At 38.8% G+C, this 144,179-nt stretch overlaps 4 protein-coding genes across 7 annotated transcripts; 3 read left to right on the plus strand and 1 right to left on the minus strand.

Moving 5' to 3' along the window:
• Positions 1-3,840: 3,840 nt before the first annotated feature.
• On the minus strand, positions 3,841-15,055 carry LOC139327449 (calcium-binding protein 1-like). The gene is made up of 7 exons (XM_070957279.1): positions 14,990-15,055; positions 13,588-13,618; positions 9,524-9,658; positions 6,853-6,873; positions 6,626-6,723; positions 4,539-4,686; positions 3,841-3,866 (listed from the first exon to the last, which is right to left on the minus strand). Exons 1-7 carry the CDS (start codon positions 15,053-15,055, stop codon positions 3,841-3,843), a joined length of 525 nt encoding a protein of 174 aa, XP_070813380.1.
• Positions 15,056-30,546: 15,491 nt separating this feature from the next.
• On the plus strand, positions 30,547-41,784 carry GSTP1 (glutathione S-transferase pi 1). 2 transcript variants are annotated; one of them, XM_070957287.1, is made up of 7 exons: positions 30,547-30,658; positions 30,856-30,894; positions 36,520-36,626; positions 36,916-37,003; positions 37,870-37,913; positions 39,294-39,401; positions 41,365-41,784. In XM_070957287.1, coding segments are annotated over exons 1-7 (576 nt in total). In that variant the 5' UTR covers positions 30,547-30,657; the 3' UTR covers positions 41,554-41,784. The 2 variants fall into 2 exon arrangements, with proteins under 2 accessions (XP_070813388.1, XP_070813387.1); XM_070957286.1 differs by having other exon boundaries at positions 30,549-30,658; positions 37,870-37,973; positions 41,365-41,783.
• A 3,797-nt stretch (positions 41,785-45,581) lies between these two features.
• Positions 45,582-50,957, plus strand: NDUFV1 (NADH:ubiquinone oxidoreductase core subunit V1). The gene is made up of 10 exons (XM_070931480.1): positions 45,582-45,748; positions 46,403-46,485; positions 47,692-47,862; positions 48,612-48,795; positions 48,922-49,111; positions 49,382-49,594; positions 49,757-49,923; positions 50,000-50,081; positions 50,394-50,539; positions 50,697-50,957. Exons 1-10 carry the CDS (start codon positions 45,668-45,670, stop codon positions 50,775-50,777), a joined length of 1,398 nt encoding a protein of 465 aa, XP_070787581.1. The 5' UTR covers positions 45,582-45,667; the 3' UTR covers positions 50,778-50,957.
• A 2,048-nt stretch (positions 50,958-53,005) lies between these two features.
• Positions 53,006-56,849, plus strand: NUDT8 (nudix hydrolase 8). 3 transcript variants are annotated; one of them, XM_070931501.1, is made up of 5 exons: positions 53,006-53,108; positions 53,956-54,221; positions 54,722-54,854; positions 55,150-55,227; positions 56,065-56,849. In XM_070931501.1, exons 2-5 carry the CDS (start codon positions 53,962-53,964, stop codon positions 56,284-56,286), a joined length of 693 nt encoding a protein of 230 aa, XP_070787602.1. In that variant the 5' UTR covers positions 53,006-53,108; positions 53,956-53,961; the 3' UTR covers positions 56,287-56,849. The 3 variants fall into 3 exon arrangements, with proteins under 3 accessions (XP_070787602.1, XP_070787612.1, XP_070787593.1); XM_070931511.1 differs by lacking the exon at positions 53,006-53,108 and adding an exon at positions 53,256-53,318; XM_070931492.1 differs by lacking the exon at positions 53,006-53,108 and adding an exon at positions 53,258-53,532.
• Positions 56,850-144,179: the final 87,330 nt, after the last annotated feature.

The following is a 144,179-nucleotide window of genomic DNA, read 5'->3' on the forward strand; positions in this document are numbered from 1 at the left end:
GTGTGAGGAAAGAAAAAGAAAGAATAAGATTATAGAAAAAAAGTGTAACTTACCATTTTCTCTTAAAATACAACAAATGATTTCGTCTTTCCATATCTCATCTATAAACAAAACCTTAATACTTTGTCATTCGGTCCTGATCTGTATAAACCCACTAAAGATTACCAGAGATAACAACATATCTATTTTAACCTTGATCAAATAAACCAACTTTATATTCCACCCCTTTACTTTTAATAATCTTGATCTTTAGCACTTAAAATGTGTCCCATAAACATAATAATAATAATATTCTTCAGAATTTTAATAAATCACTTCTGTAAATGCAATATAAGAAAGCTACCAATATCAATTGGATTAGGAAAAGGAATAGTTTGCCTTCAGAAATTGTGGGCATTCCATCACTGGAAGTTTTTAAGAAGAAACTAGATAGCCGCTGATCTGAAATAGTATAGGTTCTGCTTGAGCAGGGGGCTGGACTAGAAGACCTCCAAGGTCCCTTCCAGCTCTATTCTATTCATCACTTTGTTAAGACTTCAGCCATTCACTTGTATGTCTAATGATATTGAGAGAAACACAATCAGGAAATACCTATTATTTTTACTGTAAATTTCCAGATGCAGATTAATTGGTATTATATGGTACTGAATGAATTTCCTGATGGCTTAGCTGAATTTTTATATACAGGTAATCCTTGACTTAACGACCACAATTGAGGCCAACATTTCTGTTTCTAAGCAAGATAGTTGTTAAGTGGATTTTGCTCCATTTTACAAGCTTTCTTCCCAGAGTTGTTAAGTGAGTCACTGTAGTTGTTAAGTTAGTAACACAGTTGTTAAGTGAATCTGGCTTTCCCATTGACTTTGCATGTAATCATATGGTCCCAAGACCCTGAAACCATCATAAATATGAGTTTGTTGCCAAGGATCTAAATTTTGAACACATGACCATGAGGATGCTGCGACGGTCATAGGTAGGAAAAACTGTCATATGTCACTTTTGTCAGTGCTGTTGTAACTTTGAACAATCACTAAATGAGGTGATTGAGCACCTGTACTATCTTTGAGTGTACACTCCCTATAGTCTTGGGAGCGAATCAAATGTCAGATCACTAGAGAAGTGTATTACCTTCCAAAAAGAGAAAAAGGAGAAACCTACAAATCATAGACCAGAGTTTTATTGATTCTAGAGCAGATCATAAAAAGCTTTATCTGCAAACATAGAAATTACTCTCTTTGGATTTACCCAAAAAAATCTTACATACTAACTGTAATGTAACTGATCAATTAACTTCTTTAATTTATCATGGAAATACTGTAGACATAGTATTATTCCAGCAAAGCATTCAATAAAAGCACCGAATAACATTTTAGTTATCAAGCTAGAGAAATGTGGAGTAATAGCATAACAAATAGATTCATAACTACCTGAAAATTGTACTCAGAAAGTGTTTATTAAAGGTTCTTCATCAAACTAGGTGAGGTATTGAGGGGGCAGGAATAAGGTGTGGCCCTGGGTCTTTCAGCATTTTTATTAATAACTTGCATTAATAAAACTTGTAAAATAAGTAATGTTTTATTAGTAATTTGCATATGTAGGCTGAATAAATGCTTATTAAATTAGCAGATGACACAGGACTGGGAAGGATAATTCCAAAGAAAATAAAATTCAGAACAAACTTGTCAGATTAGAGAAATGGGCTGAGAATGAACGAAATTTAACAGAGACAAATGCCAAAATTCTTCACTTCAAAAAGAAAATATGCAATTATAGAATAGAAAATTATTGGCTTGTTTATAATACTTGTGCAGCAGTTTTTGGAACAGTAGTTGATTAGAAGCTGAACATGAACCAGCAGTTCATCTGGCTATAAAAAGGCAAATGTATAACCAAATTATTATAGGTAATAGGAAGAAATTGTACCCGTTGTCTGCATTCCCCCTGAAAGTTTCAGATAAACTGAAACATGTTCAAAGAAAACCAGCAGAGGCTAGAAGGCTAAAAATAACATCTGAAGAATAGGAATTAAAAGAACAAGGATGCTTGGCCTTCAGAATAAAAGGTGAGAGGGGACATGACAGACTCCTCAAGTACGATATTGCTAGTTCATATTCAGTTTGTAATCAAATAAAAGATGGTACATATATAAAAATTTAAGACCTGTTTTCTGTTGTTATTGAAAATGAATTTAAATTACAGGAGGGAGATTCTGATAGTTATAAAAATGGTAGCAGGAAGAACAGTTTAAGAATGCAGTTACTTTTCTTTGCTCAATGTATTCAGGAATGGACTACACATCTTTTGGGAATGCTTTAATTTGGATTTCTCTGGAATCCCTATCTTCGTAGACTTTTATTTGTCTGCTGTGAAATCATTCTGAAATTGTGAAACATTTTGGTGCACACTTATTTAGGACAACATGCTGGGTTCTGGTGTTTGAGTGCATCTTGAAGCTCATTCTACATTCCCCTTAGGCTGTACATTTTCAAAAACACAATAGGAAAGCTAGTTCAACAATTATTTTTTTTTGTGGGAGTTCTAGCAAGCTTCCAAGAGTTTCTAGGGTTCTCCAGAAGACTAAAAATTACCAATACAAATACAAAATTACTAATAAAATAGATTAATATATTTTTAACATAGTCCCGAAAGGGGACATTTAGTCACTGAGTTTCCTCCATGCAGGAATCCAAGTTAAAGCATCTCATACAAATAATTGTCTTTGCTGGACCACAACCAGTGAAATGGAGTCTACCTTCCTCTGGGTTATTGGTTCCACTACTAATCTGTTCTTACAGTTAGCATATTTTTTCTAACATTCAATCAGAATTGGTCCTCCTGTGACTTATCCATTGTTTTGTGTCATGTACTCTGGCATGGTAGAGGGTGATCTACAAAGCATATGTTTTCATGGAGTGTATGGAAGACATATGTCCTGGAATTAGACAAAAGAAGCAGTACTGTAGTTCTATCTTTTAGCATTCCAGCTCCATCAAAATAGATACATCTCTGGATCACAGATGCTATTTCCTGTGGACTTGATCAATATTTTTGTATCATCAGTTTTATTCAGACATTAAAACTGATTTAAGAGTAACCAGCTGCCTATCTAGATCCTAGCAATTCTATTTGGGGCCATAAGTCAACCACTTTGCATTTCTATCCTGCTTAGGAAGAAGAGTTTATGGTGCAAAATTGAATTTGGGTCAATCAACGGGACCAGAGATTTACTCTTTACTCCAGTAAATCTCTGGATCTGGTGACCAACCCAAATTCAATTTCGTATTGTTATCCTGGACCGTGTATATTTGTCTTCATTTCGAAGAGTTTATGACTTTATATGGCATATTAGAAATAATGAAATATTATTTATGCCACAGTGGAAAGCAAAATATATTTTGAAACAGAAAACAGCTGTTAGAGGAAGAACAAATAAAGAGAAACAGCCCTTCTTATAGTAGAACAGAGGTATTTGGAATATTTTCACAAAAACACACAATTAGGGAGATTTGTTGGTTAAGCCTGCTTGGAATGAACAAAGTGGAAGTTCAGTGTTACAGCAAACAGTTATCAAGATATGATGGCATCTGAAATCTATGGGAAGTTCATGGCCACGTTTAATACAGAAATCTGGTATTCCTCTGGTTAATGTCCACAACATCTTTAAAGGTGCTGAAGCTAGCTGAACTCTCTGGATTATAGGAATAGCTGCTTGGTTCCAGGCAGAAAACATAAGATATGTAGGAAATTCTTTGCTGCCTAATGGCTGGATTGATTGAAGCTGGAATTTATGGCAGTTGTCCTTCTCAAGGCACTTCATTCTTACATTGCTGCTTGTTTTTCTCAGCGAGACATCATCCGTACAAACTCTATATGGAGAAGAGCCAGGATATCAGCACATTAGGAGAGAAGAAAGAATGTATCATTTTTAAAAACATTGCTGAGAAGTAGGAATGGGTTAGTTAGCTATAGATCCTCATTTTGTAAAAATTCACCTCATTTTTCCAATATTACAGTATTTCATCACACACTAGTTTGACCAAGAAACAGATGTATATGTATCAATAGACACCCTCCCTTAAAAAAAAAGAATGAAAGAAAGAAAGGTAAATAGATTGCAAGAGGCAACAGAGCTTTATAGGAGCAAAATATGATTTGCTGTTTTTCACTGAGTAAAGATTTAGAGCCAACCATTGAGTTCACATGTTTATCTTCTCCAGTTAAAATATGCCTGCCAATAGGAAAAGATAAAATGCTCTACGGCAGTTGAGTTTAAAAGTTAAGTTTATATATAGGTATTCTGGTTAGTATTTGCTGCTTTGAAATTTTAAAAAAATCTTAGCTTTCAAGCTGTCCCTTTTTGACTGTATTCTCTATTAAATAGAAATTGGTAAGTCCTAATATATATTTTTTTCTCCCAGCCTGTTCAATATATTCCTTCCCAAAACCAAGTTCCAAATAGTCTCTCGGCTTCAGTTCAGACATCCTACTCTATTTGTAAAATACAAGTTTTCATCCCAAAAGGACTTTCCCTGTCATACCTTCAAAGTCCACAAGACCATCCCCATTCAAATCAACATCCTGGAGAATCTCATCCACTTCTTGGTAGTTCAACTGTTGCCCTAGGAGCTTATGCATTGCTTCCCGTAGTTCAGCTATGCTGATCTGCCCATCGCCATTTGTATCAAACTGGAAGGAGAAAATACACAAACACCTTATTTCACTATTCATTTAGTTATCTCTCATACTTCTCCAGTCTTATTTGTACCCAGTATTGTTTTCTGTTCTTAGCTGACTAGTAAACAATGGCAATTGGTCTAGTGGTTAAGGCACCAGACCAGAAAGTGGGAAATCATGAGTTCAAAGTCCACCTTAGTCATCAAAGCCAGCTGGGTGACTTTGGACCAGTCACTCTCTCTCAGCCCAATCCACCTCACAGTGTGGTTGTTGTGGGGAAAATAGGAAGAGGAAGATGTGTTGGATATGTCAGTCACCTTGAGTTATTTGTAAAAATAATAAAGGCAGGATATAAATAAGTAAAGGCAGGATATAAATAAAGGCAGGATATAGATAAGTAAGTCAGTAAACAAATAGTTGATACAGGGCAATGTAATGCAATACAATACAATACATTCTTATGTATATATCCTGCCCATCCAAACGGGCTTGCATACAGCAGACATTTCAAGCAGCTGCACATAATAACATTATAATGTATACTCATGTGAATTTTGCAAATTCAAAACCAAAATCATGCCTGAAAAAGCATTCATTACATCTATGGTAGCTGCTGCAGTTAAGAAGTATTATTTAAGAAGGATTCAGAGAATTTGGAATAGGCTCAGAACAAGGCCATGAGGATGATTAGGGATTAGAAACTAAATCTATAAAAAACTAAATCTATAAAAAGAGATTGAAAGAACTGTGAATGTTACTCTTGAGAACAAACAATGACAACACAATTTAAATTCCTAAAATACGTTAATGTGCACAAAAACTGTTTTTCTCTCATCCCAGAGTCATAGACATGGAAGAATGCATTTAAATTACAGGAAGGGAAACTCTACCCAGTTTGTTAACAAGAAGAGCATGTTGACACTCCAATCATTCTATGAGATGGTGAATTTCTGTTTGCTAGATGTATTCAGGCAAAAGCTTGACAGCTACAGTATATGTGAATTAAACATTTTTAGGTTTCTGCATGTTGCAAGAGGATGGTTCCTAATGGCCTGAAAATAATTATTTGTAATTTTGCTTTCTCAGTTCAAAATAGTACCATAGTCTCCAGTTACTACACTAAATAATTTTCTCTGCCTGCAGACTCGTGACTTGTTTTCAATGAAACCCCAAATATATAACATCCTTGGAGTCCAGCATTTCATTATTTCCTATACCTAGATGATTCCAGTAAAACAGACAATAATAAGGAGGATTCTTTTTAATTTCACAAGTATTTGATTAGTTTCTCTATCAGTTTTCTCCAATGCCTTGTTGGTCTTACTAAGAATTCTTTTGATACATAAAGAATATGCCTTTATGTCAGTTTTACCTAAGGAAGGGGGGAAAGTCTGAAGGTGGGGCATTAGCATGACCCTAGAAGAATGTAAACTCTTCGTTTTGATGCTGAACCAAAACTGACAAATTCAGGACATAATTTCTGGTGTTAGTTTCTCACTTTGTGACTTGATTCTTATTTATTTTTTTAGGTTGATGAAACATTGATCATCTTGAAGGTACACATATCAATTGTTTAAAGCATTTGATGGTTGTTGATACTGCCTAACTTAAAATTGTGAATCAAGGCTGCAACAATTTAATCAAAATTAAACATCCACAATATATAGTTATCCAGCCACTCTTTGCTCACCATATGTGATCATGCAATTTGTCACATATGGGTTTCCCATTCTATGATTGTGTGATTTGCTTATTTATGGCTTAGTGTGTTGACTCAACTCATCCAGAATCGTTTTGTAAGCAACAGTCTATGACTGAAACTAGCCAAATGTTTATTCAGTAAATCATTATTAACGTATTTAGCCATAATGTATTATGGGAAGGTAGCAGGCATGCATATAATACTACTACCTCTGATCCTTATAACTGTAAGTGTATAACTGTAGCTCACCTCTCTGAAAGCATCCCTCAGCTCTTTAACTCCAATCATGTCTGCTGTCTCTGCCAACAGTTTAGGGCCCATCAGTTCCACAAAATCATCAAAATCCACTTTTCCTCCAGCTGTAGACATATAAAGGCATTTTAAGAAGAAGCAGGGCAACACAAAATTAAATATTTTATATCATGAGCCAAGGCCATCTCATACTGGGAGAAACTGAGTTTCATCTTTCTAACTACCATGTCCCCCAACAGAATTCCCTTTTATGTGGATTATGTACAGTATATTTATTTAAAGTAAAATGACTGTTACCAATCTAGAATAGAATAGAATAACAGAATTGGAAAGGACCCTGGAGGTTTTATAGTCCAACTCTCTGCTCAAGCAGGAAACCCTATACCATTTCAGACAAATGGTTGTCCAATCGCTATTTAAAAACTTCCAGTGTTGGAGCATTCACAATTTCTGGAAGCAAGTTGTTCCACTAATTGTTGTAACTGTCAGGAATTTTCTCCTTAGTTCTAGGTTGCTTCTCTCCTTGATTAGTTTCCATCCATTGCTTCTTGTCCTGCCCTCAGGTGCTTTCTAAATAATCAGAATTTGAACCCTGTTAGAAAGTCTACACAGTCAGTAGTTTTTCCTTAGCACAACCATTTGCACATTCAGGGCATCTTTAATGTGAGGCTTCTATCTTCATTTGAAAACAGTTTTGGCTCCTGCCATCCCATTCCATTGCCTATTTTCAATAAGCTGAGCCAGTATTTTCAGCTCAGCTGCAACTGCAGCAAGGGTAGTATTACTGTTTCCAAAGCTTTGAAACAATCTGTTTGTGCATGGTTCTTTTCTTCATTGATGGAAATTCTTGCCTCACCCCTTTTCTTGAATTCAAGGCAAACCTCCCGCCTCTGTTTAACACATATACTCCATGGAACTTTTGTTTCAAGGCAATCACTGGGGTGGGGGGGAAGGGAGGGGGAGATAAACCTAAATAGCCCCCTGGAGCTTTGCAGTCTGCTTGTCCCTGCAGAAAAGAAGCGAAAAAGCATTATTCTTCATTTCACATCTACTTGCTTTGCCTGGGTTACGGGACTCCTGGGAACACTTGCAATGGTATTGAAAAAGTCAAAACAACATGGACCAAGTACACCCATTTTAGCACAGTAACCAACCACCATGGTTAGAGCCATTGGGAAAAGTGCCTTAGTTTGCTGCAAAATGACTAACATGCTACCCTTGCAGCATCACAGTTCACAATCTTTTTAGCAAAATCCAGGGGTCTCCCAAGGGTGAGATTTTGATTACATAGTTGTGGCTGCTATCTAGACTTTTTTGAGACACACAAAGGCACCCACGTACCCGTCGACAGAAGCTGTAGAGACCAGAGTGGCTCCTTTTCTAGCAACTGTTCAGATTGTTTAAACAACAACATTCAGACTATTCATACAATTCAAACTGAAAATATTGGTGGGGAAATGGAGGTGCTAGCTATTTCTCATTTGAATGGGATGTGTGTGAGAGAGAAGGTTTCATTCCAGGAACTGCAGCAGTTTGAATTTTACTTGTTTGTTTGTTTGGCTTTTCCTTATTGATCATCCTGAAGAAATACTGATCAGTTCATGGCATTCTCTGCCATTCTCAGCATTTCAAACTGGCAGAAGGAGAAATGATTGGGGATTGACTTCAAAGAATTTTTGAGGGATTGGTGAAAGAAAAGGTTTAAAAGTGTGCTTGGTCTCAGCACAAACAAAACAAAACAAAACAAAACAAAACAAAACAAAACAACAAAACAAAACAAAACAAAACAAAACAAAACAAAACAAAACAAAACAAAACAAAACAAAACAAAACAAAACAAAACAAAACAAAACAAAACAGTAATGCTCTGTGGAGGTGAGAAAAAGGAACCCAAAAAGGTTTCATGGATTTTCTACAATGACTCATACCCTTATTCCACTCAACTGGACTTCTGCAACATGGTTTATATGGGGCTATCAATAAAGACCACCTGAAAGCTGCAATTAGTTCAACGTGCAGGTAGATTGCTTGCTAACTGGTGGTCATTGACAGGATAATATGACATCTATTTTGGAGTCCCTGCATTTCTTACAATGGGTTTCTAGGTACAGTTCACAATGGTAGCAAAGATTTAAGATTTGGGGGTTCTATTTATTTGTTTAATTTATATGCTACCTTTCATCTAATTGCTCACATTTATGTACATATTGTGCCCATTTGTCATTTTTCTCCATCCTGAAAATCTTTTGAGGTAGATTGGGCTGAGAGACAGTGATTGGCTCAAGATCACCCTGAGTTTCTTGACTAAGGATGATCTTGAAAGTGGGTCTCCCCAGTGCTGTTCTTGTTTTCTCTCCATTAATACTTCCATTAATACTTGTCAGCCTGAGATATTCCTAGTCAAGGTAGCAGATAATTTCAAGGATGCTCTTCATAACAAGGTGGATGAATGATTGAGATGGATCCAGGGGTGGGTTTCAAAACCCGTCGCTACTGGTTTGCTCATGGGCATGCACGCGCTCGTGCGTGCACTCAACCCTTCTGCTCATGCACAGAAGCTTCTGCATATGCACAGAAGTATCCGGGCAGGTGGGTGGAGCCTCCCGCCGCCATCACTACCCATTCGCCCGATCCGGGGCGAACCGGTAGCAACCCACCACTGGAGGGATCAAGAGATGAATGTCAGTTTTAACATCCGTGCTGTAAAAGCAATTCAAGAATGAGAGGCAGTCAAAAGGTATTGCTGATTATAATTCCAGCACTCAAAGATAAAGAGGCAGGGGAGGAAAAGCTCAGAATCCATATTAAAGGTAACTGGAAGACATTTCTCAATGGGACATCCCTTACTGCATAGTATTCCTTAGGCATTATAGACTTATAGAAGAAGGTACGTACTAATTTGTTGAGATAATTCTATGAGTTCCATTTCAGTAGGCATGAAGCCCATAGTTCGCATACATTCTCCCAAGTCCTTATAACTGATGTAGCCATCACGATCTTTGTCAAACTCCCGAAAAGCCGCCTTGAGCTCTGAAAGGAGAGAAGTTGTTATAACAAACTACTACAAAATAGGCAGGTGAGCCCCTATCCCCACCTTCTGGTCTACACTTGCAGCCTGCCTGCCAGCCCTTGTACCAGGTGACAAGATGCAGCCCTTCTCTTCATATAATTGCATAATTTTTTTCAGTGAGAGATCTTTTTAAATTGAAATGTGTATTTTTATCTTCTTTCCAATGTAATGGGCAGTGAAAAACCTTGGAGACAGGAGGAAGAATCACAGCCTTGACAACAGTCTGATAAGAGAGAACTAAATCTAAAGGAAAAACAGGGGTGGAGAAAGCATCTTAGAAGGGACCCTCCTTAGTACTCTGGTAATTAAAGGCCCAGGAGGGGCCAAGTGCCTTCAGACTTGCAAGGTTTTACTATAGTAATCTGATAATAAAGGTAGCATTGGTACTTATGGTTTTGGTTTCATGTCTGGACCACCTTGAAGAGCTAACAGCCATCGAATATTTTAGCACATAGCTTAAAACTACAAACTGATTTTTGCATTTTCTCTTTCCCGTTTTAATAATTTTTTATTCTAGACAAGCCTTGTGAGATTGATGAATCCCACAAAGAGGTGGCATTGATTTCCTTAGTGACACAGCTCAAGGAGGTAGAGCAAAGGAATTTATACTTTTTAAATTTTTTTCCTTTTTTTATCTTAATAAAGCAAATTGTCTATGAGGCTCCTATTTCTCTCTCACCACATAAAATCTCTCTGGAAAGTATCGGTGGTAGCAGTAACTACCAAGCCACCTATACCCAGACAGAAAGGTATGTAGGCAAAAGGGTTTCAAAAATAAGAGGTTAATACCCAAAGATGCTTTTTCAAGAGGCAGCTGGACTGTCTTGTTTTTTCTTTGAAGATGTTTCACTTCTCATCCAAGAAACTTCTTCAGCTCTGACTGGATGGTGGGGAATGGAAGGTTTTATACTCCTTGCAGACAGCTGGTCATTTGCATTCTTTTAGAGTCACTGAGGCCACTTGGAGGTTTATTTGGGTTCTCAGGGTCACCTGAGTAGTGCAAATGGGTATGAAGCCTTTTGGGAGCTGTTGAAAGGACTGTGTTGTAGACTGGAAATAGATGATGTCATATCCCTTCCCTTCTGTTGAGAGAGGGATGTTCAATTTTGACCTCAGATGACCTCTTTGACCCCTCTTTCAAACCAGCGGTCCTCTCTGTCCAAAATGTGGACTTCGTTGTCTTCAAAAGAGTGGCCTTTGTCTTTAAAGGCAGACTGACTGCTGAATCTTGTCCTGATGGGTTTGTTCTCTATATTGTGCCATGCATTTATGAAGTGGTTATTTTGTTTCTGCAATGTACAGATTTGCACATACTTCCATTCCTTCCATTCCTCACCATTCAGTCAGAGCTGAAGAAGCTTCTCGGATGAGAAGTGAAATGTCTTTAAAGAAAAACAAGGAAGTCCAGTTGCCTCTTGAAAAAGCACCTTTGGGACAACCATGACCTGGATGACTGAGAATCTCCATAGACAGAGGTTAATACTTCCAGTCTTTTATCCTATGTGCTCAGCTCTGTCGATATAGGATCCCTATATCTTGGCAGCAATCTGAAATTGTTATTGCTGAACCACACTACTCTTTTTTTCCTAAATTTGTTTTCCTTGAAAATCCTATGATCCATCCATGTCTTGCATGCACCAAATTGATACAAAAGTGGAAATGGAGTGACAGAATGCAATATACACAATATTTTTACCAATTCTAACATCTCTGCTCCAGTTTAATAGTGGCTTTGGAAGTTACTCAAGGAAAATTAGACCAAAAATGGTCCATAGCAGTGGTGGGTTGCCCCTGGTTTGCACCGGTTCTATAGAACTGGTAGTAAAACCGGCAGGAGGCCCCGCCCACTGACCTTGACATCATGAAAATGCTTCTGCGCATGTACAGAACAGCGCGCGCACATGTGAGCAAAGTGAGCAAGCGCACGCGGCCCCGTTGTGAACTGGTAGTAAAGGTAAGTAGAACCCACCCCCGGTCCATAGGCATTCAAATCCCAAATTTTCAGAGGAAGGGATATAGGGTAAAGAAAAGAAGCAAAGAATAGCATTGTACCTAAAAGAAAACATAGCTTGAGAAAACAAATAACAAAACAAATTGGTGCAATTAAATACTAAATTAAATCAGTGATTTACAGTAATTTACACCTATTTTTTTAGCAAATTAGTATAGTATTTTAAAAGTACCCACAATAGAGAGCTAGAAGATAGCAGCAAAATGTGTAAATGTCTAGACTCCATTCCATTAATTCCCTTGATAATGCCTGTATTTCATCAACTGCTCAGTGAAAGTTTATCAGAAAATCCAATTTTCTGAATAATTTCATAACTCCTGATAGACAGTTTCACAATGTTAAGTAGAAACTCTCAAACTTGATTTTCCCAGTTTAAATAAGCAAAATGATACCTTACTAACATTAATTCTTGATTTTGACTACAAACAATTAAATCAGTGAACTCTTAGCAACCACATAATTTTCTCCATGACAATCTGTCCCTAACTTGGTCTTACAGATCTTCCAGCAATGCAGCCATCACCATTGCAACTGAATCATTATGAGTCACATTATAATGGATAGCCTTCACATCCTCCAGAATCCAGACTCATGATAGAAAAGCAAACCTTTTATTTTAAAAAGAACACCACTAGTTTTATTTTGTTAAATAAAAAGTACAAGAATTTTAGAAAGGGGGAAAAAAATTGATCTTCCCTGGGACTGTTTTTCCCACTTTGTTTGATGTATTTTCCTTTCCTCATCTTTAAAAATTGTGCTATTATTTCAACATTGCCATCTTTAACTGAAGTTCTGCAGTAGAAGAAAATGATGGGAAAAGTGGTAGAATTGCAAATGTCAGTTGGTCTCACAAAGTTTTATAAACAAGAGAGTGTAGCTGCACAATAAATTCTCATTTAGCAGCACTTCTTAGCAGGAGGATCGACTAATGAAGATTTAGACTTTAGGTCTTATGAGACCCCCTTTAGGCAGCAATGTGTGTTACTTCAGTTGTGAAGTACACAGGGAACATTCCTAGCCATAACCATCATCTTTCAATGACTTTTAATTCTTGCTATGTTAGAGGAAAAGCTAAACAAGACTGAAGCTGGGAGAAAGGTCCTCACACACACCAGAGGAAAAAAAATCCTTACAATTCTTTAAATGATAAAATTATCATTACTTTAGTAGCATTCATTAAAGGGTAACAACCTCCTCCATTACAGAAATGAAATAATGTTTGATTTTGCACTCCACATTTATTGAGGGATATTTGTTATTTATATTACCTGTACCATTGATTTAATCTGCTTCCCATTAAAAATATTCTCAGTGAAACAAGCTCATACACTCAGGCAAAATGATAAAACCATACAAAATTAGAACTGTGAAACTTTTTACAGCAGAAATGGCAAAAATGCACTACTACACAGGATGGAGATGCCTATAGTGGCACCACATCCTTCTAACAACAAAGCAGTGACAGAAGAAGGACGAAGGTGGCCTAGCACTATCTGGTAACTCTTATTTTGTTTCTCCTTCAGCTTGAGTTCTGCAGGAACAGTTGTGGGCTGTTCTGAGATTCCTTTGGAAGTGAGAAGCAGATTGAGGGGAAGATGAAAATACCTTAAATGATACTATGGAATTAATTCAGTCTAGGATTAAGAACTATTTTCTTTCAGAGCAGGGGAGTATATCAAAATTTAAAGGGGAGCATCATGTAGTGACTAGTGTCAAGCCCTATGCTGCCCTCAGCTGCCAGTTTATCACCTGTTCCTGACATGTCTTTCAAGAACTTTCTCAGCTGCCTGCAGGGCCCTAGATTTCAGATCAGCATGCAGACTAGCTGAGCTTGAAAAGACCTAAAAAAGAATTATGAGAAAGTATTTTTCATTTTACCTTCAATTTCTTCCGCTCGCAGCTTTCGGTCCTAAGGAGAGAACAAGAGTAGAGGCCAGTGAAAAGACAAAACAGAAACAGTTTGCCAACTGATGCTTATTTGAATACCTTTTATGTCTGATTCCCCCATCCGTTTGTAACCTTCAATTGGGCAAAACAGTGAATCAGAAGGAGGACATTTTGCAACAAGTTTTGAATTAAGGTACCTCAAATGAGCTAATTTAAAGAATGCATCCAGAATCCAGGATCCATTATTCTGAGGTAATTGAAATTTCAAGAATTTTTCACCAGTTGTATTAGCAAAGTTGTGGCCACTGCAGCATCACTGCTGATTGCCGCAGTCATTGTGATTGTTATTTCTAACTACACATTCCTGAAAGCCATAGGATGCATGGTGCAAGGAAAAATGAGAGGGACATACCCTTTGCATCCAATTGACAGCAAAGCCCGACAGGGGATTGGTGATTGGATGCTTTGGAAACAAGGCTGAAATTTAAATTTTCTTAGTGGGTGGTGAGGGAAGAATGAGGAGTAATTCAGATGCCTGCTGGTGGAGAAGGGTTGAGGGGGGCGCTATTGGTCAACGTAGAGTGAGGGAACACACAAGGATGAGGAGCACAGGTACACTGTTTAGGACAGTCTTTTTTCCCACTCCCCCCAGCAAAGTGGCAGGTAATATATGTGTCAGCCAAGGTGAAGGAGGACATTTTCCCAGGGTTCTTCTGGGAATCCTGAGGGGAGGAGAAAGAATGCCAGCCTATATTATATGTGGAAAGAAGGATAACCCAATGGGTCATGGGTTGTAGTTCCTTTTAAAAATGGGTGTTTTGTGGATATTGACATTGAGCAGGTAATATATGGCAATATGTTAAAAGGGTTCACCTAGTTGGAGGTTCGTTCAAAAGCTGATATTAAAAGATCAATCTGCCCATTGTGGAGTCTCAAAATAGGAGATTGTCTTTGCCATGAACTACCAAATAGCCTTAAGAGCTTTGCTTTCCATCACAGTCTTTAGCATCTAACCCCAGTAACCTCACTTTCCTCTTTTATGGCATGGTGTAAATATTATTGATTTATCAGGCATGCAGTAACATAATGTGCATGAAACAACTGCGTATCAATATATCCCTATTAATTATTAATATTTCCAGTTTCCAAGCTTTTTACATAGGGACAATGAAGTCACTGAAGGACACTTTTATACATCCAGGGATTTATAATTTGTATGCAGAAAAGGTGCTAAGTGGGATTTCTGAGGGAGCAGAAAACTCTGAAGGTGAGCTAATTCATAATGGAGCAGTGGGGGAACTACACAGAGGGTAGAGAATCATACCGACAGGGCAGAGGGTCATTGAGGAAAGTGGAGATATGGTGGCAGCTACAGGAGAAGCAGAGTACGTACGATCAATGAGATGGCGATGCTCTGGCGCAAGAAGATGCAGGCTGGCCCCACCAAGCCATGCAACATTGAGTAATTCTGCAAAGATGGATGCTGTGTGCCATCATCCATTTCATCCAGCTTGCTGTTAGAAGAGGTTGGGGAGTCAAGAGCTTCTGAGGGTTGCTTATTCTCCTTCACAATAGCCTGCAATTAGGTATGTTTGATTAAAGGCCCTATACTATCATGCCTGAGGGTTTAAGATTCCTGACTCTTGGGAGATTCTAGGAAAGGAAAGAATGTAATGGAAAGGAAAGAATAGACAGAAAGGAAAAAGGACAAGAATACAAAAGAAAAACAAGGAACAACAGAGAAATGTTACCAGCTGAGAAACACCTTAACATCCATCAATTGATGTCAGCCAGCTGATGGTACAGTATATTTCAACCCGCACAACCCTTCAGTGAATCCTTAATGGGAGTCAAAAGCGTTGTTTATAACACCAGTGCAGCAGGATCCATGCTGGAGTACAAGCAGGTGTATTTTCCTAATACCATAGATCAGGGGTGTCAAACTCACGTCATCATGGCATTGTCACCTGATGTATCGCGACTTCCCCCTTCCCCTTTGCTAAACTAGGCACGAGCGTGGTCAGCACACGATGCAGACAGCCTGCAGGCCGTGAGTTTGACACCCCTGCCATAGATGATACTCGTGGCACCTACTCAATGCATACACATGGTTTTAGGGAGACGTAGAATACATATTCCACTCTTTCCAAAATGTCATACTGCTGGGATTCATACACCAATGCCTCAAGCATTGGATCCTAACAATAACACCTTTAGGGTAGGTGTGCTTATTTTTCCTAATGATCTCTCTGCTTTTTGTCCTACATATTATCCCTACAGATTTAGACTGAATCTCAAGGAAATGTGGTTTGGCGAGGAGGGCAATGAATTCTTTAACAGGATTCTTGGCAAACTATGTTTCTTTCCTAACCAGATGTCCTTCATGTGTGTTGCATTAAAACACCCATACTTTCTATCCAGCAATGGATATAAAAGTTAAATAGAAGTAAAACTGATTTTTAAATGGTATGTAGTAAAATATTCCTTAAAAGTCATTAAAACATGGGTGGTGTAAAAGAATGCCCTAACTCTGAGTAAATATTCTTTGCCACATAAGCACACAACTTTCAATTTTTCAAACTCCTCCAAAAATGCCCACTAAATCATCATTTTTAATTTAACAAAAAGGGGATTATGAAATCATATAGAGTGCTTATTTACGCAGTTCTATACTGAAGCAACATAGACAGAGATAAAAACTGGGCTGACCAGTTCATGAGAATTTGGTTACAGAGACCATCTTCCTCATGCTTTCAAATTTAAAAATTGATTGGCAGCTTCTCTCTCTCTCTCTCTTTTTTTTGGTTGTTGTTATTGTTTAGCTTTGGTTGAATGTCTTCTCTTTATCAAAAATTTGTAAAAGTTACAATTAGAGTGCTTTGACGATTACATAAACATGATTCTTGACAACAGACAGAAACATAAGCCTAGAGATGATGTTACCTAACATGGTAATGAAACATCTGTAGGAAAACAACCAAGAGAACCTCAAGAATCCAAAAATTTAGCCCTGAGCTACATAGATTTCCTACTATTACACCTAAATATTTTTTTCCAACATACATGTTTTGTTTCCTTCACTAAACAATTCCCCACTCTCTTTCTTTCCATTCTGTCTTGTCACCCTTTCCTTAATTTGATAGTCTAAGCGGTGTACAAAATTGGTATGCAAATACTGGGATACAGGCTGGTTCTTCTCATCTAGTCATCAAGAATGGAGATGACTGACCTTGACCAAGTGCAAGAATGTGGGAGTGAGCATAAACAATGGGACCCAATTCCATGAACCAATATTTTCTGATCCTGGGTTACAACTTGTTCATTTCCCCCACTCACTGGATGCAAGAAATAGATCAGGCTGGTAAACTAAGGATTAAAACGGAGAAAGATAAGGGCCATTTTCAGTCTCCTGAATTATTCTTCTGTAAAACATCGCAACAATTTGGAGAATTTTTATTTAGAGCTAAAGGATCTTGGGATGATACCTCAAAGCCCATTAGTCTGAGACAGGGCAAAGCAAAGAATTTTTCCACAAACACTCACCAAATGGGGACATTTTGCCATATTTTCTAAGAGAATTCAGGCCTCAAATCTGGACATTAAAGGACAGACACAACGAAACAAGGAAAGTAGACAAACATGCTGAAACAGCCACATGCAAGGAGCCAGACAGAAAAATGGGAATGCAACAGGATGAGCCCCCCCCTCCATCTTTTTCTCCCTACCTTGGAGAGTCGCTGGCCAAGGGTTTTGGTGCAGTTGCCCATGGCTTCTAAGGCCCCCCCATCCCACGGAGCAGAGCATTGGGCTGCAGGCAGCTGGCGCTGATGGCAGTGGGTTTTTTATAGTAACAAGTGATTCTCTTCTAGGAGGTTTAGTCTCTTTGAGGATTTTCAGGGTTTTTATTGTTGTATATATCTAGAATATTAAGGGAAAGTAAATGGAGGGGGAAAGGCGTAGAGTAGTACCATAATCCTCAGGATTATGTAAAACTCAATAATAGATGGTGCTGAAACAGAGAATGGAGGGGCAAGCAGACATCTCTTTCTCTGAGCACAGCAGTATCCCAGGAAGAAAAACATTATCCATAGTTTGTTCCTCTTGACTCCTTCCAAAAACCCATCTCAGTCAGAGGCCTGCAAACGGAGAGTCCCTGAATCATAAACTAATCTCCCTCTCTGTCAGAGTATATGTGGCCATAATCTCCTCTGTGACAGTCATCTATATTTTGAAATATTTGCACCAAGGATGGACTGTTTCCACTGTGTATAGATGCTGTAGCCCTACTGGCATCATTGGACGTACAAAGTAGCACATACAACTGGCAAAAGATCTGAATGAGCTAGTAAAATCCCCTGTATTTAGACACTCAAGGCCATTCTCACTAGAGCTGAACATCTGTTATAATTAACACTAATTCAGGACAGAAATTGGAAGAGAGAAATATTGGAAATGGAAAAACAATATCTTGTCTAAACAATTCCCCAGTGAGAAATAAAACTACAATTGTAGCATTTATGAAAATTGGTACAAATCGAGGGCTTATTTTAAAAGCATATTTGGGTCATACAATCCGATCAATTTCTGTGAGTCATAAAGGCATGCAGAGAAATTCAGGCTTGTTTGTTTAAGTATTTAAGGCCTTTCTAACACAAAGTAGTCTTCCTCAGCTTATTGAAAATTCAAATATAACACAGGGGAAAGGCCCAGGTTTAGATTAGAAAAAAATAGAAAGCTTTAAGAGTGGAAGTGTTATGCCAGAGCAATCACATTCATTGACTTGCTTCATCTGTTCACAGAAAATTTGCAGATTTATACAATTAATCAAATTATTATAACAAATGAAGTTGCTGACTTCTCCTCTCCTCTCCCTTTTCCCAGCATTATAGCCTTCTCAAAAGAGCAAACATAATATATCCAAAATATGATCATTTCAGCCAGATCAATTGTGCCTCAAGAGAGAACTCTGGGTTGATTTGTCCATGGTTTTCTCAATAAACTTCTCCAACCACAACATTTAAAAGCATCAGTACTCTTTCTATCTTGCTTCTTCAAAGTCTGACTTTCATTTCCACAGGATGTCACAGAGAAAGCCATTGCCTGCTCAGTTCTAATCATTGCAGGTATAGACACATCCTGGAATCTGAATATGTTTTTTCCCCCATAAAATAGGCTTCATTGCTACTTTACCAAGGCTAGTCTGAGGCTGTCAGCCTTCCTAAGTTGATCAGACAGGAAACATGACCAGATGAACTAAGTCTAGTTTATTGTAAGATTACATTAACAGAATCTTGCACATCTGAAAGTACAAATCTCCCACCATCTCTTTTACAGTCTGAGAAGTTAGGAAGGTTCCTTTACTGAGTCTCTTCACATTATGCAGTTGTGGGCTATATGTCCCCTTTTATCTGATCATTCCCTAGGCAGTATTTCTTCCCCAATCTCCCAAAGTCATTTCCTCATACCATTACAGAGGCACATTTCTTGACTGTTGGATCCTTAGATCTTAGATTATTCACCAAAAAGTAATATTTCAGATGTGTTGATGACCATTGTATTTGTATAGGAAAAGAATGAAAGAATATGTGCTTCTTGGAGATATCATAAAAATAGCATTTCATTTCATGTTTTGCAATGTTCTAAAGTCAGCGTGTTCTGTGAAGAAGTAATTACATACCTTAACTTGATTTTGAGGCAAAGGGAAACCAATCAATGTGCAGTCATTTTATTCAGATCTTAAATATGAATAAACTTAAACTTGAGTTTGTTCAAGTTCGGGTATGTTTTTTTCTAGAGATGATATGGTTTTCAGGAAGCATAAGACCCCATAGGACATCAACAAGGAAGCTTCACATATCACCCCATTTTTAGACTACATGAAGCAGCATCAAACCAGGAAAGACTGGCTCAACCAAGAAAATCAAGAAACACAAGAAAATCAAGAAAACCCCCAGCATGAATGCATGAAGAACTTTCTGACCAATTGAAATTGAAAGAAAAAAGAGATAAGTACTAACAATGGAAAGAGGGACAAATAACTAAAGCAGAATGCCACCAAATTGCCTGAACCTGCAAAAATGAAGTTAGGCAAGCTGAGGTTCAGAATGAATTAAGATTTACAACAGATGTCAAAAACAATTTTAAAAGTTTCTTTCAACACATAAAAAACAAGAAAAGTAAAAAAAAAACCCAATCGATCCATTCATGGGAGAACATGGCAAGAATGTATCAGGCAGTAAAGAGAAAGCAGAACTGCTTAATTCATTCTTTATATCTTTCTTCACTTACAAAGAAAATAAAAACAACTTACCAAAAACAAAACCGTAAAAGACAGGCTAGGAATGCAAATTAAAATAAGCAAAAATAAGGTAAGAGAACACCTGTCAGCTCTAGATAGATTCAAATCTCCGGGTCCTGATCAGTGGTGGGTTGCCCCCGGTTCAGTCTGGTTCTATAGAACTGGTAGTAAAACCGGCGGGAAGCTCCACCCACCCGCCATGACGTCATCACGGGTGATCTGTGCATGCGCAGAAACGCGCGCGTGCTCCTGTTGCAAACTGGTAGTAAAGGTAAGTAGAACCAACCCCTGGTCCTGATGGATTACATCCCAGAGTTTTGAAGGAACTGGCAGATGTGATCTCAGAACCTTTGAACCATATTTTTCAAAGTTCTTGGAACAGAGGGGAACTACCTAAGGACTAGAAAAATGCTGATATGGTTCCCATCTTCCAAAAAAAAGTGGGGGGGATCCCAGATCCAGGAAATTACAGACCAATCAGCCTGACATCAATATCTGGAAAGATTTTGGAAAAGATAATCAAGCAACAAATCTGCAAACATCTAGTAAAAGTAAAGTTATAGTCAGTTGCAACATGGGTTTATCAAAAACAGTTTGTGCCAAACAAATCATATTTTAAATTAATATATCAGTGAAAAGCCATGGACATAGTATATATTTAGATTTTAGAAAGGCATTTGGCAAAGGTATTTGACAACATATAGTATTCTTGGTAAGCTAGAAAAATGTGGGATAGACAGCATCACCACCAGATGGATTTGTAACTGGCTGACAAACCATATTCAACATGTAGTCCTCAACAAAACTACATCTATGTGGAGGGTACGAAGTAGTGGGGTTCCCCAAGGTTCAGTTTTACGCCCAGTACTCTTCATATATTCATAAACAATCTAGATGAGGGAATAGAAGGGAACTCATCAAATTTGCAGATGACACTAAGCGGGCAGGAATAGCCAACACCCCAGAAGATAGGCTCAAGATCCAGATGGATCTCGACAGACTTGAACATTGGGCCCTGTCTAACAAAATGAAATTCAAAGTAAATAAAAGTAAGGTTTTACACTTAGGCAAGAAAAACCAACTGTACAGGTACAGACTAAGTCAAACTTGACTCAATGCCAGTAACTGTCAGAGGGATCTTGGAGTCCAAATGGACAATCACTTAAAAATGAGCCAACAGTGTGTAGCAGCAGCATCCAGTTTTGGTCACCACAATTTAAAAAAGATGTTGAGACTCTGGAAAGAGCAGAAAAGAACAGCAAAGAGGATTAGGGAGCTGGTGACTAAGACATAGGAACAACAATTGCAGGAATTGGGTATGTCTAGTCTAGTGAAAAGTACTAGGGGTGATATGATAGCAGTGTTCCAGTATTTGAGGGGCTGTCACAAAGATGGGGAGGGGCAAACTATTTATCAAAGCTCCAGAAGGCAAGACAAGGAGCATTGGAAGGAAACTAATCAAGGAGAGAAGTAACCTAGAGCTAAGGAGAAATTTCCCAACAGAACAATTAAGCAGCGGAATGCCTTTCCTTCAGAATTTGTGGGTGCCCCATCACTGGAGGTTTTCAAGAAGAGACTGGACAGCCATTTGTCTGAAATGGTATAAACTCTCCAGCTTGTGCAGGGAGTTGGACTAGATGATCTCCTAGGTCCCTTCCAACAACTCTGTTGTTCTATGTTCTAACTCTCTACCTGCTATTGCCAATTATCCATGAACCACGTACTATTGATGAACTACAAACTGTTCATATTAGCACTGTGTCAATCCAATGTCCAACAAGATTTCTGAATACAGTCCTTCTATTGCTCATTTAGCGCTGTAGCTAAATACAGGTAATCCTCATTTAGCAACCCCAATGGGATTGGAAATGTGGTTGTTAAGTGAAGTAGTCATTAAGTGAAACTGCAACTGAGTATATGAACTTACTTCAGCTTTCCTTTGTTTTAAGACCTGCAAAGTTCGTAAATGTGAGGATTGGTGGAAAGTTACTTCTTCATAACTGTTGTAACTGCAAATGGTTGCTGTGTGAGGCAGTTGCTAAATGAGGACCATCTACACCACTTTCCCCTTTGCCTTAGCATCGTGTTGTTCATTTTAAAGGCAAAATTGGGGCTTGAATTGTTGATCTGACAGCCAAATCCACCACCCTTTTGTTGTTTGTGTTATTAAATTATAAAAATTGATATAACCCCTCAGGTCTTATTAGACTTACCCATCCAAAGTTACATTTTACCATGGTCTGCCTATTGCAAGTGAGATCCTCAAAGAATAGTTATCTTTTGCAAGCCTTTTAACAACCGTGGCAGAATGGAAAGCATACTTCCAGTGCAACATTTTCGTTCCCCTATGTAAGTATCCTTGTGCTCTGTTCTGTGTAATAGCCAGCCTATGCTCCCTTCTGTAGGGCACATTCAAATGGTAGCCAGATGCTATCCTGCTACCGCCTCCACCCACCCCACTCCTCCTTCACTGCATTTGCTTTTCACAGTGTGAGGGAGAAAAAGAAAAAGGAGGCGTTTCTACAAACCAATCCACTCACAGCTCCAACAGAAATGCAGCAAAATTGTCTTAATTTCTTCTGGAGCAGGAAGAGCTAAATTGGTAGTTATGGCCCAAAGCCCTACAGTATTGGATGGGGGCACCACCAATCTCAAACTGGTACTATTTTAAATTACAGAAGGGGCCAATCCTCCTGATTAGGAATTCCTTCACAAGGATTTTCAAGATTAGGAAGAAAAAAAAAACCAGATCTTGGCCTCCAGACTTCTTCAGCTGGTCCCAGTGTAATGAGTAAAAAGTCTATGACTTTTCATATATGGCTAACTCCCCAGCCAACATAGTAAATGCTGAAAAATCCTGAGCTAACTTGGGACATTGCAGGAAAGCAAGATTTCTAGCTATGAAAAAAAATAAGAAGAGGGGAAAAGCCTAGAATGGTTCTTTTTATATAAAAAGATAAAATATTTTTTAAAACCCTACAATAATAGAAGGTGGAATATTGATAACTGGAGAATTTCTCTTATTTGAGCTTTTCTTCCATTGGACCTCAAGTATAAATCCCCTGATTTTCAGCCCCCTCCTCTTCCTGGATGGCCCACTCTTCTTCCTTGTCATGGCTTCCCCCATCTGCTCCCAGTTTTTTAAGTTACCTGCCCAAAGACAGAGGTGAGGCTAAGCTCCATATCCCTGATACTTAGGCATTTATCTTCTGCGTGAGCCAAGGTGATCCTTCCGACATCCTCTTGCAATGGCTTGTCCTCTGGCTTGGTTGCAGGCAAAGTTGCTCCATCAGCCAACTGGAAGCGGGTGTGAGAGAGGGATCCAGAGGCGGTGGTTGAGGCAGGGTCAGAAGTACTCCTGATCCTGGGCCGCTGCATGGATTGCCGGTCTTCTTGATGGGACCAACTGCTTGTCCTTCGGAAATGTCCACCCTTGGACTGCCTCTGAGCACCTTGTCGGGAACTAGACGCCTGCAGGCGTGATGCCTCACTGTTCAGTCGGCGGGTCTCCCGAAGAAAAAAGAACATGCTGAAGGCTGGCAAAGAACTATTGTCCTCCTTTGGAGCTCTTGCTATTTACTCCCTCTTTGGGGAAGATGATCTATGGCAAGGACCTGCCCCTTTTCCCACTGCCGTGGCCTTCCTCTCTGGCTCCCATTGTCATAGGCACATCCCTGACATTGACCTATATTCCTAATTCTTTCTTGTTTCCAGTTGCTCCAGTTCTGTTCCTTATGCTACTTGCTTGCCACTCTATTGTGGACCACTCTGCTGGCATCTGTCCTCTCCAAAGGCACACACTCCTAGTCGGACTGCCATAGTGTTATATTTCTAGATCTGAAGTAATGCAAATATCTCAGAATACACCCTTCAGCTACATATGCCTTCCACTGTCTCACTCCTTTTCCCGTTAATTTTTTCTCTGCAATGTTTTCCTCATTCTGAGACCACTTTTCCTACCCACTCTAAACACTCTCTCTCCCTTTTCTTTCTCTCATTCTCCTGTTTCCTATCCTTTCTTCCCCTCCTTTATCTCCCTTATTTCCCCATTCTTTCAGGCATTTTTTTCTCTTTGCTTTCCCTGCTTCTAATGGATCATCCCTTGTGTTTCCCAGGGCCGGGGACTGGCATGGGAGTAGGAGGGGACCGCAGCTTCTGTCACAGCTCACCCCCGCTCTCCATCAAAACCCAATCAAGTCATCTTATTATTGTAAGGAGTGAGATTGAAGCCGGAGGATGTAGAGGGAATCTGAGCTTATCAGGTCAGACATATGAACCGGTCCAGATTGGCTTTTCACTAATGATGCAATGCAAACAAGGTAAAACAACTCCCTGAAGTAGGAAACCCAAGAGGTCTCAATGCCTGCAGGATACGGTTTGAGCAACACTATGGAGTCCCTGGCATTTACATATTACCTACTTATTTTTGAAAGTAATGCAGTAAAGAAGAGAGACTGAAACAATACCCTGGAAATAAAATAAAATCACCTGTTAGTACAGTCTATTTTTTTTTTTAAAGAAAGTCTTTGATAAAACTATCTTGCCCTCTCTGGACCCTTGCTTGCTACTTGATATATCTGTTCAGGAAGCAAAGCAAAGCAAAGCAAAGCAAATCTTTATTATGGTCACAGACCAGCATAATGCTTAGATATTTACAGTTTTTTTCCTCTCTATTTTGCTCTCTCTGTTTCCACCCTCATACCTGCATTTGCTTCCTTAAGTCTTACTCTCCATTATGATTCACTCACACATGCGCCATGATCCCCTTTCTCAGCTTAGAAAGCTGATTGTATTTCAGCAAAGCTGGACCCCACCTGTGGCATTGGCTACCTTCCTGGCTCTTTGAATAGCAGAAGGGAGTGAATGGCAATGCTCCACGGGGACTGTTGAGCAGACTATTCATGATTTATTTAGTGGAAAGTTGGCAACATTCCAGTTCAGGAGTAACCAGACCTCATCTAGCTCTTTCAGACAATGCCAAGAGTCCTGGATGAGGTCTTAATGTTCTGTGGCTCATCTAAGAGAAATCAAGAGCAGAAAGAAAGAACTAAAGAACAAGTCTCAGTTGCTTAGACATTGAAGATTTCACCTATTCCTACAGGGCCTATTTTCTTACCTGGACTCTTATCATATTTACAGGGACAGGATTTGTGTACTTTTAACTGCATTAGGTACCAGAGGAAAGTTTTCCATCACTACATCTTCTTGTTGAAGAGCATCATGTACTCAATATCTACTTGTCAAGCATTTTACCCATCTTTATATGCTTGACGAGTGTATCCATAGATATATATTTATGCAGTTATTTATGGCTAGGTGATCTGGACTGCGAAAATCAGTATCATGGCAGCAGAGGAATAGAGAAAACGTCAATCTCATTGCTGTCTAGAGGTTGTCTGAATTTTTGTAACCTAGATCTCAGTGGTGAAATGTAAAATTAGTTACTACCGGTTCTGTGGGTGTGGGTTGGTGGGGGGTAATGTGACTGGATGGGCATGGCCAACTTCTTTTTTTTTTACTTTTAAAAGCATTTTTTCTACAACCTCTTCAGCTCTGACAATCCCAGCTGAGCCGTGCGATCATCAGAGGCTTTTTTATTTTTACTTTCAAAAGCATTTGTAGAAAAAATTCTTTTAAAAGTAAAAAAAAAAGCCTCTGATGATCGCGCCGCTCAGCTGGGCATGGGGGGGGGGGCAGGGATTTCTGTTACCGGTTCTCCGAACCACCCACCGCCATCGTTACTGGATCGAGAGATCCGGTCCAAACTGGGAGCATTTCACCCCTGCTAGATCTGATTTAATTTATGCTCTCCCTTTTTCTTCCCCTCAGGCCTTTATCTTCACAACAATTCTGCAAGGAAGGTCAGGGAGAAAGAGATGGAAAGCAGTTAGCTCAAGTAAGGTTGTCACCTCAACACTTGGCTGTGTGTCTCAGATCTGGCCTGGTGATATCTATCAATTGTGGTAACTAGAAGATTCTCACCCTGCTTGCCTGTTGTCTTTCATTACAGAAGAGCAAAATCTCCATCAGAGGTTTTGAACTATGATTGGTCTTTCTTTCCATATTTGGATCCTCTTCAGATAGCTGGCAAATACTGTAGGCCAGTCTTGCTGGGACTCCAGTGGCATTTCATTTTTCATTTTATTAGATTTCTATACTGCCCTACTCCTGAAGGACTCAGAGCGGTGAACAGCCAACAATAAAATCCATACATACAAAATTTAAAAGCAGAATTAAAATCAAATTAAATAGTTTTGCCCAGACAAATTAAAACCCCAATCAATTTAAAACCAATTTTAAAATTTGAATATATAAAATACTAAAAAATATTAAAAATTAAAAATTCTTTTATAATGAATTTATATGGACATAAGGCAACCATCCTATCTCAAATACATGTTCCATCTGCATTTGTAGGTGTACCAACATGGCTGAAACTATAAAGTGAAACACCTGAGCAATCTCAAGCCCTGTGTCCCCGAAGTACTTGGAGATTACGCACCTTCGGCTTCCTCCCTTTCTATGCAGTTTCTATGCCACCATCTACCTTCAAGGGAGTTGCCTTCCAGTTAACAATCATTCATTTAGGGAATGTTCAGAATTACAACTTCAATGAAAAAAGTAATTTACGACGAGTCATCCTGCTTGCAATTATCACAGAATCCATGTGGTCATGTGATCAAAAATTGGGCGCTTCGCAACAGGCATGTATTTGTGATGGTTGTGGTGTCCCAGGGACATGTGATCGCCATTTGCCACCTTCCCAAGTGGGCTTCTAACAAGCAAGGTCAATGAGGGAAGCCAGATTCATTTAATGATCATGTGATTCACTTAATCACTGTGGAAAAAAGGTAATAAAATTGGCTATGACTCATTTAGAGCTACTTTACTTAGCAACAGAAATTCTGATTTCAATTCTGGTCATAAGTAGAGGACTACCTATACTTGGCATCTTCCCCCCTTCCAGCAACTCTCAAGGTATGTAAAAGGGTTCCTGCAGTCTGGGAATCTTACTACCAAGGAAAAAGTAATAAAAATGAAATAAATCCTATAGCCCTGTCCTAGCCCTAAAACACTGAAGTAACTAGAGAAATCAGGTCTTCTTTGCTCACCTCCTTTGTAATATCTCCACAGATAAATAGAATCAAATCTTATTTTCAAAAAAAATGAAAAGAGAAAGCATAGAGACATCTTTTAATTAAAAAATTCAGTAGCAGAGGAAGACAAATACAATGCTACTGAACTCACAGCACTAAAATGAAGTCAGCATTTTAGATAAATGAATAAAGATGTAGAAAACATAAGGCTTTCAGTTTAAACAGATCCTAAGATGATCCCAATCTTCTTTATTTAGAAGTAACTCTAATATAAAACAATTCCAATTTGCCAGAGATTTTAGAGAGATAATAATCTCCAGAAACTTAAACACTGACAAAGAAACTACCGGTAAGGGGGGGGGGGGTGTCAGTTTTTAACTTTTTCTCATTCCTGTAGGAAATAGATACACCTTGGAACAGATGTTGTTTTTGTGCAAATCTGTTACATGGAAAATCGTTTTTTTCAAATTTCAACTTTAATCAGAGGTTAAAGGATAATCTTACCTCTCTCTTTATTCCTACTCATCTCAGTGTACAGTTTTTTACTTGGGTCCTTCCTGTTGCAGAATTCCTTGGAGTTTTCAAAAGAACAGTTTCAAAGTATGTAAACTTGGGTCTGCTTTGCTAACAATTCTGTTGACAGCATAGTTGGGTAACTCGTAGGGGATAGGATCAACTTGGCATTTCTTGGCCACAACAGACTGGTATAACCCATTTCCTACAGTTCTTGGGTATTCCACAGTAACATTATTTTATTTTATTTTCTCCCAAAGAGCCATAATATAATGGCATGGGGCCCTGCTCTCGTTTAGTGGAGGGGCAGAGTTTTGAAACCTGGTCTTTAGAATGGTAGGTAAAACAGGAAAACTCAAGTGTAGTCATCTTTTAAAACTTGGGGAAATGGATTTCACTCAGGGGTGAAATGTAAAATTTGTTACTACTGGTTCTGTGGGCATGGCTTGGTAGAGGGTGGTGGGTGGGGGTAATGTAATTCTACAACATCTTCGGCCGAAGAAGTTGCAAAAAAATGCTTTGAAAAGCCTCTCTGATGATCAGGCAACTCAGCTGGGATCATCAGAGAAGCTTTTCAAAGCATTTTTTTTACCACCTCTTCGGCTGAAGAGGTTGCAGAAAAAAATGCTTTGAAAAGCCTCTGACGATCCCAGCTGAGCCGCACGATCATCAGAGGCTTTAAAATGCTTATAAAAGTAAAAAAAAAAAAAAAAAAGCCTCTGATGATCGTGCAGCTCAGCTAGGCATGGTGGTGGTGGGGGGCAGGGATTTTTGCTACCGGTTCTCCGAACCACCCACCGCCATCAGTACTGGATCAGGCGATCCAGTCCGAACCGGGAGCATTTCACCCCTGATTTCACTGTTTTTTTGTCTGGGTGTTGTAACTCATCCACTTGTGCTATCAGTGGGTGAGCATATGTATGCGTGAGCCATTTGTGTGAGCGGCATGCATGCTGCTCGTGCAAATGGATGTGTGTGTGCGCTTGCACAGAACTATCTCCTTCCCCCCCCACTCTGCCGGTCTGCAAAGCCAAAAGGGTTGGGGAACTCTGCTCTAAACTATTCAGAGATTGGGTTTACTGTGTGATCTAAATCTGCAAATATGATAACCTTGTGAATAGATGAAATGCCATTAAGCAAATTTTTTTTTTGTTGGAAAAACAGCTGAGAATAACTTGGTATGTTGTCTCAATCCAGAATAGTGGTCAGTGGTAAAGTAGCAATTAATCCCCCCCAAAACCAGCACAGGCTGCAGCAATAACGAAGAGCTATCTTTGCTGCAGAATTTGCTCTGCTGTGCTGTGGTTTTGCAGCCCCTGCAAAGCTATAGAAATTTCTTTTGGAAAGAAAGGGGATGGGGTGAGATTGACTTTGCCTTTCTATGCATCTCCTTATCCCTAGAATCGAAGTGGACTACCCCAGACTTTTAGCTGCTGGTGGCTCAGTGGCTAAGATGCTGAGCTTGTCGATCAGAAGGTCAGCAGTTCAGTGGTTTGAATCCCTAGTGCCAAGTAATGGAGTGAGCTCCTGTTACTTGTCCCAGCTTCTGCCAAACCAGCAGTTCGAAAGCACGTAAAAGAAAATGCAAGTAGGAAAATAGGGACCATTTTGGTGGGACCGTAACAGCACTCCGTGCACCTTCGGCATTTAGTCATGCTGGCCACATGACCACGGAGACGTCTTTGGACAGCGCTGGCTCCTCGGTTTAGAAACGGAGACGAACATCATTCCTTGAACCAGAAACGACTAGAATGCATGTGCAGGGGAACCTTTACCTTAATATAAAATAAAAAAATACTTTAAAAAATTAAAAGGATACTAGTTTACGTTTTTCTGGGTAAGTGTCCTTAAGTATGGTTAACACTGAATCATACTCAAAACAAAGGTTGCCACTAATTTCAAAAGTATGTATTCCTTGTCTTTAGGTTGAGGTGAGATTTCATGGATGATTTACTGTAACTGCAGACCATAATTAATATTCTGACATAAATAGAAAACTACAAATAGATCAATGACCAAGAAGCACAAAGTAAAAAAGTCTATAAGCATACTCTTCAGCCATAGAATAAGCATCTAATTGAATCACTGGTTTGTCTCAGAGCTGGAATGATGCATGCAGATTTTCTGTACATGAGATGTAATTCCCAAGTAGTTAAATATGTTTCAACACACTGTAACATTAAGATCTCAATTGACAATTGTATTTAAAAGTCACCATCTATGAACATTCGTTTTATTTCTTCATTTAAAAAGAAAAAAAAGCTTTGATTTTTAAGATCACATACTCGTCAAGTGACTCTGGGCAGCTGACAAACGAATAAAAAGCAAACTGCAAAAGCAACATACCAAACCCGGGGCCAGTAACCTATATCATACAGATGGCGTTATGCAACATCAGGGCATAAGGCCTGAGGGAACAGCCAGTTTAAGGCTCATCCTTTGCATTCTTAATCTCAGTTGTGAGTGATTTTCACTTAAGAGTTTTATCCTCTAGTCTCTTCTGGCCTTATTTTGCACAAGGTAACACTCCAGTAGTTTCCCATTGCTTTTTCTATCAATTGCTGCACAAACTACCGGTAACACTTTGTAATTGGAAGAACCATTCGGGTTTACACATCAGTTATAATGGAGCTTAGTAGGTTGTTATGTGATTGTGGTTTATACTCTGTTTCCTCCAACTGTTGCTCCTCTCGCCATCAATTGCAGTTTTTGGAAAAGGGGAAGGGACACCCTCCTTTTCGACTTTGTGTGAACCAACGTCGACTCTAAAAAAAAAAAAAAGCAAAAGTCGAGCCGATAAACGACCCCACTTGCAGTGCCAGCGCTATGTTCCAAACGACAATCGACTCCCCGTTTATTTAAGGATCGTCGTTTTCTCAGGCACACAACATTCCAGTATTCGAGACGGCCCAAAAGATTGCCTTTGATTCCCGCTAAACTTGAGGCCAATTTAGCCTCGAAGATAGGAGCAAATCTAAGCCCTTCCCCCCCCCTTCCTGCCCCTTTAAGAAGGGCTGGTCCAGAGGCCAGCTAGTGGAGCGTGACTCAGCAACTTTTGCCGAGCTTTGCTTTGTGCAGATGCTTAGCTAGAGAAGCTGTGCGATCAATCGCTCTCTGCTTTGGTTGTGTGCCTTGTCCCGCAGCTTTTCCGACAGTGAGTATGCCCACGTTTCTGCTCCGCTGGCCTGCTTCTCCTTCCCTTCCTGGGGTGATGGGCACGCGAGATGCAATGGGGGCTCCCGTCTCCTGCCAGAATTAAACGCCTCCCGTCGCGATTTTATTATCTCTAGCGGGGGCTGCGGTAACTGTCGTCCTTCCTTCCCGTGTTTTTTTTTTTTCTTTTCCTCCTAGTGCCTGGCGAGTACACCCTCACCTATTTTCCTGTGCGAGGTGAGTACTGAGAAACGCATCTCGGGTGGTGGGGAAAGCTTTTTAAAATAACGTTGCAGGAAGGAGAGCGGGGAAATCTTCGCCAGTAGGAAGAAGTTGCTCTATTCCTGCAGCTAAACTTGTCTTCCAGTTTTCAGGAAGGTTTCCTCCTGCAAAACAGACTGCCGTTTTTTAAAAGGGCTTTCAAGAGCTTTTTATTGTTTCCGATCACTTTGATCATCTGTTAGAGTTCACGCTGTGTTGTTGCCAGGAAGTGGAGAATTCTGGCTGGCTTTGTTGCATCCCTTTGTTGCATTTAACAGAGGGATACAATCAGTGGTGGGATTCAAATAATGTAACAACCGATTCTCTGCCCTACTGCCCTTTCTTCCAACAACCAGTTGATCAAACTGCTCAGAAAGTTAACAACTGGTTCTCCCGAAGTGGTGCGAATTGGCTGAATCCCACCACTGGATACAATCAAGATCAAGTGAGGTACTAATACCACTCTATAAAGCCCTAGTAAGACCACACCTAGAATACTGCATCCAGTTCTGGTCATCACACTATAAAAAAGATATTGAGACTCTAAGTGCAGAGGAGAGCAACCAGGATGATTAGGGGACTGGAGGCTAAAACATATGAAGGGGTTGCAGGAACTGGGCATGGCTAGTCTAGTGAAAAGAAGGACCAGGGGAGACATGATAGCCATCTTCCAATACTTGAGGGGCTGCCACAGAGAGGAGGGGGGGTCAAGCTGTTTTCCAAAGCACCTGAAGGCCAGACAAGGAATAATGGATGGAAACTGACCAAGGAGAGATTCAACCTAGAAATGAGGAGGAACTTTCTGACAGTGAGAACAATCAACCATTGGAACAGCTTGCCTTCGGAAGTTGTGGGAGCTTCATCACTGGAGGCTTTCAAGAAGAAATTGGACTGCCATTTGTCACAAATGGTGTAGGGTCTCCTGCTTGAGGAGGGGTTTGACTAGATGACCTATAAGGTCCCTTCCAACTCTGTTAATCTGTTATCCCAGTTGACCAGCTGGAGTCTTATTTTGGAGCCTTCTGAGCTGCCCATGGTTCTTAACCTGGCAGAGTCCCCTGGGAGAGGTTTATTCGTCCCACCTTTATTATTTGTATAAGTAACTCAAGGCAGCAAAGATAACTAATGCTCCTTTCTCCTCCTATTTTCTCCAACAACAACAACAACCCTATGAGGGGTGGTGGGCTTGAGAGAGTGAGCGACTGGCCTGAAATCACCCAACCAGCTTTCTAAACTAAGGTGAGACTAGAACTCACAGTCTCTGGCTTTCTAGTCTGATGCCTTCACCACTAGACTGAGCTTTAATGGCAGCATGAGAAGTCCCCATAAATACACAGGACAAAAAATGTCAAAATTATTTGCTGCAAATAAAAGTATATGAGGAGTAAGTATATCAGAGTCCCTTTTATAGTTGGACAAAAGCACATGTATTTACTCATTATCATTCAAATATAACAGTAACATTTAGTTATTTAATCCTGCTAATATTCATAGCAGTTTATGAAACACTGTATCTTTCATATACTACCCTGAATATTAACAGTAATGTATTTCAGAACAAAGGACAGTTTAGGAAAAGGAGTTTTTAGCTTCATTAAGGGGGGAGGGATGAAACTCTGTGTCTACTCTAAAGCATACATTCTGAACAGCACTAGAACTTTTCTCTCTATTTCCTCATCCATTTTTATTTAAAGTCTGTCAAGAATTCTTGTTTGATCTAGATTGGCCTTAGATTTCTGTAGTATTCTGGAGAATGAAAAAAAGTTAGCACCCACCCATAAATTTTTTACCATTTTTCCCACAGAAAAAAAGTTTCTTTTTCATCAAACTGAATATAAATAGGAAAAAAAAATGCAGAAATGCTTTTTTAAAAAATTTTCAAAGCATTTCTTTATTGAGAAGTGTCCTTGCTGAGCTAAATAGGATTTGCTACATAGTCTATTGCATTAACATTCCATATTCATATAGGAGGAATACCAGCTGAGGGGCAGAAAGGCAGATTGTATGGATTCATCATCATTGGAGTTTCCAATATTTATTTTAAAATGCTTCTATTATAAAAACAGGAAAAAAATATACAATCAGATAGGAAAAAAATTAAAAACTCAAAAAATTAATAGAAAGAAAATATATTTGTTGCTCAGAGTTAAACTGAAGGGTCCTTGGTGCTCTCTGAGGTTGCTTGTTTTCTTGCAGATGTTTCATTATTACCTGCTGCTGATGGCATGGATGATGTTACCTAGTTTGGGCAATGAAACATTTGCAAGAAAACAAGCAAGCTCAGAGAGCACCAAGGAACCCTCAAAGAAAAATATTTTTGAATTAAATGCATACAGACAAAAACCTCAAATTACAAATTACATCTTAACCACCTGGAGAAATACTGTTTAGATTTTGTAAAAGGCTGATAAAAGTCCTATTCCTATTCAGAAAGTGAATACATGTCTTCCATGCAGGTTTCTAAACCAGTTGTAATTGTTTAGTAGTTTACATATTTAAACACTTTTTCTACTCACATTCAAACAGGCTCAAAAGTTAATGTCCAAAATATTATGTTTCCAACATAGGGAGATTAAACCCAACTTTTATTACACATTCTCTGGGGTACTCAAATACACATGAAAATAATATCACAGAATACTAGTTTGATATTCATTCAAAGGTAACCCATTGATTTGTTAAAATGAAATACCCCATTGCTTCCTTGTTTACTTTTATTAACAGCTTTTGTACACCTGCTCAGTCTAACCAACTCTGGGTGTAATGTAGATGAGCAAACCAATACAAAATATATCAACAAAAATTAGCTTAAAAAAAAACACAATAAATTAATGATAGCAAAAACAGGTAAGCATTCTAATTACTCTAGAGGCCCATGGGATATAATTTATGTTGAATGTTAGCAAAGCGATTGGGGAGAAGATGGAAGAGTAAGCCTGAGGGAAATTGCTATTGTTATTTAGTAGTTATTGAGCTAGGTGTGGGGCTAAGAATCAGGAATAGTTCACCATCATCTGAAAGTTTTTCTGTCTCTAGATTGTTTTGAGCGTACAGCACCACCAAATTTATTGTTTAAGTGATTTTCTCAGATTTATTTACTGCACAGTAGATAGGGTTTCCTATCTATCTACCACCACGAGTAACTTGGCTCCTGTGACTTCATGGGTATTTATTTATTTATTTATTTATTTATTTATTTATGAAAGCAATAGATAAGTGCTTTGCTACTGCCACTTCTGGGATGGTTTTTGCCATACCAACCCTGGTTTTCCTCAGAGGACTCCCATCTAAGTATTAACCAAATGGGACACTTTTGCTGAGGTCACCTTAACTATGATTTGGAAGATAGTGTATTTTAGTCTGAGAGTTGGCTGCCATCAGAGGTAAAAGCCTTGTAGTTAATGTGTGAGCAATCCCTTAACTTTTGTTGTTTGCTTACTTAGCTGGTATTAAGCTCCATTGGGCAAGTGTAAAAAGAGTGATCTGTAAGCCATCTACAGCTGCTTCTTCTCTTGGAAAGTAGTCATGTCTTGACTCTGAACATTTCTCCAGCAGGAGGGAGTCTTGGACTTAGAATGAATGCCTCATTTTATGACAGTACATAAAAAATGTATTTATTCAAATCCCAATAGCAACATTTTCTTTGCGAACACTTCACTCAATCATACTTTACATATCAATCTGTTCCTCTCATTTTTCTGTTGGAACACTATTATTTTAAAGAAATATCTGGAGTTCCATGGATGAAGAAGCAGCCTGGCCAATGGATAATGCACTACATGAACTACTCCGTGGGAAAAGTGTAAAACACAACATTTTACCTAAAACATAAAACATTACCAATAGAAGAAATTATTCGTTCCTGACAATTTATGGTTTGCCGTCGCGGCGAGACAGTCGGGGAAATAGCAGGCTCTGATGAGTCCCGTGAAAACCCTGGCTGCTGAACCGCCGCCGATGGGTCTTCGGACCGGAACCGTCCTGCAGGGACGGGGGAAAAGGAGGGGCACCTCAGACAACCAAGAGGAACAGGAAAGTTCCTCGGAGGTCAGAGGGAACCCTCTGAGTCGGCGGCGGGGAGAGGCAGCCATGGCGGCTGCCACGAAGCTGGGACAACCGGGCTAAGAAAAGTGCTGGAGGAAAGCGGAGTGAAACAGAGCTCTTTGAAGCCGGGTGAGTGACAACAAACCCAGGCTTGCAACAATGTGTGGAGCAATATTATTATTTAGAAGACCCCTAGCCTAAAATAGCGGCTGTGCAACAAAGGGCTTTGGAAAGTTTTAAACTGCAATCTTAAAGAGACAAAGACCCGAGAAACAACTAATTTTTGAACAGAACTAAGGGAATTAATTATTGAGATATGGTAAAAAAACTGGATTTTAAAATTCGAATTGGATTCTTAAAAAAAGAAGATTTGATACTTTTAAAATTAAAAGAAGAATTGCACAAAATGGATACTTGCATGACTAATGGAAAATGTGGATTGTAGAGAGACACCATCTGGTTTAAAAAGGAACTTTGTAAATTTTGTTTTGTTTTGTTTTTTTTGTTATGGAACATTCTGAGCCCTACAGATAAAAGCGGCGGGACTTTGTGGAGAAGTTTTTTTCCTGTTTGCAGGCAGCTGGATTTTGATGAAAAGAAAAGGAAACTATAATGGAACTCTTATAGTTGAAACAACAATAACTAAAAAATTGGTGCAGGAACAAAAGAAGAATTAAGCGCAGGCTCAAGAGAGGGAGACTTGATACATTATATCCAGAATAAAAATAAGAAAAAGATTTAATATGATTTATAGAGGACAAAACTGAAAACTTTGAAAATGGAATATATGTTTGCAGGCGAGGAAATGAAGAAGTAAGATAAACACAACTGGAAAAAGAAAAAAGAAGATTTAAACAATGTGATTTAAAATAAAATAATGTAAAGGTGGATTGTAATAATAATAAAAAGAAATTATTCATTCCTCAGAATTGAACTGTGGGGTCCTTGGTACTCACTAAGTTTGGTTGTTGCAGACATTTCATTACCAAACTATGTAACATCATCATTGCTAGTAGGGTGGGGTTTACTCTCATTCTATATACTAGTGGATTGCCCTGTTGGTAGGAGTGGCCTTGGTGGTTCCTTGATTGGGCTGTTGTTTACTGCTAGCTTGTTGGCAGTGTAAAACATTGCTGTATGCCCTTCCCCTGAATCAACTGAGGTTGAATTCAAGAGGTCATAGAAAGCTTCTATAATATACTTCACAGACAACTTCCATTCCAATATTTGACTCAAGTACGCAACTGCCTCATTTTCTGACAAATCTCTCTCATTATTATCTGCATCAGTTTTGTTAATTTTAGACTTCTTCCCTACCATTTCTTTGGCAAATGTCATCTTTTCTTCTGCTCTATTGCAGTGGCAATTAGGTTTTCTTGAAAATACTGCTTCTCATCATAGAACATGCAAAACCAAAATGTGGGGTTGAGTGGGTAACCTAGCATCTTGTGAATCCAAATAATTATAGTCAGTGACCCATACTTAAAAAATTACGGTTCAGTGTGCTCGATAAATATTGCCACTAGGTTTATCCACGTTTGAAATTTTTTGCCTCAGGCCGTGGAGAAGCCATACGCATGCTGCTGGCTGATCAGGGACAGGAGTGGACTGAGGATGTGGTGAATGGGGAGATTTGGAAGAAGGGAGATCTGAAGAAATTGTGTGTGAGTAAATCTGCCTTTGAGATACATTTTATGGGTTTAGAAGAGAAATCCTTCTGCAAAATGAGCATTCATTCCAGCTCCCAATGTTATAATTTCATTAACCGGATTTCTGTCTTAGGATGCACAGCCTGTGGCTCTCCAGTTAGTTTACAAATTTCATTATCTTCGCTATTTGCAATACTAACTGGGTCTTGGAGGAGGCATTATTCAGCAATATCTTTACTTACTTGGAAATACAATGGAATGCTCCATCATTAACCATTTTTCTCTCATTTCTTTTCTTTTCCAGGCCTTTGGCCAACTGCCGAGATTCCAGGATGGGAATTTTATATTGCATCAGTCAAATGCTATTCTGCGCCACTTGGCTAGGAATCATGGTGGGATATATGGGCAAATCTGTGGGCATGTTGCTTTTGGGGGCTAGAGCATTTGTGTCTACACATATGTGTATGTAACATGCCTCTTGAGATGATCACAATGGATTTCTACATGCTTGATCTCAACTAAAAGACCAAGAAAAAATATAATGGAATTCAATTAATAGCTAACAGGGATAGAGCCAATTTGGTATAGTTTTTAAGGCACTGGGCTAGAAACCCAGAGACCGGGAGCTCATGTCTGCCTTAGATAAAAGCCAGATGGGTGTCCTTGGGCCAGTCATTCCTTCTCAGCCCAAGGAAGCAGGCAATGGCAAAGCATTTCTTAAATCTTGCCAAGAAAACTATAGAAACTTGTCCAGGCACTCACTAAGAGTGAACACTGACTCAAAGCATAAATAAACAAACAAAAAAGGGGTGATTTTATTGCTCATAAGAGATTTTTAAAAATACAATAAAAGGCAATTACCAGATGTGGCTGTAAAAATACATAAATCAGAGAATAAGAGTTATGATTTGCATAAATACTGATAATAAACTAAAAACTGACTTGGGCCAAATACTTCAATCAGATGTATGCTTAGCAGTTGTAGATTGTCTTCCAGATGTTAGATGCATGAAATCTCTGACTACATTCCCATACAATGCTAACCCAAATGTATAATTTGGTTTTGACTAAGTCTATTTTTAATTCCACCCATTCTAGATCAATCCGCTGTAGCTTATTCAGCAAACCATGATTTAGAAAAATCTTGGTCTAAACTTGCTATATTGAGGATGGTAGAAAAATTCAGTTTTAGTTATCAGTGTTGTTATGATGATCCTCTCTAACTTTAGACCTGGCCACTTTCTTTCCCTCCCTTTAGGACTCTATGGTGAAGATGCAAAGGAAGCAGCACTGCTGGACATGGTGAATGATGGTGTGGAGGATCTGCGAAACAAATATGCCCGCTTAATCTACCAGAACTATGTAAATTGGATTATAGGAGAACTTGATTTTATTTTTAGCTGCTGGATGGAGAGCTCAGTCCCTTATTTAATGATGTCTTGGTTTCTCTGAGAACCAACAGGCTGATCAAATCATGGGTTTTTCTAACAGTATCTAAGAAGAGGTAGATTTTACTGGGAAAAGCTAATTTAGGTTTCAATCTAAAAAATGTAACAGTAAACCTGATTAATTTAGTTTAGCTGGACCTTTTACCCCACTACAGATGGTAAAGCTTTAACCAAAAGAGTTCCAGTAAAAGTGTCAGTGACATTGGCTCCACAGTCTCATTCGGTTCCCACTAGCCAGAAGATGTGGCTGGGATGTTTCCTATTAAAAGGCATCACTAGCATCCAGGTTCTTTGCCTGATTGCAGTGAGTTCTTTTAGGGCAGGGGTGTCAAACTCAATTTTATTGAGGGCCAGATCAGTATTGTGGTTGTCCTCCATGGATGGGGGGGGGGGAGAGGTGTGGCTGGGTGGGAGGAACATGGCTGGGGTGGTTGTGATGATGATAAGGTATGATAATGCTGCTGCTGAGAACAGAAACTGGGCTGGAGCTGCAGCCAGGTTTCCCCCTGTTAGAGCTTTTGGAAGAACCTGGGGGCAGTGCACCCTTGTGGCATAGTCTGGGCCTTGGCAACAGGTTGATTATCAGGTATAACAATAGGCAGTGCGTCATCTAGAAAAGGCAGGATGAGGGCAAGTGGCACATGAGAACCAATGATTAGCAAGAGAGATTTGGATTAAACAGAAACCCTGATCAGAGAATCTTTGAATATAAATGTGGTTGAAAGAATGCTAAGTGGTGGAGTGGTCCATTAAAACGGAAAATGTGCATTTTATGAAGAGTATGGACTCAGCCCAGTGACTAGTGAATGCTAGCTGCTATTATATTGGAAGTAAAAACTAGATTAAGAAATAAATGAAGATTAAAAAAGCCTCTTACCTACAGTGGTCTTGGACAGAGGGATAAAATTATCATTGTTGGTTGAACACAAAGACCTAATAACTCATGTGAGAAACAGATGTGAGATCTGTTTCTCCATTTACTATGGGCTCATAGGTGTAAAGAGATCATGCAATCTCTAACAATCAAACTCTTTTTAAAAAAAAAACAAGGGGCTTGGATTACCCCCCTCTCCCCCAATAACAAGGGCTCAAGCAAGCTGCTCAGGATAATTGAATCCTTCATTTTGCATTATTGGTAGAAATGTCTTGGTGCATTCCTTTCACCCTAATTCTTCTCCCGTGAGGGAAAGGCAGACCTGGGGGAGGAAAGAGCTGAACTGTTTTTCTTTCACAGGAATCTGGCAAAGCTGCTTACATTGAGGCCCTGCCAGCTGAGCTGGCCCCTTTTGAGAAGCTCTTGGCTCAGAACGATGGAGGGAAAGGCTTCATTGTAGGCAAACAGGTAATCAAACCATCACAGCTTCCTGTCGAAGACAGACATCTGAGCTGGCCATTAATGGTCTTCCGGAGATGGAGGCAATTACTCTGGGGTGAAATTCATACATTATTGTTAATGTGTGTTCGTTGTTAATAAAATCACTGTGGTTTACTATATTGCAGCCACAATCGTCTGGTTCATGCCAGCCGTTAAATCAAAGCTAAAGCAATCAAGTATTGCTAATGTGCTAACAGCAGGCTTCTGCTTTGCCTTGTCCATATTAATCTTGATTTTAGATAAAGAGGGAATACTAACTCGTCCGTATAAATGGAGTAATACATTGTTCTACTTCCAGTTGATAGTATTTCTTAAAACTCAAGAAAGCTGCTTCTTTTAAAAAGAAAAATCAAGATTTTTCTGACAGTTGGGGTTTTGTACGGTGTTCTTTGTTTTCCTGCAGTCCCACAGAATTGTTATAAAAATAAGGTTAAAAAGCCCACCCCCACCCCCACATGTGCTTACTTTACCAGCAAAGGCCATACCAAGTTTGGTGTTTTCTTCTGTGACATAAAGCAACATGATGCATCAATGTATGTGTTTCTACTTTCCCTCATGTTTTCTGGGCATATTTGTGTATGCATGAGTGAAAACTGAGCTACACTGAGCAGGTTGATTTGCTGCTGGTGAATCATTCCCTCCTGCCTATACAACAACATCCCTGCCAGGGCTGCTCTTATTCCTGGGAGGGTTGGGCCGTTGGGGGTGTTTCCTAGACTTGTGGTGCTGGGGGAATTTTTGACATGGCTTCCCTTATTGAGTGGTCTATGGAAACCAAGAGTTCATGGCTACCATGGAGGGGGCGACATGGATAAGGAGTGATATGTTGGGGTAGATATGATATGATTTGAAGTGAGAGGCATTGACTCCACCCCTTGTCATGGACATATCATTCTCTGGTTGCTATGGAGTTTCACTGTATATCCTCCCCACCCACACAAACATTTTCCTTCCTGTGGGGAAACTTAATGAGCCCAAATGATTTTCAAAGGAGAACTGGGGAGTTTCCCATGGGCAGGGTGGATCATCTGATTGAAATCCAGGTTTCCCAGTTAAATAAGGTGGTTATGGCACTTGATCACATTGCACTGGAATGGCCATCCCTCTCACACTTCCTTGGTAGACCAAGGTGCTCCTGGAGATGAAGCAGCAAAGGAAAACCCATCTTAAGTTTGAGAGTGGGTATATAAGACCTTATATTCAAGCTTAGAGTATTGGGGATATAGGCAGCAAAAAAGATCATACTGTATTTTGCTGCCCTCATTGTGTCCATTGAATGCCATCCAGCAGCCCCTTTTTTTGAGTTGCCTTAAAAAGCAACCTTCAGGTATGGGTAAAATACAAATAGATTAAATGCATAAATATGCTCGACTTGAAATCATCAGCACATTGCGAGTGAGTGACTGCCAGATTGCCCCACCCACACAATTAGAGATTTTATTTCCCTGAAATATTTTTCTCCCTTGACCCCAGCCAAATCCAGCTCATTTTTAAACAGAGAGATTTAGTTCCATTCTGTTTAGTTTTTGCAGGGTTGTTCTGCTGATAGGTAGAGATCCAAATCCCTTTATGTTGATTTCATTTCAGTATTCCATAATTCTGTAGGTTGCAGGAAAGCACAGAACACACTACCGAAGTCCAACTATATGGGAAATCTCAATTTTTTTAAAAAACTGCTTTCTTGAGTTTTGAGAAATACTATCATATGGAAGTGAAAGAAAATGACAGCTCAGCCATTATAGATATTTAGCAAATATGGTACAGGTAGTACTTGAAAGGTTTGATATGTATTTAGGGGGTGGGGTGGAACATCTGTATTTACTGTTATGTACACAAATGCAAAACTAAACATGTTTTGCAAAGTTAATGATGTTTTTATTTCCACTGTTTTCTCCTGTTGCTGTGTGCCACTCCTCTCCATCTTCTCCAGATCGGCTTTGCAGACTATAATCTGCTCGACATTCTACATGTTCATTTGGTCCTGGAATCCAATTGCCTGGCTTCCTTGCCTTTGCTGGCTGGCTACGTGCAACGCCTTAATGAGCGGCCACTTCTCAAGAATTTCCTGGAATCAGATGCCCGTAAGAAACGTTTCATCAATGGGAATGGCAAGCAGTGAAGCCACTTACTTTTCTAGGATGCAAGTTTGTAGTTTTGTACCTTTGAGATCTAATAAAGCTACCATAGTTAAAAAAGCCTGCATCACTCTGCTGGGGAAGGAAAATCACGAAATCTATGGACATGGAAGCCTTTTACACTCCAGAAAAGATGCTTTCTGGTTGTAATAGAGTAGCAATAATGCTAAAAGCGCTTATTAATGGTAATGGTAGATACACTTTTTAAAAAGAATAAAATGCAGTTCTGCAAAGACTGATTCGTAGTGTGGCTATGACACAGGAATAAGAATGTACCATTCACTCATGCTCTTTTCCCATTGGAATCAAAATCCAACAGTTGCATTTTTCTAAGTCACCAGTTCCTCATAAATCAGTCATCCCCCTTCTAAATATATTCTGGTCTCTCTTACTAGCAGTGTATATTTCCCTGCATGGCTACAGTTCCAAGATTACTGTGTACACTGCATTTCAGGATCAAAGGTGGCTAAAACTGCTGAATTTTTGTTTTTATCTGGATCTGATAATAAACTCTACTACAAAGTGGAGAAAATATCCTATTAGGTCAGTTTGATTAAAATAATTTCAGCAACCATTTCTAAGGTAACTTATTTTCAGACAGTTGTCTACTAAATAAGTGTGCAAATGATTTTCTGCCCCCCCCCCCACATCATCAAACATTCTTGTCATATCTTCCATATTTTCAAGTGGCGCAGTGCCCAGTCACTTCTCTTTTCTGTGTTGGATCAAGTTATTTCTATTTATTATACATTTAAAATAGGTCATACTGCTATTCTGTCTGAGATTCTTAGGTATTTTCATTATATAAGTTTATCATACATATCTTATAGGTTAAAATATCCTGCAAATGTATCTTTGAAGAGAAAAAAAGCATTTCTCATAGTAGACTTGTAGCCAGAGTTCTTTTAATAAACCAGGATATCTGAAGAACCATCTCACCCCAATGGGATAGGCTTCCCTATTCATTCTAGCATGGGGTGGGCAACTATGCAACTTTACAACTTGTGGACGTCAACTCCCAGAATTCCTGAGCCAGCCATGGGAGTTGACCTCCACAGTTATAAAGTTGCCATATTTGCCCACTCCTGTTTTAGCAGAAGGGGACCTACTGCACACTCCCATCGGCCAAGGAATTTCAGCTGGTGAGGTCTAGATAGAAGAAGAGACTTTTCTGCTATGACTCCTGCCCTTTGGAACATCTTGCCAGTGGAGATGAGATCCACTCCCCTCAATCCTTCTGGCTGCCTAGAAAGACCTTAAAACTTGGTTCTGCTAGTTGGCTTGGGGACGCTCTAGGCTAGAGGTAGTTGGTGCAGTGACAGAGAAGACACTACTTCAGTCCTACATTTTTAGCCTGTAGTTAACTCCTGTAATTTTAAATGGTTTTTATATTTATTGTACTGTAAGCCACCCAGAGTCACTTTGGAGGGTGATATGAGCAGCATGTAAATTTAATAGGAAATTTTAAAGGAGGAGACCCTTTCTTTGATTTGTCATAGATGAAAGGTGCTTTTGATTTCCATTTGAAATATTTTCTTTTATAAGGGAGACATTTTTAAATTTTATTTTAAAAAAAGAAAGAAACAGCCTCTAAGGATACAAGCATGAGAATGATGTCTTCTCAGGGTGGTGGTGGTGGTGAAGAACAGACACAAAGCTGATTATACTTGCCTCTTGTTTATTTTTCAGTGTTGGTAATTTTGCAGCAAAGTAAGCAAGTTAGTCCTGGAGAAATGAATGTTAGCCCCTTTTTTTTGGGGGGGGGGGAGAGATCAATTCTACCATAAATTGCTGGATTGTAAGTGAATTTCAGTAGGGTGATGCTAGACTCAGGACCACTATATGGGTTGAGTGAGGGCTACATACAACTCTTAAATGATACTATTCCTATCTTTTGAACATATAAATGGGGAGGGATTTCTATATGATTGCACTGAAAATCATGGGCATGCTTGTTAATCAAGAAACTGAATTCTGTTTTAGGTGCTACAATGATTGTAGTTCTTCATATGCATGTTAGCAACAGATCGTTCTTTGTATTACCATCACAAGCTACTATTACTAAGAGCTCAAGACATTTTGCTGCATGAGGCAGTGGACAAAAAGGTGTCCCGCTGCTAAATATATACTAACAGCTTAACTTTACCTTCAGCACTGGCAGTAAAATTGTGTCCTTCACTCTACTCGAGAAGGGCGTACTAATTTGATGGCATAATCCCCTCCTGCCATTTTGTCATTCAGTACCTTTCCACTTCATTTCTCCATGCGCCAATGTGTGTCATATGGCCATGCCTCACATTCATTGGTCAAAATTGTCTTTTTTGCTTACTTGGTTAGGTGTTTGGTTGGTGTCTTCTTCAGCCATACTGCTTGAGATATTGGTAATGCAAGCCTCTAGCTTCTTGCTACCCGGGCTAGCAATGTGCAAGCAGCAGTACTAGCTCTGAAAGATGGGAATGCTCATAGAACAGAGAAGCTAGGGTTAGGAGGGTCAAGTGGAGTTGGAGATACTGCTGTAATGCCTCCCTGCATCTTTTGTCTGAGGTAGGTACCTCACTGCCTAATGGCTAGGCTGGCCTTTCTATAAATGAGGATTGGAAAGTTATGTTCCAAGATCTATGTATGATTGATGATCCCTCTGTACAATTTTGGAGCACTTCCATGCAACTACTATGCTAGAGTACACTCCAATATAATGGGATCATCCTGCTCGGACCAAGAATCAACAGGATCAGAGAGATCAGTGATGTAATCCTCTTTCTGGCAGAACAGATTAGCATCTTTCTGAAAATGAGGTAAACTGGCAAAGGCAAGTCCCAGTGGAGCTAATGGAAATGGAGGAATCCAAAAGCTGTGGTCCTTTGTGTACCAGATACAGACAGAAGCATGATCAGAACACTTCATCTTTAAGAAGAAACTATTACAGAAAAAAACACTATTATATCATTTTAGAAGAGGAATATGTAGAATGGTAAATCCACAAAATTATAAACAATATTGATTAAAACTGGAGACATCTACCAACATACGAGGGATTTATAGGCACTGAATATCCCAATGACTAGTTACATAAAATACATATACATAAAATACATAATATATATTTGAAGGAGTAACCATCCCATCATTATTAAAATGACAGAAAAATTGTTTTATTTTTAAATTGGATAAAATAGCAAATTGCTGTATCTTTAGTTATGCCCATCTTATGAACTTTCTTAAAGTACCTGGTTGACCACTGCCCAGCTAACTTCACATATGACAAATCCAATAGATAATAAATATTCTGTAGGGTTTTATGATTGCAATTATTTTACATAATTGTGTAACAATTTCACAAGCAAGCTATCAAAACGTGTACAGCAAGATTCACAGATGGAATCCTAAAATGTGTAAAATCTTTGACCTAACCTGACAAGAGAAGCGAGTTAACTGTATGATCCAAGTTTTACTATGAGTTGCACTTGAAAAGCCAAAAGGCTGCAAATGGTTGTGTAGTTGACTGCAACAACCAAGACTAGATGGAAAAGACGTCCAGAACCTAGTAAAAGATGGTTGATTTTGCTTCAAACATATTAATTTATTGCAATCTTTTAATTACAAACTTCTGCCTTAAGCACATAGGACATTAATAGTTAACATATGTGAAATCTCACTGCTTGTATTGAAAACAGATTTCGGAATAGTCCCTTGTATATCCCGATTATTTATTTATTTTTAAAAGATCCTAACTATTGTCATACCTGTTGCAAACAAATCCGAGAGGAAACTTTACCCTTATAAACATATTTTATCAACCACTGTGCGACGCACATATACTGCTTTATTCCACACCCATAACCTCTTGCTCCAAAAAAACCGCGGCAGTCTGTCATTTATTCAGCACTAAACACTGGTCGGCGATCGCGTGCACTTCCTTGTGGAACTTAAACTACAATTCCCATGATCCCAGACGCCAAAGGAAGTTGCCCCGTCTCTGGTCTTCCGGGAAAAGCGAAGAGAAACATCGTGACGTAGTATTATTGCGCCTGACAGGTGAAGGTGACGAGGTTAGGTGCTGCAGCAGGGGAGACACCGCCCCCCCCTTCGGTCTCCGCTATGTTGGGGGCTCAGCCCTTGCGCCTCCGTCCGATTTGCACCCAGGCTCGCTTTTTTGCCGCCGCCGCCGCTCCAGAATCGGTGACTTCTACTTGCCCTTCTTTTGTTTCTTTTTCAACAAGGGAAAGCGGAGAAGGGATGGGGACTTATACAACTGCAGCAGTGGTTCTCAGCTAGCTTGCTGCGGGACATAGGCTGTTTGTTTCTATTGTACCACGAGATTTTTGTCTTATGTTATTTTTTTTTTCTTTTTGTGCTGTGCATGTTCTGTGTAATCCGTATGTGCAGTACAGTGCAAATATTATTAAAATAGTTTTAACTTCTTAAAACATGTCTTACACGTTTAAAAATATTATATGCATTTCATAATTTTCCGTGTGCCAGAGAACTACCGTTATGTTCAATATTGTGCTGCAGATTCAAAAAAGGATTGAACTAGAGGAATAAGGGAAAGGAGTATGGGTGATGGAGATCTCCAAAGTCCTGCTTTTTGGACCTCCTCGGTTCCTCCAACATGCTTTTTAGTTATTTCTAATTTTAGCATGAATGTGTGATTTGGAATATATATTCTTGGGGGAAGAGTGCTTTTTTCTTGCCTATTATGAAGATGGCTCAGTTTCTGTGCTTAGTTTTGGAAAGGGATTTATTTGCCCCTTTTGGTTTTTTTTTTGCTTTTGTTCTATTTTTATAGTATGGTTTTATTCAAAGTTAAAGCTATTTCTTTTTGTTTGACAGGCACCCCCAAAGAAAACTCAGTTTGGTCCCCTTAAAGATGAGGATCGCATTTTTACTAATCTTTATGGACGTCATGATTGGAGGTGAGAAACGAAAATGTAGAATATATTTTGCTTGCTGACAGGAAAATATACAGTTTTCAAATCTTTTTTAGTTAGTGGAGAAAAAAAAGTTATGAAGGAAATGGAGGATTAAACAGTTAACTAGTGAATGAATTGTAGGCTGCAAAAATATTTTTCTACTTATCTAACAGTTGTGGTTTACTTAAATGCAATTGTAATTATTTTAAATTTCTCTAGTTGTGTGTATTCATTGGTTGTTTGCAAAATTGCTTTCTTGGCAGTTAAATTTCTCTGATATTTTGGCACTGCACAATTTTGTGATCGTGCATTTATTTTTGCAGCTACTACTTTTGAGGTTTTCTGGTTATTATAAAGGAAAAGAAAGCCAGGATATTGTCATGTCCTGGCTTCTACTACTTTGCATACAATAGAAAATAGAGAAGAAAAATCCGCAGTGATCTGCTTGGTATCAGCATGACCATGGATAGAGTTGGAAGCCTTACTCAACTCCACATCTTTCTGCTTCTTTTTAGCCTCTCTTCTGACTTTGGGGAGGGAATTAAGAAAAAGAAAGAGATGGAGAGCTAAAGGAAGACCTATTTTTGTTGTATTTTTCTTAGATTTTAGCACTGTTTTAGAATAGCAAAGTGAAGGCTAATGCTTGTTAATTCTATAACTATCAGTTTTCATACAAGGGCTAAGAGAATAAGCAATGAAACATGCAGTGTGATGCAAATGCTGCCCTTTACTTACTTGTGCTACAAATACCAGAGGACAAGGCTCGTGTCATGACATGATGATGCATGTTTTATCATTTTGTCATTATTGTGTTAGAAATGAGGACTCTCAACTCCATTTACAAGAGGAAGATATATTTCCTAATTCCAAACATTTCCCAATTCCCATGTATTTAGTTTGCACCTATTGGTACAACTCAAGATAGAATCAAAATTCTCCTGCCTCCTATTTTTCTGTATTAAGAACCCTTAATGTAGGGTGAGTTGGGCCAAGAGAGACCAACTGGGTCAAAATCATGATTAAATCATATTCATGCCTAAAGGAAAACTAGAACTTGCAGCTTCTCAGTTTTTAGTCCAGTATCTTAACTACTACATTAAACTGCTGTCATATTCTGAGATACCTGAACAACCCCAGATGGGAAAAGCAGCCCTAAATTTATTTACAAAATGGAGTTAATATGCATGACTCTTTCTTTTTTGTCTCTAGGTTGAAAGGGGCTTTGAGCCGAGGTGACTGGTATAAAACCAAGGAAATCTTGCTGAAGGGTGTTGATTGGATCTTGAATGAAATAAAAACTTCAGGCCTGAGAGGCCGTGGAGGAGCTGGCTTTCCCACTGGCCTCAAATGGAGCTTTATGAATAAGCCTCCAGATGGCAGGTGTGGTACTAATTATGAACATTGTAGTTTCAAACGTTAGACTCTGCCTGTCTTCTTGTGCAGAACCTGTCTAAGCCATAGTTTTTCCTTCTACTTTTGGGTTAGAAGGCCATTTATTATTAATTAGAATTTGCGACTGTGGTTTCTATTTCAGTCTTTTACATTTAAAATTGTGCATCTCAGCTTTGAGGAATGATTTATATGTTTCAAAAGTTTTAAAGCCATCTTTTCTTCTCTCTTTTTCAAAAAAAAAGTTGTGTTCTCTAGAAAGATTGGCTCTGTGAAGCAGCCAGATCTCTGGACTTCTTATCCAGAAGAGCTGCTATAAGGGGGGATAGTTGGTTTGGCTAGCTAGGTGAATGGAATGTGAGATTCATATTCTCACATTCATACTTGGAAAAGTCAGCTTTAAATATCTCTGTGTGTGCTCTTATTTAAAATTCACCTTTTCTCAGCCTAGTTTATGGCTAAAATATTATCATTTGCTGTGGCTGCAGAAATACAAATATAGTTTCCTCAGTAATACTTAGGATACTTAGGATGCATACTTGTATGCTCAGATTTTCCTTGATTTCCTTGCGGCTAAAGTTGAACATTATGATCATTGACTGAGTGAAGATCCTGAACTGGATAGATTAGTTATGTAGTGTGTGTGTAAACTTTAATAGATTAGGTAGCATTATTGACTTTAGCATATACTGATGGAGAGGCTTTTCTTGTTGGTGAATATAATTATTTCTGTGTTTCAGGCCTAAGTACTTGGTAGTGAATGCAGATGAAGGGGAACCAGGAACTTGTAAGGATCGGGAGATTATGCGTCATGATCCCCATAAGCTAATAGAGGGCTGCCTAGTGGCAGGAAGATCTATGGGGGCTCGAGCTGCTTATATCTATATACGTGGAGAGTTCTACAATGAAGCATCAAACTTGCAGGTAAGCTGCTGTCTCTTGTGGTTACCTTAATTTTGTCTGCTAGATTGTCTTTTTGTATGGTCAGAAATCAAGGTCACCGGTGTTTGGGGTATGGCTGTAGTAATTAATGCTATTTTACTTTATTAGGTGGCAATCAAGGAGGCCTACGAAGCAGGACTGGTGGGCAAGGATGCTTGTGGCTCTGGCTATGACTTTGATGTCTTTGTAGCAAGAGGGGCAGGTGCCTACATTTGTGGTGAAGAGACAGCACTCATTGAATCCCTTGAGGGCAAACAGGGCAAACCCCGCCTCAAGCCTCCTTTCCCTGCAGATGTAGGTAAGGCATTTTAAATGTTTCTTCTACTGGTGGTTATGTATGTGTGTGAATTTCTAATATGCTTCCTCAAGTCAACATAAGACTCTCATTATCTATATATAAGGCCATCAACATACTTTTTTCACCTAAAATAACTTTTAAGTCCCTATCAAATATCCCATTTAATAGTACTAAAACTCTCATTTTGATTATTCTTGTGCCCATTCCACTTTTCATCTTGGATCGTTAAGAAATGTTGTTCATGTTAACCTATATTCTTTCTTTCTCTAGGGGTTTTTGGGTGCCCTACCACAGTGGCAAATGTGGAAACAGTTGCGGTAGCACCTACCATCTGCCGTCGAGGAGGTACCTGGTTTGCTGGCTTTGGACGTGAGCGTAATTCTGGCACTAAGCTCTTCAATATCTCGGGCCATGTCAATACCCCTTGTACTGTGGAAGAGGAGATGTCAATACCATTGCGTGATTTAATTGAACGACATGCAGGTGAGAGTGACTTATTCACCCCAAAGAATGAGCTATCACTTAAATTTAGATACCTATATTAGTGGCATCAGCTTTTTAGTTCATTTTGTTCCTCTTGTATGTTGACCTGATCCAATCATCTAAAGAGCCAGGCCTCATGGTGTGTTTCTGCCTTCTGATCAGGCGGCATTAGAGGTGGCTGGGATAACTTGCTTGCTGTGATTCCTGGAGGCTCTTCAACACCGCTCATTCCCAAGTCAGTGTGTGAGACAGTTCTGATGGACTTTGATGCCTTAGTGGAGGCACAGACCGGGCTCGGGACAGCAGCTCTCATTGTCATGGACAAATCGGTAAGCAATGTTCCCTAGAGTTATTTCTCTGGATTTTGAGTATGACACATCTTCATTTTCTTCTCTTTCTCCCCAGACAGATATAGTTCGAGCCATTGCCCGCCTCATTGAATTTTACAAGCACGAAAGTTGTGGGCAGTGCACACCTTGCCGAGAAGGTGAGTGTTATTATTCAAACCTTTTGAAGTGTTAGCAAAATTATCCCAGAATTCTCTGAATTAGAGTTGGGATTGGAAAAAAAAATGTGAAAAAACTTTCACATTATTTTGCTTATGGCAGTATTATTTAAAATACAGTGGTAACAGATATCTGAAAATCTCTGAGGAAGGAAATTGCCAATCCAAGGTCAGGAAAAGATCTGTAACCTGGGCAGCAAAATCAGTTTAAACTTTTGTGTTTAGTATTGTGCTGCCTTTCTGATTTTCATGAGGCTTTGTATTCCACTTTTAATGTTGATTCCCTTCCTACAGGTGTTGACTGGATGAACAAGGTCATGTGGCGATTTGTGAGTGGCAATGCACAAGTGGCAGAAATTGATGCACTCTGGGAAATTAGCAAACAAATTGAGGGTCACACTATCTGTGCCCTGGGAGATGGGGCTGCTTGGCCTGTGCAGGTAATTTCCTCTTTACTTTAGAATATGCTGAAGAATCACACAATTTGCTTGAGGGAGAGCTAGAAATGAAATGATTTTGTAGGAAGGCCTTAGGTTGGAGTACAGGGAATGCTACAGATGTATTTAATGGGTAACTCCTGTGCTTGATTTTTTACAGGGTCTAATTCGTCACTTCCGTCCAGAACTGGAGGAACGGATGAAGCAATATAATGAATCTAAAAAGCAGGCCTCTGGATGAACAGTTATAAAGCCCACCTCAAAGAAGTTACACTGTTCTATAATCTTTTGTAGCCCATGTCTACTTTTGCTTGGGCTTCAGTATCACAGTTTAATTTCTATTATTTGTGACAACCTGCCTCAACTCCCATTTTTCTTTTTTGTTTTCTTCTTGGGCAGTTTATTAAATACTTTAGACTGATCTGTGTAATTTCTTACAGCAAAGAAAATAAGGTGAATACCTGGATGTGATCTTATTTTATTATTGGATTTCTATGGCCATCTAATTCATAAATGAGACTCTGGATGGTGTACAGCATTAGAAATAGAATGTAATATGCCCCATGAAAGTAACTGAGAATCAAACCACATAGGAACATCTTACAGAACAAGCATAGCAACATCCTGTGTCTGAGGCCTTGAATTGCCTTTATATACTTCTTGGAATAATTGATTATGAAATGAAGCAAAGAAATTTTTCCAATCTATATTTTCCAATATAGATTGGAGTCCAGAATCCTGACTGTCCAAAACGACCAGTCAGGATTCTGTAATACATAAATATAACTTTGATGAACTCATCTAAACCTTTACTTTCCTAATTCTTCTGTAAGGCCTATAAATGTGCAGATGAAATGGAAAGCTGTACTATTTGCAAATATTTTTTAATTTTTTAAAATAGTAAACATCAGGATGAAATGGTTTAATGCAGCACATCTGGCTCTGCAGATATATTTCAGTATTGACTTGCATATGTAGTTGGATGTGCAGTTGGCCATGTCGTGGGGGAATTCACTGAAGAAAGCAATTATGTTTGGAAGAATTAGCAGCAAAGGAGCCCAGGCTGTGAAAGAACACGGTGGCTGGACACTATCAAAGCTGACATCATCTAGACCATAGAAAAATTCAATTAAATAGTGCAAGATCAGAAGATGTGGAGAGACATGGCCCAGAGAATCGCAAAAGGTTAGACTTGACTGAATGAGTAACTTCATAATCATGCTCTTGGATGAGCAATATCAGTCATCTTTAGAACCTGGAGGCTTAGTAAGAAAGGAGTAGTGCAGTGTAATAAAAGATAGCTTTCATCTATTACTTGAACTAGCTATTTGAATAATGTAGTTTCATGATTCACATACTATGCTCTAAGTCAAAAAAGTAATTATATTAAGGCTGAGTACATTATGTAATTCTTGTACCCTTGCCTCAGCTATTGCTGTGGGATAAATTAAAAGGGACAAAATGGAAGACCGTTTCAAATTGTTTCATACTAAATGGAGTAGTTTGTCTTTGGGCTGCTTATGTTTTTTCTTTTCTGGTATTTATACTGGTTTTTAAACTATGTCACCTAGAGTTGTTCAATTGCCTCTAAATTGCTTAAATACAGATACCATATTGTAATACAAAGTCGTGTTTCATCCAGTGAGAAGAGAAAAGCACAGGATCTTTGGACAACCTATAGAGGGTAAAACATAGTGTTATATATCAGGCCTCTCAGGAATGTTAAACTGGGACCTGCCCTCTTATCCACTTTACATCATTATGTTCAGCCATGGTGGCATTTGAATTATTTTACATATTTCTCAATAGTAAATAGGCCACAATTTTTGTCTAACATATTAAGGCTAGCAGACATGCTTAAAATAGCTTCCTGAATAATAAGTAATACTATTACAAGAGATTCTGTGGGCTATTTATTAGTTTATTTGACCTTATAGATAACAAATGATTATGACAATTCCTGGGTGCAATTATTATTTATTTGTATCCTGCCTTTATTACTTTTACAAATAACTCAAGGTGGCATACATAAACATCATTTTGGGGATTAATTCCAGGGCAGAAGCCCCCAAATAAACTTTCCATTTTGTCATTGATGCTATCATTTTGCTATCTTCATGTGGCTTAATACCTGTCCCGAAAAGTAAGGATTTTTAAAATTACTGTTTGATATCTTATCAAACCAATATCTTAAAATCTCACAAAAGCAAGTATCAACCTTGAGTTAAATAGATCTTTTTGCATCCCACAGTCTAAGGATACATGTATCTTGGGTGGAGTTCAAGCTTGTCGGAATATGTCAGCACAAAGCTTTCCTGTGTAAATCACTGAAAGGAAACAAAGATGCCTTAAAGAGCCGTTTAGCCCTCTTAACCTTTCCAGCCATAAAATCCTAACAGCCGCCCTCAAGGTCTCTAAAGGGGCGCTCGCTGCACCGCCCGGCCTCTCAGTTTGGGGCGTGGCTTCTGCCACCCACCGGTCTCATTGGTGGAGGCGGCTTCCTCGGCTGTCGGTTTTATGCTGCTCTCGGCGAAGAATTCCCTCTTTTGACGGAGAGGAACGTCTCTGCGAGGTTAGAACGGCGCTTTCCATATTTCGGCCTGGCGGAAGTATGCCCTAACTGACATCGCCCTGTTCCCCCATTTGTTGAAAAGCAGGCTGGGAAGCTTTTCAGTCCCGCCATGTTTGTTGAGGGGAGGGGCGGGGCTAATAGGAAGAACTGTGAAGTGGGATTCTTTTGGTTGCTCTGAGTAGCCGGTTGCGTCGCCGGGTAGTTTTGCGGGTAATTGTGGTAGCGGACGGAGGACTGTTTTGTGCCTTTCCTTGGTGGCTGTTCTCGAAAGAACGAACCTCCTTTTTTTTGTGCTTCTGGAGATTGAATGGGACGGTTTCAGAAGCCCCGGCATCTCCTCGACGGGGTGGACTACTGCTCCCATCTCAGGCTGGTTGGCTAAGGATAATGGGAGGTGATGTCCAACTCATATGGAGAACTCTGGGTAAAGCTGATAAGGCAAAACACAAACACCCAAGACCTGCACCCTGATTAACCATCCTGTGATAGTTCTCGTTTTCTGACTATGGAGGAGTTAAACTCCTGCCTGCTCTGGGCTTGTCAAATTCCCCGTGCGTTTTTCGGGTCTTTCTTTGTGCTTGTATGACGGTCGCAGCCGCGTTTCCTGACACGATACGAAACGACTGTCGCAGACCAAGAGCGGTGGGGTCCAGATTTGATCAGGGGAGATGAAATGTAGACCCTTGAGCTTGGATTCCAAACTTTAACCCTCCCTGCCTCCCTTGCACAACAAGTTTGGACTAGCCTTAGGAACCATGGGATGAGGCTGAAGGAATTGCTAAATCGCAAGGCGTGGACTGTCATTCAGCTGAAATTCTTCCCTTCCTCTTTTTTCCCCCCCATTTAGGGCACTATGCTTCCATCTCTGCACTTCCATCTCTGCCAGCGTACACTCTGTATACCCATAGCCAGGGTGGGTCTGGTACGTAGATATTTATCCTGGGAAAACGAACAGCGGTGCAAAGGGCTGCTAGAGAAATCCACTGTCCGGTACAAGAAAGAAACTATGGGAGCAGCTGTGCTGGTATCTTTGTGCTCTGTGGCTGGGGACCCATCGATCCTGTACACTCTGCGTTCCAACACTCTGACCGGTTTATACAAAGGGGAAGTCAGGTACTTGACAGCTTAATCTTCCTCCTTAGTAAATGCAAAGATAAATTGCAGAATATCCAGATGGGAGTCATTAACTCCCAGTCACATCCTCTTGTTGTCTTGGGTGGACCTCATAAGTTTTCTGAAGAACAGTTGAAAGCCTGAGTATAGAGACAATTAAAGAGAGGCACAATAGTTGTCTCCAGATATATGAAACTCTTGCAAAAGACAGGACCTAATTGTTTTAGAGTTGTTCTAAAGAAAGGGGCAGGGAAGCATTGTTTAGCTGAATGTTACAAATTGGCACGCAAATGTTTCATAGTAATATAGGCTGGAGAGGTATTTGAAAAGCAGGGTGGCAATTCAACAGGATGTGTCTTCATTGAAGAACCTGGCACAAAGTTAGTGATTGAGCCAGAAGATGTCCAGGAAACTTTCTGACTTTCCCAGTCCCTGTCAAGTAATCTTAAGATTTTCCCCTCCCAAACTTCCCTTGCACAATAACTGATTTGCTTTTGCAGTTTCCCAGGTGGTAAACGTGATGACTCTGACCAGGATGCCATCACCACAGCACTGCGGGAGACTCATGAAGAACTGGGCATACAGTTAAAGGAGGACTGTGTCTGGGGAATCATGAGAGCTATTCCTGATAGGGTAATGCTTAATGTAGATCCTTATCTTCAGGGATTAGATGAACTTTGAAATAGACTTTTGTCGTGGAATCACGATGGATATGCTGTTTTGTGCTAGAATCAGTCTGGGGGCAGGAGGGGGGACCTTTTTTTTGTAATTGCTGTCTGAGATGAGAGCAATGGAAAATTTCTAGAAAATAGAAAAGCTGAGCTTGGGAATTAACATACCACCTTTGCTTTGCTTTATGTTTTTCTTTGAGAAAGCATGGGATAGTGAAAAACTCATATCTGTTTAATTTTGCCTTTTTTTTTTTCAGACTAATATGATGGTGGCTCCTGTACTAGCAAACCTGGGGCCTTTGGAGGACCTGAAACTGAAACCTAACCCCCAAGAGGTGAATCAGAATATTAACTGGGACACAGTGACACAGTGTATCACATATTATTTTTATTCAATATATTTTTCAGGAAAGATGGGTGTGAAAGAAAATTCTCAGACACTTAGTGATATTCTAGTGGCAATTCTTCCTGTGTTAAGCACTAATTCCCTTGGAAGTAATTTCTTACTTCCCTGTGGTAGGGATCTTACGGGTGGGATGCACCATTTTCTTTCTTTTTGATACCAGATGTTTCTATTTCTGAATCTCTCCCCCACTTTCCCCCCCTCTGTTTATTTCTGATCCTCTTTTCTCTTTTTTTCCAGTATTACAATTTGAGATTGTATTACCAGGGGTGAAATGCTCCCACTTCGGACCGGATTGCCCGATCCTGTAGCAATGGTGGGGGGGTGGTTCGGAGAACTGGTAGCAAAACTCCCTGCCCCCCCCATGCCCAGCTGAGCCACTCGATCATCAGAGGGTTTTTTTTTTTTTTTTGTTTTTACTTTTAAAAGCATTTTTTCTACAACCTCTTTGGCCAAAAAAAATACTTAAAAAAAAAAGCCTCTGATGATCGTGGGGCTCAGCTGGGATTGTCAGAGGCTTTTAAAAGCATTTTTTTCTGCAACCACTTCGGCCAAAGCTTTTAAAAGTAAAAAAAAAAAAGTTGGCCACGCCCACCCAGTCACATTACCCCCCACCAAGCCATGCCCACAGAACCGGTAGTAACAAATTTTACATTTCACCACTGATCTGAACTAATTACTTCCAAAGGATTTTGATGGAAGAGAAGTTATTCCATAACTAAATTGGACAAGTTATGCTTCCACTCAATCTTTGTTGTTTGATTTACAGGTTGAGGCTGTCTTCACACTGTCTGTCTCCCACTTGCTACAAGAAAAGAACCAGGGCTACACCCACTACTGCCGTGATGGTATCTACCGTTACACATTGCCTGTCTTCCTGCATGGTCCTCACCGTGTATGGGGTCTTACAGCAATCATAACAGAGCTGACTCTGGAGTTGCTAGCACCAGGAAAATACTTCAGGCGGACTTATGTCATGGGTCAGCACTGACTTTTGACTCAAACTCACACTTGGATCTCTAAGATCTCTTTTTGTTTTCCATATTTGTCAAAGGACTTTATAGAATTGATGATCTCATCAGCCAAGTGCTGCTCCTTTTCCTTGTCATAAGAATCTTCAAAACTCAGGTCAGCTCAGTTCTAAATAACAAGAAGAAAACCGTTTATCTCTCCAGCTCACTACCTCAGAAGACAACTATTACATTATTGGCAAAAAGCAATGATGAAACATCTATCTAGTTTACTGTTGTTACCTGAATAAACAAGGACACTCGAAACCTTATGCAGGTTTCTGTTTTGGCAGGTGTAGTACAAATAAAACATAAGTTTTAATCTCAAAGATCCTAGACCTGCATTCTAGGCTTGCTTGATTGGTAATGGCAATAACTGCATAAATGAATGATAAAAGGAGCATTTGCCAAAGAAAGCACTGACCTTTAAGCTACCAAAATAATAAGTGCCAGCGATCCAGGTTAGGATACAAATTTGTGAATGAATATTGATCCCTATTTCTTTCACATCTCCGCTATTTCCTTATCATATGGAATTTCTGTTTATGGCTCTGTGCTGATTTAACAAAATCTGCATTTCAAGAACAGATTTATATAAATCAAAGTTGTATGCAAGAAATAGTATTTAAATATTTATGTTGTTAAATCAGAATAAATCTGAGATTGTTTGGAATATAGATCCTAGTAATCAGTTCCTAGTTTTTTGAGACATGGAACATTTTTCCTCTGCCCTTCCTCTGCCCTTCCTCTGCCCTTCCTACTCTCTAAAACAGGAGCATGAATTATATATTGCTACCCTAAGAAAACAATTCTCATTAGGGCTATGGCACATTTTGTAGAACAAGGCATCTTACAAGATACTTGTGAATTGGTAAAACCTTGGTTGTATGGCAGTCTGAATTCTGCCGTGTGTGTGTGTGTGTGTGTGTTCTAACAGAGGGGACAATATGCTGATTTCACCTTAGCTTTTTCCCAACACGTAACAGACAATAATATAATTGGAATTAAACTGGTTCAAATATTTATTTGGTGTAACAACAATTCAGAGTTGATGGCAGGAATTACGGAGGTGATGCGTATTTCTGAATAGAGGTTCACACCAAACATGTTAATATCCTTCAAAAGAATGTTGGTGGATTCAGAGAAAGGCTGAAAATAAAGTGGTAGAAGTGTATAGGTCTGAATGGATGTTGTAGTTCAGAGGTCTTCAAACTTGGCAGCTTTAAGATTTGTGGACTTCAACTTCAGGCTAGCTGGCTGGAAAATTCTGGGAGTTGAAGTTCACAAGTCTTAAAGCTGCCAAGTTTGAAGACCTTTGTTGTAGTTTAAGACACAGAAACTAATAGATTATAAACAATGTGGCTTTTGGGGAAAAAAAGTACATGAGATGGGCAGTCTTGTTTTACAGTAACCAGGTCACCAGCAATTTTCCTATGCTGAATATGGAAAGAGGAGAGACTTGCCTAAAAAGAGGCAATAAAAATGTGCTATTAAATTTAAATGTGTTTAATAAATAAATGCCAGTCCTGCCCTGAGGTTCCATCTATGCATTGAGAGTAGAAATATGTCCAGGGGAAATCTCCACAAACAGGCCTTCCTAGAAGATTGCACTGCAGTCCCAAAACAGTCTCTATGTGATGCCCAGCACTGTCTGCAAGGCAGGGCAGAATGAGAAAAGAACCCTGTAAGGTCACAAGGAAAGCCCCACCCCTTTTGTGCATGTGCTTGTAGCAGGCCCTGCTTCAGTTGTTGGAGTAAAATTAGCCTGATACTTTGTGGCAATGTCCACCTGCAGAGCCTTCCCTTTCTCTAATATATACAGCATATGAACATTAGACAAGGAAACTAAACAATGTTGGGGCAGGTGCCTCTCTTAAGGAGAGGATCCTCTCTTCATGATTTTAACATGAATAGCTTAGTTTGTCCACTTAGTATGAAATTTGAATAGAGATTTTCAGAATGATGTGAATAGGTTGGGGTGGGGTGGGGGGGCTGTTGTTCTAAAGCAGTGTTTCTCAACCTTGGGCAGTTTAAGACGGGTGGATTTCAACTGCCAGAATTCCCCAGTCAGCATGGCTAGCTGGAGAATTCTGGGAGTTGAAGTCCACCCATCTTAAAGCGGACAAGGTTGAGAAACACTGTTCTAAAGACATCTTGTATATTCTTTCCATTTGGTTCTCTTAAACTAATTGCCACAATTCACCATTTCATACGGAGTCCTAATCTCTTGCGCTACAAAGCAGAAGCTGAGTTCACATCAAGGTGAGTTTCAGCAGGTTCTGACCAGTTCTGGAGAACCGGTAGTAAAAATTCTGACTGGCCCCACCCCCATCTACTTCCCAAGTCCCAGTTGAAATGGGGATTTTGCAGTAACCTTCCCCTGGATTGGGGAGGGAATAGAGATTTTACAGTATCTTTCCCCTGCCACGCCCACCAAGCCATACCCACAGAACCAGTAGTAAAAAATTTTGAAACCCACCACTGGTTCACATGTTGGGATAAACTTGCATTGAGTTACCTGACCTAGCCTGGTATGTGAACCAGGGCCTATTCTGTAAACTGAAACAGTAAACCATAGTTTATTACTTTGTATAGTAAGGTAAAACTTAGGAAGCTATTAGGGACCCAAACAGTGCAAAAGAAGACTAGTCCAGCAGACAAATGCAACTAGAATTTAAACTGTTCCTGTTGCAGAGATGGATCTGCAATTTTTTGCTTCCTGTATGAACATAGCTATTTCTAATCTGTACAGGAGACTGTCCGTGAAAGAATTCTCTTGTGAAATGTTATTAAACACAACAATCAAACTCACGGATAATACTAAGGTTATTTCTTTCCAGTTCTATCAGTAATGTTTATAAAAATGCCTTCAATAGATGGCGCTGTTGCTTTAGACAAGTGTTTCAAACCCCTTAAGGCCAGGGAACATTTCAGTTTAAAAAAAATATTCACAAACTTCTGACCAAGAGAGGTAAAGCTAGTTAACAAAATTGGCTGTGTTTGAGTTAACTTTCTGTTTGTTCTTAGCCTCTCACAAAGTCTGTGAAGGTTCCCCAGAATACAGTTTAGAAATCCAGGGACTTCCTTCCAGTTGAATAGCCTGTAATTTCATAGTGTCGGAGGAGATGATACCACAAAGAGCAGTTCACTTTTCCTACTGGCATTGCCCCCCCACCCCCACCCCACCCAAAAAAGAGTAAGACCTGCCTGCCTCCTGCAGGCTGGTCTTCTGGAATGAGGAAGTCAGGAGCTCGTCTTTGGAGAGGTCAGGAGTGGAAGTGCCCCTGCCTGGGCTAGACTCAAAAATGCACTGCTTAATTCCAAGCATGAAGTTCTTTCGGAGTGCAAGGGATGGGCCCTTTCAAGGTTATTGAAGGGATTGACAGAAACCGCTTCTGTCTCCAGAAAGGAATTCTTTTCAAAGTATATTTCTCTCTCTCTCTCTCTCTCTCTCTGAATCAACAGTGGCTGCATATCAGGAATCAAAGAACACCGTTGCACTGATTTTTCTCCTAAAGCATTTGTTAAGTTAGTAACACGGTGGTTAAGCGAGTCTGGCTTACCCATCGACTTTGCTTGCCAAAAGGTCGTGGAAGGGAGTCACATGATCCCAGGACAGTTCAACCTTCATAAATATGAGTCAGAGGCCAAGCAGAGGAGTTTGATCACGTGACCATGGGGATGCTGCATCAATCATCAGTGTGAAAAATGGTAATGAATCACATTTTTCAGTGATGTTGTAACTTTGAACAGTCACTAAACAAACTGTTGTAAGTTGAGGACTACCAGTAACTAACAAACAATAGCACGGTTATGATTAATGGAATATTAGGAGAAGATGTTTACACTGGAACTGTTTCAAATTTAACAACTCCCATTGCCACAACTGCTTCTTGCAAACAGCAGCAAATATTTACATACTCGGAGCCTGCTTCTTCAGAAGAGCAAAGGGACTGTCAGCTACAAATGGAGTAGATCTGAGTATTGCCCAAAGGGTTGAATAATTTGCTGACAGGTCATTCCTTTAATTAGGGGGATTTAGGATAATTACACTTGAGAACTTCTTGTATCAATTCCACCTGCCTTTTACGAAACATTCCACACAATTTTCTCACAAAGAAGCTACCTAAAATCCTTACTTTTCTAAAAAAGCTCGTACATAGGTTTATCTTGTTACTTAAAAGTGGATGAAAGGGAACCTAAAAGCAATTCTCTAGCAACCAAATAAGGATTAAACATGCTTGATGGCTACAGAATATTGGAAAATTAATGCAGTTTATTTACAGTTTGATCAACATGCTGCTCATGTCTACACAATGCCTTTATCCAGATCAGAGCAAGTACAGACACCACTCAGATCCGCTAACAAAGATCTAACGTGATGTTGATTAAACAATCAGTAACATCAAAACACTTAATTGGCAAAGCACGATAAGGGGCAGGCAAAAGCAAGATAAGAGACATGAACTGAAGCAAGAACTGACATCCAAAGGGGCTGAATTTTCCAGAGCCATTGGAGACAATTCTGTAGGTCATTAGCATAAAGGTAAAGGTTCCCTTCACACATATGTGCTAGTTCCCGACGCTAGTGGCCGGTGCTCATCTCCGTTTCAAAGCCGGCACTGTCCGAAGATGTCTCCATGGTCATGTGGCCAGCATGAAAACATCAAAGGTGCATGGAATGCTGTTACTTTCCCACCAAAGGTGGTCCCTATTTTTCTACTTGCATTTTTTACGTGCTTTCAAACTGCTAAGTTGGCAGAAACTGGAACAAGTAACGGGAGCTCACCCCGTTATGCAGCACTAGGGATTCAAACCGCTGAATTGCCGATCTTTCAATCGACAAACTCAGCGTCTTAGCCACTAAGGCACCGGCGTCCTATGCCATTAGCATAGGCAGTCCCAAAGTCTTTGGTTGGCTATTCCAATCTTAATCTTTTTATGACATAATGTGAATGGGATAGGGATGGGAAGGAGGGCACTAGATGGTCCTTCCTCTTTTCTATATCATGAAATTCAAATTCAAATCTTTATTGTCAGTGCACAACATACCGTATTTTTCGGAGTATAAGATGCACTGGAGTATAAGAGGCAGCTTAGTTTTGGGGAGGAAAATAGGGGTGTGTGTGTGAAATCTGCCTACCAGGTATTCATCTGGCTAGTGTCCTTAGTCTGATCAGCTTCAGCACATTAGTTTGCTGATTTTTTATCCCCTGTTTGTGGATAAAAAACAGCTTCTAAGGCACAGCTGAGAGGAAGCAGCAATGGCAAAGCACAAGTAGATCGCTTCACTTGGCTAGCGCCTAGTTAGGGCTGAAAAAAAACTTCTAAAGAACAGTTGAGAGTTGGAGCAAAGCATGGAGATCGCTTCACTCCTTAGGGCCTCCTTAAAGCACAGCCAGCGGAGAGTCGAGGGAGCAGGCAAAGCTGGGAAGATCCTTTACTCACTAGTGCCTTGTTAGCACCTCGTTAGGGATGAAAAAAAGCTTTGAAAAAGCTATATTTGGAGTATAAGACACGCCCAAATTTTCAGCCTCTTTTAGGGGGGAAAAAGGTGCGTCTTATACTCCAAAAAATATGATATGTACAATGGGATTGGTTGAGCTCCCTCAGTGCAACCCCCAACACAATACAACTCACAGTGAAGACAGAAAATCCCTAACCCAATAAAACATATTAGCAAAACACCCAGGCCTATTGCACCAGTGTGAACATGTTACACATTGCACCGGCCCTGCAGTCCATCATACTACATAGTTATGATGTTATTTCTCATTCAGGAGTCTGACAGCCCACGGATAAAAACTGTCCTTCAGTCTGTTTGTACGGCTGGCTATTTGGTGGATGAAGATGATGTATCCAAGACAGATGATAGTACTTAGTCTTTGCAGCCATGTGGGTGTGTATAATGCAAGTTCTTTGAAAGAAAGCATGGCTGGCTTGAATTTAGGCATTTATAGTGAAATATTCTGTTCCAGTTTTCACATGAAAACTGTTAATGCCAGTTCCCCAAATGCCATTCCATGTGTAGCCAGCAATAATGGAGCTATCATCAGGCTCAGAGAAAATCTGAAAATTTGCTGAAGTTTGTACACACATAAATGCTACATGTTGGAGGAGAAAACAAAGGTCCCTATGGGGCTGAGTATGTTCAATAAATATACAGTATTGAGAGATTGATAATAGGGAGAAGAATATGTACAAGACAGTATCACTCAAGCAGGACATTCAATGTAATGTTGGTGTTGCATGAGCTTATTATATTCTCAATATACAACTGTGGGTACTAAGGAAGAAAAGAACACCCTGAATCATCTGTGGAGTTGCTAATAATAATCCTTGAAGCCAACAGGCATTTATGAAGAGAAGAGAATGCTTCATTTGAAAAATACCCAGATTTCTAAACTCTGAACAGAACTGTTTCCCTGAAAGCTAGGGTTACTTCTTTGGAAGTGTCAGCGAGGATTCAAAGTACCTGACAGAAAGGAACAATGCCTTAGAAACCAGTTTCCATGATTTGGGGAAACATACCGCATGCTTGGAGGCATTTGGAAAAAATAAACACCATTATTAGGTTTCACTGAATTGTCCCCAAATTGTGACTGCTTGGTTGAGGACTTACTTGAAGTCTGATACCTCAGATCTTTTAATTTCAAGAACTGAACCCTTCCTTCACTAATTCTTGGATGCTTTTACAGGTAGTCCTCGACCTACAACAGTTCGTTTAATAATGGCTGTTCACAGTTATAATGGCACTGAAAAAAAGTGACATGACCATGTTTCACACTTGTGACCGTGTGTTGCAGCATCCCCATGCTCATACAATCAAAATTTCAGATGCTAGAGAATTGATAGACAGTGACATCTACGCTGGCTTGGGCATGTCGTGAAAATGGCTGATGGTTGGATTCCGAAAGATCTCCTGTATAGTGCAGGGAAAGCGCCTCAGAGGGAGACCACAGCTGCGATATAAGGATATCTGCAAGAGGGACCTAAAGGCCCTGGGAATGGACATTAACATCTGGGAAACCTTGACCTCTGATCATTCATCTTGGAGGCTAAAGACGCAGCATGGCCTTCTCCAATTCGAAGAGACACTTGTTCGGCAGGCTGAGGCAAAAAGGCAGTCCTGGAACCAGCGAAATCTGGGGGCTGGGCAGGGGACAGACTGTATCTGCCCTCAGTGTGGAAGGGATTGCCACTCTCGAATTGGCCTTTTTAGTCACACTAGATGCTGTTTTAGGACCTCTTTCCAGAGCACGATACCATAGTCTTTTGAGACTGAAGGATGCCAATGATGATGATGATGAGAATTGGTTCATATTTATGAGTTATAATGGACCAGGGTCATGTGATCAACCTTCTGACAAGCAAAGTCAATGAGCCCAATTCACTTAAGAATTGATTTCCTAACTTAAAGATTCACTTAACAACTGTGGCAACAAAAGTCGCAAAATGGGGCAAACCTCATTTCAATGTCTCACTTAGCAGCATTAATTTTGGGCTCAATTGTGGTTGTAAGTCAAGGACTACCTGTATTGTAGTTATCAGCACTCTTGCCCTTGGACTCCTCACTAGAGCAGTTTTGTTTTATTTCACCAAGGCTTCCTTTGCCAAACAGAACTACACTGATGACTATGAATTTTGTGGGTGCAGAGAAATATGGAGATCAGAAGTACAAGGGAAGCTGTTTATTGTATTAGGCCCTAATATCATGTTTCACCTCCTGAGGAATAAAGGTGCTGATGCAAGAATGAGCTAGATAGAACTCCTTATGTCATCAGCAATAAAGTGGCTTCCAAGACCATTGAGAACTGTATCCATGAGTCTTCTGCCCAGTGAGGCAATTCCTCAAGAACAGGGCTATCAAACTCCTGGCCCATGGACCGAATACGTCACATGCTGGCCACGCCCATGTCCGGTTTAGCAAAAGGGGGAAAGTCCCAATACATCACATGATGCAACTGTGACAACATGAGTTTGACACCCCTGCTCAAGAAGGTTCCAGAGAGCTTAAGATCTTCAGCTGGTTAAATCCTGACCCTTCTTGGTTAGGACACCTATAAGTAGCCACCAGCTTGCCCATGAATCCTGAAAAGCATCCTTCCACTGCTCCACAGGCATCTTGATTATTGTCTGCCCAGCACTCGGTATTCCCCATGTGTTTTACAATGACCAGTAAAAGATTGCAAAGTCCCATTCCCATTCCTTCCTCATAGTCTCACTATTTTGTTGTTTTCCACTCTGTGTGTGTGTGTGTGTCTGTCTGTGTGTAATTATTACATAGCTTCAAAAATGTGATGCTGTGGTGGTTGGCCATCATGATGCCTTGACTACACTAAAGAGGAGGAAACTTAGTTTAAAAAGTGCAGTGAATGATGGCAAGAGGAAGCGATGGCTTGACTTCAGAATGGAGTGGTTGAATGAGATGAAAGTTGTCACCAAAAGGAAAACCTGCCTTGCAGCAGAACCCTTCTTGCAATATGTGTTCTTTCACTGCAATTGAACTAGAAATTAATCAGCTCAGCTGTGGTAGAGCAGTAAAAGATCAGTAATGTCATGAGAACACTGTGACACAACATCAAGCCTCGGTCTAATCAAACCCATGAGCCCAGCCACAAATATCATGCATGGAGAGAGGTCTTTAGAAGCAGCTGCCATTACATTTGTATAGAGCCAATGCATAGATAATCTGTTTATAGTATTCACAGCTGAAACTTTTTACTTAGAATACATTTTTTTCTTTCATGTTATCTTAATGTAATACCACTTAATAATAGAAGGTATCAGAAGAAATCAAGCATGAGTACAATTTAATATAATAACTAATCAAATACAAGTATGAGTATAATTTAATATAATAACTCTAAGTTAAATGTGAACTATATCTAACATTGCTATGGATCAACTATTAGAAGTTACGGTTCAAAGATGACATATAATAGATTATAATATGTTGCTTGCTGGAAATTTCTTCATGTATCTGTAAATCAGTACCAGTTTTGAGGGTTAATTTTACATACTTCGATGACAGTATATTTTTCCTTAAGCAATTAATAGTAGCTCACATTAATCAAGATGATGATTCCAAGTGTTACTAAAAGCCAGACAATTTGTGCAAAATGTATCCACATGAAATTATATATGAAATATGAAACATGTTTAATTCCAGACCATTTTCTTGATATTTAGCAGTTTAACTTTCTCCCCAGCTCCTTCTGCCTATACTGTCATTTTTCCTATACGATATAATTGTTGAACAATAGAGATCCTGCTATTTCTGTTTTCTTGTGTTTCTTCTGTTGTCCAAGAATAAACTTTTGCATAAGTTTGCTCCTTGTCAAGTGAGGACAGTAGCTTTGTGCTATGGAAGTTCTGTGACGGATCTGTATTTTCTGGGCTGAACCTCTAAACAAATGTCCCTAAACCATCTGGGGGGAATGTAGCTGCTAAAGGAAGGATGGTCAAGAAGCAATTGCATCAGGGCTGAGGCAGGAATCAGCAGTTCCCAGGCCTGAGATGGCTGTTATGTAAACATACAATGAATGTTTATTATCAAGACCACCAAGCACTGCACCAAGGATCTGTTAATTCAGAAAGGCAGGAGAACAAGCTATGAATCTTCTCCCAAGAGTATGTAAATAATTTACATCTTCTCATTGCAAGTGGGCAATCGACTGTTTAGCATAGCTCTATTCTCTTCTGCAATGAAAATTCAAATTTAGTCCAGCTGAGTCTGTGATTCCTAAGAGCACCTATGTTTGTTGACATTTTTAATAATGTCTAGAGGCCAAGTATTCATTACTAATTTGAAATTTAGATTGCGTACGTCAAAATATATGAGATCTCATTTCAGCAGACATCTGTTTGTTTGTCAATTTAGTTTACTCATTGCCAAACTGGATACTCTCCAAAGTTTTTAGTTGTTCTAACAGGGGACTACTACAGTTCTGCTTAGGGATGAAACCTTTTTGACTTCCCAGTTCAGCCTGCAGCTCCTGATACTCTCCCACCCGAGCACTTACCCTGCCTCTGCTTAGCTTTGTGAGATCAGCCAAGATCAGCTTGGGTACTACCATCTGTTGTAGATAGCCATACATTTAGAGGATTATGTAAGAGGATATCTGATGTTTGTTAACTGGATCTGAATTTATCAGAAGTATGTTTCTGCTCAGGACAGACCTCAGATATTAGCTAATTGATTTCTACACAATATAAAGAACTGCATTAGGCAGTTCACGTATTTGTTAGACCTAAGGAAATATGGAGATAATTGCATAATTTTCATTGTCTTGGAGTAGAGTTAGACAGAATATTGCACAACATAGTAACTTGTAGAGGATGCTGTTTTCAACAAAACCAATTTACTTATAAAACTGCTAAATATTAAGGCCCATCCCTGGCCTGATCATATTTTTCCCAGATAATATGGTCCTAACGATAAGTTCATGCATGAGATGTCAAAAAGTCATAGTTTGCATGTGAACATTCTTTTGCTGCAGCCAATGGACCAAAATGAAATCAGGATTGTATCTCAATTTTTCCATACTGCATTCAGAGTAATTGATATGTTTCTGGCCTGGAAAATACACAGTAATGCATTTCATCACACTGTCTTATTTCTAAATCATCTGCCTCTTAAAATCCAGACAATATACAACTCAATTTAACAAAAATGCATCAGCATCTTATGTAAATTTAATCTTAATATAAGAGTCCTATGGGATCAGTGAGATTAGTTATATTTAAATGGATGTATTCTGCGGAATCAGGATCTTATTTATCATTTGTGCTGCTGGACAGCGTGCTCCTAATCACACATCTTATGAATGACTCTAGCCAGTTTATATTACTTAATGCCTTTTAAATTTTCAGTGTTTCGTTGTGTGTGGGGCCAAAACATCGGACTTTATTGGAATACAAACCAGTTTTCTACTTTGCCTTGTTCGAGATAACTTCTGTATGCATAATTCTGAATGCAGAGAAGGTAATTTTTATGTGGGGAGATAGAATGGGAGGGCAGATAAAGTTGGGAAGACCACATGGGCAGGGCCAGGATTTTCTAAATTGAGGTGATGCAAATCCTACCTCCCTTTTAAAAATGTTAATACTGTGATCTTATGTGTTAATCTTATTATACATATTTGTGGGCTTTCTGCCTCAAAATACAACTGCTTTTGGGCAGTTGTATCTTTCAAAATTCAATTGATAAGGTTTCCTGGGTCCCCACAGTGTTTCCAGCTTTAGCTGAGGTTAGGAAAATAATTATTGTCCCCAGCTCAGCTCTCATCCCTATTGTTATTTCTGCTGTTGCCATTTGTGAACAGTTTGGTACAGGCCTACAGGGTCATAGTATTACATGAATACTATGAAAAAGCCATAGAGGAAGAGATTTATATCAATATATCAAATATATATTTTGCTGATAAAGAAATATTTATTTATTTATTTATTGGTTTGATTTATATGCCGCCCTTCACGGGAGACTCAGGGTGGCTTACAATGCGTTAAGCAATAGCCTTCATACTTTTTGTATATACCTGCTTAGTAGGGCTTTCACCTAAGCGGTGTTCTTTTTATACAAAGTCAGCTTATTGCCCCCACAAACCGGGTCCTCATTTTATCTACCTCGGAAGGATGCAAGGCTGAGTCAATAAAAAAATAAAGACTAGTATAGATCTATTTCAAGCTTTTTAGCTTTCATCAGCTAGCCGTACCCTTACTTGGATTTGAACTTGGGCTGCGTGCATGTTAGGCAGTTGTATTAACCACTGAGCCACAAGTTCTCCTCCCTTCATCAACTTGAACCAAGATTAAGTGTTTACCGAGACACCTGGTCTACCCCAACATTCCCAACATTGGGGAAGAATGTCCCCTCCCACATGTTGGGGTAGACCAGGTGTCTCGGTAAACACTTAATATATACATATACATACAGTCAGGTCCAGAAATATTGGGACATCAACACAATTCTAACATCTTTGGCTCTATACACCACCACAATGGAGTTGGAATGAAACAAACACAATGTGCGTTAACTGCAGACTGTCAGCTTTAATTTGAGGGTATGTACATCCAACTCAGGTGAACGGTGTAGGACTTACAGCAGTTTGTATATGTGCCTCCCACTTGTTAAGGGACCAAAAGTAATGGGACAATTGGCTTCTCAGCTGTTCCATGGCCAGGTGTGTGATATTCCCTCATTACCCCAATTACAATGTGCAGATAAAAGGCCCAGAGTTCATTTCAAGTGTGCTATTTGCATTTGGAATCTGTTGCTGTCAACTCTCAAGATGAGATCCAAAGAGCTGTCACTATCAGTGAAGCAAGCCATTATTAGGCTGAAGAAACAAAACAAACCCATCAGAGAGATAGCAAGAACATTAGGCATGGCCAAAACAACTGTTTGAAACATTCTCAAAAAGAAGGAATGCACCGGTGAGCTCAGCAACACCAAAAGACCTGGGAGACCATGGAAAACAAGTGTGGTGGATGACCGAAGAATTCTTTCCCTGGTGAAGAAAACACCCTTCACAACAGTTGGCCAGATCAAGAACACTCTCCAGGAGGTAGGTGTATGTGTGTCAAAGTCAACAATCAAGAGAAAACTTCACCAGAATGAATACAGAGGGTTCACCACAAGATGTAAACCATTGGTGAGCTTCAAAAACAGGAAGGCCAGATTATAGTTTGCCAAACAACATCTAACAAAGCCTTCACAGTTCTGGAACAAGATCCTATGGACAGATGAGACCAAGATCAACTTGTACCAGAGTGATGGGAAGAGAAGAGTATGGAGAAGGAAAGGAATTGCTCATGATCCTAAGCATACCACCTCATCAGTGAAGCATGGTGGTGGTAGTGTCATGGCGTGGGCATGTATGGCTGCCAATGGAACTGGTTCTCTTGTATTTATTGATGATGTGACTGCTGACAAAAGCAGCAGGATGAATTCTGAAGTGTTTTGGGCAATATTATCTGCTCACATTTCAGCCAAATGCTGCAGAACTCATTGGACGGCACTTCACAGTGCAGATGGACAATGACCCAAAGCATACTGCAAAAGCAACCAAAGAGTTTTTGAAGGGACAGAAGTGGAATGTTATGCAATGGCCAAGTCAATCACCTGACCTGAATCCCATTGAGCATGCATTTCACTTGCTGAAGACAAAACTGAAGGGAAAATGCCCCAAGAACAAGCAGGAACTGAAGACAGTTGCAGTAGAGGCCTGGCAGAGCATCACCAGGGATGAAACCCACTATCTGGTGATGTCTATGCATTCCAGACTTCAGGCTGTGATTGACTGCAAAGGATTTGCAACCAAGTATTAAGAAGGGAAAGTTTGATTTATGATTATTATTCTGTCCCATTACTTTTGGTCCCTTAACAAGTGGGAGGCACATATGCAAACTGCTGTAAATCCTACACCGTTCACCTGAGTTGGATGTACATACCCTCAAATTAAAGCTGACAGTCTGCAGTTAATGCACATTGTATTTGTTTCATTCCAACTCCATTGTGGTGGTGTATAGAGCCAAAGATGTTAGAATTGTGTCGATGTCCCAATATTTCTGGACCTGACTGTATACGTATGTATACATACATACATACACACACATTACACACACATATAACACATTTTTCTTTGAAACCTTTTTAGATAGCTCTTTGGGACCAAGCTGTGGGCTGAACATAGCATTTCTATCGCACTGCAACGCTTCACCTTTAACAGCAGACCACACCAGCAGTTAGTAAATTGAGGGGTGGGAAAGTGGAAGAAAGTATTTCCAGATTGCATTTCAATTTTCTTAAATAAAGGGTAACTCATGCTTTCCATTAGCACCACGATTTTCAAATCGTTTTACCTCTCCCACTTTTCCTTCTTTTCATTAACTTGCATAAACAAAATTGGGGAAGATACAAAGCCTGGATATAAAAAAACCTGTTTTTGTTTTTGTTTTTGTTTTTTCATATCCCAGCATTTTAGATGATTCTACATGGCAGGCTGCGCTTCTTCCAACTATGTGGATATATGGAAGCAATTATGGCCAGAAATAATAAAGATTATATTGCCTCACACGTGGAGGTCCTGCCTGCAATACTAGGAGGAGAAAAGTAGATACAGAATCAGATTCTTCTATCATACAATGTGCAATGAGGTAGGTACATCTTAAGGCATTACTAACAGACCTTTTAAGAGGCATAGGGCAGTTTATTCTGGTACTATGCTCATCGTCAATATTAAATATTGGCTTATTTTGTAGTGGTGAAAGTGCTGACCTAGAAATCATGCAATGGTGATTTCTAGGTCTGCTTTAGGCATGAAAGCAGGCTTGGGGACTTTGGGGACACTGTCAGACAGCCCAATCTAACACAGGGTTGTTGTTGTGGGGAAAATAGGAGACAGGAGTTGTTAGCTATGTTCGTTGCCTTGACTCATACATAAAAAGATGGATAAAATGTAATAACAATATTGTCTACAGCTAGTCCTCAACTTATGATCACTATTGAGCCGAAGATTTATGCTGCTAAACAAGACATTTATTAAGTGAGTTTTGCCCCATCTTACAACCTTTCTTGCCACAGTTGTTAAGTGAATCACTGCAGTTGTTAAATTAGTGACATGGTTGTTCAATGAATCTGGTTTCCCCATTGACTTTGCTTGTCAGAAGGTCACAAAAGATGATCCCATGGTCCCAGGACACTGCAGCTGCCATAATTATGAGTCAGTTGCCAAGCATTTCAGAGATGCTACAATGGTCGTAAGTGTGAAAAGTGGTCATAACTCATTTTTTCAGTGCTGTTTGTAACTTTGAACGGTCACTAACTGAATTGTAAGTTGAGGACTACCTGTATTTGCTATCCATGGACATAGACAATAGTTACCATTTATACCATTTAACTTTTGATGCCTTCATGACTTACCATCCTGAATTGTCTCCAGAAAATATCTGCAGCTCCTCCTGGGATTTGCCATGGATTCTCTCGCACCCACTGGTCCACTCGATTTGTTGGCTTTGACTTTGACGTCTCTCAACTTTGTCATCATAATCATTTTTCCCTAGTCCATAATTCATTCACACCACATGCCCAAATTATGTAGATTTCTGCTTCCTAATCTTTGCCTCAAAGGAGCAGTCAGCCTTTCTACAGCTGGTGGATTTCTTTCCCCCCCTCCCTTGCAGTTTATACTACTCTTAGTAACCATCTTCAAATCAAAGGAATCTGTCAACCGATCAGTTTTCACCAACTTAGTCGTATAAAAGGAATATAGAGTGATAAGTATTTTCAAGCTTCCTCCAAAAGATCCAATCCCAAGATATTTTTTTTCCCCGTAAAGCATATCATCACGAGGATTGATTTGATAAGTGATGGATATATACAGTTTAATAAAGACATGACAGAGCGGCAATGTTACTTCCACTTCAACCATTGGTGATGCTTATATTCTGGCAGAACAACCAACAGGCCTAATCACTGTTGACGGTCTTACGCATGAAAGAAGAAATGTACTCCAGATGTGACTGAGGAAAGAGTATTAGATTTGCAAGGAAGCAAATATCCCAGAGGGGATGATCTTCGTCACAGTGTTTGGATTTCTACTGTTATTGCTTGCCAGTTTCAACACGGATGTAAGAGTGGGTGGGTGAGTAGGTGGGAGGAAGGCTTTGTGAAACATTTATCTTCTGGTTTGCTCAGGGTTTTTTTTTTTTTTATCTTCTATGTCAGAGGCAAGCTACTCCAGGGGAAAATAAGACATCTACATTTTACTAATGTTAACATTTATACTAGACTGGCCAGCTGTTCTTCTTCCTGTAAACTGGCACTCTGGATTCTAGAGCATCATAATATTATAAGCATACTAGAGAACATTGAAGATGCCACTGCTCAAAAATAGCCAATTTTTACACAGCTTCCGTTATCTGAGGACTAATTATGACTGCCTGCTTCAGCCATATACAGTATACCTAAAAAGCTTCAAAACCAGCTTTTTAAGTATATATATATATATTTAATTTTACTACTCCCTAGTTTACGGGAAAAGAGTGTGTGCTTTGGCCTGAGAGGCTGTGCTCTGTCAGGATTCTTCCCAGAAAGCCAAAATGAGAGCAAAGGACAGGCACAGACAAGAATTCGGGAAATTCTGGTATAAGTTTATTTATTTAATTTATATGGCTGCCCTCTCACATTATTAGCTCATAACTCCCTGGGTGGCTCACATTATTAAAAACAGTCACATAGCAAAACAAGCAGACATAATATATAAATCAATAACAAATATGCTAACCCTCTTTAAAACCCAATTAAAAACCTAATTAAAAACCCCAATTAAAAGGGAAAAATATAAAAAGCAGACAAGTAAAAGTCATGGATCAATCAGTACGGTCATCTGGCAGATTCCAGGCCATAACTGGATCTCCAGTCATGTCCACACTACCATGTCTTTCACCCTTTGAAAGACATGAAGGGTAGGGACCAATCTAACTGTACCTGAGGAGAGACAATGCCTACAATGCCAGGGCCATGTAGGACTTGTGAGTTATTACTTGCAAATTGAATTGAATCTGGAAGCAAACTAGCAATCAGCGCAATTCATGGAGCAGAGGTGTGGTGTGTGCTTATCTTGGAGCACATGTTACTGCCCCCTCTGCTGCATTTTGCACCAGGTAAAGCTGTCAAACAGTCTTCAGAGGCAGCTTCATGTAGAGCATAATTCCAGTGATCCATTTGGGAGGAGACCAGGGCATGAATTACTGAGAGTACAGCCTTCTGGTCAAGAATGGGTGCTACTGGTGCATAACACATAGCTGCCCAAAGATTGCCCTGGTCATGACTGCCACCTACTCTTCAAGTAGGAGTTGGAGTCTAGGAAAAACCCAAGATTGAACACAGAGTCTGTCTGCGATAGTACAACCCATACAACATGCAAAGATGTTAAGTACAGGGGGTGGGGGTGGGGAGTACCTTTGGAACAACCAGGAAGGAAACTTAAATTCCTGTGTCCTCATTTTTTTAAAAAAAGTTTGTACCTAAATAGATACCCTCCTCCTCCTCCTCCTCCTCCTAGGGAAGAGAAGTGGGAGTCAGAGTCAGAAATACAAGATGAAGAATCTGATTTCAAAGTAGGTTGATGCTGAAAGTGGATGCAAACTTTTTTCTTTCTTTTTTGCTTTCAGCTGTCTTGATGAAAGAGATCACCTTCTCAGATTCTGGGAGTTGAGAAAGGAGAACTGAGAGGTAGAAGAAAAGTATTTTTGCTCATCTTATTTATGAAATAATTCTTTCGACGCAAAGTGATCTAGTGCTAAAGGAATTGACAAATCCTGACAGTTTTTGTTCCATTCCTCTGTGTCACGTTGAATTACAGTTTACTTAGTAAAGAGTATCCTATAATGTACTGTTCTCCCATCTAATGTTCTCCAGACATACTGAGTTTGTAATTCCTTCACTGATCAGCCAGCATGAGCTAGACATTTGCAGGCATGTAGTTCCAACAGGTAGAATGCACCAGGTTGGGGAAAGCTATAGTAACAGATCTCATATGCACAATCCAAACAAGGCTAAACCCTCTTGAAGCTTTGATGCCATGTGTATTTACTGAACTAACTTTGGTTGAAATCACTGGGCCTTGCTTCTGGGCAAATGTGCATAAAGTCAGGCTGACTATCATACTGTAATTAATACAAGCATCATGTGCATTCAGTTTGGATTGCCTTCATTGACTGCCTACAATTGAAGCACATTTGGCTCAATCAGCTGTTAGATCATTCATTCATTCATTCATTCATTCATTCATTCATTCATTCATTCATTCATTCATTCAATTTCTAAACTGCCCATCTCCCTCAGATTCTGGGCATGTTACAGATGCAGCATGGAACTGGACTGGATTTATTATGCACACAACACTAATGCAGAACTAACCAACAATGTGCCTGGGGTTTGTAAACGTAATGGATGATGCATGAATAAAGAATTTCCCCTGGTTTACTTTCCCATGAACATGGCTATTTTAGCTGTTCTTTTTATAGCTACAGAAGCATTGATTTTCCACAGAAATTAATGAGTCACAGGAACTCAGAAAAGGACCAATCAGTAGCTGATATATGGAAATGTCATCTGAACTTGGATGATTCTGGAAGTAAGATTAGACTGGAAACAAGGAAGCAACCTGACTGTTAACTATCCCAGGCTGCTACCATGGTAGGATTTATGAGACTTTAAGCCATTCTCATTGTACATTGGCCATGAGGGCTCTGGAAGTTCAGTTTTGTGTTTTTCTCCAAAATTACAGCTATATGGTATTATCACAACTTTTAATCATGGTTTATTGCTTAGGGAAATCACCTCTAGTCCCTAAAAGTTATTTTTTTAAATTTTGGTTTCTAGGATCTCTTTCAACTGCCCTAGTAAATTTTAATAAATGGATACTAAAAACCAGCAAACTATTTCTGCACAGGAATTTTGTCTCACCATCTTTGGTAGCCCATTGTCCTGAAATTCCGAGCTGGTTTTCCATCCAAGAACTATCTTGCTTAGCTACCAGGGTCAGCCAAAACTAGCTACCGTGCTGCCACTTGCTGAATCCATATCTGAAATGCTAGTCATCCGTTCAGAAAAATCATAATGGTTTTCTTGAATGTTTTTTGTCCAAGTAATTATTATGGCTGGAAAGAAATATCTCATCAGATCTAAAATGCTGGTGATTCTACTGAATGGTTGCTATTAATTTTTGGGTAACCTTTCCTATAGTCACAACTCAATACTTGGTGAATGAGCTAGTTTTCTTGAGCAATCTGGGAGTGAGGCTGATTGGAATGTCTCCTCATGCTTTAGAGTAGGTAGAGTACAACCTCCAAATGTTGTAAAAATGTGATTCACAGCACCCAAGTGATTATGCTTGCTAGGATGCTGGTAAATGTCATTCAATAACTTTTGGAAAGCTATCAGTTCCCCACCTTTAGAGATAAATATTGGCCCCTGAAAAAGTAAGTATTCTTTGAACAGTGATGAGATAATATTTTGCAATCTTTGATGATTCAGCATAAGCCACTTTTGATCCTTCCATTACTAACGGGAAGAGGTTCTCTCAAAATCCTGATCCATGTAAGTTGCAAGAATAGGTAACACTGATCGTATGGCCAAGGGCAGAATATCATGGCATACCATGACCTGAATGGGACCTTGCAAGAGAAAATGTATCTGATGATATGAGCTCCATCAATGAAAGAAGCAAGATTTAGATATAACAAATCAAAAACCAATGGTCTGAGCAAAATTATAGTTTCAATGAACAGACAACAGTGCAGGGAGTCAACTGATGATTTATGATATCACCTAACTTTTGTTCTTGCTAAGGTGCAATTAATCTAATTCAGAGTCTGATTTTTATTATTCTTCAAGAAGGGTAGGGTATCTTTATCAATATGAAATAATCATGCTGTAGATACGGATAACTCTAGAACTTTGTTCCCTTTTTTCTGTTTTCATGTATTTTAGGGGTATCTGATGCATATAGACTTTATTTCATGTATTTCTCAGGAACATCAATGGGAAATCCAGAAAGCCAGACTAATATAGCAGCTAAGGCATTTGGGTCTGGTGGAAGAGACCCTAATTCATGTCCACCTAATTTATTTATTTATTTGCTGCCTATCTTACCATGGGGCTACTCTAGGCAATCTATTGCTATAAGATTCCTAGGGAAACAGCTCAACCTACCAATGGAATTGTTGTTGTAAGGAAAATTGGAGGAGTGTATGCTGTCTTGATTTCCTGGAGGAAAGGCAGACTATGAAGGAAATAAATTATAATAATGTTATCCTTATTTATTGTTGGTCTGATGTTTATTTGTGGTGACAGGATATGGGTTGTTAGAAAGAAAGGGAGGAGAATAAAGGGGCCAGAATATATGCAACCCATGGTTTGCAGGCTGCCCATCCTAATTTGACATTCTCCCACCCCCCACCTCTACCCTTTCTTCTACATAATTGTGACACAATATGTGTAATAACTTCTAGGTGAAATGGCATAGAGGTAGATTGCATCTAGTTCTGCAATCTTGAGAATTTTATATAGAGCAAAACTTTCATAAATATTTCTATTCCCTGTATTGTTTGCCTCCTCCCTCCTTTGTACCACATTTGTATTAAGTCTGTCCTGGAGAGCTAGAGAAATAAAAATAAATTGGAATCATTGCCCATTTCACATCTTGTCTGGGCCAAGGTAATTGAGGTTGCTTGCTTCTTAAGTAGGGTTGGGTAAACAGATTTATTTTAACAGGTATCATTTTAGAAAGCATTTTGAAAAGGAACTTCGTGCATCCATGCCCTTATTTGGATATCTGGAAATAAGCATAAAACTTATTTGTTTCATCAGAGGAATTAAAAAAACTCCGTATGCTAATATTTCTTCCTTACGACTCAAGTTAATGGTTAAATCACTGCCAATGACAACAAATGTCAGGGCAAGAAAGAAAAATAAGTAGAGAATGTCTGAGAAATAGGCAGACTCTGTCAACCAGCACGGCAAAGGAGGAACTGAGGACACATGCTTTTATTCCCAACTCTGGAGGTCACAAAATGACCCCAAGGCTTCACTTGATTAAGTCTTGCAGCATTTCAAAAAGCATGTTAAAGAGGACCACCAGCACAGGACGTTTAGACCGCACGGACCAAAACATTGAATCCAGATAAGAGATTCCAAGCACCACCATAAAATTGTTATTTTAATTATAATATGCACTGTGAACTTCATGGATTTCAGTAAATTATGAAATAACTATCTGGAATGTTGTCCAGAAGTCTTCCTGTCAGCCCTAAAAGAGATATCTTTAGCATATTTCAATAATGCAAATGCTCTATAGAGTATATTCTTTTTTTAATATATAATTTTATTGAAAGTTTTAAAAACGAGTAAAAATTTATGCAAACTAAGATAGAGTATGAAAGAAGAAAGCTTAAGTGCAAAAAAAAAAAAAAAAGCAGAAAAGGAAAAAAAGAAAACAAGTGTTTTCTGTTTTTCTTTATAGCAATTATAAGTACAATTACAGATTTAACTCTTTCTCTAAAATTGCAACTCTCTTCTTTCTATAATCTATCCTATCTAATCACCAAAACCACAAACCATAAGTTCACTTATTTCTATTTTACACAAAAAGTCCATAAGGGGCTTGGAGTCAGCAATAAATATAGATCTGTGTTTTCTTTAATCAAACAGATCGACAAATTTCCTATATATTCTTCACCAGTGCTATCTAAATCGTCTTTGTCAAAATCCAGCAAGTGAGGCCAATTGAAAGTATGATAAATGAAGTTAAACCATACCACAGGAAGTGGAGGTGGAGTAGAATGAGGTATAACAGTTGAATTGACTTTAAAATCTGATTCCTTGGGGTGTTTTATTTTTTGAAATGCAGGACAGAAAAAGCTTCTTCCTGTTTTCTGCCCAGAAGCCAATCTGGCAGCCCAATCTTATTTTGACCTGCAGCCCAATCTTATTTTAAGCCCAATGGTGGAAAAGCAGCCTCTCTGCTCTTGAGAACTACAAGTTAGCTGATAAAGCCATTAAATGAGACTTTCCAGACAGCTGATCCAGTTTTTTTGTGGTTGGGGCATCTGTTCAGAAAAACGGGCGAGGGCTAAGGTCTCAGGAGTAAGGGCCATGTAGGAAGAGTTGTTGCTGCTACAGTTCCTATCTTTTTAACATCTGGGGTCTGAGGCAGTTAATTTATTGTATGGCATGGGAAGTTTGGCTCCTAGCATGCATGATTAAACAAAAGTTGCCATTCTGGGGAGATTTAATTTGGTGGGGTCAAGAATGATGAGTCTGGTGAAGTAGGCTGTGAAATCAAAAGCAAGGCCGAAATTCAGACCTCAGTACCACTAAGACTAAGTAGCAAAATATTAGTTTTTATGTCCCTTTGCTGCCATCTAACGTTCCCTCCAGATTTTTGCAACCCATGTATGATAGATTAGAAATAGATCCCTGACTCTAATTGGTTAATTTAACAAGGCATCAAATGGAAAGACTGAAATAAAAATATCCTGTGTGCAGATGATATGTCATGACAGGGAAATAGTTTCATCCACCATTTCTCACTAACCCACTAAGTTCTTCCAGCTGCTGTCCTCCAGTTTCCTAAATAAAGAGAATCCAATAATAAACAACTTGTAACCTTAGGGTAATATATAGACTCAGCAACCTAACTGGAAAAGTCTCTGCAACTCTAACATTTCTCCATGTGGTCTAATCACCAAGAAAGAATGGAAGGGTTAAGAAAAAAAAGTATATAGAACTTCTGATGGAGGCTTTACATCCTTTGCTGTGATTTCAGAGGATCAAGACGAGGTCATCTTCTGTTTGTAGTCCTCTTGTATTTCCACACTGTTTTATTATTTTTCTTACCACAGCAAATTTGTTAAGGAAGATAGGATGGAATGGCTTTTAATGAGTTGAGAGACTAGGGATTCAGGTGTATTTGAAACGAGAAGGGAGAGAAAAAGATATAGCTAAATGCATCATGGGGGAAAAAAACTCCCCCTTCAGTTCTGTCTTGTCTATCTTCTTGATGTGGGTTATTTGAGACTGCTGAAGCATTTTGGACGTGTCCCTCCCAGCTCCCCCCCCAAAAAAATATTGTATATGTCCCAGAGAAGAAAGAGTAGCCAATAAGGGTAAAATCGGTGTGATGTTGAGATTAAGATGCTGGTCCAGGAGTTCCAGAATGAGCTTCTTCTTCAGCTATAGAAGCTGCCTGGAGTGATTCTGGGCCAGACACTCTCTCAACCCAATCTACTTCACAGAATTGCTATTATGGGGACAAAAAGAAGCAAGTTCACCCTGTAATTTATAGTTTGTTCTAGGGAAGAGCGACAGCCTATCAGGAAAAAAAAACCCCTCTAATGGCTTTATTTGCACCAGGGCTACTACTTCAAAAGGTTAAAGCTCTTGTTCTGTAACATTTGTTTTCAGGCCAGATCCCATGCTGACACTCGGATCGTTCTGCTTTGTGTCTGCCTAAGTCAGCCTCATTTTTCAAACATCCACGGACACCATTTAGTGCTTCTTGGATCCTTTGCTAAAAAGTGTAGCTAAAAAAATATGGTCCCTTCAGCCCGAATGTACATATCTGTGAAAACCACAAAAGGGTAGGATTAGTTCTTCCTCCCCCCACTCTACATCCATACAATTTGCATTGGAATCATTTAGGATTAACTACCAATGTATGCAAGCCCTGTTCTTCTTCCTCTGGCCAGTGTTGGGTCTATCAAGAAGGAACTCTTTCTTAGTCTAATGTGTTCTTAATTACTTGTACTATGCTTGTCTGTGCCTGGCTGTCTACATAAGCTCTGCATTTTATCCATTGTTTGTTGCATATGCAAGTCTTCCCACCCAGTCCTGCTTACAATATTAATTAGCGTCTTCTTTAAAACAGAACGTAGATCTTGAGTACAGATATGCGAAGTCATTTTTAATTCATAAAAGAGAACCCAATGATCAAAAGTGAGGAATATGTTTTTAGAAGAGCCAGGAAACTTTATAAAGCAATGGAGCTAGGAAGGAATGAAAAACAGGACACAAGCATGAGGCAGAGAAAGAGAAAAAATGTGGAAGAGTTAGCATTTACACATCTATCATTACTCAATAATGATTACTATAATAGTAAATTATAAAGTAAATTTATGAGTTTATTGTTATCATTAATTACAGGCAGTTTTAACCCCTTTAAACATGGAAATAATATGACAAGAGATACCACTGAAATGGCCCCATTTAAAAAAATCATATTTTTAAAAAAATCTTTACAAATCTTTTTGTAAAAGATTGCATTATGTAAGTGTTAGATCAGGCGCAGGAAATGAAGACGTGACCAGCTCGATACATTAAGTAACTTTATTTGTTACAAAGTATAAGACAAGACTGCTGGCGCGCTGCCGGAGCTCTCCTTATATTCGCTCCCGGCAGACGCACCGCCCCTTGACAGGGATTCAAATCTCCCGCCCGATGGCTAGCAGCCAATCAGGGCGGATGTCCTTATAAGGACATAACAGTAAGAATCACATTTAAGGTTGGTAGACAAAAGAAGCCATTTTGAAAAAGATGCTGGATTCGTAATGAAATCTCCCAATGTTCTCATTGTTGGAAATATTTAAAGCAGCTACGGGGAGATTTAAATTTGGCTGGTAAATTTCATTACCCAAACTAGATAAGATTCTCAGTACTAATGATCAGATTAGCACTGACGATGTTACCTAGTTTGGGTAATTAAATGTCTGCAAGAAAACAACCAAGCTCAGAGAATACCAAGGACTCCTCATTTCAACCTTCAGCTACAAATGTTCTCCTTTATTAATGGAATAATGCCGGGGTGAAGAGTCCATGCTCCTCTCTCCCATTACCAACCACCAGGCATCTGCTCTGAAGAATCCTTCCTGCCCCAAACAATAATTAGTCCAAGAAAGGATAGGGTTAGGTAAAGGAATACATGGACCAATTCCTTCTATGAAGTACCGTATTTTTCGGAGTATAAGATGCACCTTTTTCCCCCCTAAAAGGAGGTGAAAATTTAGGTGCATCTTATACACCGAATGTAGCCCCGCCCACCCACTGGCACCCACCCTTTGGCCTCTGCCTCGCAGCAGTTACCTCCTTGCAAGCAAACAGTAAGAAAAAACAGCTGCTTTTAGCTTCAGCACAGCCTAATTAGCACAAGTTGATTGGATCGGCCTCCCGACTCTCAGCTGATTTGCTCTCAGCTGTTTTGCACAGGGCTCTACTGCTTGCTGCAAAGAGGTAAATTGCTGGAGCAGATTTTTTTTTTCCTTGTGCTAATCAAGCTATGCTGAAAATGAAAATGAAAGTAAAGCAGGCTGTTTGCTGTTCGCTGCAAGGAGGCAAAATTGCTCAGAGGCAGAGGGAAATTTCTTTTTCTTCTTTTCCTCACCAAAAAAGGTAGGTGCGTCTTATACTCCGAAAAATACGGTAATTTTGATTTTTCTGATTTCTTAAATCAGAAATTCGACCCCATATTGCTTTGCTGAAAGTTAAAGTCCTCCACAGTTGCACTGAAAATGGAGTAACCGTAATGTCTCATCACAGAACTGTAACATCCAACTTTGGGCTCTTAGCCAGATCGCAAGATCAAGTTTTAGTGTTGTTTCTTTCAGCATCTGCCAGGGTCTCTGTACTTAAAAGATGTTGAGGCGTGTTCTAGGACTCAGTTTCATTCTCTGGGCATTGGATGTCCTGGACCGCATGACTTGCTTGTGTGTCCCAAACACCTTTAGCATGCATATATCTATAGATACACACTCACAGAAAATAAATAGTTTTGTCTGCTAATATCTGAAATTGTCCAGGAACAGTTTGGAATCCACAGCTGTAGAACAAATAAAGGAAGTAAAGAGGAAGTTTACTCATATTAGTTCAATCAAAAGTGGCAAAATGAATACTAAATGACTGACTTTAGACATTGCTCTAAGTCCAAGTGTTGTTTGTCTTGTAATGGATTAATAAAGGGGTTCCCAACCCCTGGTCAGTGCACCGGTATTGGTTTGCGACATGCCAGAAACTGGGCAGTTCAATCAAGCGAAGCCCCATCCGTGGGATGCAGGCAGTACACAAAACCCTGCCCCCTCCAGTCCATGGAAAAACCTCTCTCCACAAAACTGGTCCCTGGTGCCCAAAAGGTTGGGGGCCACTGGATTAATATGTTGTATGAATCAACACAAAACATGCTAATTTCATTGATAGCTTAGTGTGTTGTGCAAAACGACCAACTGACTTATTCAACAAGGCATAATTCAGCAAATCATAGCCTAGAACTGTGATGGTGAACCTATGGCATGCGTGCCAGAGGTGGCACGCAGCACCCTCTCTGATGACACGCGAGCCATTGCCCCAGTTTCAGCTCTGCTGCGCATATATGCACATCTCCCACCAATCAGCTGGCCTTCAGCCCTCTGCTGTGCATGCGCAGGGGGCAGGGTGTGTGCAGGGGAACCATGTGTGCATGCATGGAGGGCAGGGCATGTGCGGGTGGGGCACATGCATGGGGACGAGGTGTATGCACGGGGCCATGTTCACATGCAGGGGGGTGCATGCAGGGGGTCACATGCACATGCACAGGCCGGGGCGTATGCACAGGGGCTGCACGCACATTGCATTTTGGGGGTTCGGGCGCGCAGCATGTATTTGCACATACACAAACACACACATACTTTGGGCACTCAGTCCAGAAAAGGTTAGCCATCACTGGCATAGAATGATGTCTGAATCCTATCAGTGTCATGCAAAGGCATTTAAAAAGGTATCCTTTTCTGAAGAATAGTCAGCAAATGTTCATAATTTAGGATCAACCCAGGCTTTATTGAAAAGCCTAAAAATTGTCCAAATATCTCCATAATATACATGTCATTCCAAGCAAAACTCTGTTTTGTAAGCTGAATGCTATAAGGTCAAATAATTCTATTTTTTCAGGTGGTTTCAGAATTTTACTCCTGTAACTCCTAGCGTTCTAGTAAGTAATTGTGGGGGGAAATTACTGGTCTATTCCATTCTCTTTGTATTTCAGTGATTACATCTCAATACTTTACCTTCTTTTTCAGTTACTAACTTTTTCAGCTACTCTACTTTCATTTAGTATTGCCACACCTATAAATAAAATCTGGTTTTTCTTCAACTATCACAACATCTGGTGCACTGTGTTCTAGATATCAGATAATTTGAATTCAGAAGTCCCTTACAGTTCTGGGCATGGTAAAATGGTATTATTGTTTTTATTGCTACTGCTCCTATGGTCGTTATGTGAGGCTCATATCATACAATAATCTGGACATGATAGGTCATACTGCTCTATATGCAATAGCTTTTTCAATAGCTGATAGTGGACAGCACTGAAGTTTATGTGAGGTACAAGCTTTTCTTATTTTAATCATCCTCAGCAGTTCTAGAATATTTTTCAATCATATATTGAGACATTGATATAGGATCAGAGGTAAGCATGAGGGTTGCAGGGGGGAAAAACCCCCATAGCTGGCGTAGCATCTCCTGGGTGGCCTGGAAAAAAAAAAGCTTTGGCCTGAAACCTTGAAGGTTTCTTAGTATCTGCCTACATGGACTGATGATCTAAATCCATAAAAAGTTACTTCCTATTAGGTTTCCAATCTGTCATAAGAAAGCAGCAGGAAGCTCAAACATTCATCTCATTAACTCATTGAAGTGGATACTTCTGTCCTTCTACATTGTGGGGCAAGAGAGAAGTTCCATCATGGAAAGGAATGAACAAGTGTGATCTGAACAAATAAAACCCTTTCAGATATTGAACTGAAGGAGAAAAAAAATCTGCCTTTTCAGGTCCTGGCAGCAGTTACTGAAATCTGTGAAAGACATAGATAGTTGTGGCTTTGTCTGGATTTTTTCTGCATAGGAAGTTCTGAATTAGCCATCAGATTTTTGCTTATGTTTCCCAAAGGAAGAAATGTAATCGCTATCTGGGAAAGACATCCACTCCCACATACAGATTTGCAAGTTTAAATTTTAAAACCAGAAGCGGGAGGACTGCCTGCAAACACCTTTGCCTTTGCGGATTCCTCGGTGAATGCATTGCCCCTGGACACATTTTTTTGTTCTTTGTCAGCATAAGCTTTTGTCAATGTATGCGGCTGCCATTCTTCAAACGTTGAGAGAGGAAAACTTTCCCAAATTAATCATGAGCTTTGGCTTGTAGATACAGGCCTCTTTGGGTTTTAGCCTCTCATACCAATTAGACAGTGATTTAGAGCTAGGTTAACTCTATTAGAAAGAAAGTCTGCCTCCCTGAGAGATGGTAGGAAAGATACACTCTCAAACAAATGTGAAGCCAAAAAGGAATGGAAAAGGAAACACATCTGCTTAAAAAAGACAGTGGGGGGTGAACAAGTCCATTATACTAGGTAAATGGGTGCTGATTTTCTGCATAAGAGTTTATGTATGTGTTGTATATAAACAAGATGGATCAGCGACATCAGCAAGTGTTGAAGGCCCAATTGGCAAAAGAAAACTCAGGACCGTATTGGTTGGAAACATGCAGAAGAGGCCTTCAACCAGCAGTGTATAGACAATGGGTAGAATGATGATGATGAATGATGATGGCGTGTGTATATCTGCAGGCAAATCCAGTAGCTGTTGTATATCCTGGGTGAGTTGCAGAGGATTGTAGAGCATGTGCTGTGGGGCACACGTTAGTCATTTTAGCAGTTCCTGACTGTAACCATTGCCCATTATGAACTCGTGGATTGTTGAGCTATGGCTTTTGGCCTCCAACATAAAGAAATATGCTGATTGAGAAAGTTGGCAATTATAGTTAAAAACACTGGAAGATCCATAGGTTCCCCCATGTCCTACATCATCAGACATTTTCTCCATCTACTGGGAGATGTCTGCAATTATTGGTTTTACTTAGGTGTAGTTGCAATGCTTCTAAAAAATTTTAGGAATCCTTGAGACTCAACATGTAAGATGCTGGGCTGTACCAGAGCCAAAGTTAATTGCTTTTGCTTTCCAGAGCACAATCTCTGATAACTTCCAAGAAGCAACCCCATTTTGTGAACAATTAACATTGTGATCAAGACCTTGCAGTTTTGTTCTATTCTTGTGGCTTCCATAGTCAGAGGATGTCCATATGATGATGGTTATTCTGTTAGAAACCAACAAGCCACGGGAGTAGACAAAATAAACAGTGGGTGCTTTGTATGCCAGCTAATTCCTCCTGGAACATTTTTATTTCTTTCCAGCCTGCTCAGAAGAAAATCTAGTTTTATAATAGCTGGTCTATTCTTATTTTTTTTTTCTGCTCAGTTTCATCCTTCCCTTAGCTCAGACTGTTATAAATCCAGGATAATTACAATAAATTAAGTCAGTAATAGCTTCACCCACAATCGAAATAGCTTGGATCAATCTTGAATGTGAGAATAACTAAGGAGAAGGTGCTTGCTGAATGTAAGTCTTAGTGTGAAAAGTTGAGAGCCAGCAATTCTCAAACTTGAAGGTGCAATTATATCTTTACATGTTCAAAAAATCATTCAAATTCAAGGTCTCAAAGTACCAAGTATTTTTTATTTCACGGGAAGGGTAGGAATACAAGACTACAGTATGGGTCTGGAAACACCTCTAAGAGCACTTCAATCTTTACACAGCAATGGGCAATCAACTGTTGCAGTGTTTGCAACAAAAATCCTAAACTAATCAAACCTGTCTGTGAAATGCCTGCAGAATATCAACCAAAAGATCTTTGATGCCTTTCCAAATTGTGGTTATGACATTTCCTATGCTGAATTTCCCTCTAGATCCCCAAATTCTAGTCAGTAAGTTCTTCTTGTTGTATACCTGCATAGTCACTGAAATTTTATCAATTTTTTGGGGAGAGGGAGGGAAGGAGTGGGAGAATATACAATTTTCTAGGTGCTGAGAAATTTGGAAATCAAAATATGGTTTTACCACAGACTCCTGAGTTTAATAACACTCATAGCATGTGGGAAAATGGGAATAGCAAACCATTTACAAAAGGAAAAAGAGCTTAAAAGCTGCTGGAGATCCATTTTCCTGGAATGAATTTAGTTCTCTTTCTGAACCAAAGGTGCTTTTTCAAGAGGCAACTGGACTTTCTTGGTTTTCTTTGAAGACGTTTCACTTCTCATCCAAGAAGCTTCTTCAGTTCTGAGTAGATGGTGGTGAATGGAAGGATTTATATACGTTGCAGACAGCTGGTCATTTGCATTCTTTTAGAGAGTCATTGAGGTGACCTGGAGGGTTACCTGAGTAGTACAAATAGGTGTGGAGCCTTCTTTGAACTATTGAAAGGACTGTGTTGTAGATAGATGATGTCATATCCCTCCCTCTCTCTTGAGAGAGAGCTGTTCAATTTTGACAGAGATGACCCCTCTTTCAAACCAGCGATCCTCTCTGTCCAAAATGTGGACTTTGCTGTCTTCAAAGAAAAACAAGAAAGTCCAGTTGCGTCTTGAAAAAGCACTTTTGGGACAAATATGACCTGAATGACTGAGAATCTCGGTAGACTTCTCTTTCTGAAGATATTTTTTTCTGAGGACTAGATGATTTGCAGTTTAGTGGAGTAGTTCACTAAACTGAGAGGGACTCTACAGAGTAAAACAATGATGCTTCTATATAATTTTTTTTTGCAACATTTCAAAATATGGGTAGTCCTCAATTTATGACTGGTCATTTAACAGCCATTTGGAATTATGACAGCCTTGTAAAGGGAGCTTTATGAGGGTAAAGCACTTCTGACTATTGTCAAATGTTGTGCCCTCCCCTCAGTGATTACATTGGTGTTTTTTGCTGTTTTCCAGCAAAAAATGCCCATTTGGGGGAATGGATTCAGACTTACAACCATATGAGTTACTTAACAACCTCTGTAAAATTGGTCATAAAATCAGGTCAGATCATGAGGTTGCCTTAACTTACAACTCTCATAACTTATGACCAAAATTCTGTTCCCTATTGTCGTCATAAGTCAAGGACTATCCATATTTCCTACTGTTATATTAGTGGTCTATTTGGATTTAAATTCAGCTTCATTACTACAAGTTTTGCCTTGCAAAATCATGCTGTCTTCCTTCAAAATCCTTGTTATTGCACCTTATAAATAATGAATAATGCCCTTACTTTTTAAAATGTAAGCTTTCCTTCAGTTAGATCTGATTTATTATCTTCTTTCCGGTAGTAGAATATAGGAATATATGTAGGTAATTATGCTGTATGACACAGACAAAACATTTTCATTCTATAAAGATTGGCCTGTTTCCATCCTCTACTTTTGAATGTGGTGTTAATATTGAAATTGTAGCATGAAATATCAGTATCAGGGGTGGACTGCTGGGGGTTCGCAGTGGTTCGGGAGAACTACTAGCTAAGATTCTGTGCAGTTTGGAGAACCCCCAAATCCCACTCCTGGCTGGCCCCTCCCACCCTGCCCCTCCCAGGAGTTCCCACGCGGCCTGTTTTGGATGTAGGTAAGTGCAGGGCACGCACAGAGGCTTGGGGAGGAAAAACAAGCCTACCAGAAGTTCGAGAAGTTTGTTTCCAGCCTCCAGAGGGCCTCCAGAGGGCCTCCAGAGCCTGGGGAGGCTGTTTTTGCCCTCCCAGAGGCTCAAGGAAAGTCTCTGGAGCCCAGGGAGGGCATAAACACCACCACCCCGCCTTGGTGCAGGAGGCTGACTAGACCACACCCACCATGGCCACGCCCACCCAGCAACCAGGCAACAAACCCCTTGCTAAAATTTTTGAAGGCCACCCCTGATCAGTGTCGATTATAAACACATATACTTGAGTACTCACTAATATTATCATCAGATTCACTTAAATCTCATGGAAGAAAAAGAAAGGAAGAAAAATGATTTGTAATTTTTAAAAAGTGCAACATTTGACTAGCTGTCCTTCCTTTTCTAAAGGATATTAATCTGGTGCTGTGGGTGTTTCTCTTTAGATATTAAAATTCCAGGGTAGAACCACATCAAAAATTCCACTTTAATGGTTATCTATGTTAATAAAAAAAGTAGCTGGCTTTGACCTCCTTTGACCTCCTTTGCTTGGATGTTTAGCACAAGTTTTAATATTTTCTTAGGGCTGATGAGTAAGGGAGAAAGGACAGGGGTAGGTTTTAAATTTTGCTTGGCCAAGCTTGGGGCTCTTTTGGGAGGGCTGGCATTCTACGATCAGCTCCGGGTCACAGATACCTTTTATCATTATTATGTAAAATGTTCCCATTCAGAATCACTAGGCAGACACTGGCCTCTCTGGGATCAGAAAGGAAGGGATTAAAAGTTATGGGAGGAAGCATGTACAGTATCTCTCACATGGAAGAGCCAGGCAGCTCCAAAAAAACAAAACAAAAAAACATCTGGAATAATGTGCCTGCCCTGAAATTAGATCAATCAAAAGAAGGAACATTTTTCATCCTTTCAGGGAAACTTCTCCAGGAAAGAATTAATGCCTGGACTGTCAGAAATATGCAGGCATTGATATCCCACAATAGGGGATTATAATGCAATAGTAAATGCAAAGAAAGACTATAAAACTGGGAAAAAAAAACAAAAGAAAAAAGAAATACTTCCAAAAGAATTCTTTACTATGGCTGAAGAACTAAACTTGGCAGACGTATGGAGGGAAACACATGAAGAAGAGGCCCAATACACCTTTTACTCCCATCCGCATAACTCCTGGTCAAGATTGGACATGGCATGGATGACCCCAAGTATCAAAACAGAAGTAGAAAAAATTGAGATAGGCACAAACCAATGGGCAGACCACAATCCACTATTCATAAACTGGAAAGGGGAAAGAAGACGTAAGAGATGGACAATGAACCAAAGATTATGTAAAGAAAAAGAATTTAATTTGATGTTAGAAAAGGAAGTAAAAATATTCTTTCAGATAAATAAAATAGAGGAAACCTCTTTACAAAACACATGGGATACTTTAAAAGCATATATAAGGGGCCTAGTAATAGCATATACGAGGAAAAAGAATAAAGAGAAGAAAAAACAATTAGATAAATTAGAGAAAGACCTAAAACAAATAGAACAAAAACTCCAGGAAAAGCCCCAGAACAAAACAATAAAAGAAGAATGGGAAATGATTAAGCATAAATTGAATTTGATAAACCAAATAGAACTAGCCCAAAAAATAAAAATGGCGAAACAAAACTATTTTGAGCACGCAAATAAAACGGGCAGATGGCTAGCCTATAAACTGAAAAAAGAACAGAAAAAAAGAATGATATACCAATTGAAAGATGATAAAGGAGAAATTCAACATAGTAAAGAGGCCAAAAAAGATATTATTAAGAAATTTTATGCGAATCTATATAATCAGGGGAAAATAGAGGAAGATAAAATAAAACAGTACATAGAGAAATCAGGAATGCCAAAAATCACAGAAGAACAAAGAATTACTCTCAATAGGCCAATAACCAAATTAGAACTAGATGAAGTACTGAAAAAGCAAAAAAACAATAAAACACCGGGTCCTGACGGGCTACCGGTAGAAATATATAAAACAATGCAAGAAGTATTGGGAGAGAATATGTTGCGATTATATAATGAAGCTATGGAGAAAGCCAAGATACCAAATTCATGGACAGAAGCCATAATAACAATCATTCCAAAAGAAGACACAGATCTCCAGTTAATACAAAACTATAGACCTATTTCATTATTGAATGCCGATTACAAAATATGTGCAGCAATCTTGGCAGAAAGAATTAAATTAGTATTAAATACATATATACACCCAGACCAAAATGGATTTCTGCCGGGACGCCAAATAAAGAACAACATGAGAATAATACTTAATGCTTTAGAATACTATGAATCACACCCGGAGAAGCAGGCAGTGTTGGTTTTTCTTGACGCCCAAAAGGCCTTCGATAACCAAAATTGGAAATTTATGATTGAACAACTACAAAATATGCAAATTGGGGAAAAATTTGGGAAAATTATAGCAGAAATCTATACCAAGCAATCAGCAAGGATAATTATGAATGATGATATAACAGACAAATTTAATATAACAAAAGGAGTTAGACAAGGCTGTCCACTTTCCCCCTTACTATATATTCTATCATTGGAAACCCTGTTGAAAAAAATTAGAGAAGATCAAGGAATTGAAGGTTTAAGGATTAATAGAGAAGAATACAAAGTTCAAGCCTTTGCTGATGACTTAGTGTTTTTGACAGAAAATCCTATGGAATCTATACCTAATTTGTTTCAAAAAATAGAAGAATTTGGAGAAGTGGCTGGACTAAAAATTAATAAAAATAAATCGAAGCTAATTGTTAAAAACCTTACGGAAATCCAAACAAAAGATTTGATAGATAATATACAAATTCAAACAACAAAAAAAATAAAATATCTAGGAATCTGCTTATCCACAAGAACATCAGTAATTAAAGAAAATAATTATGATAAATTACTAGAACAAACAAAGAAAGATTTAGAAAAATGGGAAAATTTACACATTTCATTCCTAGGAAGAATTTCGGCTATCAAAATGATTATATTACCTAAATTTCTATATTTGTTTCAGGTCACCCCAATTAAAATAGATAAACCGTTTTTTGAAAAGCTGAATAAAATAACATCTAAATTTATTTGGCAAGGGAAAAGGCCACGAATAAAATTTAAACTGCTTCAGGATACAAAAGATAGAGGAGGAGCTGCACTCCCTGACTGGGAGATATACTACCAAGCAGCAGTACTATCGTGGGTCAAAGATTGGATAGAATTAAAGGACTCTAGAACTTTAACAATTGAGGGACACGAACTTCAAACTGGCTGGCACTCCTTTATGTGGGATGAGAAATACAAAACACATTCATATTTTAAAACACATACAATAAGGAACTCACTATTACAAATTTGGCTTAAAATTAAAAAACAACATTATATGAAGATACCAAATTGGCTAGCACCGGCGGAATCAATTAGACACCCAAATTTAACAGATAAGACAAAAATAATTAGATATAAAGATATAATTGACTATCAAGGCAAACTAAAGACAAAACAACAATTGGAGACAGATTTACACAGAGGAATAGACTGGTGGACTTACACTCAAATACAATCTAAATATAGAGAGCATATAAAAACATATGAAATTTACAATCAAAAACAAGAAATAGATAAAATTATATTAGATTCAGAAAATAAATTAATTAGTAGAATTTATAAATTTCTCCTACGCTATAAATTGGAAGAAGAGACAGTCAAAGAAACGATGATTAAGTGGGCTCAAAATATCAAACACACAATACCTTTGGAAAAATGGGAAAAGTTTTGGCAGGAAAACCTAAAGTTAACGAAAGCAACGGCGTACAAGGAAAACCAACTGAAAATGTTTTATCGGTGGCATATGTCTCCAACCAGATTGGCAAAAATACAACCTAAAAATAGCCCAATTTGTTGGAAGTGCAAAAAGGCACAAGGGACTTTCTATCATTTATGGTGGACATGCCCGGCAGCAAAAAAATTTTGGTCTAACATCAAAAAATGGTTGGAACAAATAACAAAAACACAGATTGAAAAAGAACCAGAAACATTTTTATTAGGAATATTTAACAAATCATACCCTAAGGATATTAAATATCTTACAATTCACATATTAACTGCTGCAAGAATAATCTACGCAAGAAATTGGAAACAAGAAAAAATACCAAGTGAAACAGAAGTAATAGGGAAAATTTTAGAATGCGCTGAAATGGATAGGTTAACCAAAGAACTACAAGAAAAAGAAGAATCAGACTATTATAAAATATGGAATAGTTGGTATAATTGGTTAAAAATTAGAAATATACAAAAAATATAGGGATATATTACCGATTGATACATATATATGTAATAAAAATATTATTAGATTACAGAAAGGTGAAGGAATATATTATAAGTAGAATTGTAGAACGTCACTCTGAAAAAATGCTTAAGAAGAAATTATATTCTTTTTGTGTATATGTTGTATAAATGTTCGTTGTGTATATGTTACGTATGTCTTTTTTAATATTTATATTCAATAAAAACTATTTTTTAAAAAAAAAATTCCACTTTAATGGTTATCTATGTTAATAAAAAAAGTAGCTGGCTTTGACCTCCTTTGACCTCCTTTGCTTGGATGTTTAGCACAAGTTTTAATATTTTCTTAGGGCTGATGAGTAAGGGAGAAAGGACAGGGGTAGGTTTTAAATTTTGCTTGGCCAAGCTTGGGGCTCTTTTGGGAGGGCTGGCATTCTACGATCAGCTCCGGGTCACAGATACCTTTTATCATTATTATGTAAAATGTTCCCATTCAGAATCACTAGGCAGACACTGGCCTCTCTGGGATCAGAAAGGAAGGGATTAAAAGTTATGGGAGGAAGCATGTACAGTATCTCTCACATGGAAGAGCCAGGCAGCTCCAAAAAAACAAAACAAAAAAACATCTGGAATAATGTGCCTGCCCTGAAATTAGATCAATCAAAAGAAGGAACATTTTTCATCCTTTCAGGGAAACTTCTCCAGGAAAGAATTAATGCCTGGACTGTCAGAAATATGCAGGCATTGATATCCCACAAATCATCAATTCTCTCAACATCAGTTTTTTCCTTTATTTGTCACTGATTGCATTTTCTTTTGGGATTATGTTGCCTGAATATCCTAAGAGTATATTATACTGTATGAAGGCAAAAGAGGTTTTTTTTTAAAAAAAAAAACTGTTTAGGTGGAGAACAAACAAATCCACAATGCCTATAAATATTTCATATATTATGAAAATTGTGGAAGTATATGCATTAACTCTACATGAAGTTCCAAGGGTCATAAAATGCCAAGCTAATGGCTAACTCCCATAAATAGAGGCAAAAATCAAGCAAAATATAGCACAGTCTTGTCAGAATAACGTTATATGGTCCTTTTTAGACACTCTTTTATTTTTCTGAATGCCTATTACTCTTTTGTTTATGTTTTAAAATTGTTTAAATATTGTATGTGCCAAAACTTGAATTAGGCATCTATCTTGGAAAATAGCTTTCCATCTACAAGTTTGCTCAGAATTTCGCTCAAAGTTATGATGGTTTCGCTAAACCTACTTATTTGATTTTTTGAAGTCCAGGTAAATTCTTCTTCCTTCTTTCAAAGCATGGAAGGAACCTTTTCCATTGGTTCTTTAAATAAAATAAAAATTATTGTTGTTTCCATTCTGTCTGGCTCAATTTCAGTTTTGAGCTCAATGCTAATAGTATACTACTAATATATTTCTCATAGCATTGTCTATGGAGATTCTCAATCATCCAGGTCATGGTTGTCCCAAAGGTATTTTTTCAAAAGGCAACTGGCCTTTCTTGTTTTTTTTTCCTTAAAAACAGTTCATTTCTCATCCAAGAAGCTTCTTCAGTTCATGCGAAACGTTTTCAAGGAAAAAAAGCAAGAAAGTCCAGCTGCTTTTGGAAAAGTACCTTGGTGACATAGCCAATATTGTTGGTCATGCAATTTTTATTGGAAGACAGCACCATAAAAAATATGTTTGTATCTGCTTAACCATGGAGGGGCTTTCTTGGTGGTAGTTTTATACTGACAGAGTCAACATGATTGTCTACTATAACTTTTCAGATGTTTTTAGGCTTAGGAAGCTCTTCGAGATTTGATATTATTAATGCTTTTAAGTTCTACAGAAAGTTTATCCATATGAATGGGAGTTCATAACCATCTACTGTGGCTATTGAGTCCTCAGGATATGACTTTAGATGTGGTGCTTAGGCCTGGCTTAAGCTTCAGTTTGCTGCACTGTAGTTATTTTCCCTTACTGGAGATGTTTGCAATCCAGTCTTCTTTCTATTGTCTCATAAAAGTTAAGAGATAGGGATGACTTGTCTGAAGATTTAAACTTGTGTTGTCCCAATCAAAACGAGACTCAAGATACTGTATTTAAGAATACTTGAACAGGCTTTGTAAAAATTCACAATCCCAGTTTTATACCCATTGGCTGGCTATGCTTTCAGCATGACTCATAGGGTGGAGATTATTAATGAGAACCTTGAGATCTAAATCCATATTTTCTGATTTCCTCAATGCTGGCACATTTGACTGGCAAGTAAATTGTTATCCAAATTACTTGAATGTGTTTCAGATAAACTTCTGCCTATAAATGCTACTTGGACTACCATAATTATTTCAAATTAAAAATTAATTTCTTTATTCTTTACCAACAACTATCAAAATTCCAACCAAATGAATGGTCCTTTCTTAGCACATTCAGTCGGTGGTTATACTGAGTACAAAGGAACTTAAATTGACCTGAAAACAGTAATGAATGCAGTCAACTGGTAGTAAGAGGGACCAGTCATACTAATTTTACTGACAGGTAGGCTGGAATTGTAGAGTTAAAAGCTCAAAACATGGTGCTGGAACTAAGAGCAAATTGTGTATAAAGAAAGGAAAGACAGAATAGGTAAATTAGATTCCTATAAAGATAGCAAAATGCTAAAAGGCAAAAAATGCAATAATAAAAATTCTCGGTGCTTGTTTTGGCTGTTTTCCCTGAGAAGATGGTACATGTTCTATCAGGTAACTATGAAAAACAGGATGAAGGGGAAGGACTGAAACTTTCTATTGACAGGACAAAGTCAGGGTGTACCTAATTTATTTTTATAGTCTGTCTTCAGGGACAGAGGAATTCTAGAAGAAATATATCTGTAGCTTGTTGATGGTCTGGATAAATATTTTTGTTTGAGACATCCTAGAAAAGAGGTGAAGGAGGAGACAACTGCAGGAAACCAACTGTTGTCCCTATTTTTTGAAAAAAGAGTAAATGGAGGATTCGGGGAAATTACAAATTAATCAAGTTTTATTTAGCCATCTGGGGTGATTCCACAGGTCATTGAGAAGTCCAAGAGACATGCCAGAATCAATCTGGACTGTCTAACTATGAGTTCTGATACCGAAGCATGAATTAATTGCTTCAGGTTTGTCAGATATTACGTTTTATTTTATCAGCAGAAGTCTTCAGATAATTCTTTGTGCTCAAAAGAAAAGGTAGGCATTGTCTTGTTTATATTACATTATAAGGTCTGTGTTGTGGTAATGAATTATCTTTCAAAATATTTGGATGTAGATCAACTTGATGACTCGCTATACAAATATCAAGCACATCAAAACATGTTAACTCAACATGGCATACCATGAGTGGTGATAACAGTAAATGGGCTATAATTTGCAGGTATGAATTTAAAAATGTTTGCCATGGGATATAGATAAGATGTTATGTATCCATAATCAAATAGACTTGCAGAAGGTGGTGTAAGGATTATCAAAATTCTCCTGAGAAATTTTAGTGAGGCTTCAGAAGATCCTTGCCTTCTTCTTATGAACTAGAAGTCCTTTCCTTTACAATACAACATGTGTTTCCATTATCCTATTGGAAAACTCAATAAGGACTCTTCTGTATTGACCAAAAGACACATACATATCTTGCTACAGGATCAAAGCTATATCTTTTCATCCACTCTTCTCAAAAGTGTCAAAGTAAAAGTAAAAGGCCGGAAAGTATAGGATCTTAAACCATAATGATGTTGAAAAGTTCTCCGCACTATTATTGTGTGAAAACAACACCAGAACAGATGATGATAATTGAAATCAAAAACATCTTCCAGTTTCATGTAAAACAAAGACACCGAACAATCCTATCAGCAAAGATTTTAGAATGACTAGGATTAAAGTAGGTAACACAAAATATCTGGATGCTATTATATGAGTTAATGTTCAGTCAAGTTTCCAAATGCACTAACTGAATAGCATTAGAAACCTTACTTTATTAAGGAGGGAAATGTGAAAAAGATGGCAGTTCTCAGAAGCTGAATTTGTGTTTTTATGATATGTCCTTTGCAATATATTATGTTCTTTTATTTGTTTGTTTGTTTGTTTGTTTGTTTGTTTGTTTGTTTGTTTCAGGTCAGGGCTGAGTCCAAGCTGATCTAAATAAATTCAATTCCATTAGCCTCATGTGCCATTTCCTTCACATAAAGGAAGAGCTTTGTTCTATTCTCTATTTTAGGAGGAATTATTAAATCTCCTTCAATGCATGCAAAGAGGGATGCAGCCAGCAGATGTCTCTATAGTAAATAGCAAAGAATCTTGTCTTGAAGACCTTTCAGAGGAACCAGTTTATTATCCCAGAATCTTTGAGCCCTGTATTGCATGAAGTGAAATGTGTTCTGTAAAAATATAATAATAAAATGCTATATCTCTAAAATCTATCAATATTCCATTATTACTTCTAACCAGCCCCAGGAATACTGCTGAAATCACTGAAAAGATATACAGCCCTCACTTAAAGACATTAATTGGGATCTGCAGCTCCATCACTAAGCAACACAATTGTAAGGCACAACATCACATGACCGTGCTGATTTAAGATGGCAAATATTAGTGGTCATTAAATGTGATCGCTTGTGATTGCCATTTCATTCCAGCCTTGCCACTGACTTTGCTCATCAGAAGATGGCAGTGAAGGTCGCTAATGATGATCCTATGATTGTGAGACTCTGCAATGTCATAATTGTGAGGTGTTGCCAAGCTGCCAAATTGTGATCATGTGACTGCAGGGACACTATTATAGTTGCAACAGCAAAAAACAGTTGTAAGTCCATAAGAGCCATCCTAACTTTGAATGGTTGCTGAATAGCGATATCACTTAGACTTACATAGCGCTTCATAGTGCTTTACAGCCCTCTCTAAGCAGTTTACAGAGTCAGCATATTGCCCCCAACCATCTGGGTCCTCATTTTACCCACCTGGGAAGGATGGAAGGCTGAGTCAACCTTGAATGAAGATTACATGTACAGCAGCTGTCTCCAACCTTTCCAGCTCGGTGGACTGGCAGAGGTGGTGAGGGGGGCATAAGCGCATGCACTGCTTTTACCACCCACCACTTCCGTGGCTTAGTTCCAAACATGCTGTGGCCTGACACTGGGCTGCAGACCAGGGTTGGGGACCCATGCTGTAAAGGGATCAGACACATATAAAGAGCTATGGATTCTTGTTGCAGGACACTTCCTTGCCAATTGGGATATCCAGGTTCAAAAACTTTCAAGGTGGGATTTTGACTTCAAGCAAAGTGCTGGATGTCTTTGAACTCTACATCTGATTAGTCTATTCCTCAAATAAGACCATATGATTGGCTAAGTGCTGTGATGTCATGGAAAGTTAATGGATGTTCAAATTCCAAAAGGGGCTGGAAAACAGTACAGTACTGTACTATTTCAGTGTCAATAGCAATGACTCAATTAGGCTAGGAAAAAAATAGTATTTAGTAATACTGGCATTATGGATTTGGCAAGAAGGAGGGAAACAGAAGCAAAGGGAAAAAAAGAATAGTAAATTGAAAAAGAAAGAAAGTGAAAATAAAAGTGGGAATATTGAATAAAGTGGGATGCTCCTACAGACTAATTTAGGATAAGTGCATTTTCATTTAATTGGCAGGGGCGGGAGGAATTCTTTAATTTTAACCAATCATGAATAGCCTTATTTTAGGAGAAGACTAATAAGGGGCTCCGCGTTTACTTTGTCCTGATACCAGGGGGCGCTAGGACCTGGCGAGCATCCGACGAAGCGAGGGCGCTTCTGGAGGCGAGTCCTATTCCGAACTTGCTTCTGGCGGGCAAGAGACGGCAGCGGCTGCCTCTTCGGCTTCGGCGCAGCGCAGCCACCATGCGCGTCAGGTGAGCGGAGCCCAGCCGAGCACGGGGCACCGGGGCCAGCGAGCTCCGCTTGGAGCCAGCTCGGAATATCTCTAATCTTTCTTTCTTTCTTTCTTTCTTTCTTTCTTTCTTTCTTTCTTTCTTTCTTTCTTTCTTTCTTTCTTTCTTTCTTTCTTTCTTTCTTTCTTTCTTCCTTCCTTCCTTCCTTCCTTCCTTCCTTCCTTCCTTCCTTCCTTCCTTTCTCTCTCTCCTTCCTTCCTTCCTTCCTTCCTTTCTCTCCTTCTTTCTCTCTCTCTCTCTCTCCCCCCTCGCCCCCTCCCCTCCCTCCCTCCCTCCCTCCCTCCCTCCCTTCCTTCCTCTCCCCCTACTTTCATTTGCAGGTGTCTCCCCCGGCGGCTACTGCTCGGCTTCTTTGTTTGGCTGGCTGCACCGGCGTCCCCACAGCGAGGTAAGGCGAGGCGAAAGGTGCAGAAAAGGCGGACGGGAGCTGGAGGGGGGGAGAATGCGCTCTTCTCCCCATCACCCGCCTGCGGGGAAGCGTGAGGTGCGCGCCTTCTCCACCAGCGTCTTTGAGGGTTTTAGCAGCCTTGCGAGCGCCGCGCGGCTGAGTTGGAAGGGTTAGCCGGTTTCCAAGGGGCTGTCAGCCCACAAAGGGCGCCGTTACTTCGGTGAAATCCAGACAGAAGCCCGTGACGCGGGTTTGCAGGTTCTCTTCTGAGGCTTCCTTTCTCCCTTTCCCGAAGTTGCATTGGAAGGTTCTCTTAGGGGTAGTAGACGCTACTCTAGGGGCAGCAACCCAAGTAGCCTTGCTGGAAACTCATTTCCCTGGAAATGAACGTAACTACTCCTTGAATAGGCACGGCCGTGTGGTTCTCCTGCTACTCTCACCCGCCAGTAGCCCGAATGCAAAGCTTGTGGGGGTGGTGTTGAAGGGTTAAACCAAATCTTTCTACATATTCATGAGAATTTGCTAGCTTCGGTGGGTGAATGACTTCACTCTGGCTCTGCTACAGTGACAAATTGATAGAATAGACTTCAAGGGGCTGATTTATTTTCTTGATTTTTGTAGAGGTTAAAACCCCCTGCCCTTTGGGGTGATTTGGTTCCTTTTACGAAGATGTTTGCCACTGTAAGGCCTCTAAATAAGATACTGTTTAGTGTTATGAGATAGGGCATATTTTGGGAATTGTGGTGTTTGCTGTAAAAGAGCCCTCCCTCTGTTCCCGCTCCCTTCACCCATAAAGCTCTGGTCAAAATTAAAGTTAAATATTTGTCCAGAAGCTGCTTCCTAGCCAGTTAAAAAAAAGCCATGGAATCACACAATTGGAAGAGACTATAGAAATAATTTAGTCCACCCCCTATCCTCCCTCAGTGCAGACTGTTTCTGGAAGAAGATCATCCAGCTTCTGTTTGAAGCCCTCCATTGAAGGAGAACCAGCCACTTCAAGTGACAGCCTCTTCCACTAGCTGACAGTACAGTCAGGAATCTAATCCTTAGTAGTTTTAACCCATTAGTTCTGGTGTTGCCCTCTGGAGCAAAAGAGAGTAAGTCCACTCCTTTTCTAAGTAGTAGCAATTCAGATATTGGAAGACTTCCCATGCTTCTCGCTTTTTTTCTGGAGAGTGAACATGCTCAGTTCTTTGAATAAGAACCAGAAACTCATGGATACAATTGCAAATACCTAGATTTTATTTAAAAAAATAAGGAAAATGTTTCTGACAGTAAGATCTATACACCAGCGAAACATTCAACCAATGGAGATGATGGGTTTCCTAATGAAAGGTATCTCTTGTTTCCCCTGCACATTGCAGAAGGTTGGATGAATGAGATGATCTTTGTAGTTTTTTTTCCCCAGTTTCACAATTTTATGATTCTATTAACTGTTTCTTATAGGGCTTGGTTTCTAGAGCATCTGATCATTTTGATAGCAGTTTTCTTAAGTTGCTTCAAGTTGTCATTGTCACATTTTGCACAAAATCCAGTATTCCAAGTGGAATTCGATCAGGGCAGAGTTGAGTGGATCCACTGCTTCCCATAATCTGGACTCTGAGGGTTCTGCTCATGCACCCAGCATTGACTGCTTTATTAGCAGATGTATCACATTGCTAGCTCATATTTAACTTGTGGTTGACCAGGACATCCAGATCCTTTCCCCAAAAACAATTGCCAAACCAAATCTCTCTCATCCTATGTTTGTGGTTTTCAGGCTTCCCATCCAAGAGGAGAATTCTATATTTCTCTTTGTTAAGTTCTACTCTCTCCATTTCAATCCATTGCTTAAACCTATCAAGCACTCTTTAAATCTTTTGTCTCTCTCTCTCTCTTTAAATTAATAGCCAGTTCCCCCTCCCCCTAACTTTTGGACAGTCTGCAGACTTTGTCAGCATCCCTCAGCTCCCTTATTCAAGGGAGTTGAGCCCTATGGCACTCTGCTTAATACTTCCCTCCAACCTGAAGCTCTTGGTGAGCACTATTTGGATGTGATTATTTGAGCCAATTTTGGGTTCTTCTAGCGATAGTATCATCTCTCCCATATTTTATCATTTGATGAAGAAGATTATCATAGGACACTCTGCGGAAAGCTTTGCTGAGCTTCAGTTATTCTGTATCTGTGACATTCTCCTGTTCTGCTAAGCTTATAACTCCTAAGAAGGAGAAAACATTGGTCTGACATGATTTCTTTCCAACAAAACCCCTGCTGGCTCCTATTGCTGTACTTATAACAAGTCTATCTAAGTACTCACAGATATGTGGCTTGATAATCTGTTTGACAGTCTTGCTTGGCACAGAGTCAAACTGGCAAGTCTTTAGCTTCCCTGGTCCCTTCCTTACCATTTTGAAGATGGAGACAACAGTCATTTTTCTGGGACCTCATCAATTCTCCGGAAGTTCTCAGTGTATCTAGAAAGCAATCTCCTTCATTAGTTCTTTCAATACTTCAGGATGCTATTTATCTATCCCTGGAGCCCTGAATTAATCAAAATGAGCATGCTTTCCTTCCTTACTTTCTCCAGGTCTATCCTGAGCTGCAGTGCTCTCATTCCCCACTGGTATATAGTAACAGTGTTCAACTAGGATTCCATTTCTCTTCTGGGAGAAGACAGATGCAAGATAAGAAATAAGAAATCCTGCCCTTTTATCATCACCCATCATCTTTTCACCATTTTCTCCTTGCAATGGATTTATATCCATCTTGGCTTTTCTTTTGTTTTAAGGAAAACCTGACACCCAAAGTATATTCATTGCCATTTTCTTATCAAGTTTTAATTAAAACTGCAACCAAGGGTTTCCTTCTAACTTCCTGAAAGTTTTCATTCTTTTGCACAAGTAGCTTTTTGCCTTTCTAGTTCATTTTTAGAGTGCTTTAAAATTTTATTTACAATCCTTGTAAATAAAGTGTGAAAACCCTGGAAAACTACAGAAGATTGTAAGCTGAAAGATAGAATATTCCCTCTGAAAACGCCCAGTGCAAGTAGTTTGTATCCCACCTGAAATGGTTTCAATGAAATATTCTTCTTTGGACATGTCTTCTTTGGAAGTGTCCACCATTCAGTTAGAACTGAAGAAGCTTCTTGGATGAGAAGCAAAACGTCTTCAAGGAAAAAAACATAGAAAAAGCACCTTTGGGATGTCTTCTTTGGAACAAAACAATCTTGGTCAAATCCAATGAGAATTGTTGAAAAAAATGCATCTCAACTTTTTCATGCATCTTAAAGTAAAAACATTCCCATTTCTGTCAAAGGAAAAGCTACAGTATTTTGATAAACACCTTTGTATTAAAATTGGTTCTCTTCTGCTTTTTTACCCAGTGTTTGCAATTTACACATTCCAGACTAAAAGGCTTCTTTTAACTGAGTCTAAGGAAGTGGCCCTGAGGCTATAAATCAGAAGATCCTCTGCCTGTGTGTAACCCATTGAAATTCAGTTTAAGATTGCTCTGGCAGAACAGCTTTTAATACTACAATTGAGCAAGTAGAAAGAAATGCTGCATAGAATTTTGCTTTCCTAGAGATTAACATGCTGAAGTGTCTTGTAGACGCATTAAAGGTCTTATTTTACAGGCAATACAGCTTCTGGTGATCCTTACTGGACATAAGAATTGAAGTCTGTGTGTGGTACAGCTGATCATTGTATATGCTTGTCATCCTCTCCTAGAAATCTCCAGTTAGACAGGCCTTAAAAAGTTGGGATTTTTTTAAACTAACAACCAAGCTGGAATTAAAAGGATAAAGTCAAGAGTGTTCCATAAGAGTTTAAAAATTAACTGTGTTTTACAATGCACGCAGAGTACAAATTTACATAATGACCACAACTGATATATTGTAAGATTTTTTTTTCTTTTCACTTCTAGCCTGGTTTTACATTTATGACTAGAATTCTAGTTTTTAAGTCTTTGACAATCTATGCAAGAAGCAGTGTAAAAAGATGTATTTCCTGTGGCTGATGGAAAACTCTGTTATACCCTTGATTTACGACTCAACCCAACATTTCTGTTGCTAAATGAGACATTTATTAAGTGAATTTTGTCCCATATTATGACCTTTCTTGCCACAGTTGTTAAGCGAATCACTGCAATTGTTAAGTTAATAACACGGTTGTTAAATGAATCTGGCTTCCCCATTGACTTTGCTTGTCAGAAAGTCACAAAGGTGAACACGTGACTCAATTGCAACCGTCACAAATATGAGTCAGCTGCTGAGCATCTGAATTTTCATCACATGACTATGGGGATGCTGCGATGGTCATAAGTGTGAAAAACAGTCATAAGTCACTTTTTTCAGTGCCGTTGTAACTTTGAACGGTCACTAAATGAACTGTTGTAAGTCGAGGACCACCTGTGTTGGCTTTTCGGTGAATGCTACTAGCTTTTCACATATTTTGTGAAGGAGCCTTGACTTCTGCATGCTTTTACCTACATAGGAACTAGTGTATAATGTTGATGAGCAGATTCAATAGAAGAGACCTCTTGAGCAGAAGTATTTGCTTGGTGAGTGTTCTGGGGCCCTTTAATAATTAAAATGCCTCTGGCTATTCATGAATATGAGTTAATAAACATCCTAGGTATCTGTATTATTAACCTATTAAATGTAAAACACAGCCTGGCTTTGAAGCTTAAGTGTGATCGGCATGTACTACCTTTGAGTGGAATCTTGAGCGACACATTCTGTCAACAAATCCACACATTCCACGAAGCTTGTATTGACTAGTAAGTGGGAGAAAGGGAGGCCTTTATAATGTGGCTCAATGGCAGCTTAGGACTGTTTCATTCTCTGACTTCTAAGGCTAGATTTGATTACAGCGGAGTCAACATGTCGGGACAAGGAGAGGAAAGTTTTCAGAGGGCAGGTGTCATTTCCTTCTTCTCAATGTAGCACCCCGGGGAGAAAAAGTGTGGGGTTTAATTAATTAATATGTTGGTTTATTTATTCATTCGGTTTTATATCACTGTTTCCTCCTGTGCCGTTTTTAAAAGATTGTTTTAAAATACTGTATTTATTACTTTTATGAATCACTCAAGATGGTGAACGTATCCAATAACCCTCCCTCCTCCTATTTTCCCTACAACAACAACCCTGTGAGGCGAGTTGGGTTGAGAGAGAGAGCGACTGGCACAAAGCCATCTATGTCATTGCAGGCTTTATTAATATAGATGATAAACTCTCTTACCGACTGGCATATTTTTGCTGGGCTGTGTCAGAGTGATCTCCCTACTAGATTTGAGCTCTGATAGGGCTCAAGATTACAGTGCTTCATAGCTGAAACATTTCTGGAGGAAATTATGTTTCTGGGTTGCAAAACAAAGCATTTACCTTGATACAGATCCACATAGGTTTCCTGATCGAAAATCAAGTGTACTGATACAGGCACACGAACTTATACTGTACACTAATTCATATTTCTAGTTTTATTATACCATTCATAATCCCAGATTTATTTCATGGAATACTGGGAAATATATTATGATAGCATATATTATATAGCCAGGGATAAAAAAATTATATGGTTGATATCTGCAATATATTCACATGAGAGGCTAAGCATGGCTTAATATTAACATCATTTAAGAAATTCAGTATTGTATATGTGCAGGATATAATGAGATATCACCTCTCTTCAGTTGCCTCTGTGGTGATTTGATGACACTTTTCTGATTGCTTTTATGAAATCAGAGAAAAGCCTCGGGGGCCGGAAGCAATGTGTGCAAAAAGGTTGAATTCCCTTCCCTTCCAATCTCTTGTCCAATTTCTTCTTAAAAACTTCCAGTGTTGGAGCATCCACAACTTCTGGAGGTTGTTCCACTGATGAATTGTTTTAACTATCGTGAAATTTCTCCTTAGTTCTAGGTTGCTTCTCTCCTTGATTAGCTTCCATCCATTGCTTCTTATCCTGCCCTCAGGTGCTTTGGAGAATAGATTGATGCCCTCTTCTTTGTGGCAACCTCTGAGATATTGGAACACTGCTATCATGTCACCCCTGGTCCTTCTCTTCATTAAACTAGAAATACCCAATCCTAACAACCATTCTTTATATGTTTTAGCGTCCAGTCCTCTAATCATCTTTGTTGCTCTTCTCTGCACACTTTGTATTACCTGTGATCTTGCTTTTCACTTACCCTGCATTGTTTTATTTTCCTTACCTTTTTTGAATTGATATCTTGTGATAGTCCTGATTTTCTTTCTGCCTCTTCCTGGTCAACCACTGATATTAATTTTCATTTTCAACCTAATGTTGAGATTGGAATTGGATATAATAGGAAAAAGAGCTTCACACCTGGATTTCCCAGGTTGCCCTTGATAGTCATCTGTAGCTGTTAAAAAAGGTGACTCTTTCTGTATATTTTACAATATAGTATATCAAGACTCAAAAATTTAGAAGCAGGCCATGCTGTTCTCCATTGTTGCTTTTCTATGGTTGTTTAATAACTCTAGTTGGTATTAGGGTCATAGCAGATGATAGCACTAGGCTGATCTCAATTGATTTTCCATAAGTAAGATTGGATCTGGTTAATATGTGGGTGGAAGTCTATTGGAATTCTGTTGGTGGGATATAAACTGAGAAGACAAAATAATATTTCTGAAGAAGATAGTACAGTATTGCTGTCAAGAAAATTACATTACTGTATCTGCATGATCTTCAAGAGTTAAACGTGATTCCAGGAATGTTTTATCATTTTACTTTTAATTGTGTCAGGAGGCAAAAGCCAAGATATTGTAGCATTGGTGTTGGTGCTTGACTTTTAATCTTTAAAATTCTTTTTCTTCTAAATGTATAAATGGACAGTAGGCCTATAATTTAAGCTGACATCTCACTTTTTAAAAAGACAAAATAAACATATATCGTATTAATGTATAATGTCTATTTGTCACAGATGGTTGCTGTTGAGCCTACTTTTTTTAAAATCAAAAATATTCTGCTTTTCTCTGTGGTATAAAATATGAAGTTCCTCCTCTTGTCTGGCTTCTAGATTTTTAATGACTTTTTTTGGCTTAATTTGTTATCTTGACAAATTATTATTAACAAAGAATCTGAAATGTTGTGTTATTAATGATCTAGGGATTTTATCAATTTGTTCTTGTGCTTTTGTATAAGCTGTTAAACAAATGGAAATGAGTGTATCATTGTTTTATTTCTTAGGGGTTTATAAGGGAACTTGAGATGTTTGAGAGAAGCCGACATGAATGGTGGCTGAAGTAATAACCTTCTGACTGCAGTTCTGTATTTATATCTATTTTATTTATTTTTACTCTCAAGGTTTACAAAACAATCAATAAAGCAATGTAGTTTCTTCTGAATTGCTATAAATCTTTGGGCAGTCTGGACTACTGGCAATAACAATATACTCTGAAACTGTTGCAAAGGACAGCCAAAAAATACCTTGTTATTGGTAGTTCCGGGTCCTCTATCAATAAATTCTTTTGAGATGCCTACAAACTACATACAAAATGAATGTCATTCTTTTTTTCTTGTTTTGGGGGTGTGTGTGAGGGAGAATTCTACATGGGATGTAGACAGAGAGTCAGTTTGGTCTAATGGTTTTAAGGCACCAGCCCCAAAACCAGGAGACTGTGAATTCTAGTCCCGCCTTAGCCATGAAAGCCAGCTGGGTGACTTTAGGCTAGTCACTGTCTCTCAGCCCAACTCACCACACAGGAGCTGTGGTGGCACAGTGGTTAGAATGCAGTATTGCAGGCTAACTCTGTCCTCAGCCAAGAGTTCAGTCCTGACCGGCTCAAGTCAGTCTTCCATCCTTCCAAGATCGGTAAAATGAGGACCCAGATTGTTGGGGGCAATAGGCTGATACTCTAAACTGCTCAGAGAGTTCTGTAAAGCACAATGGAGAGGTATATAAGTTTATGTGCTATAGCTATTGTTGTTGTGGAAAAACTAGGAGGAGGAAGGGCTTTAGGTATGTTGGCCACCATATATTATTATGGTAATTATTATTACTATCATATTATTTATGAAAATAATATAGATGGGATAAAATAATAAAAAATGTGGCAGTCTTATATTCAGACTTAAGTTTGTGATTTATTGCCCTTGAACAGTAAAATAAATATAGGCCAATGCTTCTCAGTGTGGCAATCCTGCCTCATTTTGGTAAGCATAATCTCAGTTTTGGATAAACACCTTTTTGTTACTGAATACATTTCCTTTTTCTTTTCTGGAAATGAGTTTAAAGCTGATTATAATTGTTAGGACTACTTTAAAACGTGGGCTTAGCATATGTGGTTAATATCCAAAAAGAATTCCTTCTAGTTTCCCTTAGTATAGATGTTTTGAAATTTTGGGATGTGTAGAAGACTTGGAAGGGGGCATGAAATCATAAAGTGGAATAAGATGTTGATACATAGATAATTTTTTCCCCACTGTACCCAAGACATAGGTGAGCAGGTTGAAAATAATCTTGTTCTTGTGTATTAATGATTTCTGGTTCCTGACTCACTATAAGCACCAAATGTGGCAAGTACTGCACTTATTCTAATGATAGTTGCCTATTTATAGTGTTAGGAGAAATAAAAAATATCTTGTTTGCTCTATTTTTAAAATCATAGTTGAATTAGTGCCCAAGTCTATTTATTTGTACATATTGGTAAATTAGGGGGAAGGGGGATACACAGCTAAATACAACTGTCTCTGAACATTTTCCTGTAGCACAGATAAATAAATACTGGTTGTTTTATGAGAAGGAAGGAATAAAATAAGAATAGAAAAGACACATCTAGTTGCTAAGTTTTGGTTTTTTTTATGTTACTGGTTATGCCCTGATTTTTATTTGACCAGGATGTTTAAAATAGCCATCAAAATATAAATATAGAAGTAAATTAGAAACAGACTGACTAAAACATTATGTGTACAGATAGACAGACACATACACCCGTATACTTATAAAATCATCAAAATTTGAGAAATCCATAATTAAAAGATTGGCTTGCCTCTCCTAAAAATGATAAATTATCCACTTAAATTATTATTGGTTCCATGGAAAGCAAATACCAGCGTTATCTTTTTTACCCCTTTTTACATTTTGTTTCGTTCCTTATCTACAGGTGTTTCCTCCACCAAATATCCAATTTTTTGGAGGATACAATATGTTCTTTTTCTTTCGATTTTACACAGGAGGGAAGAGCTAGATAGGGGTGCACATTGTTCTTTCTTTTGACACTTTTTAAAGGAAACATTTGCATGAAATATGTTGGCAGTATGCATTCGAAAGATGCAAGGAAACTATGCTGAGATTGCTTTTGGCAGAAAATACAAGTTTATTTTTGTACTGGCCAAAGAAAAACCAGCTTGCTCTTTGATTGGATGTCAGATAAAAATAACTTGAACTTGTACCTTAAAAACAGCTTGCAATTAATATGTATTGTAGTTTTGAAGTGGTCATTTGTTTACATGTATTGGCATAGATAACTGCATAGACTTCGCATTATACAGTAGCTTCTTTTTATAAGTAATGCATTTAATGCAAATTTAGGTTGTGCTAATAATTCATCCTCTCTTCTCCTAGCCTGAACTTGTCAAATACCCTAATTATTCTGTGTACCAATAAAGAATGTTAGATAATTATCTGAGGTATCCACTGGATAATCATATTCGCATTTCCATAACCCAAAGAATATGTTGTGTATCAATAGGGAGAAACCTGGAAATTAATGCAGGTGAGTGTTTTCTTTGAGGAAATAAGTCTGCTATGAATTAGAAACAGGTTTACAGAAAGGCAGATGAAGATGTTTATGTATCTTGACTTTGTATTAATCACTTCAGCTTCAACTTGCAAACATAATGATATAGCGGTGAAATTAAAAATGATTTAAGATGTATTTGTAAAAGCCCAGGTGCATAAGGAGAGCTTCCACCAGTTATAAAGAATCATGAAGATGCCAGACAGGATGCTCTCAGGAGAATCCTGTAGGGATAGAATCCTGAAGGAATTTCTGGAAGTTATCTCAATATGTGGAGAGACACCTGTGGGGCTCCTTGGTGTTTTGAAAGACCAGAACCCTGAGACATAGAGGGCTTTAAAAATTTAAGGTAACATTTTATTAATTGTGCTTTGGAAACCAACATTTGATGAAGTTGACAACAGTTTTTCTGCTCAACTAGAAAATCTACAATCTAACAACAGTGTTTGAGATTGTAAAGTTTTCAAGAGGTTCAGCCTCTGGTTAAAAGAGGCCAGCCTATGTTAAAAGTTTGTTTTGTTGTTCTTGTTAACAGTTGGATTGTGGACACATTTTGTGATGATGTTATAACATAATATATTGCAACTTAGTTTTTAATCAAATCAAGGGAAACTTCCATTACAGGACTAATAGTAATTTATCTTAATTTTATCCAGGGCAGTAGGTCTATTGAGTATTTGAGACTCTGTAGAGAACTCAGACTTCATTTGCTTTATGGTCTGGCACTGAAATTGAATGAAAACATTACTGTCTTTTTGTTACAATTTGTTAAAGTGGCTTTAAGAAGAAAGGATAAATGACTGAGGTTCATTTAGGGTTGCCAGGTCTGCTTCCAAAAAATAGCGGACAAGCGGGTGGGGGGGGTGTTAAGTAGTATACAAATCAAATAAACCTAAACCAAACCTAAACCTAAGTAGTAAAAAAATAAAAAAAATTTTTACAATTAAATTATATATTTTCTTACAAACATTTTAACACGTATTAAAATAATCACTTCAAAACTTTACTTAAAATTCAAAACATCAAATATAATAATATGTAAAATATTAAATTACATTTTACTTTGCTGTCGTGTGTATTTTTTATTTGTCTGCACAGCTTTGATCAATTCTTTGTGTTTAAGAAATAATTCTTTAATTTCAGTACAACATTGAGAAATATTAAAAAATATACAAAGTTCACTTCGAACTGATGGTACAAGCAGTCGGTTACGTTTGTCAGTCCACAAATTTCCCATGACGCTGAAAATTCGTTCAACGTTTGCATTTGATACCGGAATTGATGCACAATACTGGAACAGTTTCAGTAAACTCGGAGCTGGCTCTTTCTTGAAAAAGTACGTCCACTTATCAAGGGATGAATCGCCCTGCAGATGAACATAAACTTCTTCTAAGGCAGAAATTTCATCGAAGAGAGTGTTGGGTGGAAGTTCTTCTCGCCATGGTGATAATAACCAGATGTTCGTCATTTCTTCTAAAGTTGGAGGATTATTGCGATCAATTAGATTGAAACAACTTAGCATCTCATATACTGAATCGGTGAAATTATACCACTTTTCTAGGTACGCAATGGCTCTTTGATACACATTGATGGCTTCTTTCTTGAACTTTTGCACGGCATTCTCAGGCAAATGTTTTTTACGTAAGGCAAATAAAACTTTCATTCCAAAAAACTGCTCATTGTATTTTTTTTGCAAAGAATCACGCAGCTTACACATGATAATGTGAAGATCACATGCAAGAATTTTCTTGCTTTCCAGCTTCAGTAGGGTGTCTTGCAATATTGACATGAAGAAGTGCGTGAAATATAAATACAATTCTGAAATTGTTGGTTCATCGTCCTTTGCGAGTTCATTTTCCTGATCCAAAATAAGGTTCCAGATAACCTTATGGCACTCATCAGATCCAAGAGAAATAAAATACGATTTTAGAGGTATCCAGTTTAAAAGAAGTCTTTTGACCGCTTTAAACAAACTTAACCAACGTGTTGGAACATGGCGCAAAACTTCATGGAATTCTGACTCGCAAAACTCAAAAAATGATTTCAACTCTTCTCGTTTCTTCACAGAATTCGAAAATTCGGCAAAAACCTTCAGCACTACATTTTCAATATCAAAAGATAACTGCTTTAATGCATTTTTTGCGCTGTTGTGTAAAATGTGATTATTGCAATGAGCAGCTACAATATTGTCATTTTCCAGTAATAATTTTTGGTAAACAGATTTGTTCACTCCATAATTGACCGATGCATTATCTGCTGAAACATTATTTATTTCCAATTCGTTATCACTAAGAACTCGACACAGCTGATTTTTTATTGATGTAGAATCTTCGAAAGAATCCTCATAAAAGTCTAAAATTTTCACACACAGTCCTTCTTCACAAGTAAAATATTGTGCAACAACGGGATACATTTTGCGATTTCCCTTGTTTGATGCGTCAGTGGAGAGAGAAAATGGAATTCCAGTTTTAAGATAATTGAGAACCAACTCATTGACAATAGCTGATGATTTGGTTCTTCCACAAGACATCTTTTTTACAATTTCTGAATCATCAAAAATTTGCTTCATTAACTTAATACCACAATCTTGAGCCAGGAAAGAAATATGGTGTTTGATCCCATGGTAAGTTTCAGCCATTTCAGCTACAGTCACTTTCTCACTGAAAGAGGAGTCTTTAACAATGAAAAATGAATTGATTCGCTTGTTGCTGGAAGCTATTTTCTCCTTATCTAAATGATTTTCTGTGCTTGCATGCTGTGTGACAGCTTTTATACCATTATATTCAATTGTGAACGATTTCTGACACAATTTACAGTAGGCCGTCGTATTTGTTCTGTCGGTTTCGTTGTTGGTAATCCATGCAAAAGTAGCTTCCCAGTCTTTGGTGTATTTGCACACTCCTCTCTTTCGTTTTAAAGAATTTGAAATCTCGCCGCTGTCACTCTCATCACTCGATGCCATTTTAGGTCAGTTGACACAAGCTACAATACATTTTAAAAATGTGAACTGTACATAATTTTATAATATATTTTTATTTTAATCTCATCATTAATTTTTTCGGAGAATCGAGTTCAATGGATATTCGATCTTTGTCTCATTCTAACTTATGAAAAAAAAGACAAAACGCGATTCTCCTATCCTTATTCTCTTAGACTGTACAGCTTTAGATTACATACCATTTCATCATAAAGCTTTTGAATAAAAAAAATGTCCACTATTTTGTGAAAAAAAATAGTGAACATAATGTGAAAAAAATGGACTGTCCGCTCAAATAGTGGACACCTGGCAACCCTAGGTTCATTCATACAGTGGAATAAAAGAATAAGCCTAAAGCAGAGCTTTTCTACATTAGATGTTCTGGGCTTATTGTAAATAAGGCTTATTGTAAATACTGTGTAAATACTGTGGAGGAAACATTTTGCTTGCAATCAAGTTTTACCGATTACTACCGCATGTGAATGGAAGATTGGTGTTTTCAAAAAAACCCTCTGATCTGTGAGGTTATAATAGTAGGCAATCCACAGTTTTGGAATGCATATGGCTTCTACATGTTGTTTCTAGAATCCTGGGCATAAGTGCTGAAAATTGAAGCTGTAGCTTACAATTATTTGAATGGGAGCCACACAGAAACATTGTCACTATATGCGCCTTGGTCCCTGCCCTTCCCAAATGTTGGATGTAACCCGAGCCATGCAAAAGTACAGTACAAATAACACGAGCACTTGGACTTACCGAATATACCACTCCACAGTGCTTTACCGCCATACTCTGTGAGCGGTTTACATAGTCAGCATGTTGTCCCCAACAATCTGGCTCCTCATGTTACCAACCTTGGAAGGATAGGAGGCTGAGTTCATCTTAAGCCTGTCAGGATTGCCCGGAATACTGAATTCTAACCACCGCATCACCTGTAGCTCACTTATTTTATCAGTTTGATAAAAATGGTCTTTATCATGATGGGCACAGACTATACTGACTATGTAGTTAGTAACTGTGTCAGCCCTCACTAAATTGCTCCATTCCATACTCTATTTAATTATTCCATTTCCCCCTTTCCCCACTATTATTTTTTATTATTGCATTCGATTTGACAGATTATTTAAGATAAAATCTCACATGATTATTCCTTTCTAATACAGCCTTATTTTTTCATTTGCTTTTTAAAAAAGAAATCCCAATGGTCTTTTCTAAATTTCTAAGTACATGTGTACTTAAAAAAAACAAATGAACACCCAACCCAACTCCCTTCGTTTTTAAAGAGAAGGGAAAGGAATCTTAACCAGGTAACATTTCTAGCTTTCTCACCTAATCAATTTGGATACTGAAAAGAAATTTTGGCACTCAAAATCTTAAATATCTTTAATGAGGAAAAGCCCCCTCAAACCTCTGTTAAGATCTACATTGTCCTTTCATTAACGGAGTACATTTGAGATATACTGGAGAACAATTTCTGTTGTTCTCAACTAACAGAATCCATGATCATGTTTCCAAATGCATTTCAAGAGCAGCAGTTTGGGGATATTGATACAGGTAATAAGAAAAATATTTCTGGTTCTCAGTAGCTAAAATTATGAATCTTTATATGAGCTAGCTCTGATTAAAGCTAGCTCTGCAAAACTAGGACCTTTTGTACACTTGAGAATAGGAATTTTGAAGGGAAGGAGATATACAGGATTGGAATCATTTGCATTCATGCTGTTGCTTTTTTTTCTTCTGATCCTTTTCAGCTGCTATGACTGGAGGAAATAATACAAACACTGCGAAGAATGGCTGAAGGGAAAACAGACAAGATAATGGGAAGTAGTAGTAGAAGTACACTCATCCTTGTGAAATGCTTAGAGATGGACCATATTGAAGTGAGCAGAGCATCAAAACATTTGCATCTTTTAAAAAAAATATTTCAAGTAGGATTCACATTCCTGTTGAAAAACAGTAAATTAAATTGGCATTATTTTAATCAACATTAAACAAACACCTTTTGCCTTTTCTTTTGCATCCTTGTTCTGGACACCATAGTTGGACAGCAACGATGGGTTTCAGCAGGTTCTGACCAGTTCTGGAGAACCGGTAGCGGAAATTTTGAGTAGTTCGGAGAACTGGTAAATACCACCTCTGACTGGGCCTGCCCCCATCTATTCTCTGCCTCCCGAGTCCCAGCTGATCGGGAAGAAATGGGAATTTTGCAGTAACCTTCCCCTGGATTGGGGAGGGAATGGAGATTTTACAGTATCCTTCCCCTGCCACGCCCACCAAGCCACACCCACAGAACCGGTAGTAAAAAATTATGAAATCCACCACTGATGGACAGGCATGACCTCTTTGCTTAGCTGAAATGCAGGGAGAAAAGAGCCTGCTCTCCTCATGGAAAGAATCGGATTGCCTTTAATTTATCCAGGCAAGCAGCTCCTGAGGACTCAGATGGATTCATCTATTAAGCTTTCTTGGCATCATGTCAGAATGTTGCTATTGCTTTCATCTTCTTGTGTGTGTGTGTGTGTGTGTGTGTGTATGCACTTTCCAATCTAGCCAACTGTCTAGATTTTATGTGATGGTTTTCCATCCAGGAGCTAACCACAACTGATTGGCTTTCTGGATCAGCTGAATTACCATTCATGTGAAATAGGATATTTTAATGGGGTGGCTTTCAATCTCCCTGCATTCCTGGAGGTACTTCAGGAGCAGGAGAAATGTGAACCCAGCAAACCTAGGTACTTATAAAGTGATGACTAACTAGCCCAAAGGTTTGTTGATTTTAAAAGCTCAATAAAAGCTGACAAACTTGGCAGAACATTTAGCTTTATTGAAGTCATTTTTCTCAAATAGCAAGAACAAAACAGGGAAAAAGACAATTGAGCCATTTATTTGGGGACAATATTGCACTAATATAGTGAATAGACTGTAGATTTGGGATCTTGGAAAGTGTGTATATTTCTCAAAATAGACTCTTTTCTTTTATATTTACATACGTATACATGTATCATTCCTTCTTTTCTTCTTGGGAAATATATGTCCACCCAACTCATAAAACGTGACTCTGGACAGTGTGCAACAGTGTTCTTTACATTGGTATACTCCAGGGGTGGGTTCTACTTACCTTTACTACCGGTTTGCAACGGGGCCGCATGCGCGCGCTCTTCTGCGCAAGCGCAGAAGCATTTTGGTGACGTCTGGGTTGGTGGGCGGAGCCTCCCACCGGTTTTACTACCGGTTCTATAGAACTGGTGTGAACCGGAGGCAACCTACCACTAGTATACTCATGTCTTATTTTTAATAAAATTGGGTAATATGCAGGAAGAGCTTAGATTGAGAGCCGTAGCCTTTAATTTTGTTTTCATTTAAGTCACAATGTATCATTTTGGTTTTTGACATATAAAGCTATTTCTATCATTTTAGCATAGTACACTATGTATTTAGCCCCACTTGTTTGAATTTGTAAATAAGTCAGGAAGTTTGTTTTATGGAGCAACTGAGAAATCTGAGCAGGAAACAGATCATATTACAGAATTAAGGTTATAAAAGCTGATAAAAAAAGCCGAGCTTTACCATTAAAGGGGGTTTATAAAAAGAATAATCTAGTTGCTAGTATCACTTTATTCTTGGTTAGAATTCAAGAGGCCCTTCTGTATTCAATGGTATCAAATATTTCTCCTTCGGTAACTGGTTCTATATCACTATTGACAATGCTACCCGTATATGAAATTATTTATTTTACAGGTAGCCCTCAACCTACAACCACAATTGTGCCCAAAATTTCTGTTGTTAAGTGAGACAGTTGTTAAGTGAATTTTGCCTCATTTTATGACCTTACTTGCCACAATTGTCAAGTGAATCACCCCAATTATTAAATTAGTAAAGCAGTTGTTAAGTGAATCTGGCTTCTCCATTGACTTTGCTTGTCAGAAGGTTGCAAAAAATGACCCCGTGACCCAGGGGTGGGTTCTAAAGTTTTTTACTACTGGTTCTGTGGGAGTGGCTTATTTTGTGGACGTGGTTTGATGGTCATGTGACAATTCTTTAGGATTTAGCAGAGGTACTGGTCTACCAGGCTTTTAATTGCTTGCAGAGCTGTACCGGTCTACTCATTTGTTCTTGGAGCATTCCGGTCTACCCATTTGTTTTTGGAGGCACCGGTCTACCCATTTGTTTTTGGAGCATTCCGGTCTACCCATTTGTTTTTGGAGCATTCCGGTCTACCTATTAGTTTTTGGAGTGCACTGGTCTACCACCACACTGCCTTTTAACACTGATCAGCTGTAGGGCAGCCCTTTGAAGCCCCGTGGCAAGAGTTTAAACAGTTTTTTTCCTTCTAGCCTATCAGCTGGGGCTCAGGAGGCAGCGAATAGATTAGGGGCAGGGCCAAATAAAAGGTAAGAATAACGCGGCGGGTGGGGGATGGGAGGGCCCAGTTCCCGAACAAAGAGAACCGGTTCGGTGATGTCATATCGTCACTGCTACCGGCTCGGCCGAACTGGGAGGAACCCACCACTGCCCTGATCCTGCAACCATCATAAATATGAACCACTTGCCAAGCATCTGAATTTTGATCCCGTGACCACAGGGAATGTGACAAACGTCAATGAGTCACTATTTTCAGTGCCATTGTAACTTCAACTTGTTAATAAATGAACGGTTGTAAGGCAAGGATTACCTGTGTTAATTTTGCATGTGGCTCCAGTTATTGCAGACTCTGAATGAATTAATACCCACCATCTGTAAACAAGATTAAAAGTAAAAATTATGAACATTTGCAGTAACAGTGCCGTAATGGGAACACCCTTTTCAAGCACTAGGGAGTATCACAATTGAGCTGAGTGAACATTTCTGTGGCCTATCTCCTGCTTTATAAAAGGTTTTTAGAAATACGAATAACCGATTAAAGTGCAACATAATCCTTATATGCACTTGTCTGTAGAGAATATTATGGGATTGACTATGTCACAGGATGATATTGTGTCAGGTAAGGACATGTTCTTGGTGCTATTTATTAGTGATGATCTAAGCCACCTGTCAGCAATGCAGACTAGCAGCCAGATTTTCATGCAAAGAGACTCACCTTTTTTGAGATATGCATTAAAGAAGCTTTCTTGATCTAGTTTACTTGAGGAGACTTCCAACTGTATTTGCTTTGTGATCTCAGATAATAAAGGGGATCAGTATTATTTGCTAGCTTCAGAATATGTAGCTCAAGAGCTCATTGTAATAGTCTGCATTGTGTCTACTGATGCATTTAATGTTTGTAAAGTGCTGCAGTTGGCAAATTGCTGCCTTTTATTACTGCTTAGCAGCGTAACAGTTGGTTATCAGCCTAAGAGTAGAAGGCAATCAAATAAAAGCTATTCTGAATGGCCATAGTAATGGGAGGGCAGCCTTTTTCAACATCTTTTAAATGTAAGAGCAGGCTTTGAGGAAGAATATATTGAAGAGACACCCTACCTTCCAGGTTGTGCAAAACATTTCGATTTAAATATGTTTTGTGCTCAAAATGGTCATCAGAGATGTATCAGTATAGTTCCTGGTAAATAAGAACAAACCATTTTGAACGTAAAACATTTTGCACATAAGCAATTGTTCATAAACTTGCAGGTTCAGAGGCAGCTGACCTCTGAGCACTAATTATGAAAAAATAATACTAGGACAAGGGACTGTTGCCTTTATAATTTCTTGTTATTGCTTTTGCTTCACAGAGGCATCATTTTGATTATTGATCATTTTGAATTGATCATTTAATATGATATCCAAGTTCGTAACTTCTTGGATGTAGGATTAAAAATAAGGTGCACAAATGTTTTCTTGAAGTCCTGCCTTATTATTACAAGGGACTGTTTCAGAGAAAAATGAGTGAAGAAAGATGGGTGTGTGTGCCAGGGGTATATACTCTCTAGAGCAGGGGTGTCAAACTTGATTTCATTGAGGGCCGCATCAGGGTTGTTTGACTCATGGGAGGGCAGGGTGGGTGTGGCCAGCTCAATGTAACTTGTGTCGGGGGCACCTGTGTTGGCCTGAGCGTTCTGCCAGCAGAAATGGGCTCCCGAACTCCGTTTTCAGGAATGACGGCCTCCTGCAACCCTCTGCCAGCGAAAAAGGAGCTCAGCCCTCCCGAACTCCATTTTCACTGGCAGAGGCACCGCGGGCCAGTCCTTTGCTGTTTCCAGGGCAGCCCCACAGGCCAGATCTAAGTACCCCACAGGCTGGATCTCGCCTGCGGTCCTTGAGTCTGCTCTAGAGGATTGCCCAAGGCATGAAGGTAATTCTTGTCTGCCCAGCTGTAGGAAACAGACACCTATACTGGGCAGCAGTGATACAGGACAATGCTGGAGATGGACGATCATTTTAGTGACAACTAAATCCCCAAATTCCCAAAACTTTAACCTGAGACTGTCTACTGTAGACCTCATCCCATTCCTAAGAGGTTTGTAAGGGGCGTGCATAAGTGCACCAACGTGCCTACCGTCCCTGTCCTAATGTTTTTTTTATTCGTATCCTTTTCATGTGTTTATAATTATGTTTACACCTGTATCTGTCATAAAATACATGCTTGATGAAATAAAATAAAATAAAAATAAATAAATACCACAAAGGCATTATTTCACAGATGGAAGAAGGCAAGGTAAACCACTCCTATATTTTAGCAAAAAACCCCTCATGGATAGATAAAGTAAAGTGACTGATGATCATGCTGGATAACAGCCTTTCAAGTTGGATGATGCAAAATGTACCACTGAGGGAGACTTAGGATCTTTCAGAGAACTAATTGTGTTTCTGGTGTGGCTTCAGGCTATCTAGTTGCTGATGTTGCCATATAGGAAGAAAAATCGGAAACCGCTAAGATAGAAATACAGTGGGAACATGGAACATGGGGAAGCACGATGCAGTGAAAGATGAAATGAATCAACTATATTTTAACTTCTTAGGTATCAGCAAACTGAAATAGCTTGGAATTGGACACTTTCAGAACTACTCAAGGTCACAAAAGCATGAGGAGGAACAGCATTGATTTCACAGTCAGGGAGAACATAGGAAAGATAATACTTGAGTACAATGCAACTAATGACCAAAACAATATCAATTAGATTTTGTGCGCAATCCTTTAATATGATATCCAAGTTCATATTCCAACCACTGATGCAGAAGAAGAGGAGGCTGATAAGTTTTATGGTTAAGTTGAGTTAGAAATTGAGAAAACATGAAAACAAGATGTGCTGCTTGTGGTTGGAGACTGGATTGTCAAAGTTGAAAAATATTAAAGAAGGAAATATAAAGTAAGTAGACTTTATATTGACTTAGGAAATCGAAATGAAGCAAAAAAGGGATTCTAGTTTCTGCAAATCCAAGGATTTCTTTGTTGCTAACGAAGTATTCAGACAACAAAACAACACATATAAATAGACATCACCAGATGGAATACACAGAAAACCATTTGACTGTATGACTGGTACAAGGAAATGGAAGAGCTCAGTTATAATAGAAAAGACATTGCCAGAGGCTGACTGTGGAACAGATCATCAACTGTTCCTCTGCAAGTTCCAAGTCAAGCTAAAGCAGGAGAAGAAAGCTAGCCAGTTTCCATGGTATGATTTTGAGCACATGCCCACCAGTTTCAAGGAGAACATCAGGCATCATTTTCAAGTCTTGATCTCTGGTTGATAAGGAACTAGAGGAACTATGGGATGAAATCAAAGTCGGCGTTAATAATGACTATGAAAAGCAAATTGCAAAAGACCAAGAAACAAAAGAAAATAATCTGGATGTCAAAACAAACTGTGGAAATTGCCAGTGATAGCACGAATCCAATAATTGAGGTTGCTCTACAGTATAGTTTGTAAACCATTGCTGTGGTTTCTGCTGCTGGGTTAGGCAGAACAGGATTTATCCTCAATCTAAATGTAATGTTTAGGCATTAAATTGTGTGTGTATAGCATGTGTATGCAAGAGCAATCTAACTGCTCTTTTAAGCCTTGTTTTCATTCAAAATATTTGGGAAAACTATATATATATAGTGCAAATACATACATACGTAGATACATGCATTTTGAGAAGGTCAAAATGAGCTCACACAACACAAAAGAATTTAAATTTGTAAAATATTCACTATGATGGGAGAGAAATGGCTTCTGATCCTACTGTGAAGCACTGTGGTAGGTCCTAATTCTAGTGCTAATGACCCATAGTCTCCGCTTTCTCATGGGCCACACTGTAAAACAATGGCTGTGGAATTATTTCCAAAGAGGATGATTCATAACATAAATCCCAAAGCACAGGATTTCCCTTTGGGTGGGAATGTGCAGAAATTGTGTGGTTAGAGAAACATTCTTTTTTAATTCTTCTAAATAAATCAAATGGGCTCTGGAATCTCTGAAATGTATCCATGTCCTGGAGCATAAATATTCCATCTTGTACGTAGCCTTTGAGATTATTTTCAGATATGTCATTCTTTTTTTATGTATGGAGCATGAAATGATAATTTCTGTGGTGGGATCACTTGTACTTCCCAAATATCAGTCAGCATATTTTACATTTAATCTTTTTAAATTCAAAATTGCTAATATATAAAGACTAGGCTAGTTGTTTTCTCTTTTGTTTTCTACTAGGAAACTGGGTAATTCTCACAGAATAAAACATCTATTTTTATTTTAACAGCTGAATTTATATTTCTAGAAATGGTGGTTTTAATAGTTTTTCCATCCCTAATTAGTTTTGGGAGGCCTACAATGCAACCTAGTAATAATACTTTGAACATGAAAAGGATCAGGTTGCATAGCTGAAGTTTTGCTGTCCCAACAACTAGAAATGAAACAGGTATAGCTAATACCATGTTTCCCCGAAAATAAGATCCTGTCTTATATTTTTTTTGAATTCCAAAATAAGCGCTTGGCCTTATTTTCGAGGAGGTCTGATTATTTTGGAGTGTGTGTAGCAAGACAGGGCTCCTCTTGCCATCTTACCTGATTTCCAGCTCTGTCTCCCTAATCCTAACCAGAGGAAATGGCGGGGATTGGCTGCGCATGCGTTTAAATATTTTTGGGGAGGGCTTATTTTTGGGGAGGGCTTATTTTCAGGGAAATCGGGTACCTTAAAGATTAGTCATATTATTACACCCACCCTTTCTTCTTGACTTTTCATTTTCCTGATGAAATTTCTTGGAAATTTGAAAACTTGAAATTTAAGCTTCAATTTGGCCTAATAAAATGGCCAACATGGTTACTGTTGTTTTTTTGTATTTACAGACACAGTGGTAAGGATTTGAATCTGGATATTTCTTCTTTTTCCAAATTTCAGAATTTTCTGTTCCTTATGATTTAGTTCAGATTCAGATGTTATATGGTAGCTGAAGGCACCACCCTAGATATGGCCAGATCCCTTCCTTATAGACTTAGATACTTCGTAGAGAGCTTTGAAAGTTCTTTGTTATTCATACTCTTCTGCTTCTGAGGGTCTAGGGTGATAAAAGAAAGCAGAAAAGGATCCAAAAATTACATTTTTCGCACTATAAGACGCACTTTGCCCCCCAAAAAGTGGGTGGAAATGTCTGTGCATCTTATAGAGTGAATATTGTGGCGAGGGAAGGGGGGTCGGTGCGGCATTCGCTGCCACCACCTATCACTACTGCCGCTGCATGTCACTGTGGCCACCTCTTGCAGCTGTTGGGGACACGGGAACCTTTGCTGCAGAGCAGCTGATCGGCAGTTGGATCAGCTTCCCAGAATACCACCAATCAGCTGTCCTAGGTGGCGGTGAGTGCCACCGTTCACTTGCGATTGCTGCCATTTGGTGGCAGTGATCAGTGGTGGTGATCGGTGGCGGCGAACAGCAATAGATGGCGTGGCGGCAATCCCTGCCACCTAGAACAGCTGATCAGCAGTATTCTGGGAGGCCAATCCAACCACCAATCAGCTGCTTGGCAGTGAAGGTTCCAGTGTTTTGTGGTGGCGGTGGCGGCAGCTCAGCTCAGTTGACCGGTGGTGGGTGCAACAGAGCGGAGCCCTGACAAGCCATGTGCTGGGGCTGCGATAACGTGCTAAAGCTGACCAGGCTGTTTGCAGTCTGCTGCTAGCCAGATGAATACTGGATGGATGCTGGGAGGCAGAGACAGATTTTCTTTTCTTGTTTTCCTCCTCTAAAGCTAATCTGCGTCTTATGGTGTGAAAAATATGGTAATTCAGAGCCCAGCCAGTTGATCTGGAGAGCTTCTATTCAAAGGTGAATAGCTAAGTAGGATTATTGGTGGTATGGTGTTCTACTGGATGGGATTGCTTTCCCTCATAGCAACTGGACTTCTTTTCTTTTTGGTTTGAAACATTTTTCTGCTTATCAAAATAGTGTCTTCAGTTTTTTCAGAAGCTACTTTGATAAGCAACAAAACATTTCAAACCAAAAAGAAAAGAAGTCCAGTTGCCACGATTCAACTTCCAGACAACTCTGCCTGGATGACTGAGAATCTTCATCAAGATTTTCCCTTCAGCTTTTGCAGAATAGCAGGTTAGCACAGTAGAAACCCTAATGGGCAGAAACAGACCTGGGGAAAAGGAGTGGATCATCTACCAAAATATAATAGTAATAACAAAGAGGTAGAGCCAAGGAAAGATAGAATGCATGTACGGATTTGGTTATTGTATAACATATTAATAAGAATCTTAGAAAATATTCTACTTAGTATATAAGCAGAACTGATTGGATGGTCTGTGTGGCATAGTACATAAAATTATCTTATCAACCATTTTAGTTTTTGAAATATGTAGCTTATTTGTGGGATTCAGTTCTTTTGCACAAAACTCTTTTTTTTCCCCCAGCATCTTTGCTTCCTCTTTATGGGAACCTCACTTAGAAATACTCTACAGGATACTCTACTGCTTAAAAATATTTGGGACCTGAAAGTATAAAATATTATTTGATAGTTTTCTGAGTTTACCCACACATACTATATGTGCACTTGCTCTGTAATTTACTCAGTTAATGCAACAGATAAAATACTCCAGCTCATTTCATCTTGGTGTGTTTTGGAGATTCATGAAGTACCAGGCACTGGCAAAGAGATGACTGTTCTAATTTAGATTAAGTCTAGGAAAGAAAGCATTCACTGTAGCAGGTAGTGAAAAGAGAAAGGTGCGTTGGAGGTATTAAAGAGTTTAGATTTCACCCCAGGCATTTGGAGAACAAAGGCTGTGCTGTTCATGCAGTAGCTGATGTATCATCAGCTGCTAGAATCAACTATCACTGGGTGAAGCTGCAGATCTTGCAATATTGCTTTCTGACAACCTTCAATTCATTATACGCTTTTGTTTGTTGCTGCTACCATAATACAGTTTAGGGTTGAATTCCAAGGGGAAAAAATTCTTACCCACCTATTTTAACAGTTATATATATTTTTTTAAATACATGTGACTCCTCATTCCTAAGTTTGAAAAGTAGTACTTTAAATAACAAAACCACCCAGTGATGTTGTTAATTTTTTGGGAGAATAAGAAACTTCATCGTGGATAGTGTACTTCTAATATTTGAGGCGTTCTATTGTATTGTAACAATAATTTCAACAGAAAATTTGTCTTAATGTTCTTTATGAAACTTAACCATTTTGTTCTTCAGTTAAAATATTTTTCTACTTCTCTGCCTTCTCTGCTCACATAACAAAATCTAACATCCATGAAATAATTTGTGCATGTCTTCTGAACAAGAAACAAAGCTGTTTTCCTCTAGCATTTAAATATATACAGTATATATATAAACCCATGCTAAGTAATTGCCATTTTTCGACAGCCTTAAATTCAAATTGTTAATATCAGAATAAACATAATATGAATCACAAAGCATCCCTACTTCCTGCCTTCTAAATAATCAAGGACTGCTTGATTTGTGTGTGTTAGATTTCTGGGGCCATGTTTAACATCTGTTGCCTATACAAACAAAATTTATAAACAAACTTCAAAGGTTTAAAAAAATCAACCTCTTCCCATCTGATGTCCTTCAGTCATATTGAATATCAATTTCCAGCCAGTATTATAATGCATGTTAAAACTTTTGGAGCTTGTAATTTAGCACATCTGTAGGTTAAAAAAACTTGGCCTATAATGTGAAAATAATGGGGAGTGCTAAAGCCTAGTCTGTCCTGTTCCTTTGCCATCTCAAGACATTTTCCTGTTTCTAACTTAAAATATTCCCCATCCATTTTTGAGCGAACAGAAAGGCAAGATATGCAGTAAAATTACACCTGGATAAAATTTTCTGTTTCTCCCATTATCATTTCCTGTTGCTGCCTCTATGACCCCTGTTTACATTCAGGCAATCACCTGAATGTAAATCACCAGGGTATCAGGAAATCAAGCCAAAGGTATGTTATATCAGGGGTGGGCGGCTGGGGGTTCACAGGGGTTCGGGAGAACCTCTACCTAAATTTCCATGCAGTTTGGAGAACCCCCAAATCCCACTCCTGGCTGGCCCCGCCCACCCCGCTCCTCCCAGGAATCCCCATGCGGCCTGTTTTGGATGCAGGTAAGTGCAGGGAGCGCACGGAGACTTGGGGAGGGTGAAAAGCGGGCCTACTGGAAGTTCAAAAAGGCCAGAAACGGGTCCGTTTCTGGCCTCCAGAGGGCATCCGGAGCCTGGGGAGGCCATTTTCACTCTCCCGGAGGCTTGAGGAAAGTCTCTGGAGCCTGGGGAGGGCAAAACTGCCCCCTCCCATGGTGCAGGAGGCCAACTAGGCCACGCCCAATATGGCCACACCCACCCAGCAACCGGGCAGAGAACCCTTGCTAAAAGTTTTGAAGCCCACCCCTGTGTTATATACTCATAGACCTTGTTGAAATAACAGGTGTCTCTTCAGGTATCAAATGAAGACATTATCATGGGAATATGGCAGGAAAATGATAATGCCAGGACACATTTGTATGAAGATCAGATGCAAGAGAAGAACAGCCCTCCGTCTTACCTTAACTAAAATTCTGTTTCTTTTATCTGCTCCTTATTCTCTAGCTGTGTAAAACATAGTAAAAATCTACTTACAGATTTCTGTGAATGAAACTGTGCCACTAAACATGCAAATATCTATCTATCTATCTATCTATCTATCTATCTATCTATCTATCTATCTATATCCAAAGTATATAATTTATAGCCTTATCATGTTAGATGCAGCAGGTGAATAGAAGAAGGACAGATGCAAATGATAGATGAAGTGACCTGAAGGCATTTGGAGAGTCAAGTGAGATATTGCATGCAAATTCCACAATCACCCTCTACCTTTGTTTCTCAAAATTGCTAACAACTATGGTTCCCCCAGCTCCTGAACTGCCACCTGGAGTGGGAAATTTTAATTTTCTCTCTGTGATTTTTTTCTATGGAATAAAAGTGGTGGTTTTATTTTTTTAAAAAGTAAAAAGCCTGATTGGGATCAAATCTAGTTGCATTTGGTCAGAGAACGGCAAAATAAGGTTTGATAAAAAACTGAATGGCAAGAGTGTCCTTGGGGTTCCTTTCTTTATATTCTCAGTAAAAGTCTTCATTTGCCAGATTTTCTTACTCTGCAGCTGCTACAGGATATATGAGATCAGCAGATGTTTTGGAAACATAAAGAACCCCTGACTGGCTAGGAATAGATAGCAATTATGACTGAAGGGCCAAGGTTCCCTGACCTATAAAAGATAAAGGTTTTCTTGTCCAGTTGTGTCCATCTCTAGGGTGCAGTGCTCATCTCTGTTTCTTGGCCAAGGGAGCCAATGTTGTCTGAAGACAATTTCCATGGTCATGTGGCCAGCACTATAGTACATGTATATTACATGTATATTACAGAAAGAGCAAAGCATCCCAATGAGTCAGACTATATTTTATAAATTGGGAATTCTGGGAGATAAAGTTGACACATTTCAAAGTTGCTAAATGGAGAAACACTGGGCTAAAGTATTGGCTTAATACCTGAGAAACTCAGGTTAAAATCTGCCCTTACTGGATGATTTTTAAACCAGCCAAATCATAAGCAGGATCCTCAGTAGTTTCTATTACAGGTCTGTACAATTGTCAGGGAATATGGCTATATTAAAAATCCTCTTGGGCCCCACAGAAATACCCAGAGTGCCAATCAGCCATAATGAACTAGTATAAACATTGGAGCTGACAGCTGCAGCAAGGTCTTTCAGGATAGTTGTAGTTGAAATTTACTGCTTTAGAAAAAACAAAACATGGGCCTGTTTTGTTTTCTAAGATAGCTGTTCCAGCCTTCTTGACTTCCAGATCCATTTATGCTTTCACTTGTCATAATGTTGGGCCACTGGCTAGGCATTGGCCTTGCCAGCAGTAGATTGATAATGGCTGATGTTCATTCCAGTTAGCAGAGAGCTGGTCAAAGGATCACCACTGATGGAGCCACCTGCTTCTTGTTTACTTCCCACTTTTGTCTCTTGTGAAGTTAGGGCTTCACCTGAAGTCCAACACATATGAAACTCACTAGATTAGGGAAGGCACCTCCTTTAGGATCCCCTGGTGATCAGTTTTGCTGCAAGTCAGAATTCAGGTCTCTTGCTCTCCAGAATCTGAAGATGCACAAATGATGCACTATGCTCAGTACACTTGCATATAGAAGTATAAATACACAAGAAAAAGCAACGCACTAAAGTAAAAATGAAGAATAACAAGGCAGCTTTGCATTGTCTTGCACTTTAAGAAAAGAGAGAATAAATGAAAATGTCGGGAAGGCAATTACCCCTCCGCAGAGCACGGGAGGTAATGATCTTCTTTCAGTTTCTTCTTGGCTAATTGAAGAATTGACATTATCCCATTCAGTGAAAGGACTCTTTGTCTGAATTGGTTGCTGAGCAAATCAAAATCTTGGCAGTTGGACTGTGAGGCCTGAAATTCTTCTCTGGATATCACTTGTCTTAAAACAGGTAGTTTAATGGCCTTTTCATCTTTGAGAATTTCTCCAAACACCCCTGCTCCCATTTTGTCCTAGAAATAATTTGCTTTTCTTAGAATGGCCACCAACTCATGAACCAGAATTTTTTTGCCAATTATATCCAGAAACCAAGGGAAAGGTCAGGCAGTCTAGACGTTAATCCGAAAGTATGACATTTTTCCCCGGCTAGTTGCATAGCAACATGGATTAATGTTTAAGAATGACGCTGACAGTCATTGAATCTTGCTCTGGTATGTGGTGCCAGTGCTGTACCTCCTCTTGATTTCAACTTGTGCTCAGCTTGCAAACAGAGTCGCAAAAACCTTGTCTAGATCTTGAAAAAAAATGTTAGTTCTCTATAACTTCTGGTAGTGGAAGACAGGCAAATATGGTCAATAAACTGTCTCAGTAGCTTTTTTTTTTTTTTTTTGAGTTGAGAGAATTATTTGCCAAGTATTATTTTTTCATTGTTTAGGTTGTTTCTTTTTGAAAAAAAAATCACATTGAGTTTGCTCCAGAGCATTAGTGCTGCACAAATGTGCCCGAACAGTACAAAATTAGCAATTCGTGATCACTGTTCTTACAATTCAGAATAAGAATGGCATTCTCTATGAGATTGGGTTGAAGAGAGAGATGAATGCTAATCCTTTTTGGAAATCAATTTAGGGTATGTTCACATGTGTATGGGGAGTGGTATGTCATGTATGTGTGTGGGAAGGATTGGGAGGGCAGATCTCAATGTCCTAATCTTCATGACTCAAATCAGTTCAGTATATTGGGGAAATACCTGGTCACTAGAACTACTTAATTTTTTTTTTTGCCTAAAACCCTGAAACCTACCTAGTGCAAAACAAGAAACTTGATTCAAAAAGAGGAGTTTGAGTTCACCCAGATTAGCCTTCTCCAGTCTCCTCCTCAACTACGCTCCAAAGTGAAGTTTGCCCAAATCTTTATATATTCACCATTTCCATATGCATATGAAAGTACCATCCAATGTCTATGGTTGAACTGTTTCATTTTTTTTTATTTATTTACATCAGTGGCATCTTTACTGGAAACAATTTCCCATGGGCAGAGTGTTCAGTTCATGCTCATAAATGAAAATTAATATTTGCCAAGTACTTTAATGAATTCAGAAATACCAGGAAGAATGAAACATCTTGATTCAGGATGCTGTCAGGATATACTCTTAGGAAGAGGAAGAACACTTAAAATGATCAGCCCCACCAGTGTGATTCATGCCATTGTGGTGCCGAGTGGTGATTTTATCTTCTTCAAAAGTTAGTACAATTTTATTTCTTCAATAGTAGTATGATCAAATAACAAAACTTCTATTTTGGGATGCTGCAGCTTGGTAGGATTGGAGGGCCATTTCCTTTTCCTTTCCCATTAATGAAAACTCCTAGTCCTTGGCTTAACTGTATCTTTTGCTCACAGCTGCTAAGGCCAAGTGTTTTTGCTTGACTTTGAAGTTTCTTTTTAATTAGTAATCTGCATTTTATTGTTACCACTTTTCCACTGAGAAGACAAATATGGGGTGGGGTAGGGGTGGGAGGCTAAGATAAGAATAAGGGACAGAGTGATAACTGGATAGCTGAATGCCAATTTTGGCATTCTCTGGCTGGTCAGATGCTGGAAGCATTAATTAGGTCTGGTAGATTCTCAGGGTGGCTGCAGTGATGCAATCACATGGCCCTTGAAAGATTGGCTCTCATATTCAGAGAATGATGACAGAGGCTGCATGGAAGGACCAGGCAGAGGATCAGCACAGGACAAAACAAAAACAAAATCCTCTTCAAATGCACATGTAGATTAATTTCTACATAGACTTTCTTTAATTTCTTAAGGATAGTACCTGTAAAATAATAAAGGAATCATAAAGGCCAAGCTGTGTTCTCATATACTGTTAAATCAAAATTAGTTTTGATCACAAAACAAGCCAGTTACAGTCCTGCAGACGAGTGAAGCCATTTTCTGATTCATTTATTAGTTCATTTAATAGATTTATAACCCACTGCAATATATTTAAATATATAATATGATATAATACTTGGCACCAGGCCCCCAAAACTCTGTTTTTCTGGAAAGTAGATAATGTAGATAAATAAATTCTAGCAGGAGGCCCCTGCCCATCATAGAAAACAATCCTTCTAGGATTTACCTCTTGTTTTATCCCAAATGGGGAAATAAGCAGCTGCTTCTCCTGGCAGGAAGGAAGTGGCCAGGGCCAACTCTAGTGGGGATTGCATTCCTGCAGGTTACATGGAGCCTTAAAGTTTTAAAGAAGGTTTTAAAGCAGGGATGTCCTATCTTGGCAACTTTAAGACTTGTAGACTTCAACTCCCAGAATTCCCCAGCTAGGTTGGACACCTCTGCTTTAAAGGGTAAAACCAGCCCTTTAAAACTACTTTGCTTCCTTCCTCCAGTCAAGACTCGATCTTAATTGGAGCATAAAATGAAAATTAACCAGTAATTCCAGGCTCAGAAATAATGACAAGGCATACTACTTTCAAACAGGGGTTTGTAAATAGCAACAACCCCTGTACGGATTGGTTTGTTGCTCCAAACAGCTCACATTTATTTCTTGGGATGGTTCGCATATCATACTAAGTTCAAAACAAATACCCTTATAGCATAGAGACAGGCAAGAATTGTGCCATTGTGCATGGTCAGTTGGGCTGTGGTCATCCCTGAGTGAATTAATATAATTTGCTCTACAAGAACTGCCATTGAAGAACAGCTAGAGGTTGCAATTGTTCCAGAAGGTGGTGATGTGTGTAATTATGTGCATATCTTGATATGCACATGTTGCATCTTTTCTATGCGAGCTGCATTGGCTCCATATATACTTCTGGGTACAATTCAGTGTGCTGGTTGTCATCTATCAAAGCCTTTATGGTGTGGCAGGCAGGGCATCTTGAGAGACTTCCTTTCTCCAGTTGTTTCTGCCTGTTCCATGAACCTGACAGGAGGGCCATGCTCCATGTCCCATTAATTGGAGAACGTCACCTAGTGGGATCCAGGAAGCAAGCCTTTTCTATGGAACATCATCACGTATAGGATATCATCAAAATAGAATGAGCTGTACCCAAACACAGATAAATTATGTTTTCTGATCTCATTAGTAACCAGAAGATGACCCCATATTTCTGTGGCTATTAGTAAGTTGAATGAGTCACAGTTTTGTTGTTGTTATAGATGTATACACTTAGTTTAGAAAATAATTATCCTTTCATATGGCGCCAGGCCACTGACCTAGTATGTTTGTCACTCTTTACAGTGGGCTTACAATTTGGGCAGAACTGTCTAGAGATGCTGATTGCATAAACTTTCCTATGGCAGGAGAAATAGCAGCTGTAATTGCACACATTTAGTTGCTTGCTTATATTATGATTCCAATGTTGATACCATTTGCTGCATAATCATGGGCTACCCTGAAGCCCAACAACCACTGTGATTCAAAGACAGTAGTTGTAGAATTAACCTGGAAACCTAGTTTGATTGGTTTTTGGTGGGCTATCACAAGTGAACCTTACATGAACTGGATCCAGTCGCTTTACGTTCTGCTTTCATAGTACAGTGTGGAATTACATACTGCAGTGCCTGGAAAGCAGAACTTCATAAATGTCATCAGTTAATTGTTGTGTCAGCCTCAGTTTTGAACTCGTGCAAATGCTAGCCTTCCTAGAAAAGGAAAATGCAAAGTATGTGAGCTAATAAATAATGAATCTGGATCTTTGTACTTTCAAACATTTTAATCCCTTTGGCCTGAGGCATAATGTGTTATTCTGAACATAAAGCAGAAAAATAGGTGTATCGTTTGATTATTTTTTAAAAAGGGAAAAGTAGGCTCATTCATTAGAAAAGTAGGGCCAGTTGACATTCAGCACAGGTGCTCTTTCTCTCCTTCTTCCCTTTTTATTTTGCTCTTGAGATGGACCTTATTTTTTTTGGCTTTTATTTTTTTTTTAAATATATGTTTTGACTATTTGGGTGGCATATGTGGGAATCACTTCTCGTGTTACGTCCTCAGCAATCTCATAATAAACTCCAGACAATTCCATAGATTCAGTAGATGACATCAAAGAGTGGGAGGTTTATGTAGCTCTTTGCTGCCAGCTGGCAATCATCTGGATTTTTGCAACCCAGAACTGATCATCCTACATGTGAAATAGATGGGGTTGAAAGAAAGTGAGTATCCCCCCCCCTCTAGTTACTCAGTGAGCTCTATTGAATGAGTTCTGTTGAACCAGATCTCCCCAAACTTAGTGTTAGTTTTTAAACAGTACAACATACTAGCTCTAGAACAGGGGTGTCAAACTCGATTTCATTGAGGACTGCATCATTGGGGGCTGGTTGGGTTTGAGCAGGGTAGACGCACATGGCCCTCCCAAGCTCTGTTTTCACTGGCAGAGGCACCGTGGGCCAGTCCTTGGCTGTTTCCAGAGTGGCCCTATGGGCCAGATCTAAGCACCCCGCAGGCCGGATCCAGCCCCTGGCCCTTGAGTTTGACACCCCTGCTCTAGAAATATTCTAAGAATTACAGATTCAGGATATCTGAAGAATCTGGAGAGCAAATTTAATATCATGGGATAGGATAAATTCCTATCCCATATTCAGCCAAAGTATTCCTTGATCTCTATCTGCTATATTACTAAACTCTCCAGTTGCTTCTTTTTAAGAATTCCTGGTGATCCTATATAACTAATTGTGGAAACTTCTAATGAAGACAGGGAACGTTACAATTTGCTTTCTCCCACTGGTTTAATACATTTCCTACATGTGCATAATATTACTATTCCAAATAAATTTCCTGATATATCTTATCATTTAATAGTCTAATAAGGCATATGGTACCCAGCCAGTTTTAGATCTTCTTATTTTAAGGATATTTATTTCATTTTCTTGAGTTGCTCAAATACTAACAATGCATCATTAAAATACCCTGCTTATGATAATGTTAAGTCTGGTTTAGAATTAAAATCCTCATTATTTGAGGAATTACACTTAATTCTTTCTAACTTCCTGATGGATACCTTTTCCTTCCGAGTCTGGAATGATCAGCCTAGTATCATCAGTTTTAATTTTCTGAAGAGAATAAGAAAATATATAAGTATGGAGAATTCCTGATGAGCAGTCTCAGTGATATATCATTGCTTAAGCAGAATGGACTAAGCTGATGAACTGACTTTTTCCTCACTCTTGAGCAGATTTGAAGGGCATACAAGTACTATATCAAAGAAAGCAAGAGAATCCAGTTGCACGAAAAAGAAATCTGCTTGCATAATCCTGGATTTAGTCCAATCCTGGATTTTCCAATTAGAGAAAATGAAGGTGAAAAATATTGCTAATTCCTTCTTTACCTTGAATGTATCTCCAAAAAGTTGCTTCAATGGGATAAACTAAAGCAATGCAGGAAACTGCAGGTGGAGAAGTGAATACATAAAGAAGTTGTCTGCCTGCCTGTTTTTCCAAGGAAGGCCAGAGTTTCTTCTATGGGTGACAGAACACCTTCTGAATCCATTTAAGATATTCTTCTTTTTAATAGGCTTTTGTGATCTTGTTGCCAGTGGTTTCTGATCCTCCTTAGTATTGCTTATAACTTCCAATGTGGAAATGGAGATTAGGTTACGTCTTCCCTGGTTTTATTTTTTTATTTTTTTATTTTTTTATTTATTTATTTGTCAAGTATATATAAGATAACAGATAAAAGAATTAACATGATTATGAATACATGAAATGGATTCGAATAAAAAGGGAACAGTAGGTCAGGGACGGTAGGCACATTAGTGCGCTTATGCACACCCCTTACAGACCTCTTAGGAATGGGTTGAGGTCAACAGTAGACAGTCTAAGGTTAAAGTTCTTTCCTGTTCTGTTTTATTTGTACAATATTTAGAATAGAATAGAATAGAATAGAACAGAAAATAGAATAGAATAGAGTAGAGTAGAGTAGAGTAGAATAGAATAGAATAGAATAGAATAGAATAGAATAGAATAGAATAGAATAGAATAGAATAGAATAGAATTTTTATTGGCCAAGTGTGATTGGACACACAAGGAATTTGTCTTGGTGCATATGCTCTCAGTGTACATAAAAGAAAAGATAAAAGAAAAGATAAAAAGAAAAGAAGAGAGATTTCCCTCAAATGTGAATTAAATGGGAGTTATTCTTCAGAATAGTTATGGTAAATAAAGTACCGCCATGGAAATGCAAAATGCCTAAAATTGAAGATTAGAGTAAAAACTAAAGCTACTATAGTTCAAAAAGAGCTGTGAATTTTAACTTTTTTTTGACAACATTTTGCCCTTCCCTTTCCCATATATCCCATATGAGGATAAATTATTTTTATAAATTCCAGTATCTCACAGGAAACCATTATTAACTCAGTAGCCTTCTATCGCTTCCCTTTTTTGACCTGAGTGGTGATAATACCCATGCACGTGATTTATAGAAGGGGGAAAACCTATCTGTCATCTGAAACTGAGTCTACAAACTGAGATTCCTAGACTGAAAAATTGAGGAAGATGGGCATTGTATAGATTTTTGTATCTATAATATAAATTGTTTCCTTTTCTTCTTGGGGGAGCCATCATAAATTCAAGGCTAATCTTATTTTTGAGTAAACATTGTACAATCTTTGCTTCTGCTTGAGGGAACCCTGTATGAGAAAACATGTTACAGATGTTTGTCCTGGCCATCTGAATTGGAGGAAGAAGTTAACCCCATCCTGTTATCCTCCTACCCATTACAATACACATTTTCACCCTTTAGTCCAGTTTTCCATTTTTGTAGGCTGGGAATACCACAGCTTTTCAGCTTCTTGATAATTAACAATGGAGAGCAGAACAACAGTGTCATTGTAGCATTGAAAAAGAAGATCTAGGAGGGAATTCCTCTGTGCAATATTATAATTCTATTTATGCTGCTGTAATGTACAGTATGAATATCCTTCAGGGCTCTTGATTCCTTGTTTGAAAAGCCAGTGTGCATTTGTCATGTACACATACTGTATTTATACTATTAATTTATGTAATCCTCACCTTTACTTTCCATAGTTGGTCATATTTTTATTAAGATTAATCAACATTCAAAGGGTATGCAAGCTTTTACCTTCTTCAGCTTCAACCATGATATATCATTGCTATCCTCATTTTATATATGGAAAATAATAGATTGTGTTAGACCCGTGATGTCACTCGTGCCAGAAGTGGCATGCAGAGCCATCTCTCCGGGCATGCGAGCCGTTGCCCGTTGCTCTTCCAGGTTTCGATGCGCCGGCCAGCTGGCCCTCACATGTGTGGGAGCGCTGGAAACCAGAAGAGCAGCCGCCTGGTGCACATGCACGTTCCGGGAAGATGATCTTCCAGTTTCCGGTGCACATGCACATCAGCCATCTGGTCTTCCGGTTTCTGGTGCACATACATGTGCGAAGACCAGCTGGTTGGTGTGCATGCATGCACCGGAAACTGAAAGATCATCTTCCTGGTGTGCGCATGCACACCAGGCAGCTGCTCTTCCAGTTTCCAGCACGCACGCACGCACGCTCCCATTTCAACACTCGGTGCCGAAAAGGTTCACCAACATGTGTTAGACTCTAAAAACAGATCACCTGTTTCCTTCTGCAGTAAATTAAGTGCATTTTTAAGTTAGCAGTGAGGTCTTGTCTCACTGTGGGTTTTTTAATGAGGAAACTATTTCCTCCCAATGGTATTCTAATGAATTCCTTATGCCTGTATACAGTATGTTGAGATGAACATGGGTTTTTTTTTCAAGTTTGGAAAACCAGTTCATGACTACTTATTTTCCTAAGTCACCTCTTGCTGACACAGGCATTTGGGAGAATTGGCCTCATGCTGACATAAGAGAACTTTCTCCAGTGTAGTAATAGCATGGAGCTCATCAAGCTTCCCAACCCCTTAGAAATATGTATTATTTATATTCAGTCTTTCCTAATTGTAATGATAACATAAAAGTAGCAGTAGAAAAAAAAGGAGGGAATAAAACCAAATAAACATTATTTGAAAATCCAAAAAAACAGTTTAATCCCAACTCCCTCAGGCAGCAGTTTATAGCCCAAAGAACTTTATAAATAGAAAAGTTTTATTTTCTCCTATTCTTTCATATCCCATTGAAAAAAGGCAACATCAATTACACCAATCAAGTTCAGTGATGGATAACTTAAATAAAGTTTCATAGTTCTGTTGAAGTATCTTTTTAGTTGTCATATTTTAGGACCCTTTTTCTAAAGAATTTTCATTGCTGTTCACTGAAAATACCTTGTGAGCTTTCCTCAAAATTATTGAATTTGCTAGGCGGTCTAAATAATGTGCAGCAAAATAGCAAATGGCATAGCTTAATAATTGGTTATGTGGATGCAAATATTATAGGAAATCATTGAAAGTTGGTTCTGCAGTAATTACTTTGTATGATCTGCATCAGTGTTTATTCCAAGTCTGGTTTTGGGGGATCTGTGCTGGACCAACAACCCTCTGTGATGATTATTGGCCAATTCTATGTAGAAATACTGTATTAACTGATAGCAATATAATAACATTTTCTCTTGGAATCAGTGTCATTGGTCAATGCCCTTTGTAACGTTTCTCACTGTGCACATCCTGATAATAGCATGAACATGGGTCATAGAGGAGGAATGGAACAACCTATCTCCCACCCAGCGCCTCAAGGCAAGATCCTATTTATTATTAGTTCCCAAGTCCATGACTTGGTACTTTGTGCTACTGAATTTTAAATAGAAAAAGAGCAGTCACAGAAATCTTTCATATTGAGCTTTAGGCACAAATCATGAATTACTAAATTCATAGTCAAATTTCACTTCCCATCAAGAATTTAATAAGAAAGAAATAGAAAGTTCCAAATAGAGAAATCGTCGTTTTATTTAAAATTCTTTCCTTCCATATTTTTGTTTCAAAGATGATGATAAAGTTTACAGACAAAAACCCATATCCTTTTAAAATAGAATGGCTGCATAAATGGAAGCCCAATAGCAAGCAACTTTCAGATATTCAACTGGCCTTTTGTGTTTTGTAAACAAGTTTAAATGTGTATATGTTTCTTCTGCCTAAGTGTGGGAAGAGGGCGAATGTTTTGCAAGTCTGTGGGTTGCCCTTGGAACAAAAGGATCTCATGGAAAATTGTGCTGCAGCATTTTAAATTCTGTCACGCTGTCTTAATCTGGAGTAAAAGTAATGAGAAACTATTTAAGTAGCAAATCTATTTTGTTCCTTGATTAAGGTTCCTTGATACAATGTGTGTGAACCTTTTGGAAAAAAAAGCCCTATTCTGTTAATTAGGTTCTGGTATTATTATTATTATTTTATATCGTTTCAAATTCTGTATTTAAGAAGTTCCCAACTTTTGGAATAGAGCGCACATATGAAATTTTGAGGGCCTGTGAGGTGGGTTGCGGCAGAATGGATTGCCAGAATGGAAGTAGTCAATCTAATATAGGCATTTACCAGAAGGAAAACTGATGAGTTTGCTCCTCACAGACTTATCTTGCCTCCTTGAATTCTCCTCAGTAGCCAAGTTTATCTTTGTCTTTTGCTTGGGTAGGTTCCTGTGACATTTGCGGTCCTAAACACAAAAGTGTGCTGCAACCTCCCACCCTTTCCCTCCATTAAGAATGCCTCTTCAAACTGTGTAGGGTTGAAACTATGTAAGGTTCCATTGGCATTGACAGAATTGCAGATTATGTTGAAGGTTGGTGCTCTGCTTAGTACAAGGGTGGGCAACCATGGCCCCTTTATGACCTGTGGACTTTAACTCCCAGAATTCCTGAGCCGGCTGGCTCAGGAATTCTGGGAGTTGAAGTCCACAGGTCATAAAGGGACCATAGTTGCTGGCCCCTGTCTTAGTAATAAGCTCTAAATAAATAAACTGTGAAAGCAATCAGGTGGGGCATAAAGCCTCTTGAATTCCAAGAGAAATTGTTTAGACTATTAACACTGCTGGGTGCTGGCTTGTGATCCAAGCACAGTTTGAAGCAGAAGAAGGCTCTGCCCCTGTGAATTGTAAGGAGTGTGCAAATACTTAAATATCTTTAAGACATTGCACAAGTGAACAATAAAGCTGAGGTAAAAGAAATACAATATGTATCCACTGATTGGAGCTACATAATGTCTAAAGGATTAATACCATAGAGAGGTTCTTCAGTTGACCTGTACATTCTCAGGAGGGACCGAGCCATGGGGAACATTTCATCTTTATTATTGGAGATTTAAGAGACGAGTTGAGAGCGGAAGGGGGAACAGCTGGAAAATATACTCTCTTGGGAACATGTGAAGGACAATACTTAGATGTGGAATTTGAAGGCTACCAATGACCAATTTCCTCTTGATGCTTTTATGGGTCTTTGATAAGGAAAAGAGAAACAATCTTCATTTCTCTTAAAAAAAACAAACATGAAACCTTCCCAGAAGAATCTTCTCCAAGCTACATTTAGCATGTACTTAGTCATTCAAACATCAGACTCTTTGTTTCATGGCCACAAGCCTTCTGGGTCAAAAAGGAGGAGATAAACCCAGGCTAGCTGTATGGCCATAAAGGCAGGAAATGTATTGAATGTTTGCTGGGCTCCCAGGCATGACTGACTGATGGGAGCTGTGTTTGGCTTGGTTGCTTCAAGCTGGGCAGGCGGGACTTAGGGTGCTTTTGCCATAGAATTCTCCGAAGAACTTGGGTGCCTGAGGGTAGAAAGGAGCAGAATATTTTGAGTTTATCACACCCTGTTGCTATCACGCTCTGATCTGCATGGAACCGTCTCTGAGCATCTGCGGTGCCTATGGAATGCATTACTCATATTCTGTCTAGATCACCTGCATAAGACATGCTTTTCCTTTGCCAGTTAATTCTCCTCCCAGCGATGATGCATGCTTCTTCCATGAACAGACCTTTAGATAAAGGCCTTTAGATCGCACCGAAAAGCTTCCTGTATTGATAGGCAGTTTTTGAAGAAAGAGATTAAGTTGATGAATCTCATTCCACCGCTGTGTCTCCTGTCAAAATCAGATTTCTCTGTGGCTGGCCTTTTTGAGGAAAAGAAATTACATTAAGGAATTCCAGTTGTGGCACTTTACTGAAATGTTCAGTTTGGCTGTAAGGAGCCAACAGAAAGAATTAAACATCTGTTCAAAAAGCCTGCAGTATAGATGGGTGCCTGATAGCTTTGTTTGAAAAGATGTATCTTTTGTTCTGTTGTCTTAACTTTTGGATCTTGTACAACCTCTGGATTATTAAATTTTATTGCCTCTTTCTGGAATTAAATCTAATATGGGTTTTGACTTAGGTCTGGAGAAGAAAAAAGTACATTGCATACATCTTGGAGTATCAGGTGAGGTTATATCAGGTTATACAATCTAATAAAATGTCCATGTATAAACAGCCTCTAATAATGCTTTAGGTAAAATAACCAGATGTTCATAATGTTAATGGTGTATTCATTTTATTTTAATGATCATCTCTTGAATTGGTTTTGCAATGGAAACTAGATCTCAAAAGACCACAATTATAAGGTTGTTTGGAAATGGTATTTGACTCCATTAAGATTGTCATTGATGGATAACAAAATTAGTAAACAATGTTGGAGATGTGATATGGAATTAGGGACTTATGAACATATGTGGTACAAATGTGATAAAGTTAAAAAGTTTTGGCAACAATTGGAGGAAATGATATTTGAAATGATGGGGAAAGCAATAATATTGAGACCAGAAACTATATTACTGTTGATAATTAAGGAAATAGAACCAACAAAATATGAGAAAGAATTGATTAGAATTATGATTATAATGGGTAGAATTATAATAGCCAGATATTGGAAATTAGATGTGACTTTTAGAATAGAAGAATGGTATTGTGAAATGTGGAAATTAGCTTTAAACGATAAAATGACATGTGATATTAAAATTAGAAATGGTGACTATAAAGAAGATATTTTCTGGAAAATTTGGAAACGATTCGTGGACTATGCGCTGGGAAAATTGGATGCTTCGGTACCTGTACCCCAAGAACATGGATTTTGGCGATCATGAGGATATATCCGAAGAACCAAATCTTCCTTTCTTATGTATAGCACAGGGTGAAATATTGTATATGTTGTTTGTAATGTTAGTAATTAAAAAAATAAAAATAAAAATAAAAACAATAAAAGACCACAATACTGTTCTCAGGTAATCCTCATTTAGTGGCCACAGTTGGGACCAGCAACCAGCGAAGTGGTTGCTAAATGGGAAATTACATGACCACAGCTGTGCTTTCTAGTTCAAGATTGACAAGACTATTAAGTTTCACACCTTCAGTTTTTTCTTGCCCTGGCATTCACCCTGACTCTGGGATAATTAACAAGAAGGGAATTGGTATTTGTATTTACTTTCATTGTAGAGGAAGATATTATAAGACACTAAACAGGAACACACATTGAAAGTAATGCACTGCTGCTGGCTCTTTGGCTAGCCCACTCCCCCATTCCACCACCCCGGATGTCATCATTGGCAAACTGCGCATGTGCAGAAGCAAGGTGCACGTGTTTGCTTCGCTCGCGCGCGCGCGCAATCCCATTGCAAACCAGTAGTAAAGGTAAGTAGAACCCATCCCTGCTCAGGACATATGCAAACACATAACCGAGAGAGTGAAAAAGTCGTAAATGTGTGCCTTGGTCACAACATTATTTTTTCAGCCCATCTTAGTTGCTGCATGAAGCAATCAATAAGTGAGGTCTACCTGTATAAATAACCATTTTAAGTTGATAGTCCCTGTGCTGATTACACATACTCTAAATCCATCAGCTCTTTGTCTTCTGGTCAAGGCAAAGGCCCTGAGTTTCATTTTCTTTTAATGCAGGCACAGAGCAATAGATGAATGAGCAAGAAGGAGAGTGGAAGGGTGGTTATTTGGAGCTCTATTTCTCGATTAAGTAGCAGTTAGGCTTGCTTACTCCTTGCCTTCTGACTGAGAAACTCAGTTGTGACCTTCTAGCGCAGGGGTATCCAACCTTGGCATCTTTAAGCCTGGTGAACTACAACTCCCAGAATTCCCCAGCCGGCTTTACTGGCTGGGGAATTCTGGGAGTTGAAGTCCGCCAGGCTTAAAGTTGCCAAGGTTGGAGATCCCTGTTTAGTGCTCCCTAGTCAATGGAAAAGGCCAGAGGATGATTTCATTCAGCTGTATCCACTTAGATATATCCATTATATATACTTTTGGTAAAGACTTCACAATATCTATTTACCAGAACTACAGTGATGTACAACATTAATTAAAATTATAATTAAATAGTACAATACACACATTAATACAAATATTTCTGATGCAGTGATTCTACACTGAACAATCTCCAAATTCCATTCCATTCTGGAAATGGAAGGATTTTAAAATTGAGCCCCCACACCTCATATGGGAAGGGATCCTCAACAGGTCTTCTCAATTCATCTTGGGTCAAGCTTAGTATCTAAGGACAACATGACTTGGTATTTTGGTGACCTTGTGGTTTGGGAGTGTGTGTCTTTCTTTGTCTTGATTGTACTCCATTCTCAAGAAATGACTGTACGGTCTCTAGTTTAGCAGATGATGAAGGGATCATGAAAACAACATTATTGATAGGAGGACTTTATGAAACTGAGCTTGTAATGTCAATTGTAGTTCCTTTTGTTTTGTTAAGTATGTAGAATGGGGAGAACTAGTGAAATGACAAAATAAATACCCCCCCCCTTTTTTTTTGCTCTATCTATGATGGTCTTCTGTTAAGTTTGCTGCTGGGTGATTTTTGCTTCAACTTAGGACTTTCTTGTCCTAACTGGAGTTGAGAGAATTATTATTATTATTTTTTTGCAATTCTGGCTCATTAACAATCTTTGTTGGAGAGAGCCAAGGTTGCTTATTAAATGAGAGCTTAATGTTCTTGCATCATGTGCCTGGATGCTCTCCTAAGTTTTTCCCAGCCTGTAGGCGTTCTTGGCATTTGTGGCACTTTTGTTTGAGCTTGTGTTGTACCTTTTGATGATGGTAAACTGCATGATGCAATCTAACAATATCAATGTAATCAGATAGTATGTGAAGCAAGGACCCCAGTTTGATGCCTCCTCCCAATTGGATTGGATTGCTATTGCCCACAGTCATTGGGGATGCTGGGAGTTCAGTTCAGTATATTTGGAAGGCACTAAATTCTGTAACATAATGTATTGTTGAAGTATTCTGGCAAGTAATGTGCTTTCAGTAATAAAAATTAAAAAACTAGATTCAAGAAAGTGTAGATCAGTAAAACCACTGAATGTGGCTTTTAAATTCTCTATTTAAGAGGAACCCAGAAATATTTTCAGTGAGGAAAAGTTGAAACAAAATTAATTAAGGTTAGATTGAAATAGGTTTGATTAAATTTTTATTTACTGCTCACCCTGAGAATACCTCTGAGAGATATCCTACCTCTTTTTCTTTTGGGGAAAAAAAAAAAACTTCCTTGTGTAAAAAATGGGCTTTGACTCTGGTGTATTAAAATAGATTAAAATATATTTTGCTTATTTCAGAAGCTTGATCAAACCATGGCTGTGTAATGTTCTCTTAGCTTTGGAACCCTGCAAGGTTCTGATCTTGCTGAATTGTAGATTTCATTCTGCAATTTATTAATCAGAGACCTTTGCGAAGAGTTGTACTTGAATTCAACTCCTTCTATAAAAAGGTAAAGGTTTCCCCTGTCCAGTCATGTCCAACTCTAGGGGGCAGTGCTCATTTCCGTTTCCTAGCTGAGGTAGGAAGATTTTGTCCGAAGATGTCTCTGTGATCATGTGGCTGGCATGACATATGCTGAGGTGCACGGAATGCTGTTACCTTCCCATCGAAGTGGTACCTATTTATCTATTCGCATTTGCATGTTTCGAACTAGATTGGCAAGAGCCGAAGTAAGAATGGCAGCTGACTGCTTCTGTACCATGGAATTAATTCTTTCACTGGAGTAGCATGGCCCAGTTTTTCACAGCAGGAAAGTCCACCAGGAGAGATCCATTTCAGATATGGAAACATGGAGTATTGCATATGAGTGTGTTTAGCAACCGAGTAGACGCATAATGTACAATTGACAGTAATTTAGAAATGCCAGAGAGATGACATGATCACAGTACACAAAATGATTAGTCTCTTCTAACTGACAAAAGGATGTCAAAGGCTCTGAAAATACAGAAAGGTTGATCCTGTGCTCTCTGCACTTATGAAAGAGTTTTTTGACACATAATGTCGTGGGTGAACTGAACGGTTTATATATTTATTTCATCATATTTATAAGGACATCCATCTCAAAGATAGTTTAAATTAAAAACAGATCTTATTTTTGACTGTACATTCTTTTGTTTTAGATCTTTATGAAATCTATCCAATATTATAAGATATTACTCACTTATAATATTGGATAGATTTCATAAAGATCTAAAACAAAAGAATGTACAGTCAAAAATAAGATCTGTTTTTCAATCTATCATACCATACCAGCAATATGCTAAATCTATCTATCTATCTATCTATCTATCTATCTATCTATCTATCTATCTATCTATCTATCTATCTATCTATCTATCTGACACAATACATATATATACGTACATACATATACATAGATATACATAGATATACAGGCAGACATTTGAAATAATATATCTACTTATTGTTATACACTTGAAAAATATCTGCATGTGAATCTGTAGATAATGTTTTACTGAGGTTTTAAATACTTATTATATGAACTGTGACTGTAATCTGATGGATTTATGTATGTGTATGTGTATGTGTGTGTGTGTATGTATGTGTGTGTATGTCTGTGTGTATGTGTGTGTGTGTGTGTGTGTGTGTATATTATGCCTGTTGTTCACACCCTTATAGAAATATTCTTTTCAGTTGGTTATACATGCACATATTCTTTTACAGTTGATTGTCATCATGATATTTATAAGTGATTAGTTCATTACAGTACCTTTTTAAATTCAGGAGTTTTCTAGAAACATTCACAATTGATTGGATATGTTGCTTCATTATTTAGTCAGATGTCAAAACTATGGCTTTCAAAAAAAAAAGGAACAGAAGCAGGCCGTGGCTTACTTACTTACTTACTTATTTACTTACTTACTTACTTATTTAAATTTGTTTCTTGCAATTTCACCAGATTTCAGTTTTGCCAATAAAATATCCACAGTATGATATATATTAAACACAAGATGAAATAAGCAATAAAAAGGTTAACTAAAAACCATAAGAACAAGCATCCAACAAAGGGGGTGGGGGTAGAGAAGGATGAGTCAAAAATTCTCTTTGGCCTTATGATATAGGAACTATCTTCAGATGCAAAATTCTTTGATGTAGGAAAAGTAGTTGCTTGTTCATGCACTGAGAGTAGGAAATGAGGCAGTATAACTGAAATAGAAGTAATCCAGAACAAATTTATATTAAATCTTAGCATTAACCATTGAGAAATATTCTTACATCACAGAAGGTACACTTTTGTTAAGTTTTTGGTAGCAGCCTGGAGTGGTTAATTACTTGCAGAGAGTTATCATCTCTACTGGTTTAAACATAACAGGAACTTTAATTTGTGATATTATTTAACAAAAAAGAATAGGAATCATACTGTACTCCCTTCTGCTAACAAGAAATTTGGTGAGTTAACTATCATAGTTCATGAGTAATAATATATGCAAATAGACTTTGCTTCTAATCTGCAGTATTCATTAAGCGATAAGGGCTTTAAAACATGAAAAAAAGGCAACTGTTTTTAGTTGATCCCTATTCTGGAAAAGTTCCTAAATTAGTCTCAGAATGTACATACATAGAATATTGTTGCGCTTATCAAGAGGCAGATATCTTGTCCTTAGCAGGATCAATCAGAAATTTTTCAGAGAAAGCCTTGGTCATGCTATCTGTTTTTATTTAAGATTTCAGAAGTATACCAATCCAGTAGTACCTCGGTTTGCCAGATCCAATATGTACCATTGATAACAATACCCAACCTTTTCCTTAATTCACAGGTAAGCAATTTAGACCTCACCAGAGGTTTTGAACTACAGCCCAACAATCTCTTGTCATTGGAAATACCAACTCAGGTTATTGAAAGTTGAAATCCAAAGCAACTGGAGAACACCAGACTTTCTTCCCTTGCTTAGCTTCTGAAAACAGTTTTAGGAAGATAATTTGTAGAGATTCCTCTCTTTCCTGATGGTCAGGTTTTGGTTTTTATTATCGGTTTCTATCACAAAGACTGAGCTTTGGCATTGTTTCAGTGTAAATGAAATGGGTAATTCCTTAGCATATGTATAAAACTGGATATATATCTATAGGGATAAAATTGATTGGTTGTGTGCCATCAAATAGATTTTGAGTAACATTATTTTTCATTGAGTAGCCTTCTATTAGTGTATGCCTTCCAAAAATATCTCTGGCTCATCCCAGATTGGGAAAGATCATCGGGATGCATTACAAAATTCTATATGTTACGAACCATTAAAGAAAATAACTTAACAATGAAGTGCTATATTGGCCTTATAAAATATTACATTCTTAGCTCTCTATATAATGTGGGTTTCTGCAGATCTCCACTATTCATGTCAGGGGCATACACCAGCATATTTATCTGAGGCAAACATAGAGAATATCTAGTTTTCTGAATATTGTAGACCTAAAGCTGTCATTATTCTCCACTGGCCATGCTGGAAAAGGTCTAGTACAGGAGTGTCAAACCTGGTTTCATTGAGGGCCGCATCAAGGTTGTGTTTGACTTCGGTGGGCCAGGCTAGGCGTGGCCAGGATGGGCATGGCCAGCTCAACATCACTCGTGTCAGGGGTGCCTGTGGTGGCTCAAGTGTTCTGCCAGCGAAAATGGGCTCCCGAGCTCTGTTTTCAGCTGTGACAGCCTCCTGCAACCCTCTGTCAGTGAAAACAGAGCTTGGGAGGGCTGCCCGCAGCCCTCACAAGTTCCATTTTCACTGGCAGAGGTACCGTGGGCCAGTCCTTCACTGTTTCCAGGGCAGCCCCGCAGGCCAGATCTAAGCACCCTGTGGGCCAGATCCGGTCCCTGGGCCTTGAGTTTGACACCCCTGATCTAGTAGAAAGAATAGATTATACATTTGTGGAATTAGATCACACTATTATTTTGTGTTCCCAAATTTTGCCATGTGTCATAATGTACTGGGTCAGTCATGCACAATTTAGCAGTACATCTATTCTTGGATGAATATAAGCACATAATTTGCCAAATGGCATTATTTTCAAGGGTGACAAAGAAGTTTCATACAGGGTTTTAAAAAAGAAGTGTCAGCTGACTGTAATAACTATTATTTTCAATAGACTAATTTTTAAGGATTTATTTTAGCTTTGTTATGTGTGTGAAAGAATTAGAAAGCTTAGTTATTAACATTTTAGGTCTATGCTTGGTAGACCTAAAATGAGCCTTGGTAGCGCAGCGGACTAAAGCACTGTTAAGTAACACCAGCTGCCTGTAATTATTGCAAGTTCAAATCTCACCAGGCTCAAGGTTGACTCAGCCTTCCATCCTTTCGAGGTAGGTAAAATGAGGACCTGGTTTGTGGGGGCAA

This window comes from Pituophis catenifer, unplaced genomic scaffold, assembly GCF_029215685.1.
Source record: "Pituophis catenifer annectens isolate HBS135680 unplaced genomic scaffold, rPitCat1.0.hap2 SCAF_1, whole genome shotgun sequence".
NCBI lineage: Eukaryota > Metazoa > Chordata > Lepidosauria > Squamata > Colubridae > Pituophis > Pituophis catenifer.

What these genes read in the sequence shown, in the direction of transcription:
- LOC139327449 (XM_070957279.1), bottom strand. Translation starts at nt 15,055, where the DNA reads ATGTTGCATGGCTTGGTGGGGCCAGCCTGCATCTTCTTGCGCCAGAGC. An exon ending in GCGAGCGGAAGAAATTGAAG is followed by an intron (nt 9,659 to 13,587) that starts GTAAAATGAAAA and finishes CTCTCCTTTCAG; the next exon opens with AGCTCAAGGCGGCTTTTCGG. An exon ending in TGGTCTTGTGGACTTTGAAG is followed by an intron (nt 3,867 to 4,538) that starts GTATGACAGGGA and finishes TTCTCCATATAG; the next exon opens with AGTTTGTACGGATGATGTCT.
- NUDT8 (XM_070931492.1), top strand. Translation starts at nt 53,506, where the DNA reads ATGTCCAACTCATATGGAGAACTCTGG. An exon ending in TTATACAAAGGGGAAGTCAG is followed by an intron (nt 54,222 to 54,721) that starts GTACTTGACAGC and finishes TTGCTTTTGCAG; the next exon opens with TTTCCCAGGTGGTAAACGTG. An exon ending in TGAGAGCTATTCCTGATAGG is followed by an intron (nt 54,855 to 55,149) that starts GTAATGCTTAAT and finishes TTTTTTTTTCAG; the next exon opens with ACTAATATGATGGTGGCTCC.
- NDUFV1 (XM_070931480.1), top strand. Translation starts at nt 45,668, where the DNA reads ATGTTGGGGGCTCAGCCCTTGCGCCTCCGTCCGATTTGCACCCAGGCT. An exon ending in TATGGACGTCATGATTGGAG is followed by an intron (nt 46,486 to 47,691) that starts GTGAGAAACGAA and finishes TTTTGTCTCTAG; the next exon opens with GTTGAAAGGGGCTTTGAGCC. An exon ending in TCCTTTCCCTGCAGATGTAG is followed by an intron (nt 49,112 to 49,381) that starts GTAAGGCATTTT and finishes TTCTTTCTCTAG; the next exon opens with GGGTTTTTGGGTGCCCTACC.
- GSTP1 (XM_070957286.1), top strand. An exon ending in CCACTTGGCTAGGAATCATG is followed by an intron (nt 37,004 to 37,869) that starts GTGGGATATATG and finishes CCCTCCCTTTAG; the next exon opens with GACTCTATGGTGAAGATGCA. An exon ending in GCTTAATCTACCAGAACTAT is followed by an intron (nt 37,974 to 39,293) that starts GTAAATTGGATT and finishes TTTCTTTCACAG; the next exon opens with GAATCTGGCAAAGCTGCTTA.